This window comes from Oncorhynchus gorbuscha, linkage group LG09 (genome assembly GCF_021184085.1).
Source record: "Oncorhynchus gorbuscha isolate QuinsamMale2020 ecotype Even-year linkage group LG09, OgorEven_v1.0, whole genome shotgun sequence".
NCBI classification, from domain to species: domain Eukaryota; kingdom Metazoa; phylum Chordata; class Actinopteri; order Salmoniformes; family Salmonidae; genus Oncorhynchus; species Oncorhynchus gorbuscha.
Genome location: NC_060181.1, coordinates 18,256,262 through 18,372,263, shown reverse-complemented (window position 1 = coordinate 18,372,263; position 116,002 = coordinate 18,256,262). Strand labels below are relative to the sequence as shown.

Sequence of the window (116,002 nt, the reverse complement as noted above, 5' to 3'; positions counted from 1 at the left end):
CCTATCCTAGGTATTCCTTAAAGAGGTGGGGTTTCAGGTGTCTCCGGAAGGTGGTGATTGACTCCGCTGTCCTGGCGTCATGAGGGAGTTTGTTCCACCATTGGGGGGCCAGAGCAGCGAACAGTTTTGACTGGGCTGAGCGGGAACTGTACTTCCTCAGTGGTAGGGAGGCGAGCAGGCCAGAGGTGGATGAACGCAGTGCCCTTGTTTGGGTGTAGGGCCTGATCAGAGCCTGGAGGTACTGAGGTGCCGTTCCCCTCACAGCTCCGTAGGCAAGCACCATGGTCTTGTAGCGGATGCGAGCTTCAACTGGAAGCCAGTGGAGAGAGCGGAGGAGCGGGGTGACGTGAGAGAACTTGGGAAGGTTGAACACCAGACGGGCTGCGGCGTTCTGGATGAGTTGTAGGGGTTTAATGGCACAGGCAGGGAGCCCAGCCAACAGCGAGTTGCAGTAATCCAGACGGGAGATGACAAGTGCCTGGATTAGGACCTGCGCCGCTTCCTGTGTGAGGCAGGGTCGTACTCTGCGGATGTTGTAGAGCATGAACCTACAGGAACGGGCCACCGCCTTGATGTTAGTTGAGAACGACAGGGTGTTGTCCAGGATCACGCCAAGGTTCTTAGCGCTCTGGGAGGAGGACACAATGGAGTTGTCAACCGAGATGGCGAGATCATGGAACGGGCAGTCCTTCCCCGGGAGGAAGAGCAGCTCCGTCTTGCCGAGGTTCAGCTTGAGGTGGTGATCCGTCATCCACACTGATATGTCTGCCAGACATGCAGAGATGCCATTCGCCACCTGGTCATCAGAAGGGGGAAAGGAGAAGATTAGTTGTGTGTCGTCTGCATAGCAATGATAGGAGAGACCATGTGAGGTTATGACAGAGCCAAGTGACTTGGTGTATAGCGAGAATAGGAGAGGGCCTAGAACAGAGCCCTGGGGACACCAGTGGTGAGAGCGCGTGGTGAGGAGACAGATTCTCGCCACGCCACCTGGTAGGAGCGACCTGTCAGGTAGGACGCAATCCAAGCGTGGGCCGCGCCGGAGATGCCCAACTCGGAGAGGGTGGAGAGGAGGATCTGATGGGTTCACAGTATCGAAGGCAGCCGATAGATCTAGAAGGATGAGAGCAGAGGAGAGAGAGTTAGCTTTAGCAGTGCGGAGCGCCTCCGTGATACAGAGGAGAGCAGTCTCAGTTGAATGACTAGTCTTGAAACCTGACTGATTTGGATCAAGAAGGTCATTCAGAGAGAGATAGCGGGAGAGCTGGCCAAGGACGGCACATTCAAGAGTTTTGGAGAGAAAAGAAAGAAGGGATACTGGTCTGTAATTGTTGACATCGGAGGGATCGAGTGTAGGTTTTTTCAGAAGGGGTGCAACTCTCGCTCTCTTGAAGACGGAAGGGACGTAGCCAGCGGTCAGGGATGAGTTGATGAGCGAGGTGAGGTAAGGGAGAAGGTCTCCGGAAATGGTCTGGAGAAGAGGGGAGGGGATAGGGTCAAGCGGGCAGGTTGTTGGGCGGCCGGCCGTCACAAGACGCGAGATTTCATCTGGAGAGAGAGGGGGAGAAAGAGGTCAGAGCACAGGGTAGGGCAGTGTGAGCAGAACCAGCGGTGTCGTTTGACTTAGCAAACGAGGATCGGATGTCGTCGACCTTTTCAAAATGGTTGACGAAGTCGTCTGCAGAGAGGGAGGAGGGGGGGGGGGGAGGAGGATTCAGGAGGGAGGAGAAGGTGGCAAAGAGCTTCCTAGGGTTAGAGGCAGATGCTTGGAATTTAGCGTGGTAGAAAGTGGCTTTAGCAGCAGAGCCAGAGGAGGAAAATGTAGAGAGGAGGGAGTGAAAGGATGCCAGGTCCGCAGGGAGGCGAGTTTTCCTCCATTTCCGCTCGGCTGCCCGGAGCCCTGTTCTGTGAGCTCGGAATGAGTCATCGAGCCACGGAGCGGGAGGGGAGGACCGAGCCGGCCTGGAGGATAGGGGACATAGAGAGTCAAAGGATGCAGAGAGGGTGGAGAGGAGGGTTGAGGAGGCAGAATCAGGAGATAGGTTGGAGAAGGTTTGAGCGGAGGGAAGAGATGATAGGATGGAAGAGGAGAGAGTAGCGGGGGAGAGAGAGCGAAGGTTGGGACGGCGCGATACCATCCGAGTAGGGGCAGTGTGGGAGGTGTTGGATGAGAGCGAGAGGGAAAAGGATACAAGGTAGTGGTCGGAGACTTGGAGGGGAGTTGCAATGAGGTTAGTGGAAGAACAGCATCTAGTAAAGATGAGGTCGAGCGTATTGCCTGCCTTGTGAGTAGGGGGAAGGTGAGAGGGTGAGGTCAAAAGAGGAGAGGAGTGGAAAGAAGGAGGCAGAGAGGAATGAGTCAAAGGTAGACGTGGGGAGGTTAAAGTCGCCCAGAACTGTGAGAGGTGAGCCGTCCTCAGGAAAGGAGCTTATCAAGGCATCAAGCTCATTGATGAACTCTCCGAGGGAACCTGGAGGGCGATAAATGATAAGGATGTTAAGCTTGAAAGGGCTGGTAACTGTGACAGCATGGAATTCAAAGGAGGCGATAGACAGATGGGTAAGGGGAGAAAGAGAGAATGACCACTTGGGAGAGATGAGGATCCCGGTGCCACCACCCCGCTGACCAGAAGCTCTCGGGGTGTGCGAGAACACGTGGGCGGACGAAGAGAGAGCAGTAGGAGTAGCAGTGTTGTCTGTGGTGATCCATGTTTCCGTTAGTGCCAAGAAGTCGAGGGACTGGAGGGAGGCATAGGCTGAGATGAACTCTGCCTTGTTGACCGCAGATCGGCAGTTCCAGAGGCTACCGGAGACCTGGAACTCCACGTGGGTCGTATGCGCTGGGACCACCAGATTAGGGTGGCCGCGGCCACGCGGTGTGGAGCGTTTGTATGGTCTGTGCAGAGAGGAGAGAACAGGGATAAACAGACACATAGTTGACAGGCTACAGAAGAGGCTACGCTAATGCAAAGGAGATTGGAATGACAAGTGGACTCCACGTCTCGAATGTTCAGAAAGTTAAGCTACGTAGCAAGAATCTTATTGACTAAAATGATTAAAATGATACAGTACTGCTGAAGTAGGCTAGCTGGCAGTGGGTGCGTTGTTGACACTACACTAATCAAGTCGTTCAGTTGAGTGTAATAGTTTTTCCAGTGCAGCTAATCAGTGGACGTTAGCTAGCTGGCTAGTGAAGACTACGTTAGGACGGCGAAATACGATAATTACGCAATTATCTTTGATACAAAGACGGCTATGTAGCTAGCTGAGAAGAAATTGCTAAGATTAGACAAATCAAACCGTTGTGCTATAATGAAATATAATGAAATGTAATGAAATGTAATGAAAAATTATACTACCTGCGGGAGCGAAGTGCGATGCGACCACTCGCTCCAAACCGGAAAAAGAACAGTTGGTTCTACCTGTCCCCTTTGACCCCTTACATTACATGGTGTCACCTGTCCCCTTTGACAACTTACCTTACATGGTGTCACCTGTCCCCTTTGACAACTTACCTTACATGGTGTCACCTGTCCCATTTTACCCTTACATGGTGTCACCTGTCCCCTTTGACAACTTACCTTACATGGTGTCACCTGTCCCCTTTGACAACTTACATTATATAGACACCTGTCCCCGTTGACACATTACATGGTGTGCCCTGTCCCCTTTGACACCTTACCTTACATGGTGTCACCTGTCCCCTTTGACACCTCACCTTACATGGTGACACCTGTCCCATGTAGTGTCAACGAGGTTAGCTAGCCAGCTATTTGTCGTCCTTAACGTAGGAGACACTGCTAGCTAGCCAACAGCTAGCCAACGTCTACCGAATAGAACTCAACAACCCGGTCGCATTCCGCTTCGCTCCACAGGTAGTATCACATTTTCATTTCATTTCATTACAGTACAACGGTTTGATTTGTTTGATCGTAGCTAGCTACATAGCTAGCTACATAGCCGTCTTTGTATCAAAGATAATTGTGTAGTCTAGAGCGATTTTCTAGGTTAGCTAGCCAGCTATTGTCATTCTTTTAACGCAACGTAACGTAATCAACACTGCTAGCTAGCCAGCTAGCCCCCGAATAGCAGCACTGTAGAAACTATTACACTCAACGGAACGACTTGATTAGTGTAGTGTCAACAACACAGCCACTGCCAGCTAGCCTACAAAGTCAACAACGCAGCCACTGCCAGCTAGCCTACTTCAGCAGTACTGTATAATTTTAATCATTTTAGTCAATAAGATTCTTGCTACGTAAGCTTAACTTTCTGAACATTCGAGACGTGTAGTCCACTTGTCATTCTAATCTCCTTTGCATTAGCGTAGCCTCTTCTGTAGCCTGTCAACTATGTGTCTGTCTATCCCTGTTCTCTCCTCTCTGCACAGACCATACAAACGCTCCACACCGCGTGGCTGCGGCCACCCTAATCTGGTGGTCCCAGCGCGCACGACCCACGTGGAGTTCCAGGTCTCCGGTAGCCTCTGGAACTGCCGATCTGCGGCCAACAAGGCAGAGTTCATCTCAGCCTATGCCTCCCTCCAGTCCCTCGACTTCTTGGCACTAACGGAAACATGGATCACCACAGACAACACTGCTACTCCTACTGCTCTCTCTTCGTCCGCCCACGTGTTCTCGCACACCCCGAGAGCTTCTGGTCAGCGGGGTGGTGGCACCGGGATCCTCATCTCTCCCAAGTGGTCATTCTCTTTTCTCCCCTTACCCATCTGTCTATCGCCTCCTTTGAATTCCATGCTGTCACAGTTACCAGCCCTTTCAAGCTTAACATCCTTATCATTTATCGCCCTCCAGGTTCCCTCGGAGAGTTCATCAATGAGCTTGATGCCTTGATAAGCTCCTTTCCTGAGGACGGCTCACCTCTCACAGTTCTGGGCGACTTTAACCTCCCCACGTCTACCTTTGACTCATTCCTCTCTGCCTCCTTCTTTCCACTCCTCTCCTCTTTTGACCTCACCCTCTCACCTTCCCCCCCTACTCACAAGGCAGGCAATACGCTCGACCTCATCTTTACTAGATGCTGTTCTTCCACTAACCTCATTGCAACTCCCCTCCAAGTCTCCGACCACTATCTTGTATCCTTTTCCCTCTCGCTCTCATCCAACACTTCCCACACTGCCCCTACTCGGATGGTATCGCGCCGTCCCAACCTCCGCTCTCTCTCCCCCACTACACTCACCTCTACCATCCCATCTTCTCCTTCCTCTGCTCAAACCTTCTCCAACCTATCTCCTGATTCTGCCTCCTCAATCCTCCTCTCCTCCCTTTCTGCATCCTTTGACTCTCTATGTCCCCTATCCTCCAGGCCGGCTCGGTCCTCCCCTCCCGCTCCGTGGCTCGACGACTCATTGCGAGCTCACAGAACAGGGCTCCAGGCAGCCGAGCGGAAATGGAGGAAAACTCGCCTCCCTGCGGACCTGGCATCCTTTCACTCCCTCCTCTCTACATTTTCCTCCTCTGTCTCTGCTGCTAAAGCCACTTTCTACCACTCTAAATTCCAAGCATCTGCCTCTAACCCTAGGAAGCGCTTTGCCACCTTCTCCTCCTTCCTGAATCCTCCTCCCCTCCCCCTCCTCCCTCTGCAGATGACTTCGTCAACCATTTTGAAAAGAAGGTCGACGACATCAGATCCTCGTTTGCTAAGTCAAACGACACCGCTGGTTCTGCTCACACTGCCCTACCCTGTGCTCTGACCTCTTTCTCCCCTCTCTCTCCAGATGAAATCTCGCGTCTTGTGACGGCCGGCCGCCCAACAACCTGCCCGCTTGACCCTATCCCCTCCTCTCTTCTCCAGACCATTTCCGGAGACCTTCTCCCTTACCTCACCTCGCTCATCAACTCATCCCTGACCGCTGGCTACGTCCCTTCCGTCTTCAAGAGAGCGAGAGTTGCACCCCTTCTGAAAAAAACCTACACTCGATCCCTCCGATGTCAACAACTACAGACCAGTATCCCTTCTTTCTTTTCTCTCCAAAACTCTTGAACGTGCCGTCCTTGGCCAGCTCTCCCGCTATCTCTCTCAGAATGACCTTCTTGATCCATATCAGTCAGGTTTCAAGACTAGTCATTCAACTGAGACTGCTCTTCTCTGTATCACGGAGGCGCTCCGCACTGCTAAAGCTAACTCTCTCTCCTCTGCTCTCATCCTTCTAGACCTATCGGCTGCCTTCGATACTGTGAACCATCAGATCCTCCTCTCCACCCTCTCAGAGTTGGGCATCTCCGGCGCGGCCCACGCTTGGATTGCGTCCTACCTGACAGGTCGCTCCTACCAGGTGGCGCGGCGAGAATCTGTCTCCTCACCACGCGCTCTCACCACTGGTGTCCCCCAGGGCTCTGTTCTAGGCCCTCTCCTATTCTCGCTATACACCAAGTCACTTGGCTCTGTCATAACCTCACATGGTCTCTCCTATCATTGCTATGCAGACGACACACAACTAATCTTCTCCTTTCCCCCTTCTGATGACCAGGTGGCGAATGGCATCTCTGCATGTCTGGCAGACATATCAGTGTGGATGACGGATCACCACCTCAAGCTGAACCTCGGCAAGACGGAGCTGCTCTTCCTCCCGGGGAAGGACTGCCCGTTCCATGATCTCGCCATCTCGGTTGACAACTCCATTGTGTCCTCCTCCCAGAGCGCTAAGAACCTTGGCGTGATCCTGGACAACACCCTGTCGTTCTCAACTAACATCAAGGCGGTGGCCCGTTCCTGTAGGTTCATGCTCTACAACATCCGCAGAGTACGACCCTGCCTCACACAGGAAGCGGCGCAGGTCCTAATCCAGGCACTTGTCATCTCCCGTCTGGATTACTGCAACTCGCTGTTGGCTGGGCTCCCTGCCTGTGCCATTAAACCCCTACAACTCATCCAGAACGCCGCAGCCCGTCTGGTGTTCAACCTTCCCAAGTTCTCTCACGTCACCCCGCTCCTCCGCTCTCTCCACTCCACTGGCTTCCAGTTGAAGCTCGCATCCGCTACAAGACCATGGTGCTTGCCTACGGAGCTGTGAGGGGAACGGCACCTCAGTACCTCCAGGCTCTGATCAGGCCCTACACCCAAACAAGGGCACTGCGTTCATCCACCTCTGGCCTGCTCGCCTCCCTACCACTGAGGAAGTACAGTTCCCGCTCAGCCCAGTCAAAACTGTTCGCTGCTCTGGCCCCCCAATGGTGGAACAAACTCCCTCACGACACCAGGACAGCGGAGTCAATCACCACCTTCCGGAGACACCTGAAACCCCACCTCTTTAAGGAATACCTAGGATAGGATAAGTATTCCCTCTCACCCCCCCCTTTAAGATTTAGATGCACTATTGTAAAGTGACTGTTCCACTGGATGTCATAAGGTGAATGCACCAATTTGTAAGTCGCTCTGGATAAGAGCGTCTGCTAAATGACTTAAATGTAATGTAATGTAATGTAAATGTCCCCTTTGATACATTACATGGTGACACCTGTCCCCTTTTGACACCTTACCTTACATGGTGTCACCTGTCCCCTTTTGACACCTTACCTTACATGGTGTCACCTGTCCCCTTTTGACACCTTACCTTACATGGTGTCACCTGTCCCCTTTTGTCACCTGTCCCCTTTGACAACTTACCTTACATGGGTCACCTGTCTCATTTGACAGCTTACATTACATGGCTCTACCTGTCCCCTTTGACCCCTTACATTACATGGTGTCACCTGTCCCCTTTTACCCTTTACATTACATGGTGCCACCTGTCCCCTTTGAAACGTACCTTACATGGTGTCACCTGTCCCCTTTTACCCCTTACATTACATGGTGTCACCTGTCCCCTTTTACCCCTTACATTACATGGTGTAACCTGTCCCCTTTGACAACTTACCTTACATGGTGTCACCTGTCCCCTTTGACAACTTACATTACATGGTCTACCTGTCCCCTTTGACACCTTACATGGTGTCAGCTGTCCCCTTTGACACCTTACCTTACATGGTGTCACCTGTCCCCTTTGACACCTCACCTTACATGGTGACACCTGTCCCCTTTGATACATTACATGGTGACACCTGTCCCCTTTGACACATTACATGGTGACACCTGTCCCCTTTGACACTTTACCTTACACGATGACACCTGTCCCCTTTGACACCTTACCTTACATGGTGCCACCTGTCCCCTTTGCCACATTACATGGTGTCCCCTTTGATACCATACCTAGTTTGCACCTGTCCACTTTGACACCTTACCTTACATGGTGACACTGTCCCCTTTGACACTTTACCTTACATGGTGACACTGTCCCCTTTGACACTTTACCTTACATGGTGACACTGTCCCCTTTGACACCTAACCTTACATGGTGACACTGTCCCCTTTGACACCTTACCTTACATGGTGAGACTGTCCCCTTTGACACTTTACCTTACATGGTGACACTGTCCCCTTTGACACCTTACCTTACATGGTGAGACTGTCCCCTTTGACACCTTACCTTACAGGGTGACACTGTCCCCTTTGACACCTTACCTTACAGGGTGACACTGTCCCCTTTGACACCTTACCTTACATGGTGACACTGTCCCCTTTGACACCTTACCTTACATGGTGAGACTGTCCCCTTTGACACTTTACCTTACATGGTGACACTGTCCCCTTTGACACCTTACCTTACATGGTGACACTGTCCCCTTTGACACTTTACCTTACATGGTGACACTGTCCCCTTTGACACTTTACCTTACATGGTGAGACTGTCCCCTTTGACACCTTACCTTACAGGGTGACACTGTCCCCTTTGACACTTTACCTTACATGGTGAGACTGTCCCCTTTGACACTTTACCTTACATGGTGAGACTGTCCCCTTTGACACTTTACCTTACATGGTGACACTGTCCCATTTGACACCTTACCTTACATGGTGACACTGTCCCCTTTGACACTTTACCTTACATGGTGAGACTGTCCCCTTTGACACTTTACCTTACATGGTGACACTGTCCCCTTTGACACCTTACCTTACATGGTGACACTGTCCCCTTTGACACCTTACCTTACATGGTGAGACTGTCCCCTTTGACACCTTACCTTACAGGGTGACACTGTCCCCTTTGACACTTTACCTTACATGGTGACACTGTCCCCTTTGACACCTTACCTTACAGGGTGACACTGTCCCCTTTGACACTTTACCTTACATGGTGACACTGTCCCCTTTGACACCTAACCTTACAGGGTGACACTGTCCCATTTGACACCTTACCTTACATGGTGACACTGTCCCATTTGACACCTTACCTTACATGGTGACACTGTCCCCTTTCACACCTTACATTATATGGTGTAAACCAAAGTTATTCCAACCTGCTCAAGACAAGAGGACAATGGGTGTTTATGATTGTGTGGGCCTGTGTAATACCCCAGTGGATAGGTGTGTGTGTGTGTGTGTGTGTGGCGGCTTCTCAAGTGTACAGTATTGGAGTGTGAGAGAGAGTCTGTGTGTTTGCATGCACGTCTGTGTGTTAGTGAACGGCTAATGACACATTTGTGCTGTGACCTTGCTCAGCTGTTGTGTTGTCAGAAGCCCATGCAGCCAGACCCGGTCCTTTCCAATTCTGTCCTGTTTGCATGTTAATTAAGAGAGCTGGGTGAAGATGGTGCTGGGTAGTGGACTGATTAGTGTAGGGGGTGGTGGAGGGCTGATGGAGTGGGGTAGTGGAGGGGGTGGCAGAGGGAGCTGGAGGGTTGGTGGAGGGTCCGTGGGATGATTTTCCGCGGTTAAACTTTGATGTTAATCCCCTGGTGCAGGCCCAGATCAGCCCTGTCTATCGTCGCTTCGCTCGACTCAACTTCAGGAGTCACCGCCTAACCCCCTGGAGAATCACAGAAAGGCTGCTGAGAGGGAGAGGGGGGATGGTGGGAGGAATGTTGATGATTCCTTCTCCACTGTGACTAAGGTATGGGGGTATCCCCAGATGTTGAATGTTATAGAGCCTCCTCCAGAGAGCCTATGCATGCTCAGGGGACATATGCATGTCTGATTTTATAGAGGCTAAGCTTTTGGTCAAAGCGAACTTAACCAGGGCATTATTTACCTAGGCACAGGATGGATGGAGTCTAGTGTGAAACAAACCAATGACAACGTCCAAGGATGATGTATAACTTGCTAGATTTTAGTTGACCTTAATTGTCTGGAAATAAGTGTCCAAGCAACGCACATACTGCATAGCTAGTCTACCTCCCAAATTACACCCTATTGCCTATACGTTGCACTACGTTTGTAAAGCCCTCTGTATGCATTCTGAAGCAATGTAAAGAGTTAACTTTACATCGCTCAGCATTATGTAAGCATAGGGTCCTGGGAATACACTAGAGATTTGTAGCTCCAGCACAGCAGTGGCACCACCATGCATCCCCCTGCTTATTCCTCAACCATGTTTCATAAACTAATGAAAAGAATCAAATAGACCAGGAGTGTGTATATTGTGCACCATTAGGCTACATACCAAAATGGTGACAATGATGATTGCTTGTTTTGTAGGTTGCTGAAGCTATACATTCCTTGTTTTCCAGTGCCACAGAAGGTCCAAAGTTATATGTTCAAGCACGTCTTCTTCTAGAAATTTCATTTCGTTCATGTGAGTTTTTCTGTTCAAATATGGTATTTTACACTTTAGACCACTGATATATTAATTTATGTGCTTTGGTTTACAGGTTGTCCTGTAAATCACTGTTTTCTCCATCTCTTTGAGTGTACTGCCACTGCAGTAGAGATGGGTTGTATTCACAAGGCACCAAACGGAAGAACACTGACTGAAACAGGGCAGGTCTACCCGAACTTGTCCAATAACAAAAGGTTTTTCGTTGCAAAAAGTTTAAATATGGCGCACTAATGAATACAACCCACGGTTGGCTTGCCATCTGTTGATGTCATTAGTGTGATCCGTGATGATGTGGCAACACAGGACAGGAACCTTACACAAGCATTCTGGAGAGGTCCCGTCTAAACGGGTGACCGCTGTCACCGCTCTGCAGGGCACTGTGTGTCATAGCCTCAGAATGTGTGTCATGCCCAGAACCACATAACCCCAGGTGCTCCATGTCAGGACTGTAGAAATAGAATCCCTGGACCATAGAACTAGGATTCCCAATCTATTCCTATTGTCACAATGTGTCATAACCAGAATTCCTCTTCTATTCCTATGTTATTTCTGTGATCTATTGTAATGCTATGTCATAATAGTATTCTAATTCCATGGTCAGGCCACTGTCTGTCCCTCTTATCTTGTGTCCCCTGCCCAGTACCCCTGGATACAGCTCTGATGGTAAACCTATGGCCTGTGCTAGCAGGGGTCATTGGGACGTCCCTACCACCCCCGCATTGAAGTTGACATTTAAAATGGTTAGGTAAGGATTTGGTAAAGGTTAGGGTAGGGAGGTCGCAAGGATGCCAGATAGCACTGACCATATACACACAGGCTACATTACATTTTCATTGAGGCTCCCTCTGTAGGCCTACAGTGCCCTTGCCTCGTGACAGGAGAAAGTTGAAACAATTGATTTGGTCACCACTGATAACTTAAAGGCATGACAAATGTGTGACAACCAAGTCTATTAATGTGGTGCCCAATAAATAAACATGTATTATAGCTCCAAATACTAACATACCATAACTGTGATGTTTGCATCGGTATTTCTAAAATGAAAAGTTGTCAGCCTCATCAAAAATATGAACACTTAGCTCAGAGGTATTAGACCTGTCTCATGCTACTGAGCAAACATTACACACAACCGAATATCACCGTGCGCATTCCCGCTCCCTCTCTCAGCGTCCATCCCATACAATCCGTGTGTTCAAGACAGCCAGATGCTTTTGGTTTGTGCGTGCGAAGTCTTCGGGAAGCGCAACGGCCCTGGGTCTCTCTAATTTATCTCTGGACAATCTGATTCTGCTGCGTGTGAGCCGAGAGTCCTCTCTGAAATAATAGAAGTTTAGAGTGAAGTTGACTCTTGATTTTAGATATCTCACGGACGGTCTTCACCGCTCCTCACCACGAGCGCGCTGGACAGTCGGCTGGAGAGTGTCAGTTCAGTGGGCATGTTGTGCAGCAGCGAACCTCATATGCGATTAATATATTAATAAGTAAATAATTGTATAAAAGAGCAGCGCGATAATGTTCAATCGATAGTTATTTAACCAACTTAATTGTAGTCCTTTAATAAATACACTTGTCTGCTTTAAGCTTTCAATTGCGGGCTTTAAGTGTTTTCCATATAGGCTAATTTCGAGCAAGATGCGCATGTGGGGACGACTATACTAATTAGCAATAGGGTAGGTTATAAAGTTACCGTTCCCCCGGCCAACATATATTGTAATCATCACTCGGTTGCACCTCGTTTTCCAAGATTTAACGGTCCTTGGAATTATCGCGTAATACCTTTGACAACTTTGCATTTGAGTTTCAACAATGTTTCTCTAAGGTTACGGTTTTACATAACGCACTTGTCAAAATGCCATGCGAATTTTATTTTATGGCTGTGACTTGATTTTTATATAACTTAACTTAAATTCAGAGTCCAGACCCAGACTTTTAGAGGGAAGAAATTGACTCGCTGTAATTAGTCTTTATTCCAAGTAATTATCCGATGCAGACAACCTGATTATGGCTTCGAATTCAGTTGGCTAAATCACAAATGTAAATATGGACTCACTGTTAAATAGGTGATTTGAAACTGAAGTTCGTTACATTTATTACTTATATAGGTATACTTTAACCATGTTAAGCACCCCATCAAATAACGGTGGCATTAGAATGTTGGTCCTCCCCGCACCCAACGACGATAGACGGGTTGAGTTTGTGGCTCTTACCGCCGTTCATACGGAGAGGAGTGAACCATCGACCCCGGAGCGCGTGCACCCTTCTCACCGCACCGGGCTCCTCGGTACCCCGCTGCCCGGGCGTCTTGGACCCCGGGCGACCACCTCAGCCTCCAGCAAGCGCTACAGAAAGTTTCAGAACTTCTTGTACAACGTACTGGAAAGACCACGAGGATGGGCATTCATCTACCATGCGTTCATGTAAGTACCCCTAATTGTATTTCAATACAATGTTGTAGGGCCTAGTCATCTCATTTGCGCACGCGGATTTACACTTTCAATAGCTGAATTTATATTTACTTTGCCATATCATTTTTTACATGACTTATTTGCATTGAAACAATTAATTGTATATTGTCATGACTTCCTGAATAATGCACGTGCCACGTTTTCTTTTGAGTCATTCTTAATTCATCAGGTGGAGTTGCTTTGTTGGCAATTCGCTCACACGTTCGCAATACATCACAACATGGGACCTCACACTCAATTTCCGCCGTCTTAACTTAATGAAATCCCCGATAGAACTGCTTTATAATTGAATTTCTCCAAAACCGGCGTTGTTAATTGGAAATAATTTGTAGGCCTACTGCTTGTCTACTTTAAAATCCTTGATACCTGTAGAGGCATTTGTTTTGTACGTCAACACATCTCAGATCAAAAACTACCACTTTTTGCTGATTGTTAGTTGACTAAATATGTTGTTTAATGGTCGATTACGGCCAGTGTGCAATGTAATACCAGAGAGTGTAATATTTACTCTGGTGTTTAACATGTAGGCTTAGCATTCACGAACAGTCCCATTAGTCAATGTTGCATTTCTTTTTTTCTTTAAAAAAAACGTACTTTCCCTGTTGAACGCTCATTTTTGTCCTTATATTAACCCGACTTTCAGTACACTTGTCTGTGTATTTGCGGTTTTATATATTCATTAATGAAGCAAATTTGCACATGACAAACGATGGCTGAGTTTAACCCAACCACAGACCGAACATTGTCCCATATAATCAGATGGCAAATTTCACAAACACTTTCAGTTGATTGCAGGAAACGTGCTGTTACATTCGATTCGGCTGTTGTTAAACATATTGTGCGATGCGTTAGATTGAACATACAAACGACTGAACCTACCTGCTCCTCAAAGTCGGAAAACAACCCTTTCCTGTGGATATTTCATTTCAATTTCCTACCATCAAAAGGACCAACATCGCGAACAACCGGTTAAGTGTTTCTTGTATCTTTTTTAGGGTGTCTTTTTTCCCAGACTGAATAGCCATGTGGTAACCATGGTAACGGTGAGGTTTAAGTCATGTAGGTCCAATTGTGGAAAGAGAACATTTCCTTTGAACAAGTTTAGTTTATGGCAGCCTTTTAGTGACAGTAAATAAATGCTTAAACAGAATGGAATCACCTAAACGTGAATCAGTTTATTAGAGATTTTTTTTTCTCCATAACTTAAAGGCAAGTAGTGTAGCCTATGGACAACCATAATATTCCTTAGCATAATAAACCGCTGCTAACTGTGAGTTACAACTTGGGGAAGATCTTTTCCACTCTTAATGTGATCTGTCATTGCTTCGAGTTCCCTTTGCACAAGTGTATACAATATATACATAGCCCTATCCAATCCAATAACTCCTCATGTAACACTGGGACAGATGAGGTCATCCCCAGCACTCTGAATCCATACAGCTGGGTTGTGTTCACTATGTACGAAACATGGCAACGGTTCAAAACCGAGTGCAACAAACAGGAAGTTAACATAACTTGTCCAACAAGAAATGCTTGTTTTAATTTTCCATTGCTCAATGTTTTGAAATGTTTTTCCACAGTGTGTACTAATGAACACGACTGTGTTTGTATCCAGAGCCAGACCTAAACTCTGTCTTATCAGAACTACACAGGGCCCGGCACAACACTCTTGGCAACTCATACATAATCTGGGGCTTTTTACTCCAAAATAATCAAAGCTCCATTGAGCTCTGCTGTGACATCCTCTGATCAGAAAGATTTAAGGTGACCACTCAGCTTTCCTTTCATACCTCTTTGATGATTGTGTGTAAGGGTTTGGAGTTTGGTGTGATGGGGGCAGAACAACTCACAGAAAACACTTTTTAATATATATATATTTTTTTACAACTGGTAACAAGGATGGGACGCTAGTCACGGTACAACAACTCCAGTCCTCCAGTACCCCTAATGGTACACACTTTTGTTGTAGCCCTGGACAAGCACACCTTTTGGGCTTACTGGAGTTGGGCTGTTGGGGTTAGTGGAGTTGGGGTTAGTGGAATTGGGAAACACTGTGCTACAAGACAGTGTCAGGAGTCAGTGAGGACAGAGAACCCCTTCCCCCTTAAAACCCACTCCTCGTCCTCCAGTCAGACAGCCAGCCACTCCTCGTCCTCCAGTCAGACAGCCAGCCACTCCTCGTCCTCCAGTCAGACAGCCAGCCACTCCTCGTCCTCCAGTCAGACAGCCAGCCACTCCTCGTCCTCCAGTCAGACAGCCAGCCACTCCTCGTCCTCCAGTCAGACAGCCAGCCACTCCTCGTCCTCCAGTCAGACAGCCAGCCACTCCTCGTCCTCCAGTCAGACAGCCAGCCACTCCTCGTCCTCCAGTCAGACAGCCAGCCACTCCTCGTCCTCCAGTCAGACAGCCAGCCACTCCTCGTCCTCCAGTCAGACAGCCAGCCACTCCTCGTCCTCCAGTCAGACAGCCAGCCACTCCTCGTCCTCCAGTCAGACAGCCAGCCACTCCTCGTCCTCCAGTCAGACAGCCAGCCACTCCTCGTCCTCCAGTCAGACAGCCAGCCACTCCTCGTCCTCCAGTCAGACAGCCAGCCACTCCTCGTCCTCCAGTCAGACAGCCAGCCACTCCTCGTCCTCCAGTCAGACAGCCAGCCACTCCTCGTCCTCCAGTCAGACAGCCAGCCACTCCTCGTCCTCCAGTCAGACAGCCAGCCACTCCTCGTCCTCCAGTCAGACAGCCAGCCACTCCTCGTCCTCCAGTCAGACAGCCAGCCACTCCTCGTCCTCCAGTCAGACAGCCAGCCACTCCTCGTCCTCCAGTCAGACAGCCAGCCACTCCTCGTCCTCCAGTCAGACAGCCAGCCACTCCTCGTCCTCCAGTCAGACAGCCAGCCACTCCTCGTCCTCCAGTCAGACAGCCAGCCACTCCTCGTCCTCCAGTCAGACAGCCAGCCACTCCTCGTCCTCCAGTCAGACAGCCAGCCACTCCTCGTCCTCCAGTCAGACAGCCAGCCACTCCTCGTCCTCCAGTCAGACAGCCAGCCACTCCTCGTCCTCCAGTCAGACAGCCAGCCACTCCTCGTCCTCCAGTCAGACAGCCAGCCACTCCTCGTCCTCCAGTCAGACAGCCAGCCACTCCTCGTCCTCCAGTCAGACAGCCAGCCACTCCTCGTCCTCCAGTCAGACAGCCAGCCAGCCACTCCTCGTCCTCCAGTCAGACAGCCAGCCAGCCACTCCTCGTCCTCCAGTCAGACAGCCAGCCAGCCACTCCTCGTCCTCCAGTCAGACAGCCAGCCAGCCACTCCTCGTCCTCCAGTCAGACAGCCAGCCAGCCACTCCTCGTCCTCCAGTCAGACAGCCAGCCAGCCACTCCTCGTCCTCCAGTCAGACAGCCAGCCAGCCACTCCTCGTCCTCCAGTCAGACAGCCAGCCAGCCACTCCTCGTCCTCCAGTCAGACAGCCAGCCAGCCACTCCTCGTCCTCCAGTCAGACAGCCAGCCAGCCACTCCTCGTCCTCCAGTCAGACAGCCAGCCAGCCACTCCTCGTCCTCCAGTCAGACAGCCAGCCAGCCACTCCTCGTCCTCCAGTCAGACAGCCAGCCAGCCACTCCTCGTCCTCCAGTCAGACAGCCAGCCAGCCACTCCTCGTCCTCCAGTCAGACAGCCAGCCAGCCACTCCTCGTCCTCCAGTCAGACAGCCAGCCAGCCACTCCTCGTCCTCCAGTCAGACAGCCAGCCAGCCACTCCTCGTCCTCCAGTCAGACAGCCAGCCAGCCACTCCTCGTCCTCCAGTCAGACAGCCAGCCAGCCACTCCTCGTCCTCCAGTCAGACAGCCAGCCAGCCACTCCTCGTCCTCCAGTCAGACAGCCAGCCAGCCACTCCTCGTCCTCCAGTCAGACAGCCAGCCAGCCACTCCTCGTCCTCCAGTCAGACAGCCAGCCAGCCACTCCTCGTCCTCCAGTCAGACAGCCAGCCAGCCACTCCTCGTCCTCCAGTCAGACAGCCAGCCAGCCACTCCTCGTCCTCCAGTCAGACAGCCAGCCAGCCACTCCTCGTCCTCCAGTCAGACAGCCAGCCAGCCACTCCTCGTCCTCCAGTCAGACAGCCAGCCAGCCACTCCTCGTCCTCCAGTCAGACAGACAGCCAGCCACTCCTCGTCCTCCAGTCAGACAGACAGCCAGCCACTCCTCGTCCTCCAGTCAGACAGACAGCCAGCCACTCCTCGTCCTGTCTTGCTCTAGTGTATGTTAGTTGGAACTCTATGTAGCTGATGTATAAGGCTCTCCTCTGACAGAACTGATTAAGGGGAAGGAGTGTGTATGTGTCCTCCTCAGTGTCTTGCCCTGTCATCCCTAGTGTTTTACCCTGGGGTTGTTTAGACAAGCCCAGCTGTCTCTGCCAGTGTCACCCTGTGTTTACACCAGAGGGGAAACCCAAGGAGGGCCACATATACGTATTCTAATGCACTCCTCTTTCCTTATGCTACTGTACACACAGACACGTAGGCCTACATACACAGCAATACACCTTAGTGCAGGCACTCCTCTTGCTTTCCCTCACTCTCTTGTGGTCTTTCTTTTGCCGTCTCTTGTATGGTATGTATGTATGGTATGTATGGTATGTATGTACTCACACAGTGCTTGCTGTGTGGACCATCACGACCCTGGCTCTCCCCCATTTAAAGATCATTCCTCGCTGGTACTCAGTCAGTACTGGTGATATTCCTCTGATATTAGTGGAGCCTAACTCAGAGCTGAGCGAGAGGAAGTTCCTTGTTTCAGATGCCAGGCCCTCAGAGTGTCTCATGGACTGTTCTTACAGACGGGAGAGAGGGGGTTGTCTGCTACTCTCTTGCTCACCCCCCCCCTCTTCCCAGCGCTGCACTGTCCACAGGTCCTGAATCGCAGCTGAGAATGAAGGCATCACATTGCCTGCTCACCTCCTGTCATTCTAACACACACACACACACACACACACACACACACACACACACACACACACACACACACACACACACACACACACACACACACACACACACACACACACACACACACACACACACACACTAATCCACTAGCCAAGCCTGACTTGCTCTACTTGCTCTATCAACAGTACTCTATATGGCGCGAGTCCCTACAATTGCCTACATGTTTCTGTGTGTGTGTGTGTATGCACTTTGGGTTTGAGTAAGTCTGTTTTCATATGAATTGTATTAGCTGTATCTGCCTAACTGAACACATCTCCCCCTCAATGTTATTATACCCTGAGGTATGCATTTGTGTGATTAATTACAATAGTCACATAGCATGAGAATAACTACAGTATGGCTGTACAGGAATTATCCTGTGCCAGGGAGCCACCAACCAGCAGCATTCAACTCTTCATCCCACTGCTTGTCTCTGAAGCTAAGCAGAGTCGGTCCTGGTCGGTCCATGAATGGGAGACCAGATGCTGCTGGAAGTGGTGTTGGAGGGCCAGTAGGAGGAAGTCTTTCCTCTTGTCTATAGGGCAGTGATTGGGAACAGGGTCCTGTATTTTGGCTGGGATGTTAATCGCTCCTGACTCTCCGTGGTCACTGAATATCCCATGGTAGTTATAGTGAGAGTAGGGGTGTTAACCTCAGTGTCCTGTCTAAATTACCAAACTGACCCCTCATACCATCATGGACACTCAATCTCCCCAGCTTCCAATTGGCTCATTCAACCCCCCCCCCACCCCCTGTAACTATTCCCCAGGTCGTTGCAGTAAATGAGAATGTGTTCTCAGTCAATTTACTTGGTAAGAGTGCTAAATAAATACAACAACAAAAAACAATCAGAATTGACTTGAGGCACACAGTGCTGCTGCATACATTGAGTGCTAATATCCCTATATCGTTTAATTAGGCCTTAGCTGTGAAGGTGGGTGCAGATCTCATTTCTAGAGAGGGTCCCTTTGTGCAGGGTTACATGTATAGGAAAGGAAGTGAAGTAGCCCTCGACTATGTCAGTGTCCTCATGCGCCCTCTTCAGGCCCCCTTTCTCTCAAACGCTAGCATTTGGGGGAGGCCAAATTGATCATAGATCTGTGCATATGGGCAACTTCTACCCAAAAGCTCTTCCGTGGACACCCCCCTTCAGTCTCTCTCTCAAGCTTCCGCTGCAGCAGCTGAACCAGAGATGCAGAGACCGCACAGTTCACAGGGTTCCTCTGGTTTCACCACCTGGACGCACACATTTGCTTTCTCTCTCTATTGAGATTCCAGACTGGTGACGTTTTGACTAGAGAGCTGGCAGGACTCTGGGTGAGAACTGAAGAGGAGGCTGAACTGAAAGCTATGTGTCCTGTGAGAACCTGGGAGAATATGAAGGGGTCGTTAAGACCGACAATGATTCTGCATCCAAAATTGTACCCTATTCCCTATACAGTACCCTACTTTTGGGCACTCGTGAAAATATAGGGATTATAGTGCACTATATAGGGATTATAGGGTGCTATTTGGGATGTCTGCTGCTCTTCCTGACAACCTGGTCCTAGGAATTCCTGTGCTCACCATCCTGAACTGTTGCTAAGACACAGTGAATTCATACGCCCGACGAGCTTCCGTTTAAATGTCTTGGAGACCATTAAGTACCACATTTTAAAACTGGAGGTTCACTTACTTAAAAGCCTGAAGCCTCTGTCACCCTTCAGCCAACTTCCTACACCTAGGACATCAGGCCTGGGCTGTCTGGGTTTGTAAGAAGAGAGTGTGATGTGTGTTAGGAGAATAGGGACCTTGGTAAACTGTGTGGTGTCAGCCTGGCATTCAGCTGGATTGGATTCATCCAGCAATCTTCTATCTGAACTATGACTCCTCACCCATTCCCACCCGCCACCCATGCCACATGTAGACGATCACATGACCACCTCTCCCTACAGGGGTCCCTCAGGATCAGGGGAATCTGTTCGCATCCCAAATGGCACCCTATTCCCTATATAGTGCACTACTTATGACCAGTGCCCATAGGGTGGACATATATAGGCCTCTAGTCCAAAAAAATAGTGCACTAAATGGGGAATAGGGTGCCATTTTGGGAAAAAGCCTGCGATTAAAAGCCTGCGACTGTCAGATTGGACTGTATGTACCAGTCGGTGCCATGCCAAAGCCCAGAACGGAGCTGTTAGGCAACAATGTCTTAACCTTTTTAGCTAGGGGTGGGGTGGGGAAGTCACTCATAGATCCTTGAGCACAATGTTCCTGTCCAGTGTGGGATGGGACAGGAAAAGGAAGCATAAGAGAGAACTGACCAGAGGGAGTGATTGATTCTATGGAGGGAGGGTGAAAATACACCATCTATTATTGATTTCTTTGTGTTATAGGAACAGAAGGGAGAGTATAGATGGCCTAGGAGCAACAGAACAGAAGTGGGAGTATAGATGGCCTAGGAGCAACAGAACAGAAGTGGGAGTATAGATGGCCTAGGAGCAACAGAACAGAAGTGGGAGTATAGATGGCCTAGGAGCAACAGAGCAGAAGTGGGAGTATAGATGGCCTAGGAGCAACAGAACAGAAGTGGGAGTATAGATGGCCTAGGAGCAACAGAACAGAAGTGGGAGTATAGATGGCCTAGGAGCAACAGAGCAGAAGTGGGAGTATAGATGGCCTAGGAGCAACAGAGCAGAAGTGGGAGTATAGATGGCCTAGGAGCAACAGAGCAGAAGTGGGAGTATAGATGGCCTAGGAGCAACAGAGCAGAAGTGGGAGTATAGATGGCCTAGGAGCAACAGAGCAGAAGTGGGAGTATAGATGGCCTAGGAGCAACAGAGCAGAAGTGGGAGTATAGATGGCCTAGGAGCAACAGAGCAGAAGTGGGAGTATAGATGGCCTAGGAGCAACAGAGCAGAAGTGGGAGTATAGATGGCCTAGGAGCAACAGAGCAGAAGTGGGAGTATAGATGGCCTAGGAGCAACAGAGCAGAAGTGGGAGTATAGATGGCCTAGGAGCAACAGAGCAGAAGTGGGAGTATAGATGGCCTAGGAGCAACAGAGCAGAAGTGGGAGTATAGATGGCCTAGGAGCAACAGAGCAGAAGTGGGAGTATAGATGGCCTAGGAGCAACAGAGCAGAAGTGGGAGTATAGATGGCCTAGGAGCAACAGAGCAGAAGTGGGAGTATAGATGGCCTAGGAGCAACAGAGCAGAAGTGGGAGTATAGATGGCCTAGGAGCAACAGAGCAGAAGTGGGAGTATAGATGGCCTAGGAGCAACAGAGCAGAAGTGGGAGTATAGATGGCCTAGGAGCAACAGAGCAGAAGTGGGAGTATAGATGGCCTAGGAGCAACAGAGCAGAAGTGGGAGTATAGATGGCCTAGGAGCAACAGAGCAGAAGTGGGAGTATAGATGGCCTAGGAGCAACAGAGCAGAAGTGGGAGTATAGATGGCCTAGGAGCAACAGAGCAGAAGTGGGAGTATAGATGGCCTAGGAGCAACAGAGCAGAAGTGGGAGTATAGATGGCCTAGGAGCAACAGAGCAGAAGTGGGAGTATAGATGGCCTAGGAGCAACAGAGCAGAAGTGGGAGTATAGATGGCCTAGGAGCAACAGAGCAGAAGTGGGAGTATAGATGGCCTAGGAGCAACAGAGCAGAAGTGGGAGTATAGATGGCCTAGGAGCAACAGAGCAGAAGTGGGAGTATAGATGGCCTAGGAGCAACAGAGCAGAAGTGGGAGTATAGATGGCCTAGGAGCAACAGAGCAGAAGTGGGAGTATAGATGGCCTAGGAGCAACAGAGCAGAAGTGGGAGTATAGATGGCCTAGGAGCAACAGAGCAGAAGTGGGAGATGGCCTATGGGAGATGGCCTAGGAGCAACAGAGCAGAAGTGGGAGTATAGATGGCCTAGGAGCAACAGAGCAGAAGTGGGAGTATAGATGGCCTAGGAGCAACAGAGCAGAAGTGGGAGTATAGATGGCCTAGGAGCAACAGGGCAGAAGTGGGAGTATAGATGGCCTAGGAGCAACAGGGCAGAAGTGGGAGTATAGATGGCCTAGGAGCAACAGGGCAGAAGTGGGAGTATAGATGGCCTAGGAGCTTCAGAAAGGGGTTGACGATTGTATGTGTCTAGCTCTAATAGGCCTTTATTCACAAAGCCTCTCAAAGTAGGAGGGTTGATCTAGGATCAGTTTAGCCTTTGAGATCATAATGAATAAGATTATTTGGACCTGACCTTAGGTCAGTACTCCTACTCTGAGACACTTTGTGGATACAGGCCCAGGTCTCCCCTGTCCATATAATTGTATTCATTAGGATCTGTAAAGCAAAACTGATCCTTGATCAGCCATCCTTCTCTTTGAGTCTTTATGAATACAGGCCCGGAGATGGTGAGTGGAGGGTCAGAGACAGACAACAGGTTTTACAAGGTAACGAATGACATGAGCCAGCTGAGGGCAAGGCAAACTGAGCTCTTACTCTCCCTCGACGGCCATTCTCGCCTTAGTCTCTGTGTCTCTCAGGTACGTGAATTGAGTAAGGAATGAAAGCATGTTTTGAACTGAGAAACTGGGGAGGCCAGAAATTTCACGACTGTAGAGGTGTTTAGAGAAGGCTGGGTTGAAATGCCTGAAACTGGCAGAGTTCTTAGAATGTAAATGGTGTGAGGACAACAAAGCCAAGTCTCCCTCACCATCCCCTACATCTCTCTCCTCTCTTCTCAATTCAAGGGCTTTATTGGCATGGGAAACATGTGTTCACATTGTCAAAGCAAGTGAAATAGATCATGAACAAATGAACCGTAAGCATTACACTCACTAAAGTTCCAAAATAATAAAGACATTTCAAATGTCATATTATGCATATATACAGTGTTGTAATAATGTGCAAATAGTTACAAAAGGGAAAATAATAAACATAAATATAGGTTGTATTTACAATGGTGTTTGTTCACTGGTTGCTCTTTTCTTGTGGCAACCGGTCACAAATATTGATGCTGTAATTGCACACTGTGGTATTTCACCCAGTAGGTATGGGAGTTTATCAAAATTGGATTTGTTTTCAAATTCTTTGTAGTTCTGTGTAATGAGGGAAATATGTGTCTCTGTGGTCATACATTTGGCAGGAGGTTAGGAAGTGCAGCTCAGTTTCCACCTCATTGTGTGAGCAGTGTGCACATAGCCTGCCTTCTCTTGAGAGCCAGGTCTGCCTTCAGTGGCCTCTCTCAATAGCAAGGCTTTGCTCACTTTCGGTCTGTACATAGTTAAAAGCTTTCCTTAATTTTGGGTCAGTCACAGTAGTCAGGTATTCTGCCACTGTAACCTCTCTCTCTCAATCTCTCTCTCGCTCTGTAAGCCTCTCTCTCTCGCTCTGTAAGCTCCTCTCACCCCTCTCTCGGGCTCCCTCTCTATTCCCCCCCTCTGTAAACCCCTCTCACTCTCTCTCTTATCTAACACCATCTCCCCCTCTCACTCCCCCTCCCCATCTGTAAACCCCCCTCTCCAAATCCCCCCATCTCTCTGTTGCTCTCCCTCGCTAAACCTCTGTCTTCATTAGGCCTCATTATGCCCTGCTGTGAAGGGCTGGGACAGGGAGTGTATTCCTAATAGCACTTTATTCTCTATAGTGCACTGCTTTTAACCAGAGCCCTATGGGGACATAGGGAATAGAGTGCCATAGGGAATAGTGTGGAACTCAGCCTGGGAGACTGACACTAATTCCAGCAGCTCTGCACACTACCCCTTAGATAAAGGAGCACAGTTTGTTATTTTTACATACCACTCATGTGAAGGAAACAATAATTATGTAATTGAGTGGCTAATGAGATTAGGGTGAGCGTAACTGGATTGGATCAGGTCTGGTTTGTGTTCCTCTGATCTGAATCGAGGGGGTGTTATTCTACTGGACTGGGAAGGGTTCTGTGAGCTTAACTTCTGAGCTTTTGAGGTGTCTCTGTCGGTCTCTCATTCTCTCTCATCCCTCTCGCTCTATCGAAGTGTATCACTTCCTCTCTCCTCTACCCCGCTTCCCCCTTGTCCCCCTCTCCCTGCCTGTCTGTCCAGCCGTGGGTCTCTGTCATGTGCTTGACGTCTCTTTCGATGGCCTGTCAGATATCTGCAGCAACTGTCAAAGCCCCTTTTCGGAGCGGCCAGCACAACTAGCTAGTACAGAGGTGTGACTTGAAGCGAAGGGACAGATGCAGAGAGAGAATAATATTTTGAGAGGGAAGTGAGACTTGGATGGAAAAAGAGAAAGACGGGTAAATATTTGTGACGGGGTGACGCTAGAGAGGGATTGATGTAGAGGATGACATTGGAATGAAAATAGAGTGAAGGGAGGCCTCCCGAGTGGGCACAGTGGTCTAAGGCACTGCATCGCAGTGCTAGAGGTGTCACTATAGACCCAGGTTCGATCATGGGCAGGATCACAACTGGCCGTGATCAGGAGTCCCATAGGGCGGAGCACAATTGACCCAGCGCCCTCCGGGTTAGGGGAGGGTTTCGCCATGAGGGCTTTACTTGGCCCATCGTGCTCTAGCGACTCCTTGTGGCCGGGCACGTGCAGGCTGACCTTGGTAGTCAGGTGAACGTTTTTTCCTCCAACACATTGTTGCGGCTGGCTTCCGGGTTAAGCGGGTGGATGTTAAGAAGCGCGGTTTGGCAGGTCATGTTCGGAGGACGCAGGACTCGATCTTCGCCTCCCATGTCCGTTGGGGAATTGCCGCGAAGAGACTAGATGGCATTTGGGGATAAAAAGCAGGTAAAATCAAGGAACATTTTCAATAGAGTGAAGGAAAGATGAGGCATTTCAGGGAGAATGTGTGATTATGGGAGCGAGAAGGAGAGTTAGAAATGGTTGTGGATGGAGAGGTAGATATGAACAGAGAGCAAGATAAAGATAGAGGTAGCTGTGCTTAGCCCTCCAGTAGGAGGGGGATTCTGAGGCGGATGGTGAGGTGAGCAGGAGATGCTATACTTATTTTCCCTTTCAGGACAGAATTTGTCCCCATGGGTACAAGATGTCTGTCCTAGCTAGGGAAGACCTGTAGGGTTTGATTTTCCCCCCCATTGATGACAGATCCATCTATGCCTCACCAGAGCCCAGGGCTCACTTTCACCCAGGACAGGCCATGTGTGTGTTGAATCATGTAAGTCTGGTCTGGTTGTGCGTGTGTATGTGAGAGGGGGTGTTGTTTACCTCATCTCTTCTAGGTCATTGGTCAAGGCTGCAGCCTGACGGAATAACAATCATGTTCTTCTTTATCATACTGATATTTCTGCTTTAAAAATGTGTATCAGCTCCTCAAACGACCCCATCTGAGACTCAACGTTAACCCGATCTGTTTGTCTGGGAAACTCTTATCTGTGAAAATGGTGAAGTGCATTCGGAAACTATTCAGACCCCTTGACTTTTTCCACATGTTACGTTACGGCCTTATTCTAAAATTGATTCAATAACAACTCATCAATCTACACACACTACTCCATAATGACAAAACGAGAACAGGTTTTTAGAATGTATAAAAAACAGAAATACCTTATTTACAGAAGTGTTCAGACCCTTGGCTATGAGACTTGAAATTGAGCTCTAGTGCATCCTGTTTCCATTGATCGTCCTTGAGATGTTTTCTAGAATTTGATTGGACATGACTTGGGAAATGCACAAACCTGTCTATAAGGTCCCACAGTTGACCGTGCAAGCCATGAAGTCAAAGGAACTGTCCGTAGAGATCTGTGGAAGGGTACCAAAAAATGTCTGCAGCATTGAAGGTCTCCAAGAACACCGTGGACTCCATTATTCTTAAATGGAAGAAGTTTTTAACCACCAAGACTTTTCCTATAGCTGGTGTCGTGGAAATTTCCTGTATTACCAAATCATTAGAGGGTAACCACACACACAAGTCAGAGTTATCATAAAGTCCATCTTTAATTATATGAGCTTCACCATAGCCCTGTGACTCTCAGATCAATTCAGTGTCAGGACAGCTCTTGGTCACTCGCAACCGGACAGTGGCAGAGTATATTTGAGTCCACAAACTCTCAGATTACTCTCCTCTGACTCGCCCCTGCTTACGCCTCAGGTGCCCTCCTTACAAAGGAATTCACACTCTGAGTATACGTAACAGAGGCATATTTAAAAAACTCAACTTCAAACCTGTGGTTCGCTCACCTCTTATTTTATTTTTTTAACTCAGTTCGAGATGTGGTATCCACTCGGCTCACTTCCTCTCAGATCAAAGGTTGGTCCATCTGCTTCGTTTCCAAAGTGTGGTTTCCCTAAGATCCCAAGTTTGAGGGATCCCTCGTGCATGATTTATTTACCTAGATCGTCAGGAACAGTCACCGAGTTGAAGATTCACATCCCATCCTCGTCGCCTAATGTTGTGGAAATTTCATGTATTACCAACCATGAGAGAGCAAACCACACACAAGTCAGAGTTATCATAAAGTCCATCTTTAATTATATGAGCTTCACCATAGCCCTGTGACTCTTGGATCAATTCAGTGTCCATAAATGATTTCTCTGAGTGTCAACATGATGGCAACTGAGATCCTTTATAGCAGAGACACCCATCTAAACTCACATGACAAATAACAGATCTTAGGAACATTACACAAAGAACCTTTTACCAGAAAAGCATTAGCTATACATTATCCTTCAGTTTGCCCTCTTAGACAAAGTTCTTATCTCATTCTTGGTACCATTTATGACCAAAACATTACCTCATCCAATGGCATATATCAATTGTCAATTTCTAGATACTCTCATGAAAAAATACAACCCCTCCTGGATAAGCTTACAGAGAGGAATGACTGGCACACAGACATTGTGGAGCCACCTAACTGGTTCCACATTAATCACACCATCTCTTCACATGGTTTAGGAATAGTTAGACACATTCACAGATAAGACTAAGCCGACCTCTCCCCTCTCTGGGCCCAAGTAACTTTTCTCACATACGCATACTATACAAATTTATAAAACATCTTATTTATCAATCTTACCTAAATAATTCTGATTCTGCTACTGGGCCTTGGTCTGGAAGATGACCAAGAGTCCGATGGTCACTCTGACAGAGCTCCAGACTTCTTCTGTGGAGATTGGAGAACCTTCCAGAAGGACAACCATCTCTGCAGCACTCCACCAATCAGGCCTTTATGGTAGAGTGGCCAGACGGAAGCCACACCTCAGTAAAAGGCACATGACAGCCCGCTTGGAGTGGATGCAAAGAGAGTGCAAAGCTGTCATCAATGCATAGGGTGGCTACTTTAAAGAATCTCAGGTATAAAATATTTTGATATGTTTAACACTTTTTCTTGGTTACGACATGATTCCGTATGTGTTATTTCATAGTTTTGATGTCTTCACAATTATTCTACAATGTAGAAAATAGTAAAAATAAAGCAAAACACTTTAATGTGCATGTGTGTTATTTATACATGAATGCATACTACTTTTCAAAAGTTTGGGGACCCTTAGACATTTCCTTGTTTTTGAAAGAAAAACACTGGTCTCAACAGTGAAGAGGGGTGACTCCGGGATGCTGGCCTTCAGGCGGAGTTGCAAAGAAAAAGCCATATTTCAGACTGGCCAATAAAAAGAAAAGATCAAGATGGGCAAAAGAACACAGACACTGGGCAGAGAAACTCTGTCTAGATGGCCAGCATTCTGGAGTCACCGCTTCACTGTTGACTTTGAGACTGGTGTTTTGTGGGCACTGTTTAATGAAGCTGCCAGTTGAGGACTTGTGAGGCGTCTGTTTCTCAAACTAGACACACCCATGTACTTGTCCTCTTGCTCAGTTGTGCACCAGGGCCTCCCACTCCTCTTTCTATTCTGGTTAGAGCCGGTTTGCACTGTTCTGTGAAGGGAGTTGTACACAGCGTTGTACGAGATCTTCAATTTCTCACATGGAATAGCCTTCATTTCTCAGAACAAGAATAGACTGACGAGTTCCAGAAGAATGTTCTTTGTTTCTGGACATTTTGACCCTGTAATCAAATCCACAAATGCTGATGCTCCAGATACTCAACGAGTCTAAAGAAGGACAGTTTTATTGCTTCTTTAGTCAGAACAACAGTTTTCAGCTGTGCTAACATATTCGCAAAAGTGTTTTCTAATGATCAATTAGCCTTTTAAAATTATAAACTTGGATTAGCTAACAATGTGTCATTGGAACACAGGAGTGATGGTTGCTGATAATGGGCCTCTGTACGCCTATATAGATATTCCATAAAAAATCTGCAGTTTCTCGCAACAAAAGTAATTTACAACATTAACGATGTCTGCACTGTATTTCTGATCAATTTGATGTTATTTTAATGGCCAAAAATGTGCTTTTCTTTCAAAAACAAGGACATTTCTAAGTGACCCTAAACTTTTGAACAGTATATTTTTCAGGACCCTGTCTTTGAAAGATAATTTGTAAAAATACAAATAACTTCACAGATCTTCATTGTAAAGGGTTTAAACACTGTTTCCCATGCACCTGTGGAACGGTCATCAAGACACTAACAGCTTACAGACAGTAGGCAATTAAGGTCTCAGTTATGAAAAGACACTTAGGACACTAAAGAGGTCTTTCTACTGACTCTGAAAAACACCAAAAAGAAAGATGCCCAGAGGGTCCCTGCTCATCTGCGTGAACGTGCCTTAGGCATGCTACAAGCAGGCATGAGGACTGCAGATGTGGCCAAGGCAATAAATTGCAATATCCGTACTGTGAGACACCTATGACAGCACTACAGGACGGACAGCTGATCGCAGTGGCAGACCATGTGTAACAACACCTGCACAGGATCGGTACATCTGAACATCACACCTGCGGGACAGCTACAGGATGGGAACAACAACTGCCCGAGTTACACCAGGAACACACAATCCTATCAGTGCTCAGACTGTCCGCAATGGGCTGAGAGAGGCTGGACTGAGGGATTGTAGGCCTGTTTTAAGGCAGGTCCTCACCAGACGGCACTGGCAACAGCGTTGCCTATCGGCACAAACCCACCGTCTCTGGACCAGACAGGACTGGCAAAACTTGCTCTTCACTGACGAGTCGCGGTTTTGTCTCACCAGGGGTGATGGTCGGATTTGCGTTTTATCGTTGAAGGATCGAGCATTCCACCGAGGCTTGAACTCTGGAGCAGGCTCATCCTGACTTGACCCTCCAGCACGACAATGCCACCATGCACAGAACGAGCAGTATGGCTGATTTCCTGCAAGACAGGAATGTCAGTGTTCTGCCGTGGCCAGTGACGAGCCCGGATCTCAATCCCATTGAGCACGTCTGGGACGTGTTGGATCGGAGGTTGAGGGCTAGAGCCCCCCCCCCCCCCAGAAATGTCGAGGAACTTGCAGGTGTCTTGGTGGAAGAGTGGGGTAACATCTCACAGCAAGAACTGGCAAATTTGGTGCAGTCCATGAGGAGGAGATGCACTGCATTACTTAATGCAGCTGGTGGCCACACCAGATACTGTTACTTTTGATTTGAATTTCAATTGACTGATTTACTAATATGAACTAACTCAGTAAAATGTTAGATTGTTGCATGCATTTATTTTTGTTCAGTATAATTCAAATACTGAGTTATATTATGCTCAAATTTAAATATAAACGTATTATTTTATACTAAATACAATTGCTCAAAGATTTTGTTTAACTTTTTATGGCTGGGGGGCAGTATTGAGTAGTTTGGATGAATAAGGTGCCTAAAGTAAACGGCCTGCTCCTCAGTCTCAGTTTCTAATATGTGCATTTTATTATTAGTATTGGATAGAAAACACAAAAGTTTCTAAAACTGTTTGAATGATGTCTGTGAGTATAACAGAACTCATATGGCAGGCAAAATCTTGAGTTGAAATCAAAACAGGAAGTCTGAAGTCTTAGCTTTGTATGTATTCACCAATTTAATCCCCTTGAGATATGAATGTTGCACTGCTTAGGGGTTCCACTAGATGTCAACCATCAACAGAAATTATAATGAGACTTCTATGATGTTGTGGGAGTGAATGATAACAGAATCAGTCAGGTGTCTGGCAGCCATTTTTTGATCATGTTTTTTTCCTCGTGGTCGTCACTTGTGTTCCATTGCTCACGAAGGCAAGAAGGAGTACTCCAGTTGGATCTTTATTGAAGCTATATGTTAAAAACATCCAAATGATTGATTCTCTACTTAGTTTGAAATGTTTCTTCGACCGGTAATATCACTTTTTGAAGTTTTTGTCCGATATATATATATATAACACTGACCAGAATTAGTGTTTGGATATGTATACCAAACGCTCTAACAAAAGAAGGTATTTGGACATAAATAACGGACATTTTCGAACAAAACAAACATTTATTGTGGACCTGGGATTCCTGGAGTGCTTTCTGATGTAGATCATCAAAGGTAAGGGAATATTTATCATGTAATTTCTTGTTTATGTTGACGCCATCTTTGCGGCTGTGGTGTTTTTACTTTTGAGCGCGTTCTCAGATTATTGCATGGGTTGACACGGCGGTTGCATTAAGGAGAGGTATATCTATAATTCCATGTGTATAACTTGTAATATCATCATATTTATGATGAGTATTTATGTTGAATGATGTGGCTATGCAAAATCACTGGATGTTTTTGAAACTAGTGAATCTAATACGCCAATGTAAACTCAGATATTCTGATATAAATATCAACTTTATCAAACAAAACATGGATGTATTGTGTAACAAGAAGTCCTATGAGTGTCATCTGAAAATTATCGAAGGTTAGTGATTAATTTTATCTCTTTGATTTTTCTCTCTCTCTTTGGCTGGTAAAATTGGCTGTGTATTTTAGTGAGTTGGTGACCTAACATAATCGTTTGTGGTGCTTTCCCCGTAAATCCTATTTGAAATCTGACACTGTGGTGGGATTAACAACAAGACTACCTTGAAAACGATATAAAATACATGTATGTTTGAGGAATTTTAATTGAGATTTCTGTTCTTTTGAATATGGTGCCCTGTACTTTCACTGGTTGTTGTTATATCGCTCCCAGTAACGGGATCTCAGCCATAAACATATTTTACTTATTAAAAACTTCTTATCTCAAAGGTAGGGTCAAAAAGATTAACACCTGTTTTTCAATACCTTTCAGTACATCCCCTTACTCAGATAATGGAACTGAACCTTTTTTCTAAAACATTTTATGAGTTAGAGAACACATTGGTAGGGATTTTAGACAATTCCTTCACACATAATCCTTCCAGATCCTTAAACTGAGTTTATGGACTGCCCTCTTCAATTCAACCACAGGTTTTCAATGGGGTTCATGTTTGGAGACTGAGATGGCCATTGCAAAATGTTGATGTTGTGGCCAATTTCTGTTGATTTGTGCTTGGGCTTATTGTCTTGCTGGAAGATCCACTTGCGACCAAGTTTCAACCTCCTGGCAGAGGCAACCAGGTTTTTGGCTAAAATGTCCTGGTACTGGGTAAAGTTCATGATTCTGTTGACCTTAACAAGGGCCTCAGGACCAGTGGAAGCAAAATAGCCCTGTAACATCAAAGGTGCACCACCATATTGTACAGTAGGTATGAGGTACTTTTCTGCATGTGCTTCTGTTTTCAATGCCAAACCCACCACTGGTGTGCATGGCCAAAGCTCTATTTTCATGACATCTAGTTCCAATCCAAGTGCCAATGCCGTTTAGCAAACTCCAGACGTTTTACATTTGTTGGACGACATGAAAGTAGAGTTCTTTGACCTGACCCTTAATGTACAATTATCCATTTTATGACCATCTTATTAAAAAAAATCCATACGTTTGCTTAGATTACAATATCTACTAAGGGCTTAGACGTACAGGGGTTAAGTAAGCGTTACAGTGGACAGTCAAATCTGGCAGGTCCTGGGGATGGGACAGATGAGTGGAGGGGGGACCGTTAGGACGGTGGCGTTGAAGACTGCCAGAAAAGCTCTACGCACAATGGCAGTCCTACCGGGAAACGCAGTGTCCTGTTGAGGGTGGTTTTGTCCCAAATGGCACCCTATTCCCTACATACTGCACAACTATGGGCCCTGGTCAAAAGTACTGCATCTTCTGACGCGTCACCCAGTTAAAAGGTTAAGGCAGCGCTGTGCCTGTGAGTGTTAAATCCTGTTTATAGACCAAGAGCTAGAGTGTGATCTCTGGTCTGTGGATACTGTCATCTTCCGTAACTGCTGGTACTGTGAGAGAGAGCTGGCATGCTGTAACCATCAACACATCTCTCTCCAACACCTCATATTATTACACCAGCACTATTTCGCAACACATTATAGGCCCCTTAATTCCATCTATTTCACATTGTGCTCCACCCCCCCAAATAAAGATGGTCTGTGTGCAAGCGTCTGTTACTAAAAATGCTGACCTGCTGAAAAAGTGTTTGCGCTTGCAAAGTGCTTTCAATGGTTCTGACCTGTTCATTTTGGAAACACTGAAACCACTCTAAACGGTTTGCTCCAGTTTTGAGTTTATGAACGTAACTCATGACCCACACCACTATGACCAGTCAATCAGTCAGTTGACCTCAGCACCACCAGTGTTTCACGAAGAGCAGTGAGAATGCCCTGCAGGCAGCTCTATGGTAACTAGCATAAAATCTGTCTTTAAACCTAATCTTAACCACACTGCTAGCCTAAAGGCGTCAGCATGTTTCAGTTCGGCCTGCGCCTAGCCGATCCGAACGAGTGTGCTCGCATACTCCCTTAAAACACCTTCACTTGTGATTAACACAAATTCACTGAAAACCCCAGTCAGATCACCTGTCATATAAGTCAGTATTAAACATCCATCCATGTTGGGAGATTGCATAGAAACCAGTTACTAGGGGCAACAGTGAGTGCTCTTACCTTAAAGTTTGCACACACTGTACATAGATTTTTTTCTATTGTATTATTGACTATGTTTGTTCCATGTGTGACTCTGTTGTTTGACACACTGCTTTGCTTTACCTTGGCCAGGTTGTAGTTGTAAATGAGAACTTGTTCTCAACTAGCCTACGTGGTTAAATAAAGGTGAAAAAAAAGTAGGTTTCGGTAAGCATCTGCCTCATTTAGTTGCTCTTATAGAAGGTAAACAGTTTTCTAGTCCTGATGGTGACCGGTCACCTATACTGCGCACACACGCTCTCCACTTGCTTTTGTCTCCCTGTTGCCCCCACGTCAACCACCACTGCACTCATTGACATAGTGCTAGCTAGACTAATCTACCCTAATATAGTGACACACACACACACACACACACACTCCACAGATCCAAGGAAGCCCTTGTTCTTGTTCCTGGGAAGTCCCAGGTCCAAGGACCCTGTCGCTCTCTCTCTCTCTGGCTGTACCCGGCCAGCAGCGTGGTGGAAGGCCTGGCTGCTTAAGTGTTACGACCATTTTAATTTATAACTGCAGCTTCTATAAACATGTGGGGAAACCTCACCATGGAGACTGGACTAAAACAAATGCATAATATAGGCCTGTATTTATAAGGCCTGTCCGGCCTGCCTGCACTAAGCAGGGGCCTTTTGTGTGTGTGTGTGTGTGTGTGTGTGTGTGTGTGTGTGTGTGTGTGTGTGTGTGTGTGTGTGTGTGTGTGTGTGTGTGTGTGTGTGTGTGTGCGCGCGCACGCATTGCATGGCATTTTTGTCTTCATGCGAGTGTTTTTATGTGAATATGCATGTGTGTATTATACAGTGTGCAATATGACCAATAATTAAATGTAATGTCTGTTTTAATGGCACGGGTGACTGCCACACATTATATTCTGCCTCCCTGTGAACTGTTATTCGCAGTGTTACTCCATTTCTTTGTTTCGTATTATTGCTCAACTAATTTTCTCAACCCAACCCTTCCTCCATTTATTCTCTCCTCTTTTTTAGTTTCTCAGTTTCTCGATCACTTCCCTTCTACATTTTCTCAATGCCACATTTCACCTTTATCACTCATCCCTCTTTCCTTCTCTCCTCTACGCTATTCACCTTTTATTTTTTCTCCTCCCTCTTTCCCCTTTCTCCCTCCTTTTCCATCCCCTGTCTTCTCCGTTCTGCCCTCCCCATCTTCCCTCTCTTTCCCCTTTCTCCCTCCTTTTCCATCCCCTGTCTTCTCCGCTGCCCTCCCCATCTTCCCTCTCTTTCCCCTTTCTCCCTCCTTTTCCATCCCCTTTCCATCTTCCCTCTCTTTCCCCTTTCTCCCTCCTTTTCCATCCCCTGTCTTCTCCGTTCTGCCCTCCCCATCTTCCCTCTCTTTCCCCTTTCTCCCTCCTTTTCCATCCCCTGTCTTCTCCGTTCTGCCCTCCCCATCTTCCCTCTCTTTCCCCTTTCTCCCTCCTTTTCCATCCCCAGTCTTCTTCTCCGTTCTGCCCTCCCCATCTTCCCTCTCTTTCCCCTTTCTCCCTCCTTTTCCATCCCCTTCTTCCATCTTCCCTCTCTTTCCCCTTTCTCCCTCCTTTTCCATCCCCAGTCTTCTTCTCCGTTCTGCCCTCCCCATCTTCCCTTGCTTTCTCCATCTGATTTCCTGACTCTGCAGGTTTGTCCTTGTTAATTAACAGGCTCTATGATGAGGGCAGGCAGGAGGTAAACACGGCCTAAAGGTCAGCCTCAGCCTGACTGGGCCAAATCCCAAATGGCACCCTATATTGTGCTGCAGTACTTTGGCCCATAGGGCTCTGGTCAGAAGTGGCACACTATATAGGGTCAGCCTTTAAATACTGCAAAATCAGCAGCTTCTGTTCCTGCTTCATCACTAAAATTATTATTCTCCCCCTTGTGAAATTAACAGAATTGTAATTCATATTTTTACAGTCATTCTTTGTTTCAAGATATCATTTTCCCATTTTTCCTTTGGTTTATTTTGAAATCATCCGATTTAAGTATTTCGACCAGTGGAGAATTGATAGGTGGTGTTACAAGTAGTTCAAGGTAGTGTTTGCGCATACAGCACATTTGACGGGTGCAGAGGAGATGAAATATTTATATTTGAGAAAGGAACGCACATTAGATGTCTTAAGCTCACTGTGTTGTTTTGTTTGGAGGGCTGCTCAGTGCTCTGGTGGCCTCTTGGCCCTGCGATTAAAGCCATGTCAGCAGGTGTGTGATGAGACCTTACAGATACTTCATCTCCTTCTTTTTCTCTCTCACTCTGGGAATCATCCTCTCACTCTGGCAGCAATCGTCTCTTCTCTGACTTTCTCTGTTTTTTTTCTCTCTCGCATGCGTTTCCTTTCCTCACAGCTGCATACTCTCTATTCCCTCTACTGCTCAATCGATCATTTCAGCCCCGCTTGTCAAATTCCCACATTGTTTCCTCAGTAATGTCCGAGTGAGGGTCCTATGGCCTTGTAGTGGAGCTCAGATTAGATGACGATGGGGGGGTAGTGTGGAACACCACGTAGGCCTACACCGCAGCCGTGTGATGGAGGACAGCAAGTCGGCAACCCTCTCCCTCAGGACTAAGGCTCAATCACTGTGAACGTTGACCTTCAACGCTGCACGGGAACAGTGTGAGAGGGGGGAAAAAGAAGGGGGTGTAGAGGGGGGGAAGAGAATGAGAGACTGTGGGGAGAAAGGGAAACTGAGGGAGAGGGACAATGAGAGAGCGAGCGAAAGCAAGACTGAGAAGGGAGGGGTGGACGAGATGGAGGGATGTCAGAAAGGGATTAATAATTCAGAATATTATCCCTCTTCCATTCCCTCCATGGCCTGTCACTTAATTTGTTGTAATGATGCAGAAAGAGGCATGAAGAGGGAGAGAGACGGGCAGACAGCGAGTGACTGAGAGGCCTACAAGTGGCCCACTCTGAACCTGGCAAGGGTTCAATCTCTGTTGCGAGGGAGGGGGAGAGGAAAGTGAGTAGAGCACGGTGGGTAGAGGTTGCACTTTCCAGGACGTATAAGCGATAGTTTTCAGTAAATGTTTAGGTACTGTATGTTTTATCTCCCTGCTCGTCTTTTTGGGTTAGCATACATTGGCAGATTGATGTCATTGACTTCAGGTATGCTGTAGTTTACCCAAAAACGCAATATACAGTACAAGTCATGTATACAGTCTTGTTGTCCTTTTGCTTACTACTTGTGAACAAAATTACTCTCTTTCAAAATGTGTTGTTTCACATCCACTGGGGAGTCTATTTTAAGAGATTCCAAACCCAGCTTTCTTCAGTGGACCAGATAGTGGGTTTGCAGGGCAGAACTTCTGCTACTGGAAGTCCAACTCCTATTGAAGCTAGTGGACCAGAGGTTCAGTCAGTGTGTCCAACCAATGGAAAAAGAGTCAGTTTCCGTCCCAAATGGCATCATATTCCCTATTCAGTGCACTACGTTTGACCAGAGCCATATCAAAAGTAGTGCACTATATAGGGAATATGGTGCCATTTGAGACGCACCCTCCAAGTCTTCATGTTGGTTGTACTGGCTGTAGTGGAGTCTAAGGACGATGATGTAACTCTAACACGTGGCTCTGGATTGTGTCTCCATACACACAGGCTGAGGCAGGCTGGTGCCGCATCACCAAAACTCAGATATACACTGTAGTCTTTCATGTCAACCTCAGGCTTCATGTTTGAGGTCATCGGATAAAGACATTGGCTAAGTCGTCTCTGTGATAAGCGAGATGGCAGGGGTTTCTATTGTAGGGTCGTCTGCCTGTCTGAGAGATGGCAGGGGTTTCTACTGTAGGGTTGTCTGCCTGGTGGGGAGATGGCAGGGGTTTCTACTGTAGGGTTGTCTGCCTGTCTGAGAGATGGCAGGGGTTTCTACTGTAGGGTTGTCTGCCTGGTGGGGAGATGGCAGGGGTTTCTACTGTAGGGTTGTTTGCCTGTCTGAGAGATGGCAGGGGTTTCTACTGTAGGGTTGTCTGCCTGGTGGGGAGATGGCAGGGGTTTCTACTGTAGGGTTGTCTGCCTGTCTGAGAGATGGCAGGGGTTTCTACTGTAGGGTTGTCTGCCTGATGGCGAGATGGCAGGGGTTTCTATTGTAGGGTCGTCTGCCTGACGGGGAGATGGCAGGGGTTTCTATTGTAGGGTCGTCTGCCTGGTGGGGAGTTGGCAGGGGTTTCTACTGTAGGGTTGTCTGCCTGACTGGGAGATGGCAGGGGTTTCTATTGTAGGGTCGTCTGCCTGATGGGGAGATGGCAGGGGTTTCTACTGTAGGGTTGTCTGCCTGGTGGGGAGATGGCAGGGGTTTCTACTGTAGGGTTGTCTGCCTGACGGGGAGATGGCAGGGGTTTCTACTGTAGGGTTGTCTGCCTGACGGGGAGATGGCAGGGTTTCTACTGTAGGGTTGTCTGCCTGATGGCGAGATGGCAGGGGTTTCTACTGTAGGGTTGTCTGCCTGATGGGGAGATGGCAGGGTTTCTACTGTAGGGTTGTCTGCCTGATGGGGAGATGGCAGGGGTTTCTACTGTAGGGTTGTCTGCCTGATGGCGAGATGGCAGGGGTTTCTACTGTAGGGTCGTCTGCCTGTCTGAGAGATGGCAGGGGTTTCTACTGTAGGGTCGTCTGAGAGATGGCAGGGGTTTCTACTGTAGGGTCGTCTGCCTGATGGGGAGATGGGGTTGGAGCCTTGCAGTTAGCTCAGCTGTCATTACCAGGATTCACACGTCTCTGTCATGCAGGGTTATCATCAAAGACCAGGCTGAAGAACCCACCACCGGGTCGTAGGGTCGCTGCCATGGCAACCTAAACTGACAACACGTTTACAGTAATGCTTCTTTTTGCCGTTGAGCTGTTAGGTGTTGAAGGCTCTGCAGGCCAGTTCAGCTGTGTGTAGACATTAACAATGAGTAACAGAACTGAATACATTTACACCTGGTTGTGCTGTCATTGGTTGTACACATGTAAGCACTAACACATGACAGACTGTGCCTTGTCAGTGAATAACCATGTCCCTCCAGTGACGTGGGAAGGCGTGAGGCCGAAGTTACAGTATGTCACTGAAAGTGTAGTGATAGACCAAAAAAATCTCAATGACTTGTTCTTGTTGTGCGTGTTCTGTTGTTTGTGTATTGTTATCTTCCACTGGGCCTTTGTTAAACTATTCATAGCCATTTCTACTACTCAGATAAGAAGAGAAGAGACTCTTGGAATATTGTTGCAGATAACAGAACACGATAGACATGCAGATTCAGTTGCCTAAACCTCTGCTATGAGAAAGTAGAAGATGTTTTAAAAGGGTCAGTCAAGTCAATTTACTTGTCAATGGTCCTCTGAAGCTCAGTTTGTTGAGCATGGCGCTTGCAACGCCAGGATAGTGGGTTCGATTCCTGGACCACCAGTATGTAAGATGTCTGCTAAATGGCATATCTTTTTTATATACAGTACCAGTCAAAAGTTTGGACACAGCTACTCATTCAAGTTTTTTTTTTATATTAACTGTTTTTCATGTTGTAAAATAATAGTGAAGACATTAAAACTATGAAATAACACATATGGAATCCTGTAGTAATCACAAAAAAAGTGTTAAACAAATCAAAATATATTTTAGATTCTTCAAAGTAGCCACCCTTTGCCTTGGTGACAGCTTTGCACACTCTTGGCATTCTCTCAACCAGTGTCACCTGGAATGCTTTTCCAACAGTCTTGAAGTAGTTCCCACATATGCTGAGCACTTGTTGGCTGCTTTTCCTTCACTCGGTGGTCCAACTCATCCCAAACCATCTCAATTGGTTTGAGTTGGTGTGATTGTGGAGGACAGGTCATCTGATGCAGAACTCCATCACTCTCCTTTTGGTCAAATAGCCCTTACACAGCCTGGTAGTGTGTTCGATCATTGTCTTGTTGAAAAACAAATTATAGTCCCACTAAGCGCAAACCAGATGGGATGGGTTATCGCTGCAGAATGCTGTTTCTTTGCAGCAATTTGACCATGAAGGCCTGATTCCCGCAGTCTCCTTTGAACAGTTCATGTTGAACTCTGTGAAGCATTTATTTGGGGTGCGATTTCTGTGACTGGTAACTCTAATGAACTTATCCTCTGCAGCAGAGTTAACTCTGCCAGTTTCATCATAGAGCTTGATAGTTTTTGCAACTGCACTTGAAGAAACTTTCAATGTCCTTGACATTTTCTACATTGACTGACCTTCATGTCTTAAAGTAATGGACTGTTGTTTCTCTTTGCTTATATGAGCTGTTCTTGCCATAATATGGACTTAGCCCTATTTGGTGAAATACCATCTTCTGTATACCACCCATACGTTGTCACAACCCAACGTATTGGCTCAAACGCATTAAGAAGGAAAGAAATTCCACAACTTAATTTTTATCAAGGCAAACCTGTTAATTGAAATGCATTCCAGGTGACTGACTACCCCATGAAGCTGGTTGAGAGAATACCAAGATTGAGCAAAGTTGTCATCAAGGAAAAGGGTGGCTACATTGAAGAATCTCAAATATATTTTGATTTCTTTAACACTTTTACACGCTTACCACATGATTGCATATTTTATTTCATAGTTGTGATGTCTTCACTATTATTCTACAATGTAGAAAATTGTAAAAATAAAGAAAATCCCATGAATGAGTAGGTGTCCAAACTTTTGACTGGTACTGTATATTTATTGAATTATATTACTTATTACAATGGACTTGTAATAAATATAAAACTGCGTGTAACTTTGTATTCCCAAACTGTCTAACTCCAGCCTTCAAAGCATTTCATAACCCCGTACTAAGTCCCATATTGTACTCCATTCCCTCTATAGTGCACTGCTTTTGATCAGGGCCCATAACTCGATAGGGATAAAAGTAATGTACTATATTGGGAATAGGGTGCCATTGGGAGTGTAGCCCTGAGGTTTGACTAATTACCTGCTAGCGGTAACACTAGCGCATGTAAATGTCACAGTTCTCACAGCACCTCCCCTTTAACCAATTAGAATATTTTACATAGAGAGAGAAATGCTAGCTGGAGTTTCCGCTGATGCCAACTTTGCAAGTATTCATTATTAGACTATATTACTACATACACAATGGGCTTTGATTGGATGCACTAACTGGACTTCCTGATATCAGGTGTGCCTGCCTGTCTGCGCTCGTCGAGTTGTAGATAACTGGTGGTGAAGGCGTATGAGTATTTCCTTTGATAACAAGTTCTTTGAAAGTGGCCCATGTAGCAGTACCTTAATAAATCTTTCACTAAGACTTTCATCTTTGACATAGCCAGGGCTGGAAGAGTACAGTTATTTGTCAATTGTGTATTGATTCTGTAACATTACTGTATGCTTTTTATCGGACTTTTCAAATACATAATCAAGCAATTTATTGGTCATTCACACTCTGAAAACAATCTAAATAAATCGAATCTATAAAATCCATTCTTCTTAGAGTAATATGTACACTCCATTATCCACAGTCACAGCACTCACCCCTCCAACATTTTAGTTTTCTAACCTTTAAGTCACTGCCCCCTCTGTGGATAATGTGGTCTTTTAACGTCACTTACTGGTCAGTGATTTGGTTAACTCTAATGATCTGCCCTCCTAACCATATACACAATGTATTTACACAGGTTGATGTGATGGGAGAGAGAAACTACTATTAGCCAGACATTGAACACTGAGTCATTTTAATCATAGGACACATTAAAGATATGCATTGGTTTATACACTGCTCAAAAAAATAAAGGCAACACTAAAATAACACATCCTAGATCTGAATGAATGAAATATTCTTATTAAATACTTTTTTCTTTACATAGTTGAATGTGCTGACAACAAAATCACACAAAAATGATCAATGTAAATCAAATTTATTAACCCATGGAGGTCTGGATTTGGAGTCACACTCAAAATTAGTGGAAAACCACACTACAGGCTGATCCAACTTTGATGTAATATCCTTAAAACAAGTCAAAATGAGGCTCAGTAGTGTGTGTGGCCTCCACGTGCCTGTATGACCTCCCTACAATGCCTGGGCATGCTCCTGATGAGGTGGCGGGTGGTCTCCTGAGGGATCTCCTCCCAGACCTGGACTAAAGCATCCGCCAACTCCTGGACAGTCTGTAGTGCAGCGTGGCGTTGGTGGATGGAGCGAGACATGATGTGCTCAATTGGATTCAGGTCTGGGGAACGGGCGGGCCAGTCCATAGCATCAATGCCTTCCTCTTGCAGGAACTGCTGACACACTCCAGCCACAGGAGGTCTAGCATTGTCTTGCATTAGGAGGAACCCAGGGCCAACCGCACCAGCATATGGTCTCACAAGGGGTCTGAGGATCTCATCTCGGTACCTAATGGCAGTCGCGCTACCTCTGGCGAGCACATGGAGGACTGTGCAGCCCCCCAAAGAAATGCCACCCAACACCATGACTGACCCACTGCCAAACTGATCATGCTGGAGGATGTTGCAGGCAGCAGAACGTTCTCCACGGCGTCTCCAGACTCTGTCACGTGCTCAGTGTGAACCTGCTTTCATCTGTGAAGAGCACAGGGCGCCAGTGGCGAATTTGCCAATCTTGGTGTTCTCTGGCAAATGAAAAACATCCTGCACGGTGTTGGGCTGTAAGCACAACCCCCACCTGTGGATGTCGGGCCCTCTATCACCCTCATGGAGTCTGTTTCTGACCGTTTGAGCAGACACATGCACATTTGTGGCCATGCTGGAGGTCATTTTGCAGGGCTCTGGCAGTGCTCCTCCTTGCACAAAGGCGGAGGTAGCGGTCCTGCTGCTTAGTTGTTGCCCTCCTACGGCCTCCTCCACGTCTCGTGATGTACTGGACTGTCTCCTGGTAGCGCCTCCATGCTCAGGACGCTACGCTGACACACAGCAAACCTTCTTGCCACAGCTTGCATTGATGTGCCATCCTGGATGAGCTGCACTACCTGAGCCACTTGTGTGGGTTGTAGACTCTGTTTCATTCTACCACTAGAATGAAAGCACCGCCAGCATTCAAAAGGGACCAAAATATCAGCCAGGAAGCATAGGAACTGAGAAGTGGTCTGTGGTCCCCACCTGCAGAACCACTCCTTTATTGGGGATGTCTTGCTAATTGCCTATAATTTCAACCTGTTGTCTATTCCATTTGCACAACAGCATGTGAAATTTATTGTCAATCAGTTTTGCTTCCTAAGTGGACAGAGAGAGAGAGAGAATTACATATATTTTACATGAATGAATTGGTGTCCAAACATTTCGCTGGTACAGTAGATATGTTTTTACAGTGCATGTGTATCATTTTTAATCAATCTGTTTAAAAGAGCTCAGCATTTCAGATGCCATAAGCACTGGTACGTACGAACCATAGACCTTAATCACAGGAGGCTGCTGAGGGGAAGAACGGCTCATAATAATGGCCGGAACGGAGCAAATGGAATGGCTTCAAACACCTGGAAACCATGTGTTTGTATTTAATACCATTCATCTGATTCCGCTTCAGTCTAATGACTGATGTTCATATGTATGTTATTTTCCAGCAAGGGACTCTGTTTGAAATGCATCATCTTCATGGGGACAATGGTATCATAACAGTTGTTGGAGGTCCCGCCAGGCAAGCTCTTGAAAGAAGGCAGTATGTATACACAGTACAACACACTAATTCTATTGACGTGTGCGTGTGTGCCATACCACAATATGGCATTTATTTGTGTGTGTGTGTGTTCTGGACTGCTGCATCATTAACCAACTTTGATCTGATTACCTGTATTGTCAAGTTTATAGATGACGTTTACAGTTATTAATTGTTGCAGTACTATGTCTACTCCTGTCTGAAGTTTTGAAGTAGGTAGTTGTATTTGGGCGGTGCTGTTGATATAGTAAACCATGGATACCAGATCTAAACAGACTAATCAGAGCTAATATACATGATACAGTATGTAGGCTGCGTTAGGTCAATGAGAATGTAGGGTTGTATTAATTAGTGCACACTGTAGTAGCAAAACGTTTTGCAAAAAAAAAAAGTGGCAGGTTGCCTCGAGGGTAGATCGTAGGGCCAGTAACCAAAAGGTTGCTGGTTCGAATACCGGAGCCGACTAGGTGAAAATCTGTCGCTGTGCCCTTGAGCAAGACACTTAACCCTAATTGCTCCAGGGGCGCGGCACAATGGTGACCCTGGCCATAACCCCACTCCCTTTGGGTGTCTCAGGAATTTGGAATATGGGTCAAAGACTTATAATGTTTTCAAAGTAGCAAAAATAAACCCGCAATTACAATTCTCTAAAAGGTTTGTTTTTATGTTCATTGGAGTGTCACCTATGCCGTTACAATATTTATATTCAAGGATAAAGCCAAGAATTCATTTTTATTGTGGTTCATATGAATGCACCCTAGTAAAATGTAATTCAGTATAACACTATATAACACAGTATAATGTATAATGAAACTATTTTAATTTGAATACCACATATTTGGTGTCATAGGTACAACTCAAAATTTGTTGAAGGTTTTTTACAAAGACTTCCTGCATTACACTGTCCAAGATTTTAGCATTTAAAAAAAATCTTTCACTTCATCTTTTGAGTTGTTTTTGTCTCTGAGTCAGCAAAACAAAGTTATTGTACTTTAATATAAAATACTGGTGTTATACTGTATGACTATTTTGTTACCCTGAATGACACATCACTACGACCCAAAAATATTGATTAAATAGGATTCCTTCAGCAATAACAATAATGATCCTATGAACTATTATTAGTAGCAGCAATAGTATTTTTCTTTGAGGAATTCTTTAAAGTTCTAAAACGGTGTAAAAACAGTGGTGTGGAGGAATAGTTTAGTTGAGAAATTCACCGGAAACCAGGTTGACGGTCACGACAACGCCGAACAATATTCCAAATTAGATCCCGAATGTCGACAAACATGGCAAACGGTTTTTATAATCAATTTTCAATGTGTTTTTCAAATATCTATTCGATAATATATCAAGCGGGACAGGTGGCTTCTTAGTAGGAAAGAGAGAAACAATGGTCCCATTTGTCTATTACGCACAAATCACTCAGAGCCTCCAGCTGACCACTGACGCAATGTTGTCGTTCAGGCTAATTTTTCTAAATAAAAGCCTGAAACTATGTATTGTAACACTAGACACATTAGGGAAACCATAGAAAAAGGAATCTGGTTGATATCCCATTCACTGCTCAATAGGCAAAGACTCAGTTTATGCAAAAGGTTAGTACAGTTTATTCACAAATGTTTGCATTTTTGATTTTAGAACGGTCTTTATAACACACACGAACAAGTTCAAATCTTAAACTACGCCTTGCTCAGAGAGTCGATGTTTTGTGGAGATGTTGTGGAGACAGAATGTCCTGTAAGGAACACAGTAGTACAACTTGTCTGTCGATAGCTCCTCTTATAATTTGTTTCACACTTGCACCCTACTTACATACTAAAAAGGAACAAAAGGTCATTGTTCTAATTCTGACAAACTACACACATCATCAGATTAGTTTTATGATTCTAATAAATTTCATACAATTATATGGTTTCAGGGTGGAATTTTTTAATCATTACCATTAAGCATATAATTCCCGTATCAATCCACCCTTAATGACTAAATAATACTCATTGATACATCCCCCGTCATATGGAATAAAAATGTTCCACAAAACCAAGACATGTATTTACATCAGATACTACTCATCGACTGCTCTAGGCCTATATCCAATTATAACTCTTCTTTTTAGGATTTTTATTACAGTCTTCATTAACCTCTCTGCGCACAGAACCCGTTAGCGGGATTAAATTCAACAACATACGGTGATCGCTACATAAAGAGTCCTATTAAACATTCATGAAAATACAAGTGTCTCACATGGTTCGAAAGCCTAGAATCTTGCTAATCCAACTAGGTTGTCAGATTTAAAAAAGGATTTACTGCGAAAGAATACGATGCGATTATCTGAAGACCTAGCCCCATAAAAATAACAAACTATTTCAACCAGCACAGGCGTAACAAAATCACAAATTGCAATAAAATAAATTGTTTACCTTTGACGATCTTCCTCTGTTTGCAATCCCAATGATCATTGTTACATAATGAATGGTCTTTTCTTTGATAAAATCCATTTTTATAGCCTAACACGAAAGTTTTTGTGAACCGCTTGTCGTGAATTCCGTCTCATTCAATTTTCTACGACACATTCGATGTAAATACACACACTAAATGTGACTTTATCCAGTCATGTTTGGTTTCATTGCAATCAACTGGTTGTTTGTAACACAACCAAACTTGATGGGTCATTTCGCGGGACGTATTGACTGAAAGAAACCGATTTGAAGACAAGTAATGACGACATTGTGCACCAATGATATGACCGCTGTTTCGTTGATTGACTGTATTTTAACCCAATGACCACTAATCGTCTTGAAATCTAGCTGGATAGATGGCCAATGAGCTGAGGTAAACGGCAATATGCAATGGTTATGTGTTGGAAGACCAACCCATGTTGTAAACTCCGGCGTAAAGAGGGTCATTCGCCATTGAAGATTCATACTGGAAGGATGTTACGCACAGCACTATTTTGGTAAAGCCCATCTTCAGCTGTTTATATATCAATCAGTATGGTGACTAAGTCAGGGAATGCTAAATCTAAGTCTAGATATACAGATGTACACAATTTTAGAAGAAATTGATCGGGAAAGTCAGACAGAGATTGTTGGAGAACGATTAATTTAGTGAGCATAGCTTTGATTCCCAAATGGAGGAATATGTTTTGAACGGAGAGGACATCAATTTGGACTGGTAAGTTCTTCTCATGCTAATGCCATTTGAAATTAATAATATAAAATAATATTTGTGATTTAAACATTTTTTTAGTAGCAATATATAAATATTTTATGAAATGTGTAAAGTACACGTTGGCTATACATTGTGGGTAGGGGTATGTATGTGTATGACCCATAGCCTATGTTTGTGTGTGTATATATACATATTGTGGATTAGAGGGAGCATGGCCGAGATGCGTGTGTCTGCCGCTCCACCTCACCCCACCCCCACATGAAATGGCCTATTTGAGGCTGTTGAGGGGAGGGAAGGCCCACAACAATGACCAAAGTGATTTGGAGACAGAATATCTAGCTGAAATGTCATAATATAATAGAGACCGTAGATCTAGCTGGTCTGTCATATAAATGAGACGGTAGATCTAGCAGGTCTATAATAATATATTCAACCTTATGTTCCCTGTACTCTATATATATCTGTTTATTATACCTGTTGATACAGGGCTCATATGTGAAACTATTCTAACTGAACATTTTCTTTCACAGTGACATCTACTCCAAATGGGAACCCCCAGTGCCAAGGTGTCCGTCCCACACTGAAGCTGGTCCATCCAGCCGGACACCTGTTGTCTCAGCGCTACTGGGGCATGGGCCGCAAAAAATGTTCCCCATTCCAACTGCAATAAGGACTACAACAAGAGCATGGGAGGTGTGGATCTGTCAGATGTGCTGATAGGCTATTACAATATTCTCCATAAGACAATGAAATGGTACAAGACCTATCATTTCATCGACATTGCTGTGGTGAATGCATTCATCCTACACAAGGAAATGGCTAAGAGTTGTGGAAAGCCCCCCCATCTCACAGCTAGCCTTCAGGGAGCTGCTCATCAAGGAGCTTGCTGGTTACAGCACCACTGCACCACGTTCTGACCCCTCTACCTCTGTCCCTTCTGCTCCTGCCACAAGTGGTGTTCATCTGCCCAAATGTATTTCTGCAGGCATGGATGTGCCTCAGGGCCAAAAGGGCACAGCATGGAGGCGTCGATTGTGTTCTTTGCAAAATGAAGTCCCCCATCACCTGCACCACATGCTTGGTGACCCTCTGCTTTACCGCAGAAAGAGACTGCTATGGCACCTGTCATCAGCAGCACAATATTGTGTAGAGGACTGATGGTCTTCCAAATATTGAAAGTGTTATTTTGTAAATGTATATATTTGTTTGTCATGTTTTTTCTCCATTTTTGGGGTGGGGGTGTTGGAATACCATTTTGGTATTTTGTATATAGTTATTCCATTCAAAATGTATAACTTCACCAATTTGGCCACTTGAGTACATTTGGGCTACTTGTGTGGGTGACTTCATGATAAATGTCATGTAGCACACTCATTTTGGAAGTTATCATTCTGAAACTTTGCACAAGTGCTGTTGCCCTCTTATGTTTTTCACTGATTGTCCCCATCATCCTATCTGAATGTTTGTTTTATCTTGTTCATTTTAAAGATGCTGATACAACAATAAAATAAAAAACGTATGGTTTTTTCATTGTATTATCTAAACCAGATCTATTGTGTTACATTCTCCTACATTCAATTCACATTTACACAAACTTCAGTGTTTTCTTTCAAATGCTACCAAGAATATGCATATCCTTGCTTCTGGGCCAGAGCTACAGAGAGTTAGATTTGGGTATGTCTTCAGGCGGATATTGAAAAAAGTAGGGGGGTAGCTCAGAGGTTAAAGGAACAGTCTGTCTAAACATTGAAGATTGGCTCCTCGTGGTTAAAAGAAAGAGCCATCTCCTAGGCCTGGAGGCCTGTATTCGTCATCCCACTGGTGCGAGCTCGGAATCGGTCCATGTCTCACCATCTGTTGCGTCATCGATCTCCCTAGAGTTCTAGTGATTTAAATCTCTCGCGCATGGGACCAAACAGCATCCACACCACACCAACATACTCATACAGGTGAAAGCAGCCCACAATACAGTACTTCCACCCTAGAGTTCTCTGCTAACTCATGAGCGAATGTGGTCAAACCAGCCAGGGCCTTGTTCACTGATCCGTCTGGAGCTGTGTTATTAAAAAATAAATGTACAGCAATTGAACCCCAGTCATTTCCCTCCCCCTCCCTTTTCTGCCAATAATATATGGAGTCAGTCTATTTTACCAGGTCATGAGGGAGGTGGAGGATAATTGGTCAGAATTCCCCTTTACTGCATCCCCGGTTTCATTCATGAATCTCTAATTATAATAGATGTAATCCAATCCCCATTTTTATTTATTGTCAATGACCAAAAGAACGTAGTGGTAAAGCCTTCACCTAATTTAATTCCTAGCTTTGTATTCATCTGGAACTTCCCTGGGGATGCCAATAGCATCCATCTAGACAAAGCTACTCCCATCCTGGTCAAAACTCCTCACGTGCCTACTTTAGCCTCCTGTAACTGGCCTCTGATGACTAACTCGAACTGGTTGGACCAATAACCCCGGGGTGCAAGTTCCTAACCACCCTTTTTGGAAGTTTCTGTCGTATGCGTCCTTTGCTGGTACGAGCCCATCCTACATCAGTTATAGGTGCTGTGAGGTTAAGAATTTTCTCCTGTACATCCAAACCTAAGTCAGTCGCATTAACGATTACCTTTCAGCCATTAAAATCATGAAGTTCTCGGTGCCATTCTTGTATCTATATCACTGGTACTCATCAGGAGTTAACTGAGGTGGGTTCTTCCCAAAAAACGCCAACTCACTCCTGCCCTTAGTCGGTCTGCTACGTACCACCCCATACGCGGCAGGGTATAGTAGTGGTTAGAGCGTTGGACTAATAACCGGAAGGTTGCAAGTTCAAATCCCTGAGCTGACAATGTACAAATCCGTCGATCTGCCCCTGAACAGACAGGTAACCCACTGTACCTAGGCCGTCATTGAAAATAAGAATTTGTTCTTAACTGACTTAGTTAAATTAAGGTAAAAAATTACAAAAAATTACTCAAACCTCTAGGAGCACACACAGTGATGAGCGGAGGGATAGGGAATATTTGTTAAGGCGGTGACCCCAGGACCCTGTTGGTACTCGGTTCTTCTCCTAACTATCTGTGTGTGAGCAGCAGTGGGTAATGTGGACCCAAGTGACTCTCAGCTGTTCTAATGGCATAGGTGGTTTAACAGAACCTGGTGTGGGCCTTCCCAACGGGCTGCTTCCAGTCTTTTCTCCTCGGGGACTGGATCCACACCCAGTCTCCTGGTTGGATTGAGTGAATCATCTTCTCCTGTAATTTACCTGTTGGACATACGGGTTTGGTTAACAAACAGTCTTGTGTTCTGCTAGTTTATCTTCAACTTCTATGTCTACCTGTTCTGGTCCCTAACTCTGGCATTCTATTTGTTCTACCTGATTAGCTAAAATGTCATCCATTATTTAAAGAAATAGATCCTAGTAAACCAATTCTAGGGATAATATCTTGACCTAATATTTTAGCTACCATAATCGTGTCCTCCAAGTAAGTTGGGAACGCTTCTACCCGTTTACTATCCCATTTACTTATCTATTATTGTTAAACACCCCTTCTTCCCCTTACTTTGGAATAGTTCAATGAAGTCCATTTCCAAATGTTGGACTGGATATTCTACCAATTTAATTTTTTAAAGTAGTTATCCCCTAGGCCACTAAGTCTTTCCTAACCTGCAGTGTTTCCTAACCTGCTCTACCATCCTTCCTCCCTGTTGGCACATGGCTCTGCCAATGTGTCAATTTGCTGCATATCTAAACAATGACTTAGGTAAGATTAGTAAATTATCCTAAAGTGTGACATTATCTTGTAGGATCACTCCTTTCATTTTCCACATGTCCAATTCTTCCTGGGGCGTTCGTTCTTGGCTATCCTGTAACAATTCTCTGTCAAGTGTCTTATCTTTAAGATTTATTTGTGCTGCTTTTTATGGTTTTAAATGCATGTGTGCTGTCGGTGTAAATAGTAACCTTTCTCTCCTTTCTTATTTCGCAGGCTCTAGTCAATGCTACTATTTCGGCCTGTTGTGCAGAATCATTTCTGGGCAATGGTTCAGTGTCTAACACCTTAGTTCCTGAAACCGTTCCCCTTTTAGTTGGGGTAACGACTACTTTCAACAAAATCATCATGTCTCTTCCTAGCGAATTTGCTAACGATACATAAAATACCTGCCTCCTCTCCTAACTTTTCACATTTTAAAAACCAATGGAGCTGACAGTCTCTCCATGAATGAATATCCTAAAGCTAAGCGAACCAAAATCTCTTCCCTTTCATTCTTATTCTGTCTTTTCTATGTGTCACAGTATTATTTCTGTCCCCCATTTCTCGGGAGAGCCTTACACTCTGCCATCTAATCCTGTTTATAATTGAACTATGCTGGTCTCCACTCAGTAACTGTATCTACCCATTCTGTGGCACTTCTATCTTCTCTCCTCATGCTACTCCCAAGCCATCAAGATCTCAGCAGTGCGGGGAAGGGCTTCTCCGCCTGCCCTTCTATCTGTCTGTCGCTCTTTCTCAAAACAGTCCGTATCAAATATGGTTTCAGTTTTCAAAATATTGACTAAATGTCTCACTGTCTCCCTGTCTGCACTCATGGATTTTTAGAAAAATCAACATGTCTATGGTAGTAATCTCTAAGATTATTACCTAGTTGATCAAGTTTATCTCGATACTCTCAATGATCCTGAATCACCACAGATGTCATATATCCCTGTCCTGTTGGCTCAGAATATGTTCTAAATACTTAACATAAGTCTACCATTATTACACTTATTCTTGCTAACTTCAAACCTTATTCAACAACAAAATATAATAATACTATCAATTTTACAGCCTTGTGTTAAATTTCTTACACTGAATACAGCAACAGCTGACCACCTAAGGGAAAACAAAACTTTATAAACATGACTTAACTTCTTTGGGGTAGGGGTCAGTATTGGGTAGCTTGGATGAAAAACGTGCCCAAATTAAGCTGCCTGCTACTCAGCCGTAAAGCCTAGAATATGCATATAATTAGTACATTTGGATAGAAAACACTCACGTTTCTAAAACTGTTTGAATGATGTCTGTGAGTATAACAGAACTCATATGGCAGGCAAAAACCAGAGGAAAAAATCCAAACAGGAAGTGGGAAATCTGAGTTTTGTAGTTTTTCAACTCAGCCCCCATTGAAGATACAGGGTGATATTAGTTATGTTTCACTTCCCAAGGCTTCCACTAGATGTCAAGAGTATTTAGAACCTGTTTGGAAGATTCTACTTAAAAGAGGGGATAATAAGGGCTCTTTGAGTGTGTGGTCTGGCAGAGTGCCACAGCCTTGGTCTGGCGCGCTCACGTGAAAGGTAGCTACGTTCCACTTCATTTGTACAGACAAAGGAATTGTCCGGTTGGAACATTAATGAAGTTTTATGATAACCTCTCTAGGTTAGGGGGCAGCATTCGGAATTTTGGATGAAAAGCATGCCCAAACTAAACGGCCTGCTACTCGGGCCCAGAAGATATGATATGCATATGAATGGTAGATTGGGATAGAAAACACTCTAAAGTTTCCAAAACTGTTAAAATAGTGTCTGTGAGTATAACAGAACTGATTTAGCAGCCGAACACCTGAGAAAAATCCATTCAGGAAGTCGTGTTTTATTTTTTATTTTGTAGTTTTCTATTCAATGCCATTACAGTATCCGTTGACTTAGGACTCCATTTGCAGTTCCTATGCCTTCCACTAGATGTCAACAGTCTTTAGAAATCGTTTCAGGCTTGTAATTCTTATAATTGAGGGAGTAAGACCAGTCTGCACGAGTGGACCCTAACGTGACGCAGAGTTTTCAGGCGCAAGTGCATTTCTTGTTTACGTTTTATATTGACAACGTTATTGTCCGGTTGAAATATTTTGGATCATTTAGGCTACAAAACAACCTGAGGATTGAATATAAACATCGTTTGACATGTTTCTATGAACTTTACAGATACAATTTGGATTTTTTTGTCTTATTGTTTTGACTGAGTTTGAGCCTGTGCATTACTGAAGAAAACGAGCTAACAAAACTGAGGTTTTTGGATATAAAGAGACTATATCAAACAAAAGGAACATTTATTGAGTAAATGAATGTCTTCTGATTGCCAACATATGAAGATCATCAAAGGTAAGGGATTAATTGTATCTCTATTTCTGAGTTTTGTAACGCTTCTGCTTGCCTGGTTACTGTTTGTAATAATTTGTCAACTGGGTTCCACTAGCGGAATGGGGTTCCTGTCCCAGACAGGTTAAGCCAAAATAGTGGGAGTTTCAAAATAACCTTGACAGTTTTTTATAAACCCACCTTCACCCCCTTTTTAACCCATAATTCTCCATGAGAGTATTGTATAAAAAATACTACTACTGGTCAAAAGATAAAACAAAGTTTCAAATAACATAATCAGATCAGAATCACTACTCTGAAATCCTCCACAAAGAAAAATGATTGTACCCTTATGGCCATAGGAAGAGAGACTTAAGGAAGTCTACCCTTTGTCAAAGGCTATGCCCTTTCTTTCGTCTCATTGGTTCAAATTACAAATATGTCAAAGAACTATAAACTCCATCATAATTATCAATTACACAAATTACCTTAAAATCAGTATCGCAAATGACCTTAAATTCATTATCCAAATGGCCCTCCCATGAAGCTGATCAGACCACAAAGGAAAGCCATGATTTAGGTCAAAAGTCATGACACCCCTTCAAAGAAATGTTTCTATATTAGACAAATTAAAGAAAAAACATCAAACATTTTATACATGTTGTATCCCAGGTTCCCAGAACATTCCTTTATCAAAATAATTCATGTGTTTAATTAAAACTCTGAAAATACAACTTCTAAAATACCATGTGTGTGTGTGTGTGTGTGTGTGTGTGTGTGTGTGTGTGTGTGTGTGTGTGTACCCCTTTAAGATATTGTGACTCTAGGAAACATGCATATCTCCTCAAACCAAAAGGCAACCCCTAGGTTAAATACAAGCAAAACATTTCCAGGCCTTTTCAATTTGGTAGAAATATGCCTCTATCTCACTCGCTCCCTCCAAGATTACAGCCCCAGAAAACGAGACAATGAAGCACTCCTTTTCCCAGAAAAACACTACAACCACCCAGTCAGCATTTCATTATACTACACTGATTCAGAAACCCAAACTTTGACGACAAACAAAACCTAATAATAATGATAATTCCATTGTACTCCCTCCAATCATTAGTTTTAAACTTCCTCAATGGTTCTATGTACTTAATTGAACATGCGTTACCCTTGAATACAATACTGTACGTAAAATTTATGAAATTCCCCTAATTAACATATTACTTGACTGATTTTGGCCAAGCTTGCTTTACTACATTAAAACCCATTCAGTCTGTCTGCAACCAGTCTCTCAAAGTGCTTGATAGAAAGCCCCATAGTCATCATCACTGTTACATTCTCAAAAAGCTTGAGCTCCTGAATTGGAAAAATCTAATGCAATACACTGACGCATGTCTTGTATTAAAAATTCTACATGTCCAGGCTCCCCCTCCACTCAGTACTTTTGTTGAGCAGAAAACCCAAACCTTATGGCAGCAGATCCACATGGTCTGCCATGAGAGATGACTGTATAGTTCCCTTAAGGAAAACCACCTTCAATCTGCTTTTGTTCTATGTAATGGAAACAGATTATCATGTTAGAATACATTAACTTCATGCTCAAATTCACTGGTATTACCTAAACAATAAAATTTTTTAAAAACAATAATCAGAAACTGTCACGAATCGTGAAAGTTAACTATTCAGACCTGAATCCCTTACAGCCAAATATAGCCCAGCGAGCACAACTAACTCACCTATTCTTACCAGTAGGCAAAAATATAACCCCTACTCAAACAACGTCCTGCCTTACCTCTATCGTAAGATTAAAACATATTTTACAACTTTCTCTTCTCTTTCGGCTTCACGTATGAAATGTCCAAGACTTTAAAAGTAACATGTAAATCACCAAATGTATAAAATACATCAGTCAATCTATAAGAATAAAAACATTTCGGTGTACACAACTCTATTGCCATTAAATATCTGCATTAGATTTAGGTAACTGTCTCTTCTGTGATTGTTATTTAAATACGACTCCTATTCTCGATACCTTATTCCAGCAGACCATTTAGGGAACAGACAACGTATTACATCGAAATCGCTATTATTTGAATGAATTAGTCTTTCAATTTAACCTAAACAAGTTATTAAAACGTTCAGTTTATATCTTAAACAAACACTAACGACCGTATCTTTCCAGGCGAAACATACCAATAGTTGAATTACAACCAGAAACCCAGATTTGAGTCAATTGGTGCATAGGCTGGGAAACAAACCCGGGTCTCCAGTGTGGTAGGCTAGAATTATACCACTGGACCACCAAAACTATTGAAATGATGGAGACTCCTTGCAAATAACCCTATTTATTAATGTCTATAGTCATAAAAACAGGCACATATTACCCAACACAATTCCCAGAAAATAGCCCAAATTTAAAGGTCCAAGCATTTCTCCGGCGATGATTCTCCTTTCTCTCTCTCTCGTTGTCTCTGCCTCTCTCCTTCTCTCTGTATGTCCCCTTATCTTCTCATTTCCTTTCCTCTCTTGACTCGTATCTCCTACTCAGAATTTAGGAATAATTACTATTGTGACTTTGGTAAGTTATTATGTCTCACACGCACATAATTTCCCCCCTGCTGATGTCCTTCTCGAAACTGTCTCAGCCTTTCTCTACACTTGCCTTCTTACCTCCTTTTCCGGGCTTCAGACAGCCAGGTATTTAACCCTCGGCCTGCTGTTTCCCTTGACTATCTACACATGTCTTATGTATCTACTTTATCATTCATTCTAATTTTTCTACATCTAGACGTCTCTCAAATTCGTACTTCTTTCTCCATTTTGGGCATTAGATTTACCTCTCATCCCCGGTTATTTCCGGGACCTCCTTTGAGGATTTACTACCCATGTTATTCAATTACCTTTCCTTGTTATTCTGCTTCTTCTCACGATCTATGTGTAGGTGCTTTCTACCGTTATTATCCTTAATTAACCTATGTTGATAAACACCTTCCGTTAATCTTTCCTAGAATTTTTTGAATAATTATTTGTATGAATCCTGACATTATTTAGATCTCACATGTATACAACCATAAATTCTACTTATTCTTTGTTGTTCCTTGTGACTTTTGACTGATCAATATATCTATCTCACACGCAAATAATTATCCTCTTATTCTATGTGTGCTTTTAAAACTCTGATCTCGTCTCACAATTGATGTGTATGTTGTTGTGGAAATTTCCTCTATTTACCAAATCATGAGTGCAAACCACACACAAGTCAGAGTTTTTTTAATCAAAGTCCATCTTTAATTATATGCGCTCTATCATAACCCTGTGACTCTCAGATAAATTCAGTGTCTCTCAATGAATTCTCTGAGAGCCCCCTACACATTGCAGCTGAGTTCCTTTAATAGCAAAGAACACACATAGTCAGGCAGCATAGACATAATAAATCGTTCAGCTTTGTCTCCTTACTCAAACCCCGAAACCATAAACCAATCCTCCATATCAACAGGCATATATCAAATTGTCATTTAGATACAACCAATTCTAAATACAACCAATCCTGGACAAACTCACGGAGAGCATAGAATGATTCCAGACACTGCCATCCTCCTTTCCCCGATGGGAAAAGTAGGGAGTGACTGGCACACAGACACAGTGGAGCAACATATATGTTTACACATGATGATACCTTGACCTCTCCCCTCTCTGCGGCCCATGCAACTTAGTCTTGACATAGAACAGATAACTGCAACCCCGCCACAGTATTATACAAAAATAACATTCTGATGAGAAGTAACTTACAAACATATGATGAATATAAAACATCTTACCTATGTTACCAACCAATTCTGATTATTCCCCAACAATGTCCCTATGTGTGTGCTTTTTCCTTTCTTTAAACTTTATCTATAGAGGTGTCTTTCGATCGGACATTAGGTCTCACATGTATACAACTTATAAGCTATGCCCCAAGTCCTAGTTAACAGACTATTTTTCTGTTGTTCCTTGTGACCTTTGACTCGTTAATATCTCGTATCTCATCCCGCTATATAGGTTTCCCTTCTTCATTGGATAATCAGACCTAGATGTGTGCCTCCGGAAGATCTGACAATCCCCTTCTATTTAAACGTATTTAGACAGGCGACCTATATTAATATAATCATGTCTCTGACCTTCTCTCTTATAATTTGATTATTATATTTCGCCTTCTAATTTACGTTTTTCTGCTTACGTCTTTTGACCCTATTATACATTTTAGGTCTCACCATTAGCTATTTTTATTCGACAGTGGCCACAGTTGCCCAGGGTCATTACGGACCCTGCTTCTTTGTTGAATTTACAACTAATTCCTGTCTTCCATTCGCATAGAATACTTGGTTCCCTTTAAATCATTTTTCTCCACACAAAATTCCAAAGACAGGTCACCAGATATATGCTCCTTGGATATTTTAGCACCTAACACCCTAAATACATTAAAATCCTTTACTCATCTCCGGTTAATTCTGGCATTCTCTTAAAATCCTTTACCTCATTTAATGCAACCATACAGATATTATCCAATATACAGCATATCCATGAATAAAAAGCACTGACCTTATTTTTTTTGCAGTTGAGGTTTCAATGTTGCTTGGTTTTTGTCACAGTTTTCTGTTGCGTACCAGTTTGCCACTGGCCTTAAATGGAACCTCAATTTCCAGAGGTCAGGTCTTTAACCTCTCTGGGATCGTTTGGAATGCTAGTGTCCCACCTCGCCAACAGCCAGAAATCTGTTGTATTTTACACCATTTTAAAGATATACTTCTCGTTTTTTGGCGAAAGCAGAACATATCATTATGTTGGGTCAGCAACTAGTCACAAAAAGCATTTAGCCATTTTCCAAAAAAAGAGAGGTGTTGCAGAAATGTAGATAAAATTAATTATTAACCTTTGACGATCTTCATCAGATGACACTCCCAGGACTTCATGTTACACAACACATGCATGTTTTGTTTGATCAAGTTCATATTTATATCCAAAAATCTCAGTTTACATTGGCTCTTTGTTCAGAAATGCCTCCAAAACATCCGGAGAAATTGCAGAGAGCCACACCAAATAACATAAATACTCATCATGAACTTTAATGAAAGATACATGTTTTACATGAAATTAAAGATAAACTTGTTCTTAATGCAACCGCTGTGTCAGATTTCAAAAAGGCTTTACGGCAGAAGCACAATATTCAATAATCTGAGAACAGCGTTCAGCCACAAAAGCAAGCCATACAGTTACCCGCCAAATTGTGGAGTCAACTAAAGTCATAAATAACAATATAAATCTTCATTTACTTTTGCTGATCTTCGTTTGAATGCACTCCCAGGACTCCCACTTCCACAAGAAATGTTTGTTTTGTTCGATTACATCCATATTTATGTCCAAATACCTCCGTTTTGTTCGCGCGTTTAGTTAACTATTCCAAAGGTACAATGCGCGAGCGCAAAATCCAGACAAAATCAAGAGTTCCATTACAGTTTGTAGAAACATGTCAAACGATGTTTACAATCAATCCTTTGGGTCTTTTTATAATAAATCTTCAATAATATTCCAACCGGACAATAGAGGAAAAAGAAGTAACGCCCGCGTGACCGCGCAGTAAACAACTGATTGGCCTCAGCCTAGTCCACTTGTTGAAACCGCGCTTATTCGACACCCTTCCATAATAGAAGCCTCAAACAACTTTCTAAAGACTGTTGACATCTGCTGGAATCCTTGGAAAGTGCAATCTGGCCCCATAGACACAGCATATTGGATAGGCAATCACGTAAATGAAACTACAAACCTCAGATTTCCCATTTCCTGGTTGGATTTGTCTCAGGTTTTCGCCTGCCATAGGAGTTCTGTTATACTCAGACATCATTCAAACAGTTTTAGAAACTTCAGAGTGTTTTCTATCCGATACTACTAATAATATGAGTATATTAGCATCTGGGACAGAGTAGCAGGCAGTTTACTCTGGGGCACCTTATTCATCCAAGCTACTCAATACTGCCCCCCTGTCACCAAGAAGTTAACTTACGGATCTCTGATCCGTCCGTGCACGGTTTTCGGCACTCCCAGAAAACAGGTATTGAAATCCGGCTTCGAAGGACCAAGCTGTCAGGAGAATTTTCAATCACATTGATAACTAACATTCAATAGCTTTGACCAATCCCCGAGGTTTGTAAGACCATGGGTTTAATAATAATTAGGCATAGACTCAGCTTATGCAAAAGGTTAGTAAAGTTTGTTAACGAGAATGTTCGAAAATAAAAAATGCAAACAGTCTTCATAACATACACAAACAAGATGAAATCTTAAGCTACGCCTTGCTCAGACAGTCAATGTTTTTCCACTACACAGATACATTGTTTCTTTAATCTGCAACATGTTTCATAATTTTCCGCAAGCCTAACAGTTTCTCCCATCCACGGGTGGAGACAGAATGTCCTGTAAGGAACACAGTAGCCCAGCTTGTCTGTCGATAGCTCCTCTTATCATTTGTTTCACACTTGCACCCTACTTACATACTTAAAAGGAACAAAGGGTCATTGTTCTAATTCTGACTAAAACTACACACATCATCAGATTATAGTTTTATGATTCTAATACATTTCATACAATTATATGGTTTAAGGGTGGAATATTTTAATCATTATCATTAATCTTATCAGCGGCGCCTACATTTTTCTACATTTTTCCCTCTTTTTTTCTCCCCAGTATCATATTGTGTCATTGTATGTATGGGTGGGTGGATGATCAGGATTGACATCCTCCTTCTCTGATAGCTAAAAAACAAAAATGTAGCAGTTAAGAGACTGGCACAGAATATGATTCACATCTATTAAATGAGCTCCAAATTTAAATATATTACTCTAAAAATCAAACTTTCATGAAACCACACATGTTAGATACCAAATTAAAGCTACACATGTTGTGAATCCAACCAACATATCAGATTTCAAAAAGGCTTTTATCTGAGGATAGCACCCCCTTAACCAAAGAGAGAGAAGCATATTTCAACCCTGCAGGCGCGGCACAAAACGCAGAAATAAAAATATAAATCATGCCTTACCTTTGATGAGCTTCTTATGTTGGCACTCCAATATGTCAATATATTTCCAAAATATCCATTTATTTGGCGCGTTTGATCCAGAAAAACACTGGTTCCAACTTGCGCAATGTGACTACAAAATATCTCAAGTTACCTGTAACTACTTTTGTAATACAACTTTAGGTATTTTTTAAAGTAAATAATCGATAAAATTTAAGACTGGATGATCTGTGTTCAATACCGGAAGTAAAGAAACTGACGCTACCTCTCTGGTCATGCGCCTCTAACAAACCGTGCACTTCAAGTGACCCTCGTTTTGAACAGGGCTACTTCTTCATTACACAAAGGAAAAACCTCAACCAATTTCTAAAGACTGTTGACATCCATTGGAAGCGATAGGAATTGCAAGAAGGTCCCTCAGAATTCTGGATTCCCAATGAAAAGTCATTGAAAAGAGAATGACCTCAAAAAACAAAAATCTGAATGGTTTGTCCTCTGGGTTTCGCCTGCTAAATAAGTTATGTTCTACACAGACATGATTCAAACAGTTTTTGAAACTTCATTGTTTTCTATCCACATCTACTAATAATATGCATATCTTATCTTCTGGGGGTGAGTAGTAGGCAGTTGAATTTGGGCATGCATTACACCCGGACGTGAAACAATTTTAGATGAAGTTTTGTGGAAAACGAACTGGGGGGCAAAATATATTTCTCCCACGGGCAAAGAAATTCAAAAGGGCTGATGGTTTTAATTAACAGTAATTTTGATCCAAATGTGCAAATTGTCCAAACAGATTATCAAGGTAGATGGATTATTTTGAATGTTATTGGACAATAAACAGATATGGCTTATCAACCTATACGGTCCAAATAATGATGATCCAAGCTTGTTTGAAAATATATATAAGAATTTATCAACTCTACACTAGACTCTATTATTATGGTGGGAGATTTTAATACGGTCTTAAATACCTCTATGAACCGGAAAGGAAATCACACTACAAACTATCATCCTCAGGCACTTAAGGAAATCATGAATGTCATAGATATATTGGAATTAGTGGATATATGGAGACTTAAATACCTTGACCTAGTGAGATATACATGGCGGAGACTTAATCAAGCTAGTCGTCTTGACTACTTTCTTATGCCATTCTCTCTGGCACCAAAAGTTAGTGTTGATAGGGGACAGAATGCGGTCGGATCATCACATAATTGGCATATATATTACTCTTACGGAATTTCCATGTTGGTGAGGATATTGGAAATTTAATCAAAGCCTACTAGATGATAAATTGTTTAGATCTAGGACAGAAGAATTTATAACATACTTTTTCAGACATAACATAGGTACAGCAGATCCCCTTACTGTATGGGACACTTAAGTGTGCCTTTAGAGGCCATGCAATTCAGTACTCATCAATAAAACAAAAGCAATTTAGACCAAAAGAGTCCATATTAACAAAGGAAATTGAAGGACTAACAGTACAGTTAGATAGCAATAAAAACAGTACCATAGAGGCACAGAATAAGTTAGAGGAAAAACTAAAAGAAATGGAGGAACTTATTCAAGAAAGATCCAATGTAATAGATTGTAAAAATAAAGCAAACTGGATGGAATATGGGGAAAAATGCACCAAATTATTTTTCAATCTTCAGCATAGAAATGCTAAAATGTATTAAAACTTGTTACAACTGATGGAGTCACGCATGATTCACCAAATGATATTTTGAAAGAGGAAGTAAAGTACTTTAAGAATATGTTTTCATTTCAGGCTCCTCCATCTCCACTAACTGAAACTAATTGTATGGATTTACTTCCTAATAATATTGTAAAATTAACATCTGTACAGAAAGACTCATGTGAAGGTCAAATTACAGAGGAGTAACTCGTTGAGGCAATTTAACTCGTTGGGGCCTTTAAGGATGGGAAAACTCCAGGGTTGTATGGCAACCCAGTGGAAGTATACAAAACTTTTTTTGATATACTCAAAGGACCATTATTAGCATGTTTTAACCACTCCTAAATAAATGGTAGATTATCAGACACGCAACAAGAAGGTCTGATATCATTATTCATGAAACAGGACCCAAGTGGTATATATAAAGATCCAGTCCATTAAAAAAATTGGAGACCTCTTACACAGTGTTGTGATGCAAAATGCTTGGCGCATAGAATTTAAAAAGTGTCGTCAGATATTATTCATCCTAATCCGACAGTTTTTTTTACATGGACGATGCATTGGAGATAATATAAGACAAGTACTGGAAACAATAGAATACCATGAAATATCGGGGAGACCAGGCCTGGTTTCAATAGCTGATTTTGAAAAGGCTTTTGATAAAGTACGACTGGAGTTTATATATAAATGCCTAGAGTATTTCAATTTTGGGGAATCTCTTAGAAAATGGGTTAAAGTTATGTATAGTAACCCTCAGTGTAAATACTAAATAATGGCTACATCTCAGAAAGTTTTAAACTCTCTAGAGGAGGAAAACAAGGATGTCCACTATCGGCATATCTATTTATTATTGCCATCGAAATGTTAGCTGTTAAGATTAGATCAAACAATAATATTAAGGGATTAGAAATCCGTGGCTTAAACACTAAGGTGTCATTGTACGCTGATTCATGTTTTCGTTTAACCACAATTAGTCTTTCCACTGCCTTATAGAGGATCTTGATACTTCTGCTATTCTCTGGATATCAGAAATAGAGGAAGGACTAAAAACAAACCAAAAATAACTATTGTAAAATAGACTGTGAATGTAAAATGTGTATAAGATGTATAAATTGAAGGTAAAAGCCGAAGTGTTTATTAGTTTACTCCAATTGGGGGATCGGTGGTAGGGTTTGCGGGGAATAATAATAAAGGTATATTCTTTAAAAAAAGTATGTATGTCTATATAGGTATGTGTATGTATATATGTGTATATGTATGCATGTGTGTGTGGATATATATATATATTTACCCAAAAATATATGGGGGATTGGAAATGATGCAGACAATTACATTGATGGAACCAATATTCTTTCCGCAATATTTAGCTGATCCAACCCTTAAAAAAAGTATGCATTGTGACACTAACTGGTAAATGTCTATGCAATACAGGTATACAAATACAATTTCAAGATACCTACACAAAATAGCTCCATAAAATGCCCATCAAACTACTTCAATTCAAACTTGTACAGCCTGATTTTGCAGAGTGCCCCAAATGTGAAGCAGCTATTAAATAATATAATTCATTATCCATATTTTGTGTGTAATATTTTATTAAGTAATATAATCCATCAGTTATACCTTAAATGCAGTGCAATAAAACATTAACTACAATGTAATAGTTCAACTTAATGTTAAGTGTTATCCACCCAGCTTTATATCCTATTCTGTTGCTGACAGTAGCATGAAAACAACTGGATCTGCGTTCATCTTTTGTCTGTGCCGTGCAGCCCTCTCCTTTATTAGATAATGGCATGTACAGTATAAAGATAATGTTCCTTAAAATGGCATAAAATTAAATTAAATATAATATGCAGTATTCATACAACAAGTAAATATGAATTGCATGATTAAATGTTGTAAACTAGTGAAAACATGGGATAACAAAGATACTGTCATTCAGCATAACGGGTGACATTGTGATATAACACAACTTTTATTTTTAGATGAATTTCTACATTTTAAAAACAATTTTGTCATTAGAATTTTTAACCCGGACAGTTACACTAAAGGACATTTTGACACTTTAATGCTCAATAACTCCGTTAATTTAATAGTTTGCAACACAAATATATCTGGTTCAAAATAAGGGTAAGAATTGAGTGATTTTAATATTATAATTATACATTTTTATATTTTTATGTTAAATGACTGGCCTTCGGACACCAAATCTACATGTCTCGTCTTTGACCCATATTAAAAAAACACACATTACCATTACACACTTGTAGTAATAATAATACACACCAAATAATATGATTTATACGATCAAGATGTGAATGAAAGAATAACATTTGGAAAGATGGCTGATAGTGGAACTGTCTGTCAAAATGCAGGGTTTCCCTGGTCCCGCAAACACACACTTCTCTCTTGTCTTGGGTGCCTCGTTTTTCCACACAGTGACTAATGAGTAGGCAGTTTTCTCCCAAGGTTACCAAAGTCTATAAAGTGCATCGTTGGCTTCTTTCCCCCATGAAAAAGCACTTATTTTTTGTTTTTTTCCCTCTTCCCTGAAGTTTCTGGTCACCAGCGACATGCATGGTTGGGTATTAGTGGTGGAGAGTGTGAGCTGTTCTGTTACCTGAGAAGAGGGAGCGAGAGAGGCAGGCCTGTACTGTGCTGTTACCGGGGGAGATGCAGGCCTGTGCTGTGCTGTTACCAAGAGAGGGGGAGTGAGAGAGAGGCAGGCCTGTACAGAGCTGTGCTGCTTCCTGAGGAAAAGTAAATTTGCCTACAGTCGCTATTTAAAGACACTGATGCACTATTTATAACCTATTCTACTGTTACCACCTTTCTCTTTCCGCTTGCTGACACACTCTTGTGCTCGCCAGTGTTGCCACACACCCCTTCAATGCCATAACCCCCACTCCCGGACAAAGCAGGGCAGCCCCACACTCGCCAGTGTCGCCGTAACCCCTACTACTGGACAAAGGAGGGCAGACCTCCTATTCAAGTCAGTATTCGATGCCCATCCATGTCTAAGGATGTTGGGAGATGACGTGGAATCCGGCCACTATGGGCAACAGTGAGCGACATTACCTTCAAGTAGGTTTCGGTTTTTCTAGGGTGTTGTGGATGGGCTTAAGCATCTGCCTCTGATTCCAAAGGTTGCAAGTTCGAATCCAGTGATAGAAAGTTGTTTATACTTTTAAAAATTGAAGTATGTCCCAAACCTTAACCCTTACGAAAAAATGTGGAGTTAATTCCTAAACTTAACGTTAAACACTGAAATGTGACATTTGGAACAACTTCGAAATTTGACGTTTGTGAAACATGGATGAACAAATTCTGATGTGAGAGCTGGTTGATTATCACATATGACCATCAAGCATATTCTGGATATCAGATCAACACTTACTAACCTCGGTTTCGACTTCAAATTTGACGTCAACTTAGCTGTTCCTTTGTTCATACTGGACCCCATTCCTGGGCTACCAAAATGCTGCAGGTATAGATGTGGGAGATGTGCCGGCATCCTAGTGAGATTGAGGCGAATATAATATCGACCGGCACTACCCCTCCATTCTATTAGAAAATATCCATTCACTCGAGAATAAGATGGATGAGCTTTGTTCCGTAGTCTTCTATCAGAGAGACTTGAAAAGCCAAAGTATTATATGCCTTGCAGAGACGTGGCAGGGTGACTATGCAGGTGCTGCAGTAGTAAGACGTTTCTCAATGCAACAGCACGATCAGGCGACGGCAGCCTCTGGGAAAGTCCGAAGGGGGAGGGTTGTCTCTTCATCAACAACTGGTGTGCTTCTTCCAGTGTGAAGGAAATCTTGAGCTTTTGCTCACCTAATATAGAACACCTCGTGGTAAGCTGCAGACACTTATCTACCAAGAGAGTTCTCATCCATAATCATCACAACTGTATTCATCCCTCCACAAGCCAACACCCCTTTGGAACTCAATGAACTGTATGGGGACATTAGAAAAAAGCTATAAACCGCTCACCCAGAGGCAGCGTTTCTGATGGGCGGAGACATTAACCCCGGATTACTTAACCGCTCTACCTTACTTTTACCAACCGTTCTACCTTATTTTTTCCAACACGTCTCCTGCACCATTAGGGGTGCTAAAACCACAGAAATGCATATAAGGCCCTCCCTCTTCCTCCATTTGGTAAGTCTGACCAAGACTATATTCTTCTGCTTCCTGTTTACAAACAAAAGCTCAAACAGGGAGTACCAGCTCAATACGGACGTGGTCCGATGAAGCAGATGCTAAGCTACAAGACTGTTTTGCTAGTACAGACTGGAATATGTTCTGGGATTCATCTGATAGCATTAAGAAGTTTACCACATCAGCCACAAGCTTCATAAATAAGTGCATAAATGACGTTGTCCCCACAGTGACAATACTAATATATCTAAACCAAAAAAAGAAAAAAAAGAATATCCAAACCAAAAATAGCAGATTAGTGGTTGGCAATGTCTTTGCTGGGCTAAATGCTAGAGCTACCACTTTACAAGCAACGGGACATTGACATGGACACATACAAGAAAGCCTGCTACGACCTCCGAGACAACATGAAAACGGACAATATAGGACGAAGGTGGAATTATATTACCGGCTACGACGCTCTTGGTATGCGGCAAGGCTTGCAGATGATAATGGGTTAAAAAGGGAAACCCAGCCATAAGATGCCTAGTGACGCAAAACTCCCAAACAAGCTAAATGCCTTTTATGCTCGCTTTGAGGAATACCACATTGAGTCTTGCGTAAAAACCCCTGTTGTTCCAGATGAATGTGTGATCTCTCTCTATCTGTGGCCGATGTGAGAAACTTTTGTAACAGGTTAACACTCGCAAGGCTGCCGGGCGAGATGGAATACCAGGGTGTGTTCTCAAAGCAAGCGCACACCATGGCCCGTTCTCCCGGTCTGTAATCCCAACATGTTTCAAGCTGACCACCATTGTCCCTGTTCCCAAGAACTTCAAGGTAACCAGCCGAAATGACCATTTCCCTGTAGCACTCACATCTGTAATTATGATGTACTTTGAAAGGCTGGTTGGTCATGACCTACATCAACACCCTGGACACACTCCAATTCACATGCTGCCCCAACAGATCCACAGATGACACCATCGCAATTGCACTTAACAATGCACTCTCCCACCTGTACAAGACGGGAAATAACTGTGAGAATGCTCTTCATAAACTACAGCTCAGCGTCATAGTGCCCTCCAAGCTCATCACCAAGCTGGGGGCCATGGGACTGAACACCTCCCTCTAATTGGATCCTGGACTTCGGTCTTCCTGATGGGACAGCCCCAGGTGGTGAGGGTAGGCAACAAAACCTCTGCCACGCTGACTCTCAACACAGGGGTCCCTCATCCCCTCCTGTACTCCCTGTTCACCCACGACTACGTGGCCACGCATGACTCCCAACACCATCAATTTTCACTGACGGCGATGAGACAGCCTACAAGGAGAAGGTCAGTGACTTGGCAGTGAGGTGCCATGACAACAGCCTCTCCCCTCAACATAAGACCAAGGAGCTGATTGTGGACTATAGGAGAAAGAGGGGAAAGCACACCCCCATCCACATCGACAGGGCTGTAGTGGAGCGAGGCGAGAGCTTCAAGTTCCTTGGCATCCACATCACTAAGGAATTAACATGGTCCACACACACCCGCACAGTCATGAGGAGTGCACAACAGCACCTCTTCCCACTCAAGAGGTTGAAAAGATTTGGCATGGGCCCTCGGATCCTCAAGTTCTACAGTTGCACCATCGGGAACATCTTGACTGGCTGCATCACTGCTTGGTATGGCAAATGCACCACCCTTGACCACAAAGTGGCAGGGGGGCGGCAGGGTAGCCTAGTGGTTAGAGCATTGGATTAGTAACCAAAAGGTTTCAAGTTCAAATCCCCGAGCTGACAAGGTACAAAATCTGTCATTCTGCCCTTGAACAGGCAGTTAACCCACTGTTCCTAGGCCGTCATTGAAAATAAGAATTTGTTCTTAACTGACTTGCCTAGTAAAATAAAGGTAAAATAAAAATTAATAAAAAAATATAAAAAAGCGCTACAGTTGGTGGTGCGGACAGCCGACTACATCACTGGGGCTGAACTCCCTGCCATCCAGGACCTCTGTCAGGCGGTGTCAGAGGATGGCCCAAAAAATGCCCAAGCCATAGACTGTTAACTCGGCTACTATCTGGCAAATGGTACCAGAGCTTCGGCTTGGAAAAACAGGCTCCAAGCCATAAGACTGCTAAATAATGAATTAATGGTTACCTGGACTATCTGCACTGACCCTAACTCTATGCACACTCACGAGACTATATACACTGAGTGTAAGAAAACATTAAGAACGCCTTCCTAATATTGAGTTTTGCCCTCAATTTGTTTGGGCATGGACTCTACAAAGCATTCCACATGTTGACTCCAATGCTTCCCACAGTTTTGTCAAGTTGGCTCAATGTCCTTTGGGTGGTGGACCATTCTTGATACACACAGGAAACTGTTGAGCATGAAAAACCCAGCAATGTTGCAGGTCTTGACACACTCTAACCAGTGCGCCTGGCACCTACCATACCCCGTTCAAATGCACTTTAATATTTTAACTTGCCCATTCACCCTCTGAATAGCACACATACACATACACAATCCATGTCTCAATTGTCTCAAGGCTTAAAATTCCTTCTTTAACCGGTCTCCTCCCCTTGATCTACACTGCTTGAAGTGAATTTAACAAGTGACATCACTAAGGGATCATAGACTGACCAGGTGAATCCAAGTGAAAGCTATTTCATGGAAAGAGCAGGTTCTCCTAATGTTTTGTACACTCAGTGTATACACAATATATACACACCCACACACTACATTGACACTCAGACAAAACACACCCGCATACTGACGCAACACATACACACGCACCACACTTTTCCACGCAATATGATGTTGCTACTCAATAATTTTTTCAATCTTCTTTTTACTCTTATCTATCCTGATGCCTAGTCACTCCCCCTTGCCTTCATGGTCATGCAGTGCATTTCCACATGTTGTTACGTTACATCCATATTCTAAAAAACAATGACAAAGCAAAAACAGGTTTTTAGAAATGTTTGCTAATTTATCAACAAAACAAAAACATGATTTCAGAAGTATTCAGACCGTTTACTCAGTGCTTTGTTGAAGCACATTTATCAGCGATTACAGCAGCGATTTTTCTCATGCTCTGCCAGGTTGGATGGGGAGCGTTGCTGCACAGCAATTTTCAGGTTTCTCCAGAGATGTTCGATCAGGGTTAAAGTCCAGGCTCTGGCTGGGCCACTGAAGGAAATTCAGAGACTTGCCCCAAAACCACTCCTGCGTTGTCTTGGCTGTGTGCTTAGGGTCATTGTCCTGTTGGAAGGTGAACCTTCACCCCAGTCTGTGGTCCTGAGCGCTCTGGAGCAGATTTTCAACAAAGATCTCTACTTGGCTCCATTCATCTTTCCCTCAATCCTGACTAGTCTCCCAATCCCTGCTTCTGAAAAACATCCTCACAGCATGATGCGGCTACAACCATGCTTCACTGTAGAGATGGTGCCAGGTTTCCTCCAGATGTGACGGTTGGCCTTCTGTCCAAAGAGTTCAATCTTGGTTTCATCAGACCAGGGAATCTTGTTTCTCATAGTCTGAGGGTCTTTAGGTGCCTTTTGGCAAACTCCAAGCAGGCTGTCATGTGCCTTTTACTGGGGAGTGGCATCCGTCTGGCCACTCTGCCACAAAGCTCTGATTTGGTGGAGTGCTACAGAAATGGTTGTCTTTCTGGGAGGTTCTCCCATCCCCACAGAGGAACTCTGGAGCTCTGTCAGAGTGACCATCGGGTTTCTTGGTCACCTCCATGACCAAGACCCTTCTCCCCCTGATAGCTCAGTTTGTCCGGGCAGCTAGCTCTAGGAAGACTCTTGGTGGTTCCAAACTTCCATTTAAGAATGATGGAGGCCACTGTGTTCTTGGACATTCAATGCTGCAGAAATGTTTTGGTACCCTTCCCCAGATCTGTGCCTTAACTCAATTCTGTCTCGGAGCTCTACAGACAATTGCTTTGACTTCATGGATTGGTTTTCCCTCATGCACTGTGGGACCTTTTATATAGACAGGTGTGTGCCTATCAGAATCATGTCTAATCAATTGAATTTACCAAAGGTTGACTGCATTCAAGTTGTAGAAACATCTGAAGGATGATAAATGGAAACAGGATGCACCTGAGCTCAATTTCGAATCTCATAGCAAAAGGTCTGAATACATATATAAATAAGGTATTTACGTTTTAAATTGTTAATACATACGTACAGTTGAAGTTGGAAGTTTACACCAGAGACCGCCTTTCTACTGCTCCAGAGTCCAATGGAGGTTGCTTTCAGAGGCAGTTAGGAACCCGGTAGTGAGTGTTGAAACCAAGGACAGTGCGCTACGCACTTCAGCACTCTGCTGTCCCGTTCTGTGAGCTTGTGTGACCGATCACTTCGCTGAGCTGTTGTTGCTCCTAGACGTTTCCACTTCACAATAACAGAACTTACAGTTGACCGGGGCAGCTCTAGCAGGGAAGAAATTTCACGAACTGACTTGTTGGCATCCTATGGCGGTGCCACATTGAAAGCCACTCTGCTGCTAATGTTTGTCTAAATATCTTGCATGGCTATGTGCTCAATTTTATACACCTGTCAGCAACGGGTGTGGCTAAATTAGCAGAATCCACTCATTTGAAGGGGTGTCCACATACTTGTCTGTGTCCATCTCTTTGTGAATGAAGTGTTTTGATGTTTGATTATGTGTATGTTATTTGTGTGTTTGAGCACCTGCTGTGCGTAGTGCAGCCTGTGGATCAATGCCTGGAAGCCTTCACTCAGAGCTGGCGCCACATGCTTGCCTACACGCACGCACGCACTACACGCATGCAGTACTTCTGTGGTGCTGCTTTTTGTTCCACCTCAGTTATAACACACCTGATTAAACTGATATGCCTGCACAGAGCTTCCCACCCCAGCTACAACACACCTGGTTAAACTGATATGCCTGCACAGAGCTTCCCACCCCAGCTACAACACACCTGGTTAAACTGATATGCCTGCACAGAGCTTCCCACCCCAGCTACAACACACCTGGTTAAACTGATATGCCTGCACAGAGCTTCCCACCCCAGCTACAACACACCTGGTTAAACTGATATGCCTGCACAGAGCTTCCCACCCCAGCTACAACACACCTGGTTAAACTGATCTGCCTGCACAGAGCTTCCCACCCCAGCTACAACACACCTGGTTAAACTGATATGCCTGCACAGAGCTTCCCACCCCAGCTACAACACACCTGGTTAAACTGATATGCCTGCATAGAGCTTCCCACCCCAGCTACAACACACCTGGTTAAACTGATATAATATGCCTGCACAGAGCTTCCCAACCCAGCTACAACACACCTGGTTAAACTGATATGCCTGCACAGAGCTTCCCATCCCAGCTACAACACACCTGGTTAAACTGATCTGCCTGCACAGAGCTTCCCACCCCAGCGTTGCCGACCCATGTAGGTCCAACACGGATGGTTAAACTGATCTGCCTCTAATAGTTTAGATGCAAAACAAAAGTAGTTTTAGGAACTTATTCAGGAAAGATCTGGTTTCATTTTTTTTTAAACGGAGTAAATTGGACGGAGACTGTCAATGCCTGAAAGTCTTCATTCAGAGCCCCGTCGATCAGAGCTGGTGCCACACACCTTCAACATAGAACCTACAGAAAATAGTTAAATGATGGAGAAATCATTTTCTCACAAGGATATTTTGAATGAAGAAGCAAAATGTCTTAAAAAAATGTTTTCCTTTCAAGTTCCTCCAACTTTAAGGTTAAACTATCTACAACACACATTTTTGTGAAGGATAAATTGCACAGGACAAACTACGGTTGACAATTGACTCCTTTCAGACTCGGGAAAACCCCTGGCCTTGACGGCATTCCAATAGAGATCTACCTGGCGGGAGGTAGCCTAGTGGTTAGAGTGTTGGACTTGTAACCGAGCAGTTGCAAGATCAAATTCCCGAACTGACGAGGCAAAAATCTGTCCTTATGCCCCTGAACAAGGCAGTTAATCCACTGTTCCTAGGCCGTCATTGAAAATAGGAATTTGTTCTTAACTGACTTGCCTAGTTAAATAAAGGTAAAAATTAGATATATTTGATAAATTACTGAAAGATCCACTACTATAATGTTTTTTTTATTATTCATATATAAATGGTAAACTGTCTCACACACAAAATGTCACCCTTGCAATATTGAACGCAAAAATGAATTGACGATAACATTAGAAAATTATTAGAAATAATTGAAAACCTATGAGCATGCAGGGAAACCAGGCAATCTTTATAGCAGGTAAAGTAAAGCTATAATTAAAAAATTATTATTATTTCAATTTTGGTGAATCTCCCATAAAATGGTTAAAAGTCATGTACAATACTCCTTTATGTAAAAATATCAATGGTTATTTCTCTGAATTGTCAAGAGGTGTAAAACAAGGTTGCCCTCTATCACCATACCTGTTTGTTATAAATGCGTTAGAAACGATGATTCAAGTTTTCTCTTGATTCCACAATGTTCAACCCTGAAGGGTCTTATTGAGGACCTGGATAATTTCTCCAGTTTATCTGGATTACAATCCAACTATGATAATTGTACTATATTATGGATTGTGTCTCTAAAAGACACTTTAAATTGCTATGTGGTCTCCCGACTTAAATGTGCAGTTGATGTGCTTGGCATACACATCCCGAAAAAGTTGAATGATCTTGCAACAATTCATTTCTATAGAAAACTTACTCTAGAAATTCTCATTAATTCTGTAGTGAAATCGCAGTTTACATATTTTATTTGGAATGGCAAGCCAGATAGCGTTAAATTGGTATATTTATATAATGAATGAGTTTGAAGTGCTAAAACTATTCAATATCAAGGCATTACACCACTGTATTAAAGTTTATTATACCAAAACCGTTTCTAAATCTAAACGGGTTCCGGTAGGTTACTAAGAGAGGCACATTTGACATTTAAAAGGGGTATCTTTGCTGTTTATACAGATTGAAACCATTATTTTCTGGTGGCTTGACAATAGAATCCTGTTTAAAGTATCCTGCTTTATAAATGGAACCATGCACTGTTGGCTACAATTCCAGTTTTACTCTCCAGAAAAGGCAGAACATATATTGCTAAACTCCAACTCCATAATTTTGCACACCCAATTTTTTAGTTTTTCATTTGTTAAAAAAGTTTGAAATATCCAATAAATGTCGTTCCACTTCATGATTGTGTCCCACTTGTTGTTGATTCTTCACAAAAAAATACAGTTTTATATCTTTATGTCTGAAGCCTGAAATGTGGCAAAAGGTCGCAAAGTTCAAGGGGGCCGAATACTTTCGCAAGGCACTGTATGCTCAATACAAAATTATAACCAACTCATCGCAGCTCTGCCATAAAAATGGAATAGGCAATTACTAAAAAGGAATTAGTTTGTCTGACACCAATTAAACATCAGAAATGTCTTAAAATGATCAATATAAATAGTAAAATGTATGTTGAACTTACGGTCAAGAGGGTTGACAACTATGCCACATAGAATTCAAGATAGTCGGTAACAGATTTGATGTACCAATACCATGGCATCGCAGTTATGAACTGATATACAAAACAACAATTGATGCATCAGTCTATTCTTTAAATTTAGTTGGTGCTTTTAGCTTGCGGCTTGCGTGGACCTTTATCCAGAAGGAAAACAAAGGGAAAGCGGATACCTAGTCAACAATTACAGCTAGTGTTTGAAAAAATGATAAGGATTTAATATTCGTCAAATTTATTGAGCATGTCCTCCACTCTCATAAGCTTCAAAAATGTTCCTTATTTATCATATCAAGATCTTGATATGGACCTCAGTCAAGAGCATATGCCTTGTATGTGCTGAGAAAACATACCATGTAGGCCTACTATTTGTTATTGTATACAGAAAATAAGATGTCCACATAGGCCTATCTCAGGATATCTAATAAGTCAATATCCGGCCTTACGTGTATGATATCCGGAGGCAATCCATAAATGTCTTCTTTGTGCATGAAATAAAAATATGTATTTCATATTTGTCAATTGAGCATGTGTTGAACTCAGAAATGCATCAGAAATCATCCTTATTGACAGCATATCAAATCAAACTTTATTTGTCACATGTCCCGAATACAATGTGTACACCTTAACGTGAAATGCTTACTTACAAGCCTTTATGACGGCCTGTTCCCAGGCCGTCATTGAAAATAAGAATGTGTTCTTAACTGACTTGCCTGGTTAAATAAAGGTAAAATAAAAAATGTAAAAATAACCAACAGTGCAGTTCAAGAAAGAGTTAAGAAAATATTTACCAAATAAACTAAAGGTAAAAAAAGAATCAAAAGGAACACAATAAGGAGGCATATACAGGGAGTACCGGTATGAGTCAATGTGCGGGGGTACAGGTCATTTGTACATGTACTGTATGTAGGCAGGGGTGGAGGGATTATACATGGATCAAAAAACGTATCAAGATCTGGATATGGACCTCAGCTAAGAGAAACATATCTGAAATCAATATAGCTTCATATCTTGAATATGCTGAGAACCCAGATATGTGATGTATACAGTCGGTATTTGTCAACATGAAGAGAGAAAATAGGATGTCCCATATCTCAGGAAATTGAATGAGTCCATATCCAACCATAGGAAATGTCCATGTGTGATAATCCCAACATCAGATACACTACCGTTCAAAAGTTTGGAGTCACTTAGAAATGTCCTTGTTTTCCATGAAACACACATGAAATTAGTTGCAAAATGAATAGGAAATATAGTCAAGACGTTGACAAGGTTATAAATAATTATTTTTAATTGAAATAATAATTGTCCTTCAAACGTTGCTTTTGTCCAAATCTTCCATTTGCAGAAATTACAGCCTTGCATACCTTTGGCATTCACGACGCCAGGACAGCGGAGTCAATCACCACCTTCCGGAGACACCTGAAACCCCACCTCTTTAAGGAATACCTAGGATAGGATAAGTAATCCCTCTCACCCCCCCCCCCCCTTAAAAGATTTAGATGCACTATTGCAAAGTGGCTGTTCCACTGGATGTCATAAGGTGAATGCACCAATTTGTAAGTCGCTCTGGATAAGAGCGTCTGCTAAATGACTTAAATGTAAATGTAGTTGTCAGTTTGTTGAGGTAATCTGAAGAGATTTCACCCCATGGTTCCTGAAGCACCTCAAGTTGGATTGGCTTGAAGGGCACTTCTTACGTACCATACGGTCAAGCTGCTCCCAGAACAGCTCAATAGGGTTTACATCCAGTGACTGTGCTGACCACTCCATTATAGACAGAATACCAGCTGACTGCTTCTTTTGTAAATAGATCTTGCATAGTTTGGAGCTGTGCTTTGTGTCATTGTCCTGTTGTAGGAGGAAATTGGCTCCAATTAAGCGCTGTCCACAGGGCATGGCATTGCAAAATGGAGTGATAGCCTTCCTTCAAGATCCCTTTTACCCTGTGCAAATCACCCATTTTACCACCACCAAAGCACCCCCAGACCATATTGCCTCCACCATGCCTGACAGATGGCGTCATCACTCCTCCAGCATCTTTTTTCTTCTTCTGTTTTTTCACGAATGTTCTTCTTTGTGATCCGAACACCTCAAACTTATTTGTCTGTCCATAATTTTTTTTCTCCCAAACTTCCTCTGTCCAGTATCTGTGTTAATCTTTTATTTTTATTGGCCCGTCTGAGATATGGCTTTTCTTTGCAACTCTGCCTAGAAGGCCAGCATCCCAGTGTCGCCTCTTCACTGTTGACATTGAGACTGGTGTTTTACAGGTACTATTTAATGAAGCTGCCAGTTGAGGACTTGTAGCCCTCTGTTTCTCAAACTAGACACTCTAATGTACTTGTCCTCTTGTGCCCCGGGGCCTCCCACTCTTTCTATTCTGTCTAGAGCCAGTTTGCACTTTTCTGTGAAGGGAGTAGTACACCGCGTTGTACGAGGTCTTCAGTTTATTGGTAATTTCTTGCATGGAATAGCCTTCATTTCTCAGAACAAGAATAGACTGACGAGTTTCGGGAAAAAAGTTATTTGTTTCTGTCCATTTTGAGCCTGTAATCGAACCCACAAATGCTGTTGCTCCAGACACTCAACTAGTCTAAAGAAGGCCAGTTTTATTGCTTCTTTAATCAGAACAACAGTTTTCAGCTGTGCTAACATAATTGCAAAATGGTTTTCTAATGATCAATTAGCCTTTTTAAAATGATTAACTTGGATTAGCTAACACAACGTGCCATTGGAACACAGATGTGATGGTTGCTGAAAATGGGCCTCTGTACACCTATGTGGATATTCCATAACAAATCAGCCGTTTCCAGCTACAATAGTCATTTACAACATTAACTATGTCTACACTGTATTTCTGATCAATTTGATGTTATTTTAATGGACCAAAAAAAATTGCATTTCTTTCAAAACAAGTACATTTCTAAATGACCCCAGACTTTTTTGAAGGGTAGTGTGTGTCTAAAAGACACATGGATTCAGAATGTCAGGATTTGGTGAATATCCACAAAACTCCAAATATACATTGGACATGGTCTCTATTCTCTAGAATATCAAAAACCGGTCATGTAAAGAGATCCCCTGATATGGACCCCAGTTGGTGGGGATGTGATTATTGTATGTTATGCATTTAGTTATGTTTTTGATTTTGGTTTCACGCTGTGAGCGGTATGTGTGCTGGTCCTGGTGGTTGGGTGCGCTCACAACCATGCCTGACCGGGCATCGGGCTGGACTTTCCTGCCCTTGGAAAGTCTCTTTGGGGCGGGGGCTTCACTATGCCGGCATCTGAGGTCGGGTGGGGACAAGCGGTTGTTTTAATTGAATGAATAAATAAATAAACACTGATGGCATGGTGACAGATGGTTAAAAATATCCATTGTGCCTGTTTTATTTTTTCATTCCTATACTATAAAGACCTCAGGATTCAAGTAAAGTGCCTTTTTTATTGCACTTGCAGTATGCATTTTCAGGAAAACATTTATAGTAGGTCAAGGCACTTACAAACAAGAGGCCCAACCTAACTTCCATTAAAAGCCTACTTCCCTGAAAAGTAATGTAGTTCAGAATACTTCACCAAAAATGTCACTCTTCCCTATATAGTGCACTACTTTTGATCAGAGCCTTATGGGACCCGGTCAACAGTAGTGCACTATAAAGGGAATAAGGTGCAATTTGGGATGTAGACATCTATGTTTCCTACTGTTGCTCAAAATGAAAGAGGCCTATTCTGGCTGTTTATTTGGATCCAGGCTGTGTTTTTGTGTAGCTGGACAGAGAGGTACTGTCTGTTTACAACTAGCTTGAATTTCAAAGAAACTTCAAATATACACAAGACACAACACTGCTGGATTTGAAGACATGTTTCCTTGCAGAGAGCCAAAGGCTGCTGGACAAGTCTCCTGTTTCTTTTCTTCTGTCTGTAGGAAGAAACCGTGGTCAAACCAACCTAGAGTTGAGGTGTAGCTGAAAGGCAAGATTCCCATTGTTTTGTTTTCAGATCATATGGTAAATAGATATGAATACTGTGTGTGTGTGTGTGTGTGTGTGTGTGTGTGTGTGTGTGTGTGTGTGTGTGTGTGTGTGTGTGTGTGTGTGTATGCATGCAAGCAACTGGCTAATGTATATTCTACCAGGCATTTATCCCATAGTGTATCTGTGGCTGGTCATCTCATTTAGGATGGTTTGGTTTGTGTCCTGTTCTCACTCAGGCTACAAATATCCCCTCTCCCAGACTGGCTACATTGGTTGGCTGGATTTGCTTTTGTAGTGGGGTGTCAGATGGAGAAAAAAATCCTGCGGTTCAGGATGTCTCCTCACCCCCAGGTTTGTTGGCAGAGGGTCACAGCAGGCCATACAGGGTGACCCATCCGATGGCCAGTCCTACAGTAGGTCTTTACGGGTGGAAGGGAGAAGGCAGGGACCCCCAGAGCAGGCCCAAATTGTATCTGTTCAGAAAGTACAACAGCTGGGATAGGAGAGAGAGAGCGCCTCTCTGTGTTCGCGCGCGCCTCTCTGTGTTCGCGCGCGCCTCTCTGTGTTCGCGCGCGCCTCTCTGTGTTCGCGCGCGCCTCTCTGTGTTCGCGCGCGCCTCTCTGTGTTCGCGCGCGCCTCTCTGTGTTCGCGCGCGCCTCTCTGTGTTCGCGCGCGCCTCTGTGTTCGCGCGCCTCTCTGTGTTCGCGCGCGCCTCTCTGTGTTCGCGCGCGCCTCTCTGTGTTCGCGCGCGCCTCTCTGTGTTCGCGCGCGCTCTCTGTGTTCGCGCGCGCCTCTCTGTGTTCGCGCGCGCCTCTCTGTGTTCGCGCGCGCCCTCTCTGTGTTCGCGCGCGCCTCTCTGTGTTCGCGCGCGCCTCTCTGTGTTCGCGCGCGCCTCTCTGTGTTCGCGCGCGCCTCCTGTGTTCGCGCGCGCCTCTCTGTGTTCGCGCGCGCCTCTCTGTGTTCGCGCGCGCCTCTCTGTCTGTGTGTTTTCACTGATCTGGCCTGTTTTGGCTTTTGTCAATTTCCAATTCCCTGCATCAATCAATCATCAATCAATCCATAAGGGCCTATGCAAAAATGACATTAAGTGCTTACTGGTACATTTTTAACAAAGTTTCTTATCATATAGTCATCAATACAGCTGCATTTCTCTCAATTTTAATTGTGACTCTCATTACCTTGCGAGACAGTGTTTTTGACATAGTATAGTCTGATATCAGTTTGTTTATATGGAAACCGAAAACCACTCAGCAGGAGCCATACAGCAGATTATACTCCATTCGACCTCCTCAGAAACAAGAGACTGCTGATTTGGTGGTTTTTCTACTGATGCACCTCCTTAATTGACATTTCTCTGAAGGGAGCTGGAGAGGGGTGGGGGTGTTGTGGCTAAAACTGTTCCCTCAGCTGAAATGTTGAAATGCGACCTCCCGTACATGGACAATGCATGGGCTATATATCATACGCTTTTGCCGTTATCATTTTTCTGACCTCCAGGATTTTGAGGCAACGAACAACTAAACAGATTTTGGTGGATTTTTGCCCCAATGTTTCCAGTTAATTGCTGATGTTCAAAGGGGGTGTTGTCTTTCAGACCTGAGCCAGGTTTCCCGATAGCGATGTAACTCGGGCTAAAGCCTGTTTTTAAGGATTCATCCTAAAAGATGTCACACCCGTTTCCCAAAACACCACACAGTGCTCTCGTCACAAAGGGGAAACTCGACTGTGTTACAGGAGCTTTCCCGTGGTGAAATTATTCAAGAATTTAGGCTGAAGAGCTAAATTAGTAATGGCTGGTCAATCTTTTCTTTATTTTTTGGTACACAATACAGTGCTCCCTTAGAGAGAATACATTTTCTGTATCCTATTATGTATTTGTATTATGTTTCCCATGTGTTATGTATTATTTCTGTTTTCTCCTGCTATTTTGTATGTAATGTTTGAATTTTTTTTCAGTTTGTGTAAACTGTGAGCATGAATGAATAAAGCCAAAGTCAGTCACTTGTTCCCTCGTCCGCTATGGAACGTGAACGTGACCTAAAAATAGGATATGATGACAAAGGTTTTTGTTCATGTTCAACAAGTCATTGTAGCTTAATGGCAGGCAGGAATTGCACTTCAAGTAAGCCTATAGATATTCTACAAGTAAAGTAATTAAACATGAAGTAGCAAGTTAAGCGACATTGCCATAGACCTAATATATGTTGACCTCACGGTTATTGGTTAGGCTACAGGGAAATACGTGAGCTTTTAGATATAGGCCTAATACACTGCTCAAAAAAATAAAGGGAACACTAAAATAACACATCCTAGATCTGAATGAAGGAAATATTCTTATTAAATACTTTTTTCTTTACATAGTTGAATGTACTGACAACAAAATCACACAAAAATGATCAATGGAAATCAAATTAATCAACCCATGGAGGTCTGGATTTGGAGTCACACTCAAAATTAAAGTGTAAAAACACACTACAGGCTGATCCAACTTTAAAACAAGTCAAAATGAGGCTCAGTAGTGTGTGTGACCTCCCTACAATGCCTGGGCATGCTCCTGATGAGGTGGCGGATGGTCTCCTGAGGGATCTCCTCCCAGACCTGGACTAAAGCATCCGCCAAGTCCTGGACAGTCTGTGGTGCAATGTGGCGTTGGTGGATGGTGCGAGAATTGATGTCCCAGATGTGCTCAATTGGATTCAGGTCTGGGGAACGGGCGGGCCAGTCCATAGCATCAATGCCTTCCTCTTGCAGGAACTGCTGACACACTCCAGCCACATGAGGTCTAGCATTGTCTTGCATTAGGAGGAACCCAGGGTCAACCGCACCAGCATATGGTCTCACAAGAGGTCTGAGGAGCTCATCTCGGTACCTAATGGCAGTCAGGCTACCTCTGGCGAGCACATGGAGGGCTGTGCGGCCCCCCAAAGAAATGCCACCCCACACCTTGACTGACCCACCGCCAAACCGGTCATGCTGGAGGATGTTGCAGGCAGCAGAACGTTCTCCACGGCGTCTTCAGACTCTGTCACATCTGTCACGTGCTCACTGCTTTCATCTGTGAAGAACACAGGGCACCAGTGGCGAATTTGCCAATCTTGGTGTTCTCTGGCAAATGCCAAACGTCCTGCACGGTGTTGGGCTGTAAGCTCAACCCCCACCTGTGGACGTCGGGCCCTCATACCACTCTCATGGTGTCTGCTTCTGACCTTTTGAGCAGACACATGCACATTTGTGGTCTGCTGGAAGTCATTTTGCAGGGCTCTGGCAGTGCTCCTCCTGCTCCTCCTTGCACAAAGACGTTGGTAGCGGTCCTGCTGCTGGGTTGTTGCCCTCCTACGGCCTCCTCCACATCTCCTGATGTACTGGCCTGTCTCCTGGTAGCGCCTCCATGCTCTGGACACTACGCTGACAGACACAGCAAACCTTCTTGCCACAGCTCGCATTGATGTGCCATCCTGGATGAGCTGCACTACCTGAGCCACTTGTGTGGGTTGTAGACTCCGTCTCATGCTACCACTAGAGTGCAAGCACCGCCAGCATTCAAAAGTGACCAAAACATCAGCCAGGAAGCATGGGAACTGAGAAGTGGTCTGTGGTCACCCCCTGCAGAACCACTCCTTTATTGGGGGTGTCTTGCTAATTGCCTATAATTTCCACCAAATTTCCACCTGAAATGTATTTTCAATCAGTGTTGCTTCCTAAGTGGACAGTTTGATTTCACAGAAGTGTGATTGACTTGGAGTTACATTGTGTTGTTTAAGTGTTCCCTTTATTTTTTTGAGCAGTTTATATATGAATATTGAAGCGCCACATAATGGCTTAATACTAGGTAGGTCTATCGATTACACATACATGAATGTGATGTCAATATTTAACCAAATTATATAATAGCTAGATTGTTATAACATTGTAAAGTTATGTTATTTATATTGAACTTTGATGATTTCTGCGGTCACAGAGACAGATGAACATGTTCATTGTATGTTTAGCTGAGTTTTTCTGCGAGTAAAGTGATGCTGGAGGTCAAACTGTAGTCTAACTACGCACTTAGCTGTTCTACTAGTGGTCTGAGGTGATTTCAAATGCAACATTAATAAAGACTGTTTTGGGAAAGGGTTTGGAAATTTAAAGCTGCAATATGTAACTTTGTTGGCAATCTGACAAAATTCACATAGAAATGTGTGTTAGATCGATCGTTCTATTGAAAGCAAGTCTAGGAAGCAATCGATCTGTTCTCTGTTCGCAATTTCTATGCTTCCCCTTAAGTTATATATTTTTATAAAAATCTTTTCGGTTTGTACACACCAGAGAAAATACAATATTTTTGGTCATGGAGAATATATTTCACTGCGGTTTAGATGGTACAATGATTCTATACACAATACTTGCTTGTTTTGTCACAAACTGAAATTAGGCGAACTATTAGAATATGAGCAATCAGGAAATGACGGTGCGATTTCTGCGTAGTGCGTCTTTCAAAAAGCTCTTTAAGAGGGTTCTAAAGATGAACATAGTCTTAAGATACTTTTGGGAAAGCGGGCCCTGGTGTCCAGTTCTCAGACCTGTTTAATTGAACTATTATAATATGACCCTTGCGGACTGGTGTCGTATTCATTATGGCACACCATAGCAAAACATTTTGCAGCGGAAAATATAAGTTCAGCAAGTTCCTCCCTTTTTAAATACCCTTTCTTCCTTTTTTTAGGAGGTCCTAAAGATTAAGCAAATGTATTCTTTCCATTTTGATTTGTGTGTTAATTCATGACAATTGAAGGAAGCGGAGGGTTGACGTGGACAGTTCTCTAAAACAAATTAACCCGGGGGTTGACGTTGACAATCCTCTATTAAAACAATATAACCCGGGGGTTGACGTGGACAGTTCTCTAAAACAAATTAACCCGGGGGTTGACGTTGACAATCCTCTATTAAAACAATATAACCCGGGGGTTGACGTGGACAATCCTCTATTAAAACAATATAACCCGGGGGTTGACGTTGACAATCCTCTATTAAAACATTATAACCCGGGGGTTGACGTGGACAGTTCTCTAAAACAAATTAACCCGGGGGTTGACGTTGACAATCCTCTATTAAAACAATATAACCCGGGGGTTGACGTGGACAATCCTCTATTAAAACAAATTAACCCCGGGGGTGGATGTTGACAATCCTCTATTAAAACAATATAACCCGGGGGTTGACGTGGACAATCCTCTATTAAAACAATATAACCCGGGGGTGGACGTGGACAATCCTCTATTAAAACAATATAACCCGGGGGTTGACGTGGACAATCCTCTATTAAAACATTATAACCCGGGGGTTGACATGGACAGTTCTCTAAAATAAATTAACCCGGGGGTTGACGTTGACAATCCTCTATTAAAACAATATAACCCGGGGGTGGACGTGGACAATCCTCTATTAAAACAATATAACCCGGGGGTTGACGTGGACAATCCTCTTAAAACAATTTAACCTAAGATCAGTTTAGCCTTTTAGATCACAATGAGTAAGATTACAAGGACGGGGGAAGTTGCAGATCCTAGATCAGCACTCCTGAGATGCATGATACATACGGCTTCTGGTGTATTCTCTCCCTGGTTGACATATTCCTCCCAACTGCTGTCTAAACTGTCCGGAGGATCTGTCAGATTTCTACGACATATGTGTCTTGTGTTCCTTTCTTCCTGTTGTCCCAGTGGGTGGGTTCCAGTCCTGTTGTAGCTACTACAGTGTGTCTGACTCTGACATTGGGTTGTTGTCAGATCCTCTGGGATTCTATCCCTGGTCACCCACACCAATCAGTCATCCTCTTCCTTCCTTCATTTACAATGATCATCTGTGGTTGTGTGTGTGTGAGTGTCTGGAAGGAAATGATTCTCCCCCTGTGTCCTTTCACCCCTGTTTACTGTAACGAGAAGGGAATGAGGATGGATGGACTGTAGTAGACTCTTGTAGTGTGTGTTAGAGAGATGGAGATAAGAACAGGGAGTTCTCTGTCCACTCTGTGTGTTATTACACTTGCTCTTTATTGTTTAATTTTTACATTTTTTGTTTGGTCAAGTTTCAGGGTTATTTGCCACATGTGAATACAGTGGACATGTTACTCACCAGAGCTGAACAACATTATAAAGTCACTTTGTCATTCATTATAGTGTTACCATCACCCTTGTTGTCCAACAGACCAAATATAATCACAATTATGTCTTTGCCACACACTCCGTTAAACACTGACCAGTGTGATTGTCATTCCTTCAGTGATGACCCATCCATAACCATTGTGTGATTTATTCATTTATTTCACCTTTATTTAACCAGGAAGGGCTCATTGAGATTTAAAATCTCTTTTTCAAGAGCGCCCTGGCCAAGATAGGCAGCACCAAGTCATTACAAAAATGACAGACAAACAACATGAAAAACTACAAGTAATCCAGTAAAAACCATAGAATTCACAAGAGTATAAGAAAATCAAAAACAGTCAATTAAAAACATTGACAGGTCAGGGAATCAGTCTCAAGATCATTCATCAAGTTCTTCCAGTTTAAAAGTATTTTGTAAGGCGTTCCAAGAAGATGGCGCAGAGTACATAAAAGCCCTTTTACCAAATTCAGTTCGGACATTTGGAACAGTTAGCAGGATAAAGTCCAGTGAACGAAGAGAGTACCCACCACATTTCTGAACAATAGAAATGCACAAATAAAAAGGTAGTAAACCCAAAATGGCTTTGTAAATAAAAGTATACCAGTGACTGAGCCTACGAGTGACGAGAGAAGGCCAGCCAACCCCTAGTGCAGTGGTGCGTAAGGGTTTTGCAGTTTAAAATACATCTCAGTATTCCACTGAGTGGAAGCATTCATATATAAAATGTCCCCATAGTCTAGTAAAGGCATAAATGTAACTCACTAGCCTCCTTCTGGCTTCAAAAGAAAAACAGGGCTTTTTCCTAAAATAAAATCCAAATTTCAGCATCAATTTGATTGTAAATTGTTGAATATGCAATTTAAAAAAGGCCTACGATTGTCATTCCTTCAGTGATGACCCATCCATATCCACTCAGTGTGATTGTCATTCCTTCAGTGATGACCCATCCATATCCACTCAGTGTGATTGTCATTCCTTCAGTGATGACCCATCCATATCCACTCAGTGTGATTGTCATTCCTTCAGTGATGACCCATCCATATCCACTCAGTGTGATTGTCATTCCTTCAGTGATGACCCATCCATATCCACTCAGTGTGATTGTCATTCCTTCAGTGATGACCCATCCATATCCACTCAGTGTGATTGTCATTCCTTCAGTGATGACCCATCCATATCCACTCAGTGTGATTGTCATTCCTTCAGTGATGACCCATCCATATCCACCATCAGTGTGATTGTCATTCCTTCAGTGATGACCCATCCATATCCACTCAGTGTGATTGTCATTCCTTCAGTGATGACCCATCCATATCCACTCAGTGTGATTGTCATTCCTTCAGTGATGACCCATCCATATCCACTCAGTGTGATTGTCATTCCTTCAGTGATGACCCATCCATATCCACAGTGTGATTGTCATTCCTTCAGTGATGACCCATCCATATCCACAGTGTGATTGTCATTCCTTCAGTGATGACCCATCCATATCCACTCAGTGTGATTGTCATTCCTTCAGTGATGACCCATCCATATCCACTCAGTGTGATTGTCATTCCTTCAGTGATGACCCATCCATATCCACTCAGTGTGATTGTCATTCCTTCAGTGATGACCCATCCATATCCACTCAGTGTGATTGTCATTCCTTCAGTGATGACCCATCCATATCCACAGTGTGATTGCTCCATTCATACAGTCGTTTATCTTAGGTTAGATTGTTGTTGTCGTAATAGAGAGTTTTAGTGGTCATAGCCTTCGTTAGCTCTCCCCAGAGATAAGAGAGAATGTGTGTGAAAGAAAGAGGGAGGGGGGAGTGTGTATGTGTGATGGAGAATGTGTGTGATTGTGAGCAGGAGACTGTTTGGGGTTGTGAGAAGTGTTCTCATACTGAGAGACCTGGCCTCTACCCCAGCAGCATACTGTGAGACCTAGCCTCTACCCCAGCAGCATACTGTGAGACATGGCCTCTACCCTAGCAGCATAATGTGAGACCTAGCCTCTACCACAGCAGCGTAATGTGAGACCTAGCCTCTACCCCAGCAAGCATACTGTGAGACCTAGCCTCTACCCCAGCAGCATACTGTGAGACATGGCCTCTACCCTAGCAGCATAATGTGAGGCCTAGCCTCTACCCCAGCAGCGTAATGTGAGACCTAGCCTCTACCCCAGCAGCATACTGTGAGACCTAGCCTCTACACCAGCAGCATACTATGAGGCCTAGCCTCTACACCAGCAGCATACTGTGAGACCTACCCAGCAGCATACTGTGAGACCTAGCCTCTACCCAGCAGCATACTGCCTGATACTGTGAGGCCTAGCCTCTACCCCAGCAGCATACTGTGAGGCCTGGCCTCTACCCCAGCAGCATACTGTGAGACCTGGCCTCTACCCCAGCAGCATACTGTGAGACCTAGCCTCTACCCCAGCAGCTGCCACCTGGCTAATCCTACTGCGCTCCCAGAATATTCACATGAGAGAGGGTAAAAAACCACTGGAATCACCTGGAATGGAGTCGGGGCAACGGCACTGCTCCAACTGTCAAAGAACCTTGTGCGTTCCAAAAGTACTGGTATTGTAATCAAATTGTATTAGTCACATGCACCGAATACAACAGGTGTAGTAGACCTTACAGTGAAATGCTTATTATGAGCCCCTAACTAACAATGCAGTTTAAAAAAAAACCGATAAGAAATAAAATAACAAGCAATTCAAGAGCAGCAGTAAAATAACAATGGGACTATATACAGGGGGGTACTGGTACAATCAATGTGCTGGGGCACCAGTTAGATGAGGTAATATGTACATGTAGGTAGAGTTATTAAAGTGACAAAGCATAGATAACAACAGAGAGTAGCAGCGGTGTAATTGTCTGGGTAGCTATTCGATTAGGTGTTCAGGAGTCTTATGGCTTGGGGGTAGGAGCTGTTTAGAAGCCTTTTGGACCTAGACTTGGCGCTCCAGTACCTCTTGCCATGAGAGGTATCAGAGAGAACAGTCTATGACTAGGGTGGCTGGAGTCTTTGACAATTTTTAGGGTCTTCCTCTGACACCGCCTGGTGTCTAGGTCCTGGATGGCAGGAAGCTTGGCCACGGTGATGTACTGGGACGATCGCACTACCCTCTGTAGTGCCTTATGGTAGGAGGCCGAGCAGTTGCCATACCAGGCAGTGATGCAACCAGTCAGGATGCTCTCGATGGTGCAGCTGTAGAACCTTTTGAGAATCTGAGGACCAATGCCAAATATTTTCAGTCTCCTGAGGGGGAATAGGTTTAGTCGTGCCCTCTTCACGATTGTCTTGGTGTGCTTGGACCCTGTTCGATTGTTGGTGATGTGGACACCAAGGAGCTTGAAGCTCTCAACCTGCTCCACTGCAGCCCCGTCGATGAGAATTGGGGCGTGCTCGGTCCTCTTTTTCCTGTAATCCACAATCATGTCCTTTGTCTTGATCACGTTGAGGGAGAGGTTGTTGTCCTGGCACCACACGGCCAGGTCTCTGACCTCCTCCCTATAGGCTGTCTCATCGTTGTCAGTGATCAGTCCTACCACTGTTGTCATCGGTAAACGTAATGATGGTGTTGGTGTCATACGTGGCCATGCAGTCATGAGTGAACAGGGAGTACAGGAGGGGACTGAGCACACACCCCTGAGGGTCCCCTGTGTTGAGGATCAGTGTCGGATGTGTTGTTACCTACCCTTAGCACCTGAGGGCGGCCCGTCAGGAAGTCAAGGATCCAGTTGCAGAGAGAGGTGTTTAGTCCCATGGTCTTTAGCTTAGTGATGAGCTTTGAGGGCACTAGGGTGTTGAACGCTGAGCTGTTGTCAATGAATAGCATTCTCACATAGGTGTTCCTTTTGTCCAGGTGGGAAAGGGCAGTGTGGAGTGCAATAGAGATTGTATCATCGGTGGATCTGTTGGGGTGGTATGCAAATTGGAGTGGGTTTAGGGTTTCTGGGATAATGGTGTTGTGAGAATCTGTGTCCACTCAGCATGCCAGACATGCTGTGCAGAGTACAACACCATACTTGTAATTATCAAATACATCTACTGTGGACACAATGCAAGGCTGGATGAATGTGTGACATTGTCCCACAGAAGTGACCAGTGTCCATTGTTCTGCACACTCAAGTTAATAATCTATACTAGAGTACAATGAAAAAGTAAACCGATTCTATCTTATAGCCATGGTCTGTTTCTCCCTCTCTCACCATATACACACTTGTCTGACTAATGTCTATTTTTGTGTCTGTCTAAGCATTTGGCTATGTTTAGAGTGTATTCTGTGTGTGTGTTACAGTTTCCTGCTGGTGTTCAGCTGTCTGGTTCTGTCTGTGTTCTCCACCATACCAGACCATCAAAAGATAGCCAACGAAGGCCTCTTCATCCTGGTAAGCCGTCAGCCCCCATCTCCTCCCCTCCACCATACACCCAGCTCCACAGACCAGATGTACCAAGCCTCTCAGAGTAGGAGGGCTGATTTGGGATCAGTTTTTATTTATTTTTTACACTAAAAGTACAATTTGCCCCTGCCTAGTGCCAACTCACCTTAACACGATTCTAAATCAGTATTGTGTTAGCCTGAGTACCTGTCTGGTTTTGCTGTCAACATCACTATATCAGAACAGGTTGGAGAAAGCGGAGGCAGACTGGAACCTACAGTAGCTAAGTTGATATACTGTTAGTGTAAACACTGGTTATCCCACTGAATCTTCCTCTCCCTTTATCTGACTAGCCCAGGCATTGCTCCTAAGTGGTAGGGTGGTTTAGGGGCAGCTATATAAACCATATACTGTCACATCATTTTTCACACCTCGGTTCAAATAGTATTTGAAATCTTTCAAATACTTTGAATGTTTACTCTAGCCGGCCTGGAGTGCCATATGGGTGGGGTTTGTCGTTTTGGGACTGTTCTATTGGTTCCATTGTGCCAGGCAAGCTCAATTAAGCTTAGCTAAAGTATTTGAAATGATTCCGAATAGTATTCGAACCCAGGTCTGCCATTTTCTGGACCGTATGTGTACTGCATTTGTCTGAGTGTGATTACAACATCATACTGGGGTAAGCTACAGAGTGTCTGATTCTGCTTCCAGTCACACCTGCCGTTGAGTGTGTGTGTGTGTTCCGCGGAAGAATGGCAGTGTAAGAAACGGTGGTGTAAGCAGGCGGGAGGACTCAGGTATTGTAGAGTATACAGGAAATCCCAGACATGAACCAGTAATCCAAACAGCCATAATCACTACTTCCTCTTTCATCTTTAGGAGGATGGCTTTCTGCTTTTACTCTCTGCTTTTATCACCTGTTTAATTTCCCTCCCTTCCTCTCACTTTCTCCTTTTACTCTCTGATTTTATCACCTGTTTAATTTCCCTCCCCTCCTCTCAGTTTCTGCTTATATCACCTGTTTAATTTCCCTCCCTTCCTCTCACTTTCTCCTTTTACTCTCTGCTTTTATCACCTGTTTAATTTCCCTCCCTTCCTCTCACTTTCTGCTTTTATCACCTGTTTAATTTCCCTCCCTTCCTCTCACTTTCTGCTTTTATCACCTGTTTAATTTCCCTCCCCTCCTCTCACTCTCTGCTTTTATCACCTGTTTAATTTCCCTCCCTTCCTCTCACTTTCTGCTTTTATCACCTGTTTAATTTCCCTCCCTTTCTCTCACTTTCTGCTTTTATCACCTGTTTAATTTCCCTCCCCTCCTCTCACTTTCTGCTTTTACTCTCTGCCTCTCCTTTTACTCTCTGCCTCTCCTTTTACTCTCTGCCTCTCCTTTTACTCTCTGCCTCTCCTTTTACTCTCTGCCTCTCCTTTTACTCTCTGCCTCTCCTTTTACTCTTTCTCCCTCCACCCCCTATCTCCCTTTCTCTCTTTCTCCCTCCACCCCCTCTATCTCCCTTTCTCTCTCTCTCCCTCCACCCCCTCTATCTCCCTTTCTCTCTCTCTCCCTCCAACCCTCTATCTCCCTTTCTCTCTCTCTCCCTCCACCCCCTCTATCTCCCTTTCTCTCTCTCTCCCTCCACCCCCTCTTTTAGCCATTATTGAGCTTTACTTACGTGAACAGTACTGTTATGGAAGATTGAGACAATTTACCCGCTAATGCAAATGAAATATGGGAAATGGAACAGAGATAGACAAACATCAATTAATTACTATTTACAGTTGAAGTGGGAAGTTTACATACACCTTAGCCAAATACATCTACATTCAGTTTTTCATGCTTCCTAACATTTAATCCAAGTAAAAATTTCCTGTCTTAGGTCAGTTATGATCACCACTTTTTTAAGAATGTGAGTTGTCAGAATAATAGTTGAGAGACTGATTTATTTCAGCTTTTATTTCTTTCATCACATTCCCAGTGGGTCAGAAGTTTACATACACTCAGTATTTGGTAGCATTGCCTTTAAATTGTTTAACTTAACTGCCCCATTCCTCCTGACAGTGCTGGTGTAACTGAGTCAAGTTTGTAGGCCTCTATGCTCGCATACACCTTTTCAGTTCTGCCCACAAATTTTAGTCAAATACCTTGACTTTGTTGTACTTATTAAGCCATTTTGGCACAACTTTGGAAGTATGCTTGGTGGAAAACAGAGGAGACTTGCAAGCCAAAGAACACCATCCCAACCGTGGAGCACGGGGGTGGCAGCATCATGTTGTGGGGGTGCTTTGTTGCAGGAGGGACTGGTGCACTTCACAAAATAGATGGCATCATGAGATAGGAAAATTATGTGGATATATTGAAGCAACATCTCAAGACGTCAGTCAGGAAGTTAAAGCTTGGTCGCAAATGGGTCTTTCAGATGGACAATGACCGCAAGCATACTTCCAAAGTTGTGGCAAAATGTCTTAAGGACAACAAAGTCAAGGTATTGATGTGGCCATCACAAAGCCCTGACCTCAATCCTATAGAAAATGTATGGGCAGATCTTTAAAAGTGTGTGCGAGCAAGGATGCCTACAAATCTGACTGTTACACCAGCACTGTCAGGAGGAATGGGCCAAAATTCACCCAACTTATTGTGGGAAGCTTGTGGAATGCTACCCGAAATGTTTGACCCAAGTAAAACAATTTAAAGGCAATGCTACCAAATACTAATTGAATGTATGTAAACTTCTGATCCACTGAGAATGTGATGAAAGCTGATAATTCTCTCTTCTATTATTCTGACATTTCACATTCTTAAAATTAAGTGGTGATCCTAACTGACCTAAAACAGGGAATTTGTACTTGGATAAAATGTCAGGAATTGTGAAACTGAGTTCAAATGTATTTGACTAAGGTGTATGTAAACTTCCGACTTCAACTGTATATTTGGATTCGTTTAACACTTTTTTGGTTACTACATGATTGTTACTTTATAGTTTTAATGTCTTCCCTATTATTCTATTCTAGTAAAAACAAAGAAAAACCCTTGAATGAGTAGGTGTGTCCAAATGTTTGACTCATACTATATATAGCACTATATTTGTCAACACTGACAGTGACTAAGGAGAATGATTTTGTCTGTTTCCACTCCCATTCTCTTTTTCCTTCTCCTCCTCTAACTCTTTGTCCATTGTCACAGATGATCATTTTGTAAACAGATGGTGAGCTTCTTTAACTGACCTTGCTGTGACCCTATGCTGATCTGTGCTGTTCAGTTGGTTTCCTCATTATGACCCATCACTGACCCTCTCCCTCCTAGATGAGGTTGTGATGATTGCTGTGTTTTCTCTGTCTCCCCCTAGATGAGGTTGTAATGATTGCAGTGTTTTCTCTGTCTCCCCCTAGATGAGGTTGTAGTGATCATGGTGTTTTCTCTCACGCTGTCTGTCTCCCCCTACAGGAGTTTGTGATGATCGTGGTGTTTGGTCTGGAATACGCTGTGAGGGTTTGGGCATCTGGCTGCTGCTGTCGCTACAGAGGATGGCAGGGGAGACTACGCTTCGCCAGGAAACCCTTCTGTGTTATAGGCAAGATGCTGTCTCTCTCTCCCTGTCTGTGTGTGTGTGTGTGTGTGTGTGTGTGTGTGTGTGTGTGTGTGTGGTGTCTTCAACTACAAGATCATGTGTAAGTATACAGTCGTGGCCAAAAGTTTTGAGAATGACACAAATATTAATTTTCACAGTTTGCTCCTTCAGTGTGTTTAGATATTTTTGTCAGATGTTACTATGGATACTGAAGTATAATTACAAGCATTTCATAAGTGTCAAAGGCTTTTATTGACAATTACATGAAATTGATGCAGAGAGTGAATATTTGCGGTGTTGACCCTTCTTTTTCAAGACCTCTGCAATCCTCCCTGGCATGCTGTCAATTAACTTCTGGGCCACATCCTGACTGATGGCAGCCCATTCTTGCATAATCAATGCTTGAAGATTGTCAGAATTTGTGGGTTTTTGTTTGTCCACCCACCTTGAGGATTAACCACAAGTTCTCAATGGGATTAAGGTCTGGGGAGTTTCCTGGCCAACGTAATCACCTCCACCCCCTGACAACACAATTATCGCCACCACCACCTGACAACACTGTAATCATCACCACCACCACTTGGCAACACAATCACCTTCATCACTTGGCAACACAATCACCTCCACCACTTGGCAACACAATCACCTCCACCACTTGGCAACACAATCACCCCTCCACCACTTGGCAACACAATCACCTCCACCACTTGGCAACACAATCACCACCACCACTTGGCAACACAATCACCACCACCACTTGGCAACACAATCACCACCACCACTTGGCAACACAATCACCACCTCCACCTGGCAACACAATCTTCACCTGGCAACACAATCACCGCCTGGCAACACAATCACCACCACCACCACCTGACAAGACTATAATCATCATCACCTGACAACACAATCACCACCGTCACCTGACAACAGTATAACACCATCACATGACAACACAATCACCTCCACCACCTGACAACACAACAATCACCTTCATCACCTGACAACACTACAATCACCTCCACCACCTGACAACACTACAATCATCAACACCACCATCATCATCTGACAGCACTACAATCATCATCACCTGACAACACTATAAACCACCACCTGATAACACAATCACCACCTGACAACACAATCACCACCTGACAACACAATCACCACCTGACCCAAAATATCATTGTGTTGTTCCCTGAGCCACTTAGTTATCACTTTTGCCTTATGGCAAGGTGCTCCATCATGCTGGAAAAGGCATTGTTCGTCACCAAACTGTTCCTGGATGGTTGGGAGAAGTTGCTCTCGGAGGATGTGTTGGTACCATTCTTTATGCATGGCTGTGTTCTTAGGCAAAATTGTGAGTGAGCCCACTCCCTTGGCTGAGAAGCAACCCCACACATGAATGGTCTCAGTATGCTTTACTGTTGGCATGACACAGGACTGATTGTAATGCTCACCTTGTCTTCTCCGGACAAGCTTTTTTCTGGATGTCCCAAACAATCGGAAACGGGATTCATCAGAGAAAATGACTTTACCCCAGTCCTTAGCAGTCCAATCCCTGTACCTTTTGCAGAATATCAGTCTGTCCCTGATGTTTTTCCTGGAGAGAAGTGGCTTATTTGCTGCCTTTCTTGACACCAGGCCATCCTCCAAAAGTCTTCGCCTCACTGTGCGTGTAGATGCACTCACACCTGCCTGCTGCATTTCTGAGCAAGCGCTATACTGGTGGTGCCCCGATCCCGCAGCTGAATCAACTTTAGGAGACAGTCCTGGCGCTTGCTGGAGCCCTGAAGCCTTCACAACAATTGAACCGCTCTCCTTGAAATTCTTGATGATCCGATAAATGGTTGATTTAGGTGCAATCTTACTGGCAGCAATATCCTTGCCTGTGAAGCCCTTTTTGTGCAAAGCAATGATGACGGCACGTGCTTCCTTGCAGGTAAGCATGGTTGACAGAAGAAGAACAATGATTCCAAGCACCACCCTACTTTTTGAAGCTTCCAGTCTGTTATTCGAACTCAATCAGCATGACAGAGTGGGGGGGATTCAGTTCTTTTCTATGGCAAAGAGGGACTTTGCAATTAATTGTAATTCATCTGATCACTCTTCATAACATTCTGGAGTATATGCAAATTGTCATCATACAAACTGAGGAAGCAGACTTCGTGAAAATTAATTTGTCGTTCTCAAAACTTTTGGCCACGACTGTACTTACAATACATGTACAGAGTAGTATTTACATGCATGCATGCATGCATACAGACAGACAGACAGACAGACAGACAGACAGACAGACAGACAGACAGACAGACAGACAGACAGACAGACAGACAGACAGACAGACAGACAGACAGACAGACAGACAGACAGACAGACAGACAGACAGACAGACAGACAGACAGACAGACAGACAGACAGACAGACAGACAGACAGACAGACAGACAGACAGACAGACAGACAGACAGACAGACAGACAGACAGACAGACAGACAGACAGACAGACAGACAGACAGACAGACAGACAGACAGACAGACAGACAGACAGACAGACAGACAGACAGACAGACAGAGTTTCCAAAGAGCAGTAGCTAATGGATAGTTATTGATATGTGTCTGAGCTTACTGGGACTGAATGTGTGTACTGGATGTGCATTGTGCATCTCTCTCTCCTTTCACCTCCTTTCACCTCCTCTCTTTCTTCCCCCTTTTTCTCCATAGACTTCATAGTGTTTGTGGCGTCGTTGGCGGTGATCGCAGCGGGTACCCAGGGGAACATATTTGCTACCTCTGCCCTGCGCAGCATGCGGTTCCTCCAGATCCTCCGGATGGTACGCATGGACAGACGAGGAGGCACCTGGAAACTACTGGGCTCTGTGGTCTATGCCCACAGCAAGGTGGACATACACACACACACTCACTCACAGTGGATGATGAAACGACTAGTATTAGTGATATGGTGTCATGCCAACCACAACACACCCACAGATACTTTACACATACTGAAAGGTTAGGGTCGTGGACCTCAGAAACGATATCCACCTTAGACTGGTAGTTAGGATGACCACTCTGAAAAGTTAAAGCCAAATACACTGCACACACACTCAGGGATGTCAGGTGATGGTGATTGTGTTGTCAGGTGATGGTGATTGTGTTGTCAGGTGATGGTGATTGTGTTGTCAGGTGATGGTGATTGTGTTGTCAGGTGATGGTGGTTTATTGTGTTGACAGGTGGTGGTGGTGGTTTATAGTGTTGTCTGGTGATGGTGATGATTATAGTGTTGTCAGGTGGTGGTGGTTTATAGTGTTGTCAGGTGGTGGTGGTTTATAGTGTTGTCAGCTGGTGGTGATTGTGTTGTCAGGTGGTGGTGATTGTGTTGTCAGGTGGTGGTGGTTTATAGTGTTGTCAGGTGGTGGTGATTGTGTTGTCAGGTGGTGGTGATTGTGTTGTCAGGTGGTGGTGGTTTATGGTGGTGATGATTATAGTGTTGTCAGGTGATGGTGGCGATGATTGTAGTGTTGTCAGGTGGTGGAGGTGATTGTAGTGTTGTCATGTGATGGTGTTAATACTGTTGTCAGGTGGTGAAGGTGATTGTAGTGTTGTCAGGTGGTGAAGGTGATTGTTGTGTTGTCAGGTGGTGGAGGTGATTGTAGTGTTGTCAGGTGGTGGAGGTGATTGTAGTGTTGTCAGGTGGTGGAGGTGATTGTAGTGTTGTCAGGTGGTGAAGGTGATTGTTGTGTTGTCAGGTGATGAAGGTGATTGTTGTGTTGTCAGGTGGTGGAGGTGATTGTTGTGTTGTCAGGTGGTGGAGGTGATTGTAGTGTTGTCAGGTGGTGGAGGTGATTGTTGTGTTGTCAGGTGGTGGAGGTGATTGTAGTGTTGTCATGTGATGGTGTTAATACTGTTGTCAGGTGGTGGAGGTGATTGTAGTGTTGTCAGGTGGTGGAGGTGATTGTTGTGTTGTCAGGTGGTGAAGGTGATTGTTGTGTTGTCAGGTGGTGATGTGGATTGTGTTGTCAGGTGATGATGTTGTTGTGTTGTCAGGTGATGATGTTGTTGTGTTGTCAGGTGGTGATGATGATGATGTTGTTGTGTTGTCAGGTTGTGTTGTCAGGTGATGATGTTGTTGTGTTGTCAGGTGATGATGTTGTTGTGTTGTCAGGTGATGATGTTGTTGTGTTGTCAGGTGGTGATGGTTGTTGTGTTGTCAGGTGATGATGTTGTTGTGTTGTCAGGTGATGATGTTGTTGTGTTGTCAGGTGATGATGTTGTTGTGTTGTCAGGTGATGATGTTGTTGTGTTGTCAGGTGATGATGTTGTTGTGTTGTCAGGTGATGATGTTGTTGTGTTGTCAGGTGATGATGTTGTTGTGTTGTCAGGTGATGATGTTGTTGTGTTGTCAGGTGATGATGTTGTTGTGTTGTCAGGTGATGATGTTGTTGTGTTGTCAGGTGATGTTGTTGTGTTGTCAGGTGATGATGTTGTTGTGTTGTCAGGTGATGATGTTGTTGTGTTGTCAGGTGATGATGTTGTTGTGTGGTCAGGTGATGATGTTGGTTGTGTGGTCAGGTGATGATGTTGGTTGTGTGGTCAGGTGATGATGTTGGTTGTGTGGTCAGGTGATGATGGTGGTTGTGTGGTCAGGTGATAATGATTATAGTGTTTTCAGGTGATGGTGTGGATTGTGATGTCTGGTGTTTATTGTGTTGTCAGGTGATGGTGGGGATTGTGTTGTCTGGTGTTTATTGTGTTGTCAGGTGATGGTGGGGATTGTGTTGTCTGGTGTTTATTGTGTTGTCAGGTGTTTATTATATTGTCAGGTGATTATTATATTGTCAGGTGATTATTATGTTGTCAGGTGATGGTGTGGATTGTGTTGTCAGGTGATTATTATGTTGTCAGGTGATTATTATGTTGTCAGGTGATTATTATGTTGTCAGGTGATGGTGTGGATTGTGTTGTCAGGTGATTATTATGTTGTCAGGTGATTATTATGTTGTCAGGTGATTATTATGTTGTCAGGTGATTATTATGTTGTCAGGTGATTATTATATTGTCAGGTGATTATTATATTGTCAGGTGATTATTATATTGTCAGGTGATTATTATGTTGTCAGGTGATTATTATGTTGTCAGGTGATGTGTGTGTTGTCATGATGGTTGTGTTGTCAGGATGATTAGGTGTTGTCAGGTGATTATTATGTTGTCAGGTGATTATTATGTTGTCAGGTGATTATTATGTTGTCAGGTGATTATTATATTGTCAGGTGATTATTATGTTGTCAGGTGATTATTATGTTGTCAGGTGATTATTATGTTGTCAGGTGATTATTATATTGTCAGGTGATTATTATGTTGTCAGGTGATTATTATGTTGTCAGGTGATTATTATGTTGTCAGGTGATTATTATGTTGTCAGGTGATTATTATGTTGTCAGGTGATTATTATGTTGTCAGGTGATTATTATGATTATTGTCAGGTGATTATTATGTTGTCAGGTGATTATTATGTTGTCAGGTGATTATTATGTTGTCAGGTGATTATTATGTTGTCAGGTGATTATTATATTGTCAGGTGATTATTATATTGTCAGGTGATTATTATGTTGTCAGGTGATTATTATGTTGTCAGGTGATTATTATGTTGTCAGGTGATTATTATGTTGTCAGGTGATGGTGTGGATTGTGTTGTCAGGTGATTATTATGTTGTCAGGTGATTATTATATTGTCAGGTGATTATTATGTTGTCAGGTGATTATTATGTTGTCAGGTGATTATTATGTTGTCAGGTGATTATTATGTTGTCAGGTGATTATTATATTGTCAGGTGATTATTATGTTGTCAGGTGATTATTATGTTGTCAGGTGATTATTATGTTGTCAGGTGATTATTATATTGTCAGGTGATTATTATGTTGTCAGGTGATTATTATGTTGTCAGGTGATGGTGTGGATTATGTTGTCAGGTGATTATTATGTTGTCAGGTGATTATTATGTTGTCAGGTGATTATTATGTTGTCAGGTGATGGTGTGGATTGTGTTGTCAGGTGATTATTATGTTGTCAGGTGATTATTATGTTGTTAGGTGATTATTATGTTGTCAGGTGGTGGTGTTTGTTGTCAGGTGATGATTGTGTTGTCAGGTGCTGGTGATTATGTTGTCAGGTGATTGTGTTGTCAGTTGATTGTGTTGTCAGGTGATGGTGGTGATTGTGTTATTTGCTCTTTAATATTTGGCATATATTGATTGATGTTTTTGATGATATTTTGATCACTACCTGCCCCTCCCCCTCCTTTCTCGGTCTCAGGAGCTCATTACAGCGTGGTACATTGGTTTCCTGGTCCTGATCTTTGCCTCCTTCCTGGTTTACCTGGCAGAGAAGGATGTCAACACAGAGTTCAACACCTACGCAGACTCCCTCTGGTGGGGAACGGTCAGTACCACACACACACTCACTCACACAGGAAAGATTGCATTGCATTGGATAGCAGTCGTCTTCTGGGCTCCTGACCAATTCTGCTATTGTTGGAAAAGGACCCATACGCATTTCACAGTTAGCCTACACCTGTCGTTTACGAAGCATGTGACAAATAACATTTGATTTGACACACACACCCACTGACTTGGGTATGAATTGCCCTTTCTCCAGATCTAGAATTAGACTGACCAATAGAATGTCTCTCTAGTACCATGCTGTTTTACTAGTTTTGCTCTGTATAGTATTTACCACTGGAAGACTTATTCTCTGTGTGTGTGTGTTTCTACTTCCAGATTACTCTCACCACCATCGGCTATGGTGACAAAACACCCCGCACCTGGTTGGGCCGACTCCTAGCTGCCGGCTTCGCGCTCCTGGGTGTGTCCTTCTTCGCCCTTCCTGCTGTGAGTCTCTCTCATTGGTGTACATCACTGTCAGTTCCCCTCCCAGCCAATCGGCGCTCATTCCTTTTAGCCCTCCCTCTGATCCGCTCCTTCTGAACCCTCTCTCAGGGTATCCTGGGGTCAGGCTTTGCTCTGAAGGTGCAGGAGCAGCACAGACAGAAGCACTTTGAGAAGAGGAGGACTCCTGCTGCCAACCTTATACAGGTGACCACAGATAGCTCAGGTGTCATCCACTCAATCAACAGACTAGATCATAAGGGGTGACAGGTAGCATAGTGGTTGGACGTTGGACCCGTAACCGGAAGGTTGCGCGATCGAATCCCCGAGCTGACAAAGTAAATATGTGTCTTTCGGCCCCTGAACAAGGCAGTTAACCCACTGTTCCTAGGCTGTCATTGTAAATAAGAGTTTGTTCTTAACTGACTTGCCTAGTTAAATTAAGGTTAAATAAAATAATAAAACTGAACCCACTAACAAATTGCTGTATGATTGGATCATTTTCCTTTAGTGGCTTAACGTGTGTGTGTGTGTGTGTGTGTGTGTGTGTGTGTGTGTGTGTGTGTGTGTGTGTGTGTGTGTGTGTGTGTGTGTGTGTGTGTGTGTGTGTGTGTGTGTGTGTGTGTGTGTGTGTGTGTGTGTGTGTGTGTGTGTGTGTGTGTGTGTGTTCCAGGCTGCTTGGCGTCTGTACTCTACTGATGCTCAGCACTCCTACCTGACAGCCACTTGGTACTTCTATGACAGCATGCTTCCATCCTTCAGGTAGGTACTCCCTTCTCCTCTCCAATAATGCCGTTGTTGTGTGTTGGTGCTGGTCGACCCATGAATTTAACCATCCCCACTACATTAAATTAAAAGGACAAAATGTTTGTACAGGTAGATTTGACTTAGGTGTGACTTGGAGTAGCAAGCGTGTCTCACCTATCCTAAATGAATGTGGTTTTGAAAGCCAGCTGACACTGCTAACCGGTTGAACATTGAGAGAGCATTGTAGGGAGGTGAGGAGAGGCTGTACAGATGAATTATAGGATCTAGGAAGAGAACCTAAATGTAACTTGCACCTACATATAATTAACATGACACACACATGAACATACACACATGAACGTACACAAATATACAACAATGATCAATATCCCAGCAATTGAGTTGCTTTTACCAGTGGTGACCGTGGGCATTCTATCTTCCTTGGTCTAAAACGGTGGGGTGCACTTTCATTCATTTTCATTCTCCCTTTTTTAAGTTATTACAGGTTTCTTCAGGCCTCAAATGTGACTACCACCATTGTTTATCTTTATTATTTCTTAAGATTGTATTCTCTTATTTTATTTAAGTATTTACATATTAATTGGACTCATTCAGTTTGTTTAAAAAGAGGGGTACTTTTATGACTTACATAAACCTTTTTTTGCCTCTTAGCTCTGTGTCCAGTGACAAGAAAAGTGTGTAGATGGTGCCATCAATATTTGTCATACTTAATTTTGATAAATTACATATGAATTATCCCCACCTTTTTTATGTTTTGACCCTTAATTTGACATCCTTTTTATGTTTTTTTTTTGTTTTTTTGTTTTGTTTCTTGCTTTCTTTGTTTTTTTTGTGCACATGGGGTCAGAGAACTGACACTACTGTTCAGTCACCTTCAGCGACGGCGTAGCGCCAAGAATGTCCTTCACAACTCCCACAACACCCTGCTGTCCGGGCTACGGCCCTACAGCTCCCCCTACCTGTCAGGGGACAGGTACGCACCACCACACACACACACACACACACACATACACACAGATAAACGACAGACTGATATATAGAGGCACACCGACATATAAATACGCAAGAAAAGATCACCGTGACACATGCACTAATTTGTATCAAACAATCTCTCACCAGAGGATGCTGCAGTTTTTACTCCTTATAGCAGTGAGCTGATTTAGAAAGAAATGCTGGCTGTTCTCTGGTCTGTGGTTCCTGTGTGGATGTACTGTTGTGTATCTAACCACCTGTCACAAATACTGATTCTAAACCTGTGTAATTAACAGCACCGCTTGCTCCATCTCTGTCTGCCTCTCATTCACTTTCCTCGTCTGATTCATCTTCATGTCAACTCCATCACCCTCATCCATTCATCCACCCCTTCTCTCCTTTTTGTCCCGCTCTCTCTCTCTCCTGTCATCCGCTTCTTTTCCATGTCATCCCTCCACCAACCCTGTTCTCAGGAAGACAGAAGTCCCTTGCAGGTTTGTTCTTCTGAACGCATGTGTCTCTGCATTCCCTCTCTGACAAATCCAGCTAGGAAGTGGTCCTCCATGGTAATGGGAAAAACAATGGGACACAACCCAGCATGTCAGATACATACAATAACATGCCATGTTTTCCAAGGTATATGTTTGGTCTTGTAGCCCCTCAGTATGAACCAGATGTATGCTGTATTTGCCATACAGTTGATTGAATAGTACTGCATGTACTGAAAGACATTAATAACACATTGATGGCAGTGTGTCTCCCAAATCAAGAAGACAATGGTTAGGTGTGGAGCTAATTATTTTCGACCTTCTAGAACGGGGGCTGCAGTCTTATTATGGATATACTCCGGTGAACTGCTTCCTCTGCAGACTCTCCTGCTGCCTACAGTACACCCCCAACTCAACACCTCCCTCCTCCATGGGTGTGTGTCAATACATTTGCAAACCTTCAAAGTGAAAGGAGACAAGGAAAGGAAGCCATTTAAGACTGTTGAGTTGCAGTACTGGGCTACCCCTCCACTTCACCCTCTCACCTCCCTCAGCCCCTCACCTTTATGATCTCACTGCCTGCGTACCCTGCCTCTGCTCTCCCTTTTCCTCCTCTTCCTCTCCTATCTTCCAATTCTCCTTTCCTCCTCTCTCCTCTCCCCTTCTAGCCCCCACCCCCTCTTCTTCTTCTCCCCTCTTCCTCTTCCCTTCCTCCTCTACTCTTCCTCCTCCACTCTTCCTCTCCTCCTATTCTCTTCACCCTCCTTCTGCCTTGTGTGTTTCCTCAGTCAACTCGTTTCTAAAAAGCGGTCTCTTCTGGATTCACGCTGGCCGTAAGCAGCAGAGGTATCCACGGTGACAAGCCTGTGCATGGGGCACCCCCCTCCCCATCCTTCCTTACTCACACATTCACACTACCCCCTTCCCACTCTGCCTGAGGGTCCCACAGCCTTCTGGCCCAGTGCAGTGGGTGTGTCTCTGTACATTTTCTCCTTCGAATAAGGAGTTGGTCCCCTTGAAATATGCCACTTTCAATAAGGATTTGGTCCCCTTGAAATATCCCACTTTCAATAAGGATTTGGTTTTAGTCTCTTCATTTAGCATAGTGTGAAGACACTTGTCATTGAGGATGGTCATCAGAATAAAAATGTTTGTAAATTGCACTATTTATAGTCACATTTTGGAATTGATGTTTGAGAATAGGAAACACTGCTCTGGTGTTAATCTTTGCCTGGGCCTTTACTGTGTGAGAAGAATGACAGTTTGTTCTGTTAAAGGGATACCTCTGTTGTAAACCACTTTCTTTCAGTGAACTGGATGACACAATAAACCATGCGTTCTTTATTAGAAAACAAAGGGATTTGTTTCATGGTTTATGTGGATCTAATGTCAGCATTGGCCTCCTCACACACTTACAGATTTAAATTACTTACATCATTTTTACAGAAGGTTCTGACAAATACATTTTTTAATATTTATGAAAAGGTCAAATAATTAGCAAGTCACACATGCTGTTTTCCTAATAGTGTTGCATGACCGTTACTTGTTAATTGCACACATTGTTCATGCATGCATTCTTTGATCACTTCTGCTCTGTAGTGAATTATGGAGAAAGGCTTCAAATGATCCTGCATGCAATGCAACCATATGCTTATGCAGAAACATTTCCCTCCCCTGATAGTTTTTCCCCTTTCGTCTGCTAAAATGTTTCTCTTCAAATCCTTTGCTCAGTATGCCGTACATGTCTTTGGAGGGTTCATCTGTGTTTTTAACCCTAGCACATCCCTTTTTAATTTCCTTTCCAATGGAATGCAAAGGGCTAACAGTAATTCAACATCTTACTCTGTCCACCCTCCCCTTCTAAGTCATCCTGAGCATTTCAGCTCCGGCGTATGAAATGCCGTTTCCCCTAATGCTTTTCCAGCTACTTAAATATTACATTTAAATGGCAGGTCAGCACACAAACAAGGGTTATATCAGCGTAAACAACATGTCTCTAATCGTTCTCTGGTGCGTGACGTTTGAAATGCTTTGTGACTTTGTAACATGTAAGTGGTCACCGAGTGTACATCACAATTTGCTCCCTATTCCCTATATATACCTATACTCCCCCCAGTCAGCCAGTCAGTAAATCAGCCAGTCAGTCAATAAATCCGGCAGTAAATCAGCCAGACAGTCAGTCATGCCTGTGTGACATCTCCGTCTGAATGTCTGTCTCTGTTCTCTCTGTGCTTTGTTGGTCATTGAGTATGTTGTGTGTGACTGTTTTTAATGGGAGTCAGTAGCTACACACTATCTAGTGTACTGCTGTCTGTACCTGCTAACTACCTGGGACTGCTTCTCTGCAGATTGGCTAAACTCAGATCTAAAACAACTGGACCGTCCACTGGACACTATGAACCTATAGTCAATGAGGAAAATCACACAACAGAACTCTAAGGTTGTCCTAAGTGGCAGATAAACATGTGGACACAAGTTAATTACCTTCGTTGTTTCAGCAGCAGCAAAATGGGATTCCGGGACAGGATGCGGCTGAACAACTCCCGTTCGTCCCAGGCGAGCCGGAACAAGGCGTCCCCGCTGCCTCCCGGGACGAGTGTCCGCCAGTCGCCCAGCACGGACAATGTCCCAGAAGCCACCAGCCCCGGAAAAGTGCAGAAGAGCTGGAGCTTCAACGACCGCACGCGGTTCCGCACCTCCCTGCGACTCAAACCCAGACCTCCTGCAGACGGTGGGAACTGGGACTTGACTCACTCACTCACTCACTCACTCACTCACTCACTCACACAAACACACATTCTCTACATTTACATACACTTACTCACATACTGTCTCTCACGTATGTTATTGTACTCACTCACTCCCTCCCTCTCACCCTTAACTGTATTGTTGCTGTCCTGTCTCCAGTGGATGGAGTAGGGGAGGACAGTGTTGAAGACAAACCATATTGTGACGTTGCCATGGAGGAGGTGATCCCAGCAGTGAAGACCTTGATACGGGCTGTTAGGTGAGTCCTACAACCCCTCTCACAGCACCCCTACCTGTACCCACAGGGTACCTACTGGTCCACATTATGATGGAATCAGGTCACCTGTCTCCTCTGGTCCTATTGTCGCAATAGGCCCGAGTATTATATTTGGGCCTACAGTACTTCATGTTATGGTGGATGGACTAAGATGAATGGTTGGCTTTTCCAGTGGACTCTGGCCATATGCAGCTTCAGCTGACGGTAGGGAAATGTCCTCTTTAGTGTGGTAACTGATCCTTCCTGCCGCAGGCCAGCTGCTTGGCTCTGACCTTGTCTCAGTCAGTCAGTCAGGGCCTGGAGGGCAGCTGACAGAGCTGTGATCATGGAGAGTCTATTGCAGAGCTCCATGTTAATGATACACTGTGTGTTTTAGCGATCACTCCCTGGCCCCCAAAAATAGACAAACATGACATCACTATACTAGTCTCTATTGTACAGTTATTTTGTCTCATCTTACTTTGATGGAAATTATCATACGAATTTGTTGACCAAAGTCTTACATTACATTTACATTTAAGTCATTTAGCAGACGCTCTTATCCAGAGCGACTTACTCATGTAACATTGTTTTAAAGGTAACGTTGTGCATGCTGTAGTGTAGTCGTGTACATAGACCACCTTTCTATGCCCACAAGGGAACTTCCAATATTAGGAAAAACTAGCTACGATATAAGGAATGGAGAAAGAATGGTGTGAAGGAAGGAGAAAAATGCCTACCTGGCAAACCTATGCACTAATTAACGGCTCCATGTGTTCAGGGGGGGGACGACACACGACCCCTTGAGGTTTCTCTGTGCTTAACCATGTAAATGTCCTGGAGGGATACCTTTATCGCTCTACACACACAGACACACGCACATGCAAAACTTATTCCACTGAGGGAGGCAGAAAAACACTACAATTGCCAGCAAACAACTGTCAGTGAGGCAGGTATGTTGGTCTGTGGGTAGTTGGTGTGAGTGGATTGTATTGAACCACTACTGGCAGACCCCAAGGGTCAGCCATACAGACACACAGCATCTTTCATGTTGCATCAGACTGTGTGTGTGTTTCCATGTGTACACTGTGTACAGTATGCTATAAGTATGAGGGGTTATGTGAGTGCATGTGTTTATATGAAAGGGTTAGTGGATTGGGTCTGGATTCATTTGAGTGTAGGCCCTATTAGCTACCATACTGAAACGTGAATATTCTTTGTCGACACTACATCACTCTAGAAACACTGGAATCTTATGTCAGACTCCACACTTAAGATTGATGTCTTTTACGAAACCGGTAGATATTAGCATCGACTGTATTGCTGAGGCTTCACTATAGGAAGGCTAATGTAGTTAATCAGCCTGCCTACTTGCCTGTGTAAATGTGTGTTGTTTGGGATATGCAGGGATGGTGAGAGAGGAGGAGGAGAGAGATCTGCATACTTGTTGTAGTACTCTACTCAAACTAATCGAGTTGTGCTAAAGCCACTAGTAGTCAACTTCTGTATTTTTGCACAGTTGTGAACATTTTATATTTTTGAAACGGTTTTATCCAGAGTTTGTAAAGTCAACCATTTGCCTATTGTTTGATCCTCCGTGTTAAGGGTTTTAAAGAAGTGATAGTTCCATTCCTCTGCTTTTAAAGTGATAAGCTGTTGAGCTCATGTAAGCAGGAGTTCCTCTCTTGGTGTTAAAGACAGCAGGTAGCCTAGCAGTTTGAGCATTGGCCCAGTAACTGAAATGTCGCTGGTTTGAACACCCGAAGAAGACTCTTGAGCCAACAATGTGAAAAATCTGTCTATGTGCCCCTGAGCAAGGCACTTAAACCCCATTTGCTCCAATGGCGCTGTACTTACTATGGCTGACCCTATAAAACAACACAATTTACTGCACCTATCCTCCATCACAACCCACTTCACTACTGTTGCCATGAGTCATTCACATAAAACCAAACCAAAAATGACCGAATGCTGACTTGAATATGTTTGGTCCAGATCTCAATAACTTTTTGGTACTGATTCCCTACCAGAGCCCCTGAGTCTGTAGCTAATGATGTAGTGCACCCAGCTATGCCCTTATACCAGGTATCTGCAGTGGGAATACTTCAGGCAGCCAATGTATTAATACGATCATACCACTCGATGAAGAGAGAGACTCAGCGCTTTGAAGAACCCCTTAGAGGATGGAAATAAAATGATATTTTTCTTTCTTTTTCTTGTTCATTCCTTTCTACTTTCCCTTACTCTTTATTTTACCCACACCTGAGACCCACCCGAACAGGAGAAAATATGCATCTACCTGCAAAAAAAAAAAATACATCTTGCAAAAATATTTTTGAAAAACTCCGTTGTCATCAAGAGCGCACTGTGAGGAAGAGGAAGGAGGAAGGGTGCGCTGACGGCTTCTGTGGTACCAGCTGTCGACCACCACCCCTCTTTTTCTACTTTCTCTCTCTCCTGCAGAGCAGAAGAGGGAAAGGGGGATAAAGAAGAAAAGTGTGTGTTTGCCATCAACACACTAGCGTTGCAGCACAGCGTTGCAGCACATAGCACTAAACTGCCATTGCACATGCCAGTTGTTCAGTTGCCAACAATGATTAACACGTTTCCACATTACCTTGTGTTCCATATCCCTGCTGTGATTGTGTGTGTCTGTTTCACCAAACCACCACCACTACAAATGTAATGTGTGTGTCCTCCCCCTGACAGAACACACTGATATTAAAGAGGTCTTAGCCCATCTCTGTGTGAGAGATAGTGTTTCCTCATAAAACAGCCCCCCTCCCCACCTGCCTCGCCCTCCCTCCCCTCTGTGCCCACTCTGACTCATGGAGCAATCCATCACGGCTTTGTTTGACAGGTTAAGTGCGTATGTTTGGCTACGCTAACATTTGGTGTTTCCTGCATTCTGCCGAACCAGCACCTCAGTGTTCGGGTGTCTGACTACTCTACTATAGTGTGACAAGCAGCCAGAACTCTGCCCAGTATATGTTCAACACTCTGCACACGCGCACACGCGCACACACGCACACACGCACACACGCACACACGCGCACACACACACACACACACACACACACACACACACACACACACACACACACACACACACACACACACACACACACACACACACACACACACACACACACACACACACACACACACACACACACACACACACACACACACACACACACACACACACACACACACACACACACACACACACAGCTGTCTCGCTGAGAGGAGGTAGACGAGACACACACAGGGGTCCACCTCATGTTTGTGTGAGAGAGATGCTGACTAAGCAGAGGGCCAGGGTGTGCAGAAAACTGAGTGTGTCCCTCTCTCCTTACACAGTGCACCGGAATAAGGGTGTCTATTAAAGATATGCACAGTGCCTTGGGAACATATTCAGACCCCTTTTTCCAAATTGTATTAGGTTACAGCCTTATTTCTCAAATGGATTACATTTGTTTTAAAATCCTCAGCAATCTACATATAATACCCCATAATGACAAAGTGAAAACAGGTTTTTAGACATTTATGCAAATGTATTAAAAATAAAAAACAGAAATCTTATTTACACAAGTATTCAGACCCTTTGCTATGAGACTCGAAATTGAGCTCAGGTGCATCCTGTTTCCATTGATCATCCTTGAGATGTTTCTACAACTTAATTCGAGTCCCACTGTGGTCAATTCAATTGATTCGAACATGATTTGGAAAGGCACACACCTGTCGATATAAGGTCCCACAGTTGACAGTGCACATCAGAGCAAAAACCAAGCCATTAGGTCAAAGGAATTGTCCGTAGAGCTCAGAGACAGGATTGTGTTGAGGCTCAGATCTGGGGAAAATAAGCAAAACATTTCTGAAGCATTGAAGGTCCCCATCATTCTTAAATGGAAGAAGTCTGGATCCACCAAGACCGGCTAGACTGAGCAATCAGGGGAGAAGGGCCGTGGCCAGGGAGGTGGCCAAGAACGCGATGGTCACTCTTACAGCATTCCAGAGTTCCTCTGTGGAGATGGGAGAACCTTCCATAAGGACAACCATCTCTGCAGCACTCCATCAATCAGGACTTTTATGGTAGAGTGGCCTGACGGATGTAAAAGGCACATGACAGCCTGCTTGGAGTTTGCCAAAAGGCACCTAAAGACTCTCAGGCCATGAGAAACTAGATTCTCTGGTCTGATGAAACCAAGATTGAACTCTTTGGCCTGAATGCCAGGTGCCACGTCTGGAGGTAACCTGGCACCATCCCTACGGTGAAGCATGGTTGTAGCCGCATCATGCCGTGAGGATGTTTTCCAGCGACAGGGACTGAGAGACTACTCAGGATTGAGGCAATGATGAACGGAGCAAAGTACAGAGAGATCCTTGATGAAAACCTGCTCCAGAGCGCTCAGGACCTCAGACTGGGGTGAAGGTTCACCTTCCAACAGGACAACGACCCTAAGCACACAGCCAAGACAACACAGGAGTGGCTTCGGGACAAGTCTCTGAATTTCCTTGAGTGGCCCAGCCAGAGCCCAGACCCAATCGAACATCTCTGGAGAGACCTGAAAATAGCTGTGCAGCAATGCTCCCCATCCAACCTGACTGAGCTTGAGAGAATCTGCAGAGAAGAATGGGAGAAACTCCCCAAATACAAATATTTCAAGCTTTTAGCGTCATGCCCAAGAAGACTCGATGCTGTTAACCGCTGCAAAAGGTCTGAATACTTACGTAAATGTGATATTTCAGTCTTGTATTTTTTAAAAATAAATTAGCAAACATTTCTAAAAAATAGTTTTTGCTTCATCATTGAGGTATTGTGTGTAGATTGATAAGAAAAATATATATTTGATCAATTTTAGGATAAGGCTGTAACGTAACAAAATGTGAAGAAAGTGAAGGGGTCTGAATACTTTCCGAAGGCACTGTATACAGTCAGTGTTCTAAACATGGCTCTACATATGTCATTGGTAATACAGAACCAATGCCGTTGTCAAAGTCCACAACAAAGGGGAATCCCTGCAGTCCTCCAGTGGTTTCCCTTAATGAGGCCATTTGTGAATAATATTGATAAGGTCACTTTGGCTGCAAATCCCACTTAATCACACCTACGTAGTGGCATTGATGACGTGCATGACTTGTTTCATGGTTTAACACTTTCGCTGTATTCACTGGTTTTATTCTGCAGTGTGAGGCACCCACAGGCAACACATTCTAGTAGATCTCTACTTGTGTGTGTGTAGGATTCTGAAGTTCCTGGTGGCCAAGCGGAAATTTAAGGAGACTCTGCGTCCATACGATGTGAAGGACGTCATAGAGCAGTACTCTGCTGGACACCTGGACATGCTGGGGAGGATCAAGAGTCTACAATCCAGGTACACACACACAACCTACAACAGTTGAAGACACAGTGGATTCACACACACTCTATCATCAGTAGTAACCATAACACCACTAAATGAACCATTTTGATAATGATTGTTGTGTGTTGTCCTGGTCCTCCCCAGAGTGGATCAGATAGTGGGTCGTGGATCGTCCTACCAGGCAGATAATAAGAAGGTGAGGAGTGAGAAGGGAGAGAAGACCCCTCCAGAACTAGACCTTATGGACGAGCTCAGTATGATGGGACGCGTCATCAAGGTGGAGAAACAGGTACAGAGCTCCAGTACAGTAGGTTGATCATCATGTTAACGCACGGCCACGGCCACCACTTTGAGACAGGAAAACCCCTGATCATCAATGCGTGGCTCCCCTGATTAGGCTAATATTCCATGTACACTGAGCAAAAATACAAACGTAACATTTAAAGTGCTGGTCCCATCTTTCATGAGCTGAAATAAAAGATTCCAGAAATGTTCCATACGCACAAAAAGTTATTTCACTCATTCTTTTGCCACACATTTGTTTACATCCCTGTTCATGAGCATTCCAAATGCACAATGCAAATAGTCCGGGTAGCCATTTGACTACCTGTTCAGGAGTCTTATGGCTTGGGGGTAAAAACTGTTGAGAAGCCTTTTTGTCCTAGACTTGGCACTCCGGTACCGCTTGCCATGCGGTAGTAGAGAGAACAGTCTATGACTGGGGTGGCTGGGGTCTTTGACAATTTTTAGGGCCTTCCTCTGACACCGCCTGGTGCAGAGGTCCTGGATGGCAGGCAGCTTAGCCCCAGTGATGTACTGGGCCGTTCGCACTACCCTCTGTAGTGCCTTGCGGTCAGAGGCCGAGCAATTGCCATACCAGGCAGTGATGCATGTTGCAGCTGTAGAACCTTTTGAGGATCTCAGGACCCATGCCAAATCTTTTTAGTTTCCTGGGGGGGGAATAGGCTTTATCGTGCCCTCTTCACGACTGTCTTAGTGTGTTTGGACCATTCTAGTTTGTTGTTGATGTGGCCACCAAGGAACTTGAAGCTCTCAACCTGCTCCACTACAGCCCTGTCGATGAGAATGGGGGCATGCTCGGTCCTCCTTTTCCTGTAGTCCACAATAATCTCCTTAGTCCTGGTTACGTTGAGGAATAGGTTGTTATTCTGGCACCACCCGGCCAGGTCTCTGACTTCCTCCCTATAGGCTGTCTCGTCTTTGTCGGTGATCAGGCCTACCACTGTTGTGTCGTCTGCAAACTTAATGATGGTGTTGCATGCCTGGCCATGCAGTCGTGGGTGAACAGGGAGTACAGGTGTGGACTGAGCATGCACCCCTGGGGAGCTCCAGTGTTGAGGATCAGCGTGGCAGATGTGTTGTGCCTACCCCCACCACCTGGGGGTGGCCCATAAGGAAGTCCAATATCCAGTTGCAGAGGGAGGTGTTTAGTCCCAGGATCCTGAGCTTAGTGATGAGCTTTGAGCGTACTATGGTGTTGAACGCTGAGCTGTAGTCAATGAATAGCATTTTCACATAAGTGTTAATTTTGTCCAGGTGGGAAAGGGCAGTGTGGAGTGCAATAGAGATTGCATCATCTGTGGATCTGTTTGGGCGATATGCAAATTGAGTGGGTCTAGGGTTTCTGGGATAATGGTGTTGATGTGAGCCATTCAAAGCACTTTCAAAGCACCTTTCAAAGCACTTCATGGCTACGGACATGAGTGCTATGGGTCTATAGTCATTTAGGCAGGTTACCTTTGTGTTCTTGGGGCACAGGGACTATGGTGGTCTGCTTGAAACATGTTGGTATTACAGACGCAATCAGGGACATGTTAAAAATGACAGTGAAGACACCTGCCAGTTGGTCAGCACATGCCCGGAGCACACGTCCTGGTAATCCGTCTGGTCCTCAGCCTTGTATGTTGACCTGTTTAAAGGTCTTACTCACGTTGGCTACGGAGAGCATGATCACATAGTCGTCCGGAACAACTGATGCTCTCATGCATGCCTCAGTGTTGCTTGCCTATATGCAAGCATAGAAGTGATTTAGCTCGTCTGGTAGGCTCGTGTCACTGAGCAGCTCACGGCTGTGCTTCCCTTTGTAGTCTGTAATAGTTTGCAAGCCCTGCCACATAAGACGAGCATCAGAGCCGGTGTAGTATGATTCGATCTTAGCCCTTTATTGACACTTTGCCTGTTTGATGGTTCGTCGCAGGGCATAGCAGGATTTCTTGTAAGCTTCCGGGTTGGAGTCCCGCACCTTGAAAGACCCTTTTGCTCAGTGTGAATGTTGCCTGTAATCCATGGCTTCTGGTTGGGGTATGTCACTGTGGGGATGACGTCATCGATGCACTTATTGATAAAGCCAGTGACTGACAATAAAAGGCCACTCTAAAATGTCCAGTTTTGTCACACAACACAATGCCACAGATGTCTCAAGTTTTCAGAGCATGCAATGAGCATGTTGACTACAGGAATGTCCACCAGAGCTGTTGCTAGAGAATTGAATGTTCATTTCTCGACCATAAGCCACCTCCAACGTTGTTTTAAAGAATTTAGCAGGACGTCCAGCCGGCCTCACAACCGCAGACCACGCACAAGTAGGTGCCGTCCCAGGCCCACCCATGGCTACGCCCCTGTCCAGTCATGTGAAATCCATAGATCAGGACCTCATTTATTTATTTAATTGACTGATTTCCTTATATGAACTGTAACTCAGCAAAATCTTTGAAATTGTTGCATGTTGCGTTTATATTTTTGTTCAGTATAATATAGGGGTGAGTGCATGATTTCTCAATTTATGCTTGTATTTGTCTAATGATATTGGGTTAGTAGTACTACTAACTGCATTTTAACTTTGCAATTTATAATGAAATACCCAGTAAAAAAGACTATCATAATCATTGCTCATTAATAATGTCATAAATAGATTTTAGTGCACAAAATAATTAGTGTGTGTTAATCTCTGTACAGGTGCAGTCGATAGAGAACAAGCTGGACCTCCTTCTTAACTTCTACACACAGTGTCTGAAGAAAGGCTCCTCCAACTTCACCTTGTCCTCCCTGTTAGAACCAGACCTGATGTCGGACTACCACAGCCCCACAGACCATCGTGACCTTTTCCCCTCTGCCAACTCACTCAACATCTCCCACTCAGAGTCCAGCAACATAAAGTGACTGGTATTGTACTCACTGACTGAGGCTGGGGCTGAATCTGGGAATGAACTGGGTCCACCGCTAGACCCTCACCACAATGGCCCTGAGATGTCATGTCACAATACTGGACTGTAGCAGCACCTCTGAAGCAACCCACTATGCCCATAGCTCTTCCCACTAATTACCAAACCAATTTGATTCCTAACTTTGGAGGTCTGACTCCTTTAGGAATTCACAGTCCACACCTTAGGACCCACACTTTTTACCATTGATTGATCCTCATCTTTAATCATTTCTCCCTCCACATACACTACATGGCCAAAATTATGTGGTCAACCCTTCAAATGAGTGGATTCGGCTATTTCAGCCACACCCATTGCTGACAGGTATATAAAATCGAGCACAAAGCCATGCAATCTCCATAGACAAACATTGGCAGTAGAATTACCTGTACTGAAGAGCTCAGTGACATTCAGCGTGGCGCCATCATAGGATGCCACCAAGTCAGTTCATCATATTTCTGCCATGCTAGAGCTGCCCTGGTCAACTGTAAGTGTTGTTATTGTGAAGTGGAAACATCTAGGAGCAACAACGGCTCAGCCCCGAGGTGGTAGGCCACACAAGCTCACAGCACAGGACTGCCAAGGGCTAAAGCGTGTAGCATGTAAAAATCGTCTGTCCTCGGTTGCAACACTCACAACCAAGTTCCAAACTGCCTCTGGAAGCATTACCAGCACAAGGACTGTTCGTCGGGAGCTTAATGAAATAGGTTTCCGTGGCCGAGCAGCTGCATACAAGTCTAAGATCACAATGCGAGATGCCAAGCGTCGGCTGGAGTAATGTAAAGCTTGCCACCATTGAAGCAGTGGAAATGCATGCTCTGGAGTGATGAATCACACTGTGCATTCTGGCGATGACAGGAGATCGCTACCTGCCCGAATGCATAATGACCTGGGGCTGTTTTTCATGGTTCAGGTTAGGCCCCTTAGTTCCAGTGAAGGGACACCTTAACGCTACAGCATACAATGACATTCTAGAGGATTCTGTGCTTTCAACTTTGTGGCAACAATTTGCCAAAAAAAGGCCCTTTCCTGTTTCAGCATGACAATGCCCCCGTGCACAAAGCGAGGTCCATACAGAAATGGTTTGTCGAGATCGGTGTGGAAGAACTTGACTGGCCTGCACAGAGCCCTGACTTCAACCCCACCGAACACCTTTTGGGATGAATTGGAACGCCGACTGCGAGCCAAGCTCAATCGCCCAACATCAGTGCCCGACCTCACTAATGCTCTTGTGGCTGAATGAACGCAAGTCCTGTTATAGCAGCAAAGGGGGGACCAACTCCATATTAATGCCCATGATTTTAGAATGAGATGTTTGACGAGAGGGTGATCACATACCTTTGGCTATGTGGTGTATTTTAAATCATCTGCTCCGTTTTAGAGCCCCCACTAGTGGAGTCTTCATCATACTATCCTTTCTCTGTTACAAACCAGCACCCATCAACCCTAACTACTCCTCACATGAAGCCCTTCACTCACACCCTCCCTCCACACCCTCCTCCCTTAATCCTCTCCCTTCATCTTCATCTGGCCATAGCCCTATCCAACCCTAACCCAGCCTCAAGTGAACCAGTGGAGTCCCTACTGAATATGCATACACTGGCCACCAGAGGGTACCATCTGAACAGATTCCTGGCCCGAAGAAGAGAGAGAACAACACTACTACTTGACCACCTAACACTACTAACTGACCAGTTTCACTCACCAACCACATCATATATACTGTATCTATCTATGCCTTTTCCTAAATATCAACCCAAGTTTGGGTTTTGTACATTTTTTTACACGGTTTGGTGTTCTGTTATCTGCTCAGTTTTTTCCCTCTACTGGTTTCCTAATTTGTAATCAATAGATTTCCAGATGAACCAATGAACTGCTGCAGCTCTGCAGCAGTCAGAATAGCTTTGATTTTTTTGATTAGTTCTCTAATCTGTTGCTATAGGAGACGGACTGTCTCTAAGCTTCTGATGAATGTACTGTGTGCGCCCTGTTCTGTCCCCTCCTCCTCTCATCCTCACCACACATTCCACAGCTCAACTCAACTCTCTTTCTGAGGCACTGCAAAGACGTCATGTCCCCATCTACTCCACTGCGGGGATACCCAGACTGGAAAAAAGGCCCAACAATGGACGACTCGTCATGAATAGAAAGATGAAAACCACAGCCATTTCACCAAAACATCAGCTCTCTGTCCTTGCCCTCCAGTCCAGGTTGTTTCATGATACTCGTTCTACAGTTCTACTGTATGCTGTCCTGAAAAGAGAGGGACTAGGTTACAACAAGAGAAGAACTTAGGCCTCGTGTGTGACACTTGTTCCATCCCTCTTTGAAGTACATCCATGCCACTCCAATAATCTCCCGACTCATGATTCTCTATACAAAAAGCCCTATTTGCAAAGAAAAGAAAGAGAAAGCGACTCCTTGAAACAGCCAATATGGTATTGCATAATAGTGAGAGAAATACTGGAAGGACGCAGGCTCTGTTTTCCAAATCAGTTTTGGAATGGGGAATCTCTCTCTAGCATTGTTTCATGGCATTCTGAAGAGATTTTACACGTCTGCACAAAGGTCAGGTTAAAGGGGTTATTGTATATTTTCTACCTGTTGATCTCTTTAAAAACGTCTGTCTTGCCGCCCACCCCTCAGACATGCATGTTCCTCAGACCAGACCAAAGGGTAAGAAAACACTGACCCCAAGTCAGACTATAGAGGGTGATGTCCCTTCTCTCTGTATCAGTACTCCTCCATTCTCACCCGGCTTTGTCACGTAGTATCTCACTCCTGTGTTTCATGTCAGCTGGTTTAGGACAGCCAATCAGCTCATGTCTATGATGAGATGTTTTTCAAACCAACCAACTATCACACATTCTTTGGCTGCTTTCCAACATCAACACTAGCATACTACTTAAAGTGCATGCACCAACCATAATAGCTTCAAAGCAGTGTGCTAGTGTGGATGTTGGACCAGAGCCTTACTTTCTCTCATTGTCGATAGAGAAATCTTGTCTCGTTGATTCGCCCAACACACGCACCTTCTCATGATGCACGTCAAGTGAACAGACTGAGTACAGTTGGTGTGATGTAGCCAATCGTGTGAATGGTACAGTCAGGTGGTGGCTGATAAGATAATGCCCGGGAGGCATTCATCCATGTCAGAAGCATGATCTCTGGTACTGTAGCCTCTCCTATCTATGCATGTGTCTTAGCCAATAGCTTTATAAATACTTCTTTACTGCATCTAACCGTGGCAGGATTCAATGCAGACGTCCTCCTTGCATTATCGACAAGAGAGAGTCCACTTTAGCCTTATGGTGTATGGTTGTTTATGGTTCGCTGACAGACCCTAAACAATGGTTTGCTCATAGAGGTAATGTTATGTAAAGATTTTCTAATGGACAGAACTGGAGAACACTCACCCCAAAGTTATATTCTTGTACCCACTGTAGTGGACACTATGGCACCTGAAGAGACTCCTGTAATAACTGTAATCAGAGTACTTGTTAAGTCGTCCTTTCTGTTTGTTCATACACTCCACCGCGTCTCCTCTGACAGCTAAAATTACATGGACCATTTCTATGATTGTATTTTTGTGGGGGTTTTTATTGTTTAAAGTGAATGTTAGATTTGAGTCCGTTATGAATGTGTCCTCCCATTTTGTTTTTTGATATTGTTTCCTATAAAGTTTAATAAATGTAGCATTTTTGTCAAGTCAAATTGACGATGCATGACTGTTCTCAAGACACTCCCATACTTCACACACACAGTCCCAGAGCTCAACGATTGATTTAACTGTTGTTAGCCATAATTGCATCCGGCCCTAACAATGGAGGACATTTTCTTTTTCTCAGAATCACAGTTCTCTGTTTTCAGCCAGTACAAGCAAGTCTCTGGCACCATGAGAGGCTTGGACAAATTAATTAGATTCAATCAAGACAACAGTTAGTTGATTCAGGTGCATAAATGTACCATTCAAAGCGTCTGGAGATTCTGAAACATTTTAAGCTTGGGACATCTGGTGTTTTTGTTGCTGCTTTTGTCAAATCGACGACAAGTGACTGTTCTGCGTTAGACAATGGCAAGACCACATTCAGTAGGGCCAAGAGATTCAGTTTGGCATCATTTCATTACGTATGTATTGTTGGATGGTAAATAGCTTTTTGTTATTGTCCTTAAATAGAAGCCATATGCCAAATTATGTCCAATCAGTTAATTGTTCATTCAGTTGTAGACAGTACACACTTATCCATATTAGACTGATGTGTCGCTTTACATGCTATAGTCTTTTTAGAGTTAAATATCTTGATCTGGGCCTCCCGAGTGGCGCAGCGGTCTAAGAGACTGCATCACAGTACTAGAGGCGTTACTACAGACCCGGGTTCATTCCCGTGCTGTGCCACAACCGGCCTTGGCCTGGAGTCCCATAGGACGGCGCACAATTGGCCCAGCGTCGTCCGGGTGAGGGGAGAGTTTGGCTGGTGGGGCTTTACTTGGCTCATCGCGCTCTAGAGACTCCTTGTGGTGGGCTGGGTGCCTGCAGGCTGACCCAAGTCGCCAGTTGAACAGTTTCCTCTGACACATTGGTGTGGCTGGTTTCAGAATTAAGATGGTGGGTGTTAAGGAGCGCGGTTAGGCGGATCATGTTTCGGTGGACACATGATTCCACCTTCGGCTCTCCCGAGCCCGTTGGGGAGTTGCAGTGATGAGACATGATCTACTTTCAATGGTGTTGAGTGGCTACAGCACAGTACAGAACGATACGCCTTACATAACCCATAACTTTGAGAAGGAAATCACAGAAAATGTATATTTTCATTGCAATCTCAGTCCCTTAGTATGCAACGACATACACTGAGTCAACAGCTTGAACAAGCCCTTACATTTTGTTCCACAAGACTGATTACAGAAACAACTGATTGGAATGACCGTATCAATTGCAAGTGTATAGTTTTAAAACTGAATCATTGCTCCTCTATTCAAATTCTGTCACATTTTAAGCTGGGACTGGAGGCATGACCTTTAGCATCCCAC

The 116,002-nt window shown here is 44.0% G+C and overlaps 1 protein-coding gene across 2 annotated transcripts; it reads left to right on the top strand.

Annotated features, from left to right (window-relative positions):
* Nucleotides 1–11,872: 11,872 nt before the first annotated feature.
* Nucleotides 11,873–111,324, top strand: LOC124042712 (potassium voltage-gated channel subfamily KQT member 4-like). Of its 2 annotated transcripts, XM_046360806.1 has the most exons (14): nucleotides 11,873–13,071; nucleotides 86,627–86,717; nucleotides 90,148–90,274; nucleotides 92,994–93,169; nucleotides 96,584–96,709; nucleotides 97,048–97,158; nucleotides 97,267–97,362; nucleotides 97,829–97,917; nucleotides 98,771–98,896; nucleotides 101,885–102,114; nucleotides 102,291–102,390; nucleotides 107,634–107,765; nucleotides 107,898–108,042; nucleotides 110,730–111,324. In XM_046360806.1, exons 1-14 carry the CDS (start codon nucleotides 12,770–12,772, stop codon nucleotides 110,931–110,933), a joined length of 2,055 nt encoding a protein of 684 aa, XP_046216762.1. In that variant the 5' UTR covers nucleotides 11,873–12,769; the 3' UTR covers nucleotides 110,934–111,324. The 2 variants fall into 2 exon arrangements, with proteins under 2 accessions (XP_046216762.1, XP_046216763.1); XM_046360807.1 differs by lacking the exon at nucleotides 98,771–98,896.
* The last annotated feature ends 4,678 nt before the right edge of the window (nucleotides 111,325–116,002 follow it).

Coding starts and splice junctions, on each gene's coding strand:
- LOC124042712 (XM_046360806.1), top strand. CDS start 12,770: ATGTTAAGCACCCCATCAAATAACGGTGGCATTAGAATGTTGGTCCTC. Junction 13,072..86,626: donor TTCATCTACCATGCGTTCAT/GTAAGTACCCCT, acceptor TGTGTGTTACAG/TTTCCTGCTGGTGTTCAGCT. Junction 108,043..110,729: donor TCATCAAGGTGGAGAAACAG/GTACAGAGCTCC, acceptor ATCTCTGTACAG/GTGCAGTCGATAGAGAACAA.